The sequence below is a fragment of the Sorex fumeus genome, unplaced genomic scaffold, assembly GCF_029834395.1.
Source record: "Sorex fumeus unplaced genomic scaffold, SorFum_2.1 ptg000187l, whole genome shotgun sequence".
Lineage (NCBI taxonomy): Eukaryota > Metazoa > Chordata > Mammalia > Eulipotyphla > Soricidae > Sorex > Sorex fumeus.
Genome location: NW_026606244.1, coordinates 1,332,835 through 1,475,123, shown reverse-complemented (window position 1 = coordinate 1,475,123; position 142,289 = coordinate 1,332,835). Strand labels below are relative to the sequence as shown.

The following is a 142,289-nucleotide window of genomic DNA, read 5'->3' as shown; positions in this document are numbered from 1 at the left end:
CCAGGAACCAAACCCAAGGCAGCCGCATGCAAGACAGACACTGTACCCACTGCACTGTCCTCCAGACCTAGAAAACATTTCTTGAGCACTGTCTTTGCATCCAGAAAGCGTTAGACTGGGTTCTAGAAGCAGCCTTGCCTAAAATTATACTGCTGACCCTGAGGTAATCAATTTCCCATGACATCAGTTCCCACATATAAAAATGAGCGTATTGAATAACCAAGAATTTTTTCCCCAGTTCTGTGTTTGGCAGCCTACAGGGCTCTGTTCAGTTGTTCTCCAACAACAGCCTGCAGGCGTGTGCTACATCACAGCACAGTTTCCATCCATCCTCCCCTTGCCAAATAAGAAAAATGTGCTCTCTCTCATTGGTAGCTATTATTTTTTCTCTCATGTCTGCATTTTATCTCTCCTGGCATTTCCAGAGCCTCATTATTCTAACTAGAATAAACCCCCTGGAGAATTTGCATTTTATATTTAGAATTTTATTAACATCTAAGTGGTACATTTTTTATGCTGCTGTAGACATTACCTTTAAGTGAATTTCTTTTAAGGAAAAAAAAATTTTGAGTTAAATAACAGAGACTTAATCAGGCTAGCTTGAGCCAAGAAAAGTGGGAATGATGGAAAGAATTAGGAGGAAATAGCGCCTGACATAGTCTATTACTCACGGGTCGTGGAACCAGGAACCAGTGCAATTTCAAGATTATCATCATGATGATGGTGATAGTTATTATACTACAGGGAATTGAGTCCAGGGTTTCACACATGCAAGTAAGTGTTCTACCTCTGAGCCACATCCTTGAGCTCAATTTTGAGGTTATTAACAGTAAATCTAGTAGATTAACGGGGATAAATGAGCATGCTGTATGAATACTTGGACTCTTGCTCTGGGCATCGCTCAGTTTTAAACCCCCAAATCCCGATGTCTAATCTTATTGGCTATCTTAAGTCATATTCTGCGTCTGGGCCCATCAGTTCCTTTGAGGATGTCAGGAGCCTATGGACCAAACAAATTCTGGACAAGTCATCGTTTACGCTGACAGTTAGTGGTGTTGATTCTGGATAGGTCTTAGTATTACTCTTTTTTTTTCTTCTTAATGTTCTAGTTAACTAATAGCCATTTATCCATTCTGTTCTTCAATGATAAACCACACTTTATCAGTAAGCATCTCATTCATTTTCTTCCTCTCCATTCATATCTCAGCTCTTTGAATTTCCATTAATTTAAAATTCTATAACCTGTAAATGTATGCTGTGCTATCACTTTTACTAGCATATATAAGAAATACTAAAGTTCCAAGTTAGTTTATAGGTCTCAGATTTCGTTTGTTTTGTTTTTGGGCCACACCCAGCAGTGCTCAGGGCTCACTCCTGGCTCTGCACTCAGGGATCACTCCTGGTGGGGCTCAGGGGACCCTGTGGGGTGCCCAGATCAAACCTCCATCGGCTGTATACAAAGCAAGCACCATACCCACTGTATTAGAATTCCAACCCCTGAGTTCTCAGATTTTGAAATATTTCTATTTTAAATAAACATGAATCTCACAATTGTTTCTTACGATTTTTCCCTCTGAGCTTCATTACATTCTAGTTATTCCACAATTTTGATATGAATCCCATTTATTCTCTTTTTGATGGTAGATCTATATAACTGAACTTCTGCACTTAGTGTATGTAATGAAACTTTCACATTCCTAGCCTCTGTGCTTAGGAGTGACCCCTGTCAGTGCTCAGAAAAGCATATGCAGTGCCCAGATTTGAATCAAGGACATGGAAGCCACATGCAAAGCAAATGCCTCATCGCAACTGCCTTTTCGATCCCCTCACACCTACTTTTTATTAAAACAAGAATCATGAGCATTCAGCCGAAGAGAAGGACAACATGGAGGGTGGGATCCACAGATCCCGAAGGGAAAAAAAAAAAAAGACAGGTTCCAAAAAGAGCCGAGATCATCGGGAAGCCCCAGATGGGGTAGGTACCGCATCCTGCCTCCCCCAGATGGAACCCCGGTGACCAGAAGCCTCTACAACCACAGCTCAAGTATGCGGGAACTAGGACTTTTCCTCAAAACCGCGCGGCCGCTCATGCGGCTGCGCGACATCTCTCTATATACAAAGTGATCCATGGGAAGTAAACCACCAACGTTTCTCTCTGAAAATCATAGTTAAGTTTGGAGCACGGCCACGGCCCCAGAAACACAAGGACTTAATGCATAACCCAGCAGCTTGGAGCAGAAAAGTGAACGGGCTATGCGTTAATCCAGGCCATCATGACTATCCGGAGGGGAAAGGGTGTTGCCCCATTCGCCCTCTCCTCTCTGGAAAGAAAGATGGCGGCCACATGGGAGCCTTGTGGACAGCAGGTATGAGCCGGGGGTGTGGGCCCGACTAAAATCTCATGGGAAGGGGGGCGTTCCGGTCCGTCCTTCAGGCCCTACCGAGGTCACCAGTTGCCCCCCGCAAGCGGCTCTCCAGCACGGCCACGGCCCCAGAAGCACAAGGACTTAATGCAGAACCCGACAGCTTGGAGCAGAAAAGTGAACGGGCTATGCGTTAATCCAGGCCATCAGGTCTGTCCGGAGGGGAAAGGGTGTTGCCCCAGTCGCCTTCTCCTCTCGGGAAAGAAAGATGGCGGCCACATGGGAGCCTTGTGGACAGCAGGTATGAGCCGGGGGAGTGGGGGTGACTAAAACCTCATGGGAAGGGGGACGTTTCGGTCTGCCCTTCACGCCCTACCGAGGTCACCAGTTGCCCCCCATGAGCGGCTCTCCAGCACGGCCACAGCCCCAGAAGCACAAGGACTTAATGCAGAACCCAGCAGCTTGGAGCAGAAAAGTGAAAGGACTATGCGTTAATCCAGGCCATCATGTCTGCCCGGAGGGGAAAGGGTGTTGGTCCCTTCTGCCCTCCTCCCCTCTGGAAAGAAAGATGGTGGCCACATGGGAGCCTTGTGGACAGCAGGTATGAGCCGGGGGTGTGGGGGCGACTAAAACCTCATGGGAAGGGGGGCGTTCCGGTCCGTCCTTCACGCCCTACCAAGGTCACCAGTTGCCCCCCGCGAGCGGCTCTTCAGCACGGCCACGGCCCCAGAAGCACAAGGACTTAATGCAGAACCCAGCAGCTTGGAGCAGAAAAGTGAACGGACTATGCGTTAATCCAGGCCATCAGGTCTGTCCGGAGGGGAAAGGGTGTTGCCCCAGTCGCCTTCTCCTCTCGGGAAAGAAAGATGGCGGTCCCAGAAGCACAAGGACTTAATGCAGAACCCAGCAGCTTGGAGCAGAAAAGTGAACGGACTATGCATTGATCCAGGCTATCAAGTCTGCCGGAGGGGAAAGGGTGTTGCCCCATTCGCCCTCTCCTCTCTGGAAAGAAAGATGGCGGCCACACGGGAGCCTTGTGGACAGCAGGTATGAGCCGGGGGAGTGGGGGCGACTAAAACCTCATGGGTCGGGGGGCGTTCCGGTCCGTCCTTCACGCCCTACCGAGGTCACAAGTCGCCCCCCGCGAGCGGCTCTCCAGCACGGCCATGGCATGGCCCCAGAAGCACAAGGACTTAATGCAGAACCCAGCAGCTTGGAGCAGAAAAGTGAACGGACTATGCGTTGATCCAGCCCATCAAGTCTGCCGGAGGGGAAAGGGTGTTGCCCCATTCGCCCTCTCCTCTCTGGAAAGAAAGATGGCGGCCACATGGGAGCCTTGTGGACAGCAGGTATGAGCCGGGAGTGTGGGGGCGACTAAAACCTCATGGGAAGGGGGGCGTTTCGCTCCGCCCTTCACGCCCTACCGAGGCCACCAGTTGCCCCCCACGAGCGGCTCTCCAGCACGGCCACGACTCCAGAACACAGAAACCAATTTCTTAACTATCTGACTTTCAGTAGAAATACTTCCAGGGTCAATAGGTAAAATAGCAGAAATCCAAAACCAACATTTAATTCTTGAACCCAGCTGTAGAAAGCAAATCACTTCACAATGCTTTTTCAGCATGTCTGATTTGGGGGGGGGGAAACTCTAAATAATAGTGGTGAATCTTTTATTGAAACAATCTAATCAAAGCGGATAGAGTGTTAACTAGAATTCATCTGCCTCACAGGGACGGGGAGGGGTGGGGGGTGGGGTTTTATTGGGGTTCTTCATGGGAAAAAATAAGTATTGGTAAAGGGAAATGTGTTTGATATTTGCATGACTGAGACATAAACCTGAAAGCTTTGTAACCTTTCCCACAGTGATTCAATAAATAAATAAAAAAAAAAAAGGAAAAATAAAAAAAAAACAAAAACAAAAACAAAAAAAACAAAAAAAAAAAAAGAAAGATGGCGGCCACATGGGAGCCTTGTGGACAGCAGGTATGAGCCGGGGGAGTGGGGGCGACTAAAATCTCATGGGAAGGGGGGCGTTTCGGTCCGCCCTTCACGCCCTACCGAGGCCACCAGTTGCCCCCCACTAGCGGCAATCCAGCACGGCCACGATTACAGAGCACAGAAACCAATTTCTTAACTATCTGACTTTCAGTAGAAATACTTCCAGGGTCAATAAGTAAAATAGCAGAAATCCAAAACCAACATATAATTCTTGAACCCAGCTGTAGAAAGCAAATAACTTCACAATGCTTTGTCAGCATGTCTGATGGGGCGGGGGGTAAACTCTAAATAATAGTGGTGAATCTTTTATTGAAACAATGAATCTAATCAAAGCAGATAGAGTGTTAACTAGAATTCATCTGCCCCACAGGGACTGGGAGGGGTGGGGGGTGGGATTTTATTGGGGTTCTTCATGGTAAAAAATAAGTTTTGGTAAAGGGAAATGTGCTTGATATTTGCATGACTGAGACCTAAACCTGAAAGCTTTGTAACCTTTCCCATGGTGATTCAATAAATAAATAAATAAATTTAAAAAAAATAAAAATATAACAAGAATCATACATGTCTTATTTCATTAAATTTCTTAAACATATGAAAAAAATTTAATTTTAATGAATCACCAAGAGATTCGCAGACTTACAAACTTTCATGATTGCTTTTCAGTCAAACAGTCTTCAAGTATCCATTCCTCCACCATTGCCCATTCTCCATCACCAATGTTCCCAATATAAATGTATAAAAAAAATTTATGCTCAAATTTTTGAAACAGGGAACACCGTTTAAGTTGGATTTTGACTCTACTTTGAGAAAAATCATTAATACTGTCGCTTAAAACCAGAACTTGTTGTTAGATATTCTTATCTTGGCTTGGGGTCTGCTTCTTCAACCAGGCTGGGTAATGCAATCCTAGGACACCTATTAATAGCTGCAGACAAATCATTGTCTTTGCTTTTTCAGATGGGTTGTTTTTTTATTTCCAATCAACGCTCAGCACATTTGACGTCTGGGACGTTTTCTCCATCAGCTACACATGATGTTTTTATGGCCAGGAGACAGGAAACTTCAAACATTGCTTCATTAGCTGCCTGCTTGCTTTTTATTGGTGTTTGTCTATTGAATTGTTTTAATGAGGTGCTCCAGTTAACCTTCCTTTTCTCCACTGTATTCCTCTTTGGAAGAATTCGCTTCTCTCTTTGAACCTGCCCGCTGTGGTCATCCCACTGGTTCCTTTGCCATTAAATGAGTCGTCACCGACACCCACCAAGATCGCTGTGTCAAAGAAATGCTATTCAGGTAGGCGAAGTTTTAGCACTGCACTCTGTGGGCAAGTGAGGAAGCTGCGATGTGGTGATAATGGTGATATTGATGCTTAGGTCACACCGTGAGGAAAATTTGCACTTAGGCTCTCAGCTGCCAACGTTGCATTGTTCAGTAGAACGGTAATCAGGACCACATTCAGGCAACTCTACATTATCTAGGCACATCACGTAGGGAAACACAGGAGAGATCCATTCTAATCATCTTTGTTTCCGTCCCAGCACGTCCAAAATACTAACATTTCTCCTGCAGCCAGTATAAAAATCAATGAGATGTTTCACATACTTTTCTTCCTAAGTAGTCATTTAATTTAATTAATTTATTTATTTGTTGTTTTTGTTTTTTGAGTCACACCCAGCAATGCTCAGGGGTTACTCCTGGCTCTGCACTCAGGAATTACTCCTGGCGGTGCTCTGGGAACCATATGGGATGCTGGGAATCGAACCCGGGTCAGCCGCATGCAAGGCCAGTGCCCTCCCCGCTGTGCTATAGCTCCAGCCCCCGGAGTGCATCTCAGCTCAGGTGCACTATAGCCTCATGTGGCTACTGTTGGGAGAAGCAGAACTTGTCGCCCCCACAAAGGGCTTCTGGAAAGATCCAGCGTGTCAGCAGTAGCTTAAGGTGCGCTTGATTTTTTTTTGTTGTTGTTCTGCTGTTCTCTCTAAGAAGGTAGATTTCTGGGAAGAGGTGCCAAGTATCTTTCTGAGAAGGGGTGGTAGGCCAAATACTGTTGGGAACCTCTATTTTTTTTTCTTTTTGGGTCACACCCAACGATGCACAGGGGTTACTCTTGGCTCATGCACTCAGGAATTACTCCTGGCAGTGCTCAGGGGACCATATGTTATTCTGGGAATCGAACCCGGCTCGGCTGCGTTCAAGGCACAGCCCTACCCACTGTACTATCACTCCAGCCCCTGTTGGGAGCCTCTTATTTAGAGTATTCCTTTCAGCCCTTTCTTCTACTTTTTATGGTTTTATTTTTTTTTGTCATATATACATTCATTACGATTTTTATTTTTTGCTTTTTGGGTCACACCCAGCAATGCTCAGGGGTTGCTCCTGGCTCCGTACTCAGGAATTACTCCTGGCGGTGCTTGGGGGACCATATAGGATGCCGGAGATTGAACTCGGGTCAGCCGTGTGCAAGGCAAATGCCCTCCCACCTGTGCTATCACTCCAGGCCCTCATTATGATATTTTAAAACTTTCCCCCAATCATCTCATATTGGAGTTGATTTAATGCACAGCTTGTTTAAAGAAAATGTTAAAAATAAATAAATAAATAAAACCACCCGAAAGGACAGTTTAAAGCACCCCTTCCAAACTTTTAGGAAATGTCTAATTTCACATGTGATTGCTTTTATTTCTTTATTGTTAGGTGTTTGGTTTTGGGCCACACCCAGCTGTGCTCAGGATTTACTCCTCCTCTACATTCAAAATTCCCACCTGGGGATCTTGGGGGACCATATGGGATGGCAGGGAGTGAACCTGGACCGGCTGCGTGCAAGGCAATCACCCTGCCTGCTATGCCATCACCTCGGCCCCATGTTCTTAAGTCCTTTATTGCTTATTTATATACTTATGTTTGTGGTGCCAGGAATTGGCCCAGGGACTTCCACACAAGATCCTGTGTTCTACCATGCAGCTGGGGTCCTAGTGCGTCCGGTCTTTCAAATGTTGTTAATAAAATAACCCAAATCAGTATTTATAGGTTCACACTGAAATTTAATCAACTCAACATTTGTTGGGCACCTGCAGTGACAAACTGTCTCAGTTGCCAGATGGAAGACCCAGATGTCCCCGGAGGCCGGCTGTGTGTGACAGGGCTGCCACATGGGGGCAGGTGGGCTTCCTCTGCCAGCCTCTCCCTGGTGAAATCCTGGCCTTGACTGTCAGTGTCTGTGCTCACCTCTTAGGAAACAGGAGGTTGCACACAGCCCCTTCCTTGATCTTAAAGGTGCAGTTTTTTTGTTTGGGGGCAATGCCCGGGGGTGCTCAGGAGTTACTCCTGGCTCTGCACTCAGGAATGACTCCTGGCGGTGCTCAGGGAACCATGCCAGGAATGGAGTCTGGACTGGTCCCGTGCAAGTCAAGCACCCTTCCTGCTGGATTATAGCTCTGGCCCCAAAAGTGCTTTTTTGTTTTTTCTTTTTGAGTCACACCCAGCAATGCTCAGGGATCACTACTGACTTTGAAATTAGGAATTACTCCTGGCAATGCTCAGGGGACTGTATGGGATGCTGGGGACTGAACCCCGGTTGGCCCGCCACGTGCAAGGCAAACACCTGACCAGCTGTATTATGCCCCCCAGGTGCATTTAAAAAAATATTTTAGGCATCATGATTTATAGTAGGACTAGAGCGATAGCACAGCGGTAGGGCGTTTACCTTGCGTGCAGCCAGCCGTTCAAGTTGGGTTCGATTCCTCCGTCCCTCTCAGAGAGCCCGGCAAGCTACCGAGAGTATCTCGCCCGCTCGGCAAAGCCTGGCAAGCTCACCATGATGTATTCGATATGCCAAACGCAGTAACAAGTCTCAAAATGGAGACATTACTAGGCCTGCTCGAGCAAATCGATGAACAATGGGAGGACAGTGTTTGTTTGTTTTGATTTATAGTATTGATAATGGCAGCATTTCATGCATGAAGCATTCTAGTACAATACCCTTCTCCAGAGTGTCAACTTTCCCCTACCATTGTTCCATTATCCCCTCCTCCTGCCCCCACCACACACACACACACATACACACACACAGAGCGATGTGCTTCCTTTCTTTCTGTTTCTAGTTCCAAGCCCCAACCCTGACTCCTAACGAATGTCATAGGAACTTCCATGACACAAAATGAAATGAGGAAGCTGGAGTGATACCACAGCGGGTAGGGCGTTTGCCTTGCACACGGCCGACCTGGGTTCAATTCCTCCCTCTCCGAGAGCCCAGCAAGCTACCGAGAGTATCCTGCCCACAAGGCCGGCTCCCCATAGGGTGTTCACTATGCCAAAAACAGTAACAACAAGTCTCACAATGGGGATATTACTGGTGCCCGCTCGAGCAAATCGACGAACAATGGGAGGACAGTGCTACAGTGCAGTGCTTCTATGTTTCCTTCTATCCCACATATGAGGGAGGCCATTCTATATCTGTCCCTCTCCTTCAGACTAGCTTCACTCATTATGATGCGCTCCAAATCCATCAATGTAGCACCAAGCTGCATCATTTTTTTCTTTCCTTATAAACAAGTAATATTCCATTGAGTATATTCCCATAGTTTCTTTATCTAGTCATCTGTTCTTGGACATTCGGGCTAATTTCCACATTTTTGGTTATTGTGAATCGTGTTGCAGAGAGGATAGGAGTGCGAATGTCTTTTCTAGTCTTGGGGGCCTTCTAGTAAATACCAAGAAGTGGAATTATCAGATCATATGGAAGGTTAATGTTGGTTTTTGAGCGCTGTCCTTACTGTTTTTCAAAAATTTTGAACCAGCATACTTTTTTTTTTCTTTTGGTCACACCTGGCGATACTCAGAGGTCACTCCTGACTCTGCACTCAGGAATCACTCCTGGCGGTGCTCGGGGGACCTTATGCGATGCTGGGAATCAAACCCAGGTCAGTCTCGCGTAAGGCAAATGCCCTACCTGCTCTGCTTATTGCTCCAGCCCCACAGCATACTTATTTTTGAACCAGAAAAATTCCTACCAACAGTGGATGAAGGTTCCTTTTTCCCCTCGGATCCCTGCCAGTACTATTTTTCAGTTGTTTGGGTTCTTTATGATGTGTATTTTTTTTTTGTCTTAAAGAGGTGTAAATTTGTAAGAGCTAATAAAAAAAATTGAATCCCCAAAGCCCTAGAGCTTGTTAAATAGAAGAAAATTGATATTAAGAATATGACTCTCTGGGCTAAAGAGATTGTACAGCAAGTAGTGTCACCCAGATTTGATCCTTGGCTCCACATGCGGTCGCCTTAGCCCTGCCAGGAGTGATCCCTGAGTGCAGAGCCAGGAGTAAGCCCTGCATACAAAAAACAGCAGCAATAAAAAGAATATGGCTTTGGGAGCTGGAGACATAGCACAGTAGGTAGAGCATTTGCCTTGCACAGGGCCAACTCCGAGTTTGAGTCCCAGCATCCCATATGGTCTCCTGAGCACTGTCAGGAGTGGTTCCTGAGTGCAGAGGCAGGAGTCAACCCTGAGCATCGCCAGGTATGATCCAAAAAAAAAAGCAAAAAAAAAAAAAAAGAATATGGCTTTCTGGGCAGGCCAGATGGTACAGGAGTTAAGACACTTGCCTCAAATGTGTCAGGACCCTTTTTGATCCCTGGCACCACATGGTTCCCTGAGCATCCCTGAGACTGACCCGCAAGCACAGGGTCAGGAATATGCACCCCCTGAATACTGTTGGATGTGGCCCAACTTAATCCACCGTCTTCCCCCCTCAAAAAAAAACCTAAAACAAAGGAAGAATAATATGATTTTGGGGCTGGAGAGATATTACAGAGGAATATCTGCAATACCAAAAACCTAACAATAAAGATATGAAAGCAATTACATGCCCCCCAAATAAATTATAGATTTATAAATGAATTCAACATTTCCTAAAAGTTTGGAAGGGGTGCTTTAAAACGGTCCTTTTGTGGGCCGGAGCAATAGGACAGCGGGTAAGGCATTTATCTTGCAAGCAGCTGACCTGGGTTCATCCCCTGCATCCCATAGGGTCCCCTGAGCACCGCCAGGAGTAATTCCTGAGCACAGAGCCAGGAGTAACCCCTGAGCATCACTGGGTATGACCCAAAAAGCAAAAATGGAAAACAAACAAACAAAAAAGAAAACAAAATGAAACTGTGCTTTTGAGTGGTTTTATTTATTTTTAACATTTTCTTTAAACATGCTGTGCAGTAAATCAACTCCAATATGATAAAATGGGGCAAGTGATGACACTTTTAAAGTATCATTGTGAATATATATATGACAAAAATATAAAATCATGAGAAATGGAAGAAAGGGCTGAAGAAAGTACTCTAAAGCAGAGGTTCCCATGCTTGCCTTGCATGCTGCTGACCCTGATTTGATCCCAGGAAGCTCTGCTAGGAGTGATTCCTGAGAAGCACAGAGTCAGGAATATTCCCTGGACATGACATGATATTAGGGTCACAAAGCCCCCGCCGCCACCACCAAAGAAGTAAAAAGGAATATGACTTCTTCCTCCTACATTGACTCTTACAAGTCCTCCAAGAGGAAGTTAATTTATCAGCTTTTTGTAAAAACTTAAATTTGTTTAAATACTCCAGTCTTTATCTCAAGCACATTATGGTCCTGGTACACATGAGTGCACTTTGAGTTTTCAATGTTCTGTGTTTTATAGCTATTTATATAACACTTTTATTGCACCTCTTTAGTTTCTCTTAGTGGGAACTTTCAGTGAAACACATTGTTGAAATACTATTTCCATGTTGTCTAGGGATAGAACAAAATGATATTCACTTTTAAGCCAATAACAGACACTCTTAAAAATTCTAGTTCTAGGCTGGAGCGATAGTACAGCAGAGAGGGTGTTTGCCTTGCATACAGCCGACCCAGGCTTGATCCTTGGCATCCCAAAGGGTCCCCTGAGCACCGCCAGGAGTGATTCCTGAGTACAGAGTCAGGAGTAACTCCTGAGCATGGCCAGGTGTGACCCAAAAAGAAAAAAAAAGTCATTTTATTGAGCTTCCATTTTGGCAATTGTGTCTGCAGCAGGAAAACTAAAGAAAAAAAACAGAAAAATAATTTAGGAGACAAAACTATTGTATTTCTCTGGATCAATAGAGCAGACTTGTTCAGTAGTGAGCAGGGTATTACATTTTATGTAGAAATTGAACAAGATATAAACAGTTTGCTAGGGCCTGGAGTGATAATACAGTGGGCAGGGTGTTTGCCTTGCATGCGGCTGACCGGGGTTCCCATCCCCAACACCCCATATAGTTCCCTGAGGACCTCCGGAAGTAATTCTTGAGTGCAAAGCCAGGAGTAACCCCTGAGCATCGCTAGTAGTGACCCAAAAAGAAAAGAAAAAATTTACTACTAAAACTTGCATTTATGTAATGTGTATTTGTAAAACATTCTCCTGAGAACTATATAACTATATAACGCTATAACTATATAACTCTATATATAACTATATAACTCTATAACTCTATAACTATATAACTGTTATGTCTCTTGAACACTTATAAGTGAGTTAACTAATAGCAATAAAACTAAAAGAGAAAAAATATCCAAAATTATTTTAGAAGGCAAATGTTGTACTTTGTCCCTGGATTTGGTGGACTTGTCATCCACAATGGGCTGGAGCAATAGCCCAGTGGGTAGGGCATTTGCCTTGCACGCGGCCCACATGGACTACCCGGATTCGATTCCTTCGCCCCTCTCGGAGAGCCTGGCAAGTTACCGAGAGTATCTTGCCCACACGGCAAAGCCTGGCAAGCTCCCCTTGGTATTCGATATGCCAAACACAGAAACAACAAGTCTCACAATGGAGACGTTACTGGGCCCGCTCAAGCAAATCGATGGACAACGGGAGGACAGTGCAGTGCTATAGTGTAATCCACAATAAAAATAACCATAGTCACCTAGCTCACTTACAAACAATAAATTGAAAAACAACAAAATGAAAGCACTAAAATTCATTTTCAGGTTTACAACGAAAGGGGCAGAGCTCGAGAGTACGGCAGGGAGGGTGCCTGCCTTGCACGCAGCTATCCCAGGTTTGATCCCCAACACTCCATGGGGGGGCATCCCCTGAGCCCCACCAGGAGTGACTCCTCAGCGCCGAGCCAGGAGTCAGCCCTGAGCACAGTCTGGTGTGGCCCCCAAATCAAAACAAGTAAAAGATTGGCATGCAAATGATCTCCAGATAATAAAATATTATTTTCCCTGTCCACCCCTCCCCTGCCTCTCCGTTTGCTCTATCTGTTCTGATGACCACGGCTGCACATCTGGCCGCAGCGGCTCCCTCTGCTGCAGTGCTCGTCAGGCCCCCTGAACTGCAGTGCAATGCTCTGGGGTCGCAGCATCCTGGTTCTAACGTGCTGGTTGCAGGGCTTCCTGGGGCTCCTGGGGTGTTTGTGCACCAGAGACTCTGCAGCTGTCTCTGCAGGGAAGGCCAGGCAGTGGCTCTGAGCACAGACAGATCTGGGACAAGCACAGACACGTCCCACATCTGGTCCAAGGAGACCTCTCTCTCTCTCTCTCTCTCTCTCTCTCTCTCTCTCTCTCTTTGTTTGATTATTATTTATTTATTTATTATTTATTAGACAGAAATTTTATTTATTCATTTGGGAAGTATTTATTGAATGCTTGCTAGGTAAAATAGTCATGTATATTTGTTGTTTACAGTGGTAGAAATATTTTCTTTTTATTGATTCACCCTGAGGTACAGTAAGAAAGCTTTCATGTTTGAGCTTCGATCATAGAGTCATCAAACACCCATCCCTTTACCAGTGCACATTTTCCATCACCAAAATCCCCAGTATTTTGGGCTGGAAAGATAGCACAGCGGGTAGGGCGTTTGCCTTGCACGTGGCCGACCCGGGTTCGATTCCAGCATTCCTGAGCACCTCCAGGAGTAACTCCTGAGTACAGAGCCAGGAGTAACCCCTGTGCATCACCAGGTGTGACCCAAAAAGCAAAAAAAAAAAATCCCCAGTATTTCCCCCCACCCCGCACCCCTGCCCAAGAGACCCTTCTCATCCCATTGTCCTCCCACCTTGGGTGTTTCCAGGCCACTTCTGCGCGTTGCCAATCTCTGGAGGCCCTTGGCTCCGGCCGTGCTTGGCCCTCTCAAGTTGGCCTCGAAGTCTTCCCATCTCTGCCCTTATCTTCACCCTTGAAGTTTTCCTCCTTCATGTTGCTCGGTCTCCCCTTTAAGCTGTCCTGGGCTGCTCTTTCTGATCCTTGTGACTTGGTGAATTTTTTTTTTTTTGAGCTTGTGTGGGTGATTTCATCCATCCCCATGACTTTCCTCTTCCATCTAAGCTGTGATGATTCACAAATCCGTCTTTCCTGAACTGCGGGCCCGCAGGCGGAGCCACCGACGAGACATTTCCAGCTGTCGGTTCCATCCGTGATGCCTTACATCAGAACGGCTAACAGGTAGCTCACCACCTACCAGCCTCCCTCTCTCAGGGACAAATGCACATCTCCTATATTTCCTTCCGCTTCCTGTCCCCAGCAGAGATCACCCCAAGCTACTCCGCTCCTCAATCCCTTCCCCAGTGATAGATCAGTCAGTTCTCTGCCAGCTCTGCCTCATTTACATCTCAAAGATTCACTGGAAAAATTGGGCGACATAATTTTAGCCTTCAAGATAGTGGGTTGAATTGTGCTTCCCCAGAATTCACGTGTGTTGGAATTCCAATGTCTAGTACATAGATTGGAAATAAGGTCATCATTATAGGTTGTTGTTTTTTTGTTTGTGGATCACACCTGGCGATGCACAGGGCTTACTCCTGGCTCTGCACTCAGGAATTACTCCTGGCGGTGCTCAGGGGAGCATATGGGATGCTAGGAATCAAACCCAAGATGGCCTCATGCAAGGCAAACGCCCTACCCACTGTGCTATCGCTCTGGTATAGCACAGTGGGTACTATTGGTCTTTATAGGTCTTACTGGGATATGATCACTCCCCCAACCTAATTTGGTATGTCTACACAAACGGGGCACAGACAGCACACTGCGAGAACGCCAGGTGAGGCGTATGGAGATTAGCCCCAAATGCCAGGGTTCCAGCAAGCCCCCCCAAGTGAGGAGAGAGGCATGGAGCAAAGTCCCCAGAGGAAAGGAGCCCCCTGCATAGCTGAACCCCAGACTCTGAATCCCGAGAATGTGAGAACAGTTCCACCTCGGGCTGCAGGAACTTGCAGCAACTGAGGAATGTGTTAGTCGTCCTCTCCGACCAGCATTTTCAAACTTGGCTGCCCATTCTCTGGAAGTAAGTGCACACATGAATGAAGAAGCTCACATCATGGTATATTATTCACAGCATCTGTGCGACATTCACAGAGCCCGGGGAATGTAGCTCAGTGGTAGAGCTCCTGCCTTTCACTCGCGAGACTCTAGCTTTGATCCTCAGCACTGCAAACAAACAAACGATTTTTTAAAAATATTTAAAGTAAGGGGCTAGAGCGATAGCACAGCGGGTAGGGTGTTTGCCTCGCACGAGGCCAGCTTGGGTTTGATTCCTAGCATCCCATAGGGTCCCCTGAGCCCTGCCAGGAGTCATTCCTGAGTGCACGAGCCAGGAGGAACCCCATGTGCATCACCAGGTATGACCCAAAAAGCAAAAAAAAAATTAAGTTAAATTTCAAAAGTGAAGTATTCACATAGAGTTGTTGAAAGGTGGTGATGAAAAGAGTAAGTAGAAGGGTTTTTTTGGGCAACTTGTATTTAAGTGTGTTGTAAATGCAGAGGACAAAGTTTCTAAATGTGTCTCTGTGTTTACAGCAGTGACGTTTCCTGCCTTTGCAACCTCTTTTTGATGGCCCAGGTTTTCTTACTCAGATGTGGTTTAAAAATGAATCTTGTTTTTTTCCTGGTTTTCATTTTTCCCAGTCCATACAAGAGGATGCTACCTCTGCCTGATTAGATTTAGCAACTCTCCTTTCCTTCTGGCAAGGAAGGCCAAGGAGGAGGAAGAGGAGGGAGGGGAAGAAGGGAAGGGAAGTTGAAGTGGTGCATTCAAGAACTGGGATAGAAATTTAGGGATCAGGGAGCAGCCATCCATCAATACGAACTGGAGGAGGAAAGGCTTGGGCCAATCCAGGGCAGGTAGGGTGGGAGAAAAATACCGGAGAGAGAAACGGGAGTAGGAAAATAGTTTCTGGGGTTAGAAATGGGGGTCTCTTGTAAAACATTTTGGCACAATGCAGTCAAAGCCCAGAATTTCAATTCTGGGTTGTTCTTTTTCATTTTTTTTATTTTATAGAGTAGTTCACAATATTTGATTATATTTAATATTCAAACACCAGTCCCACCACCATTACCTTTCCATCCCAAACTCCAACCCCCGCCCCACAGCTGAGCCAAAATTATATGTTTTGTATTGTTTGTTATGAAAAACTGCTGAAAACACTACAAAAAAGTATCCTTAAAGGTAAGAGTGTGAAGATTGTTGTATTTCACCCAGGGGCCATTAAGCCCTTCTATAAGTCTGTAAAGAAAATATTTCCCTCTAAGATTTGTCCCCTCCTACTTTGAACCCCATCAAATGTGCTGCGGTACTGTTGGAGTATGGGTAGGGTGTATCCTATGAAGTGTCCAAGAAGAGCTTCACTCATGGGTGAGGCTTGGTCCGAGCATGTGGAGAGCGGCTGTGAGCATTGCGGTGGTTGAGTTCTGGAGGTTTGCAGCTGCCGGGGCTGGGTCCCTTGGGACGGGGAGGGGTCTCCCCCAGCCCCCTCTGGGGCGCCCTGAGTGAAACAGCCAGGGGTGGGGTCCAGCGGCATGGTTATAGCAAGTGTCATATTATGCTTCCTTCCAGGAGAGAGTTTAAGATTTATAAAGTTTAAATTATTTTTATTTAATTTGGCTTTGGGGCCACGTTGGGCGGTATTCAGAATTTTTTTTCTTTTAGTTGAATCACCGTGAGATACAGTTACAAACTTACAAACTTTCATGATTACGTTTCAGTCATGCACAATGATGGAGTACCCATCCCTCCACCAGTGCCCATTCTCCACCACCAATGTTCCCAGTAGCCCTCCCGCCACCCCTGCCACTTCTCATCCCCTCCCTCTGCGTTCTTGTCTGCTGGTGTCTCCATCGGCCCATATCTGTGTCCGAAGCCAAGGTGGTCTGGCTCATGCTCTGATTTCCCGCATCTAAGGACACGAACGTCCCATAACATGCCTTTTCCAAAGGTTTGCTGACAGGAGGAAAAAAAATCCTGCTTTCCATTTCATTTTCTCTTATTCTTGCCTTGGTTAGTGCTTCTTGCCTTGCTTAGTGCTTTTGCGACTTCCTGATAACCAGTCATCTTCATCATCATCATCATCATCATCATCATCATCATCATCATTATTATTATTATTGGTTTTGGGGACACACCAATGATGAGGGAACTGACTCCTGGCTTTGAGCTCAGGAATCTTGAGAGTGCTTGGGGGTACCACTTGGAGCATGGGGGGCCCTAGGAGGCCAGCTGTGTGCAAGGCAAGCGCCCTACCCTCTGTACTATTGCTCGGCCCCACGGCTATTCAGCATCCTCGGGGAACAGTTTCCAAATCCCACAGACCTCTTCTTTGCACGGGAAACATTCTTGATGTGAATATTAGAAAGTTAGAATATTACAAATGGAGAAGCTTCCTCTTCCTTTCTTGATACCCACACTGAAGCCCTAATGTGAGCTTTGCATACATCTGTAGGGAACCTCCCCCATTCCGCGCGCTGCCCGCCCTGAGCTGCCTTGTGGGGGATGCGGGGGGTGGGGGTGGGGGGCAGTGCACATTTCTGCATCTCGCAGCGTGTTCTTCTGCAGAGCTCAGCCGAGCTGTTGTTGTTTCAGCAAGACGGTCATGCTCCGTGACGGGGACTGGGGACTTATTATTCCTTTCATTTCACCCTGCCAGTTGAGGGCTCAGCACTCTGAGCTCCATGAATGTGGAACTTTCAAGAGGCGCCGGGAGTATCCTGGACAGCTGAGGCAGCAGCTCGGAAAACACACCCGAGAGGAAAAAGGGGTCGTGAAATGTTCTCTGGGGTCTTCCTCAGATAGAGCTGCCGGGGATCCCGCTCCCCATGACAGACTCTCACCCTCTGCTGAGGGTCTTCTCCTGCTCGCTCTCCTCTCTACCTCTTTTTTGTTCAAGCTGCAGCAGTCAAATGCCTCGATTGTACATATGCCCCCACCCCGCAGAGTGATTCTCATTTCATTTGTTGTTGTTGTTGTTGTTGTGGCTTTTTGTGTTACACTTGGTGATGCACAAGAGGTTACTGCTGGCTCTGCACTCAGGAATTACTCCTGGCGGTGCTCGGGGGACCCTATGGGATGCCAGGAATCGAACCCGGGTCGGCCGCGTGCAAGGCAAATGCCCTACCCGCTGTGCTATCGCTCCAGCTCCCTCGTTTTGTTTTGTGTCATGGCCACCCTAGCAGCGCTCAGGGACTCCTTTCAGCTCTACACTTAGGAGTTGCTCCCAGCAGTAATTTGAGAGATGGTGGGATGCCCGGGATTGAACCCCAGCCTCCTGCATGCGGAGCATGTGTTCGTTGAACTCTCTCTCATGCCCCTTCGTGATTTTTTTAAAAGTTGTATTATAATATTGACATGCCAAAAACAGAAAAAAAAAAAAAACGAAAGCACAGTGGGGCCGGAGCAATATTACAGGAGGGAGGGCATTTATTTGTCTTGCACGCGGACGACCTGGGTTTGAGTCCCTAGAGTCCCCCGAGCACCACTAGGAGTAATTCCTGAGTGCAGAGCCAGGAGTAACCCCTGAGCATCACCTGGTGTGACACAAAAAGCCAAAAAAAAAAAAATAAGTAAATAACCCAAATCAGAAAGTCACTTTAGTGATAGTGCTGGCTTAACTCCCTATATAAAGTACTTCCACAAGGCAGATTTAGAGTTCGGGGGCTACACCTGGTGGTGCCTCGCCTCAAGGCTACTCTCAAGTCTGTTTGGGGCGGGGTGGGGGGGATTCCCAGAGTTGCTCAGAGAATCATGTGGTGTGGTGCTCACAAAACCAGTGTTAGCTACACGCACGAATGTACCTTAACTTCTGTGCTGTCTCTCTGACTACTTTGACTACATTATATGAATCCAAGTCAAAGGGGAATTATGTTTGGTTTACAAACATACACTTGTCATTCCTCTACTTACCCTAAACACTTGAAGACACTAGGTCTGAATTAATTATCATTTACTCCATTTTTTAATTGTTATTTTTTTTCATTATCCCAGATCCTTTTGGAATTAAAGGTGATTAGATAAACAGTTGTGCTATACAGGAAAATTGGAGGCTTTGGGTTTTGTTGGTGGTGATGGTCTTGTGTGTATGTGTGCGTGTGTGTGTGCGTGTGTGCGTGTGTGTGCATGTGTGTGTGCGTGTGTGCGTGTGTGTGCATGCGTGTGTGTGTGTGTGTGTGTGTGTGTGTGTGTGTGTGTGGCCAGTCATTGGGCCCAGGCACTTGTCCATGCAGGGCTGGTGCTCCACCACCAAGCCAGCTCCCTGGCCCCGTGCTTTGAGTTGATCTTTCAGGGAGGAGAGCTTGCAGGATACACTGTCACCCTGGGATTTGGCTGGAACTCAGGATTTCATTGTCTTTCCCAACATACTGAAGTCTGTCTGTTTAGGTTCACTATTTTTGTTGACTTATTTAATTTTATCACGTTCCTTATCTGTATCAGAACTCATGCGGAATGATGAGTTCTGGGTTGCCAAAGAGGAACATCTTTTCTTTCTTTCTTTCTCTCTCTCTCTCTCTTTTTTTTTTTTTTTGGCATCTGTCTCCAAGTCTTTGTCCTTGGGGCTGGAGAGATATAGGACAGCGGGTCGGGAGCTTGTCTTGCATGCAGCCACCCTGGGTTTGATCTCCAGCACAATCTATGGTCCCCCTGAGCCCGAACACCATCAGGAGTAATTCCTGAGAATCACTGGTGGATGACCCAAAACAAAAAGCAAAATAATAACAGCAGGTAGGGCGTTTGCCTTGCAGGCGGCCGACCCAGGTTCGATTCCCAGCATCCCATATTGTCCCCTGCGCACCGCCAGGGGTAATTCCTGAGTGCAAAGCCAAAAGTAACCCCTGTGCATTGCCTGGTGTGACCCAAAAAGCAAAAAAAAAAATAAAAAATAAAAAAGCAAAACAAAAATGTCTTTGTCCACACATCCAACAGAACCCCACAGAGATGCTGTGTAAGTTTAGTAAGTTCTTTTGGACAGGAATGCGATAGCAGAAAGGGACCAAGTCCATTTCTCACACTCAGGTCAATTTTGGGACTTTCTCAATCTCTGACATTCCTTTCTACATATGATGATTTCTCAATGGCCTTATACTTGCAAGCTGGTTGGCTCAGTGCTTACTGCCAGGGACAGGGTATCCAGTTTGGTCCCACTGATTCCCCCCCTTTTTTTCTTTTTGGGTCACACCCAGCGATACGCAGGGGTCACTCCTGGCTCTGCACTCAGGAATCACTCCTGGTGGTACTCAGGGGCCCCTATGGGATGCTGGGAATTGAACCTGGGTTGCCTACATGCAAGGCAGATGCCCTCCCCGCTGTCCTACCACTTCGGTCCCTCCCTTATGTTTTTTACAGCTTTATTGCCTCCCCCTTTTTAGTGACAGGGATGGACCCACCCCATCCTGCAAACTCAGGTCTGAAAAACATCTCATAGTTGGTTGGTTTTTTTTTTTCTTTGTTATATACTGTATCTTAAATGACCATTTGATCCTCTATCCAGTTGGGAATGAAAGACTGTATGGGGGGTCTGGATTTACTCTCCCTCACTACTCCCCCCAGGCACCACCAGGATCCACCCCAAGCACTGAGCCAGGAGTAACCCCAAGACAGCACCAGGTGTGAACCAAAAACAAAACGAAATCCCTAACAAATAAAACGGGGCGTTGACTCAGCCCTTTACCCCTTGTTCTTCCTGGGATTTCATCACACAATCACAATCACAAATCATCCTGTTAATCGTCGATTGCCTCGAGCAGGCCCCAGTAACGTCTCCTTCATCCTAGGCCTGAGATTATATTCAAGGCTCTTTAGGGGAATGAGATCCAGCATTGTTACTGGGATTTAATCCTGGTTGCAGGAAATTAGGGTTGGAGAGGAGTTGGCTCCTTGAGTGTCCCCCACCCAGGCTGATCTCTACTGTGAAATCCCCCGTGCCCTCATTTCCTAGGAACGCCTACCAGGGAATGTGGTCACCTCCAGTCTTCTCCAGCCCCCACTTCCTGTTGCTCTTGCCAGACTCCTCTTATAGCCTGGAACCTTTCCCGAGCCCAGGCGAACTACGGAGAATTGTGTGGGCCTCCCCTACCCCGTGCGTGAAACAGAGAATAAATTTATCTGGACTTGTTCCAGGGTCCTGGCGTATAACTCCTTGAGCCCCGAGAAATGTCCTGATTGGAGTGTCTTTCATGAGCTTTTTCTTCATGCTTGATACTCACAAGATGATTCTCGGACTCTGGGCGGCTTCCGGATGGGCTCTGATCACCGGAGGCAACAGCCCTATTAGAGAGTGAGAACTTTCAGCGATCCTTCGACCTTTGGGGGAAGGGAGCTAGGCAGAAATGGGGCTGTCAACAATTATTTGAGAGCCAGAGGAATAGTACCGAAGCCAAGTTGCATGCAGCCAGCCCAAGTTCGACCCCTGGCATCCCATAGGGTCCCCTGAGCTCCGTCAGGAGGCTTCCCAAGCACAAAGCCAGGAGTCAGCCCGGAGCACAGCACCGTAGCACTGTAGCACTGTCCTCCCGTTGTTCATCGATTTGCTCGAGCGGGCACCAGTTATATCTCCATTGTGAGACTTGTTGTTACCGTTTTTGGCATATTGAATACGCCACGGGGAGCTTACCAGGCTTTGCCGTGCAGGCGGGATACACTCAGTAGCTTGACAGGCTCTTGGAGAGGGCATCCAAGAATTGAAACCTGGGTCGGTCGCATGCACGGCAAATGCCCTACCTGCTGTGCTATCGCTCCAGCCCAAAACAAGCAGACCAAAGTAAATTTGATTTTGTGTCAACAAAACAGGGCTTGAGCGATAGCACAGCGGGTAGGGCATTTTCCTTGCACGTGGCCAACCAGGCCGACCGGAGTTTGATTCCTCAGTCCCTCTAGGAGAGCCTGGCAAGCTACCGAGAGTATCTCGCCCTCAAGGCAAAGCCTGGCAAGCTCCTTGCAATGTATTTGATATGCCAAACACAGTAACAACAAGTCTCACAATGGAGTCGTTACTGGGCCTGCTCAAGCAAATCGATGAACAATGGGAGGAAAGGACAGGATAGGACAGGACAGTGCAGCCAACAAAAATGAGATATCAGTCCAGTCTCTGGAACGAGCAGATCTGGGCATCTTCCCAGCCAGTGAGAGTGCCGGCATGTTGGGAAGATGGGTACCTCTGAGGGACACTCAGTGCGCCCCTCCTTCCTGACCCCTCCGTGCCTTCTGAGCCCTCACAATAAAACTGGAATGGTGAGAACAGACTGCTCCTCTCCAGCTGTTCTGGTGAATGATCTCACCCGAGGACACGGCGTCACTCAGAGCCCAGCTTTGGTGCTGTTCACTGGGGCGGGGACAGATTGAGGGTCTTGTCGGCCAGGAGGGGTCTTCCCAGACTCTCCTCAGGGCCAAGTGGGGTCCCCCTCCTGTGATGGTGGGCGGGGCTTCTGGACGATGCAGCCTGTGGACCTGTGCTGAGTCTCAGGATGTTAGTGTCACAACAGGATTGCTGGTCTGGGCTGGGGGGAACCACAGGGCTGAATGGCCAAGCACTGTCCACCCCAGTGAGCCCTCAGCATGGACTTAACCGACCGGGGAGCAGCCAGCAGTGAGACTCTGAACTGCGCCCCTAGTCTCTTTGTGCCATCTGGGGAGGCCTTTCTGCCCCTGACACCCGCTCTCCCGCCCCCTCCAGCCTGTCTGGAATTGTCAGGGCGAAGCTGACCCCGTGACAGGCAGCAGAAATGAGAAAAATCAGCTAGGCTGCTTCAGATTCAGTTCCTGGAACCGAAACAGATTCAGTTTCCCAGCACGGAAACAATGTGTAACTGGCCAACCTGAACCCACCTGGGAAAGCTCCCGGGTTCTGCAAGTGGGCTCCATCAATCAATTCTCACAATGCCCCAGAAGTTGCCTTTCATTAGCCCTAAAAGAATGAGTAGCCTATGTCATCATAAAACCGGTACTGTTACTGGGAACTATTGTTTAACTTGCCTGACTACTGTTACCCTAGACCCTTGCCAAAACGCCTTTGTTTGGTAACTGTGCACTGTAGCACTGTCCTCCCGTTGTTCATCCATTTGCTCGAGCAGGCACCAGTAACGCCTCACAACAAATTGTGAGACTTGTTGTTAGCTGTTTTTGGCATATCGGAAACATCACAGGGAGCTTGCCAGGCTTTGCCGTGTGGGCGAGATACTCTCTGTAGCTTGCCAGGCTCTCCGAGAGGGGCGGAGGAATCGAACCCAGGTCAGTCCTGTGCAAGGCAAACGCCCTACCCGCTGTGCTCTAGCACCAGCCGGTAATTAAGATTTTTTTTTTCTGAAACAATAAGGCATGTACTGCTTAAATAATCAAAACCTATATAAACCGCTTGTACTTGAGAGCCGGGGTCGCTGTCAAGAGACCACTCTGTGGGTGAGACAGCTGACCACAGTACATTGGAATCCAACTCCTACCACTTTTGCATTATCAATTTCGTGTCTCTATCCGTCTCGCCGCTTGGGGACCCAGAATCCCGGGATTAGCAGGATCTCTGTCGTCCAGGCCCAAGGGGAGGGGAGGCCAGGGCCCTTTTCTCAGAGACCCCGCAGCCCAAAGCTCTCTCCATCTGTCTGCTGACCCCTGCGCCTCGCAGACCCTGTGGAAATGCAGCGGGTTCAGCGCACAGGAAGCCTGGCTCTGACTCATCCGGGATTTTCCCACCCTGAGTTAGGGGTCTCCCATCCAAGCACGGCAGAGCCTGGCAAACTCCCCGTGATGTATTCGATATGCCAAACACAGTAACAAAGTCTCCAATAGAGACGTTACTGGGCCCGCTCGAGCAAATCGATGAACAACGGGAGGACAGTGACAGTGACAGAGTTAGGGGTCAGCCACATCTGGGCTGGCTCTGGGCTCTGCGCGAGCTCACTCCCCTCGCCCCCACCTCCCCAGTTCTTGTGTTTCGGGTGGAGAGCCCCACTTTGCAACAGCTTGGTGAGGGTTTCCTCATCCTTCATGTGACCCTAGCATGGAATTGGGCGTTCTCAGCGTTGGGCAAGCTGCCTTCCCTCCACTCCGCCTGCTTCTCTTCCCCACGACAGACAGACAGACAGACATTCTCTCCTAACTCCACCCAGAAGCTCAGTCCCGACTGTGGTCCTGATCGGCTTCCTGCCTGTCATCACACTCAGGGTTAAGCGTCACCCTGCAATCAAAACACTAATGGGATTTTGTCACCACCCAGTCCTGAAAAAAATTTGTATTCAGAAGAGGGTAATTTCCCCGGGGCCTCCAGCGCAAACTTGGGCTCGTTCCAAGACTTGGTAATTAATGGGCAGCCCTCCTCACTCGGAGTCACAAATCGCAGTCTTGATTTGGTAATTAGAATGTGTCGAGTCAAGATATTAATTAAATGCCTTCCTCTCCCCGGTTCAAAAATCGAGAGTTCTCGGCATGAAGGCCTGAGGTAGCCTGCTCCCCACTCCCGCCCTCCCAGGGCGCCAACAGCTGCCAGACCCAGCTGGGTGGGGGGGAGCCCGAGGCAGGGGCGGTGGTGAGGCGGGAGGCCTCTGCTTCTGGGCCCTACTAGAATCTTCCTCTCCCGGTGCACAGATCTGACAACCAACACCTCCCCTTAAAAAAAAAAAAAGCCTAGTGGTTTATTTTTTAATCATTATTTTTAGTGAAGCAAGGGGTAGTTTTTTTCTATTTTATTATTTTTTAAAAATTTTTATTAGTGAAATACCGCAAAGTATAGTTTGTAGACTTGCAAATTTTTGTGCTTGGGTTTCAGTTATACAATGATCGAATACCCATTCCTCCACCAGTGCCCATTTCCCACCACCACGGTTCCCAGTATCCCTCCCACCCCTCATCCCCCCAGCCCACCCTGCCTCTGTGGCAGGGCATTCCCTTTTGTTCTCTCTCTCCTTTTGGGTGCTGTGGTTTGCAAAAGGGTCATTGAGTGGCAATCATGTTCGGTCTATAGTCTACTCTCATCACGCATCTCCCATCCTGGGAGGATCCTCCCAACATCCTTTATTCGGTGCTCCCTTCTCTGTCTGAGCTGCCTTTTCCCCTAGCGTGTGCGGCTGGCAAGGGGTAGTTTTTTGTTGAAAAAAAATTAACTTAGAAAGACCTGAAGGGAAGATAAGGGATGAGTATGTGCTCCAGGGAGAACACAGGCTTGGAAGTAGTCGTTTCTTGAAAAGGGTGTGTACCTCCAAAACAGAAAGTGAAATAATTAAAGCACGAGGATATGTAGGATGTTGGATTCTCAGTGGCTCTGGCAATGGACCTTGGCCTGCTGCTGGAAGGGACCCTGGCTAGGAGGGTGCGCACAGCTGTTCCCAACGGTAGTTTCTAAACCCTGCCTAACGGTCAATACCTGCCTGACGCTGTGAGATATCCTAAACACGGAAGCTCATGGCTTCTTATTTTAGGGGTCTGGGGTTAGGGCCATAGCCGGCTGTGCTTAGGACTTACTCCTGTCTCTGTGCTCAGGGGTTACTCTTTTTTGTTTTATTTTTTGTTTTCTGGTTCACACCAGTGATGCACAGGGGTTCCTCCTGGCTCTGCACTCAGGAATTACCCCTGGGGGTGCTCGGGGGACCCTATGGGATGCTGGGAATCAAACCTGGGTCGGCCGCGTGCAAGGCAAACGCCCTTCCCACTGTGCTATTGCTCCAGCCCCTCAGGGGTCACTCTTGATGGTGCACTCAGTACTGTACACGGTGTTGGGGATGGAGGCAAGCGGGGGGGGGGGGCACCATCACCCTTGTATGATCTGTCCCACCTCAGGTGGCTTTTCAGAATCAGCTCTGGGAGAAGTGGACACATCCAGGGGAGTTCTGGGACTCGGTGTTCTAGCATTATTGCACTGGGGCAGGGCAGGGTGGGGCATATCTCTGCTGGTCACAGACAGCCCCAGGAACTTGGTGAGGGGGCGATGTGCCTCCAGCTGATGCTACCCAGCCTCTCCTCTCTTTGCTCTAGTTCTAGTCAGACAGCCAAGGCAACCGGCTGTGTTTCCGTGAGCTCCTAACTCTTCACCGAGTGCAACTCCCGCCGTGCACATCCCCCCTCCCCCCAGCTGCTTTCACGCTGTCAGGCGGACCCCAGCCCCCAGCCCTCGGCTGTGGACACAGTCCAGTCCCACCCAGGGAAGATAATCCCAGATTTGAACAGGAGTTGGCAACCCCAGAGCAGGCCTGTCTACTCCATCCCTGCCTCCCTTTGATACTGTTCAATAGCCGCATCTGGCCAAGGAGCACCAGGGACCTTGGAAGCGGTTCGTCTGCCTCACCCTGGCCGCTCCAGGCTGGCATTGGGATCTACAGGGTGGCCCCTCCGTGGACTCCGGGGCAGACCGCTCCCTGTTAGCATCCTGCAGCGCGTGTGAGAAAGGTTTGCTCTCTCCGCCCTCTCTGCCTCCTCCTTCACTGCCTCCCTACCTTCTCTGCTGTTCAAGCCTGAGAAGGCCTCTCCCTCCTCCCATCCACACGTATGTGTTTCACGGTGACCTGCCATAATCAAGTCAGTCCACATCCCCATTATATTAAAACCACTTGTGGGAAACAGGAGCGTTAGTACAGCGGGGAGGGCAATAACCTTGCCAACCCGGGTTCGATCCTTGGCGTCCCATAGGGTGTCCCCCAAGCACCGTCCGGAGAAATTCCTGAGTGCAGAGCCAGGAGTCACCCCTGAGCATCGCCGGGTGTGACCTCCCCCCAAAAGCCAAAAATAAATGGCACTGTAGCACTGTCCACTGTAGCACTGTCTTTTTGTTGTTCATTGATTTGCTCCAGCGGGCACCAGTAACATCTCCGTTGTGAGACTTGTTACTGTGTTTGGCATATTGCATACGCCACAGGTAGCTTGCCAGGCTCTATCATGCAGGTGGGATACTCTCGGAAGCTTGCTGAGCTCTCTGAGAGGGACAGGGAATCGAACCCGTGTACAAGGCAAACGCCGTACCCGCTGTGCTATCTCGCTCCAGTGCTCAAACATAAATAGAATAAAAATAAAACCACTGTGGATTGGACTCCAATCCCAAAAGACTGGAAGTCCTTGAGGGTCAGGGACAGGAAGTCCTGGGGACTAGGGATTAACTTGATGTTACATCCATAAAGTATAACAAAGCACATTTTAAATTATCTTCGCAGTAAGTATCAGAAGATCTAGACAGCTAGCAATTAATGAAATAAGAGACATGCAAGATCTCTATGTTGAATGAAAAATTGCAAGGTGGGGCAGGGAGGCCCAGAGAGACGGCTTAGCGCACCGTCTGAGCGCATGTTTTGCATGCAGGAGGCCTGATTGTACGGTTGGAACAGTCCCTTAGCACAAAATCTCAAGTATCCTTTGAGCACTGCCCAATGTAGTGTGGCCTTCCCTTCCCTCTGCAAATCTCAATGGGATCTCGGGGAAACGTTTGCTCATTCCAAAATAGACAAGGAAACACAAAGAGCCAAGAGCCTCTTGAATCAAACAAAACAAAAGCCGGTGAAGGACATACTGTACCAGCTATCAAGACTTCTTATTTACCTGGAGTCATTGAAACAGCTTGGTGTTGGCACAGGGGGGACAAACAAAGCCGTGGGTTGGAACAGAGAGTTCAGAGAGCTCTCCTCATCGAGGGCTGGGCTCACGACTGAGACGGCAGCGCAGCGCAAAGGAGGGAAGCGGATTGCCTCCCCACAAGAATTTAGCCAGCGAGGAAATGGACAGAAACGAGAATGCATTGTTCCTCCAAGGACGCCATTTATCAAGTGAAAGGGGAGCAAGATTTTTGCCGCCTATATAGTTGACAAGGAATTCAGAATATTCCAAGGATTACAAAACCAAAAGGCGAAGGTAAACAACCCGGGGAGAAATATTGGCTAAGCAGCTCGGAGAACATAAGAGGTCCTCCACCTCCGCAGCATTTAGGGAAATGCGGGTTAAAATTCTACTCATGCCAGTGAGACTGGCCCCCACCACAAAGGACAGAAACAACCCGTGTAGTGGGGAGGCAGAGAAAAAAGAGACCCTCCCTCCCCGCTGGTGGGAATGTTGTGGCTGGTCCAACCTTTTGGGAAAAGAAAATGGGACACTTCTAACACAACAACAATAACAACAAAAACCCAACTAGGAATTGAGCGTCCATATGACCCAGCAGTTTTGATTCTTGGCAGATGCCCCAAAGACTCCAAAACTCTAAATCGGAAAAGACATTTGCACCGCTATGCTTTTCACAGTGCTGTTCACAGTAGCCCAGATCTGGAAACGAACCAAGTTTCCAAGACCAGGTGACTGGATGAAGAAACAGTGGTCCCTGTACACCATGGAAATCATGCAAGAGGCTGCCACGTGGATGGGTCTGGAGAATCTCATGCTGAATAAAGTTAGGGGTGAGACCACCACAAAATAATCTTCCTCATCTGTGGGGTATAAAAAATGCGAAGTAAAGAAATGAGGGGCTGGAGCGATAGCATAGCGGGTAGGGCGTTTGTCTTGCACGCGGCCGATCTGGGTTTGATTTCCAGCATCCCATGTGGTCCCCCAAGCACTGCCAGGAGTAATTCCTGAGTGCATGCGCCAGGAGTAACCCCTGTGCATTGTCGGGTATGATCCAAAAAGAAAAAAAATAAAAAATAAAAGCATTAAAAAAAAATCAGTGGCCATGAAATTTGCTTATAAGTGGATCAACATAGAGAGTATTATGCTAAGTGAAATGAGTCAAAAAGAGAGGGACAGACATAGAAGGACTGCACACAGCGGGTAGGGTGTTCGCCTTACACGCGGCCAACATGGCTGACCCGAGTTCGATTCCTCTGCCCCTCTCGGAGAGCCCGGCAAGCTACCGAGAGTATTCGATATGCCAGACACAGTAACAACAAAGTCTCCAATGGAGACGTTACTGGGCCCGCTCGAGCAAATCGACGATCAACGGGAGGGCCTTTACCTTTACCTTTTAAAGTAACATAATGGGAGACTAACACCCTAGGAGAGAAGAACTAAGGACCAGGAGGCTTGAAAGCCGGCCTCACATGCTGGGGGAAAAGGCAACTCAGCAAGAGAAGGGACCGCCAAGTAAAGGATGCTTGGAGGGCCTGCTCGGGATGGGAGATGTGCGCTGAAAGTAGACTATAGGCCGAGCACGATGGCCACTTAATACCTGTATTGCAAACCACAACACCCAAAAGGAGAGAGAGAGTAAAAGGGAAGGTGCCTGCCGCAGAGGCAGGGCGAGGGAGGGGGGATGGGGATGAGGGCGTAGGTGGTGGGAGGGATACTGGGAACATTGGTGGTGGAGAATGGGCACTGGTGGAGGAATGGGTACTCGATCTTCGTATGACTGAAACGTAAACATGCAAGTTTGTAAGTCTGTAATTGTACCTCACAGTTATTCACTAAAAAAAATTTAAAAAATTGAAAAAAAAAAGAAATGAATGCCCAAAGGCAGTGGAAACTGAGAACTGGTATTCAGTAAGAGGATTTTAGTCGGGGAGAGGGGGATTAGGCTGGGAGGAACACTGGCACAGAGGTAGAGGGAAGCTGGCATTCTGGCGGAGGATGTGGTTTCGGAACGTTTCAGGCATGGAACTACCACTCACAATACTGTAAATCATGGTGCCCCAAAGAAGAATAATCAAAAGAAACCCGAAAGGAGAAGCTTCCCACTCTGCTGGATAGAGGACTGACTCAGTGGCAGGCTGGAATCCAGAGCAATGGGAACTCTTAGTGGATTTTTGTTACTGGGAGTGTTAATGGGTGGAAAAACTGGAGTTAGCGAAGAGAGCTGGAGCCCGCAGACTCTGAGGCCCAGCAGGTAATTCCTGTGCATTGCCGAGTGTGATCCAAAAAGCAAAAATGTGGATCACAACAGATCCATGGGAGCCCCTGGCTGGAACGGTGGTAACCCTTGGAGAAAGGGAGGTGGTTATCGTCACCCATTCCAATTCTGTGCCGTGAATGAACTGCTACTTCCCACAGTATCTCTGAATCTCAAAAACACCATTTTCAGCAGAGAAAGCTAGTCACGAAAAAGCCCATCCTGCATGATTCCAGGTAGATGAAATTCACGATCTGGCAAAATGAAGCCAGCAGCTAGGCAGTCACGCTTACGCTGGAAAGAACAGGAAGTGTTCATATTGATGGCAGGAAATGGTTACCTTGGTGGTTAGTGAGACAGACGTGAATGAAAAAAAAAAGTGTGCGGAAGAACCTTAGTTTCTGGGTAAGGGTTAAGTGTTTGCATTCTACAATAATTTGTAGGTTGTATTTCTGTACACTTTCCATCTTCATTATTTTATCTATTTTAGTTACTTTGTGGCACTCTGTTAACCCTGACTAGCAGATTTAAGAGATCGAATGCCTTAGAATCCTTGCTAATGGCAGTAACAGAAAACACAACCCAAGCTGACTCACGGAAAAAAAAAAATGAAAGATAGTTTATGAGCTAATGGACTTAAAGGATGCAGGCGGCGGGGACTTGCTGACTTCAGTTTGCACTTCTCACGACCTCCCCTTCCCTTTGTGGCTGCTGCCACATCATCAGCACGGTGGGGGCCACCAATGTTTGGTTTTGTGGCTTCAGCACTTGGGGTTGTGGTACTCACCAGCGCAGGGGCCTGGCAGTGCCTGGTGAGGTGCTCACAGGAGGCGCTATATGTTTACCCATGATGTTCACCGGCAGTTGCCGTGGGCTCACACACTTGCAAGCAGTACAAGCGGAGGGTCCCTCTTGCCTGATTGGAGGCTCAAATATCTCTTAATAGCGGAGCTTTCACATGCCTACCTGAGTGCTGGAGATTGCACGCTGTTTTTTTGTTTGTCTGTTTGGTTGTTTTTTTTTTTTTTTTTCTTTTTGGGTCACACCCGGCGATGCACAGGGATTACTCCTGGCTCATGCACTCAGGAATTACTCTTGACTGTGCTTAGGGGACCATATGGGATGCTGGGAATCGAACCTGGGTCGGCCACGTGCAAGGCAAATGCCCTACCCGCTGTGCTATTGCTCCAGCCCCTGCACACAGTGTTTTGGTATGGGGGTCTGTAGCATGTGGCAAGTATCAGAACTATACTCTGTGCAAAGGTTGGCACCAGGGAGCCAGCTCATGGTCTCACACTGATGTTTTTTGTTTTGTTTTCTTTTGTTTTGGCCAGCGAACTACCTCTGAGAGCCCCCTGATATTTTATATTCTAGATTCTTTACTAGCTTGGGTTACATTTCCTGGTTTATTGTTTTCCCTTTTGGACCCAAGAAGGTTTCCATAGATCACACCAGATAGTGTATTCCTTTTTAAAATTTATCTCGTTTTGTTTTGGGATCACACCTCTCTGTGCTCAGGGCTTACTCCTCAGTGATCACTCTTGGCAGGGCTGGTGGGGGTGAGAGTTTGGCAGGGATTGAATCCAGGTGGGCTCCATGCAAAGCAAGCAGTGCTATCCACAGTACTATGTCTCCAGGCCCTGAATTCCTTTTTTTAAAGTTTATCAGGAAAAAAGAAGCTTTGCTCTCCCATTCTCTCAATAGTTCAACCAACATGGCCCCCCACCTTAGGACCCATCCCACCTGTTGTGAGTCTCATTCTGATTGGTCTGAGACATAGCGTGCACCCTTGCCTCAACGAACCCCAGAGGGCATGGGCAAATAGACAAGCCCATCTATGATTGTGGGGGAAACTACTAGAATATTCAATGTGGGTGTTTTTTTTTTCTTTTTGGGTCGCTCCCCGAAATGCTCGGGAATTACTCCTGGCTCATGCACTCAGGAATTATTCCTGGCGGTGCTTGGGAGATCATATGAGATGCTGGGAATTGAACCCGGATCGGCTGAGTACAAGGCAAACGCCCTGCGTGCTATAGTTCCAGCCCCTTGGGTCTTAAGAGAAGAGAAAAAAAAGTAAACATTGATGTTTTGTTTGGGGGCTACTCCTGGCCTTGTTCAGGGCTAACTTCTGTCTCTGCACTCAGGAATTACTCCTGGTGGGGCTTTAGAGTTTGTGTGGGATGCCGGGGATGGAACCTGGATCAGCCACGTGCAAGGCAAGCGCCCTACCCTCTGTACTGTCTCTCCAGCCCCAGAAGTAGACACTGCGGAGACAACTAATAAGGGTCCATGATAATCAGTGTCCTTTCTACTGACCTGCTGATCAGGCCTCATGAGCACATACACTTTAGTAATCTTGCCTATCTCAGGCTTAATCTAAATCAAGACAGAGGAAGTGGCTGGGTAGGATAATGTGTTTAAACCTGAGACAACAACCCAAACAACACCCCCGCTCATGTTAGAGATTTACACCAGTGACAAGCGCTTCGACTGATTGAAAGCAAAGTTGGCTTGTGAAAGAGAAGAGAAAAGCCAAGACAGTGAGAGAACCTTAGTTGCGTCTTGGCTAGAAAAAAAAAAAGCAGTCATATGTAATGTATTAGAACTGCAATGATCCGAATATTGACTAGTCAGTGGAAGATTAAAGGGCCGGAGAAATGGCAGGAAAGGGCTGGATTGTACGGTGAACCTTGGACTCAGGTTTGATCACTGGCACTGCTTGGTAACCACCCTCCCCCCAGCAAAGCATTAATTGGTATGTTCCCCTCTCCCCCTCAAAAAAGAGAGGTCAGAGAGAAAGCTCCTAAGACCAGAGTGCATGTTTTGTATGTGGGAGCCTCAAGTTTAATTCCTAGCACCATATAGTCCCAGGCATGGCCTGGGTACCCCTGAGCACTGAGCCAAGGAAGAGTAAACCCCCTGGGCATCATCTGATTTTCCTCCTTCCCTCCAAAGAAAAGGAAAAAAAATTAAGGGAATTCATGTTCTTGGGTGTGGTGATGGAATTCAGTAATATTAGGAAAAACTTAATTTTAGGAGAGAAGACTTTAGGGGTTGAATGTGATATCTGCAATTTACTCTCAAAATGCTTAACAAAAGACACATATACACATGTAAGACAAATATGCAAATTTGTTTTTGTCTTTTGAGTCACTCCTAGCAGTGCTCAGGGCTTACTCCTGGCTCGTGCTCAGGGATCACTCTTGGTGAGGCTCTGGGGACCGTGTGTGTGTGTGTGTGTGTGTGTGTGTGTGTGTGTGTGTGTGTGTGTACTGGCATGGAACCCAGACTGGCTGCTTGCAAGCAAATGCCCTACCATTGTGCTACCTCTCCGTCTTCAAATATACACATTTTAACAATATTGAATCTACTTGTGGCCCCAAAACCAAAAAAAAATTTAAATAAAAAATATGACTGATTATTCATTTGATTTTTTTTTCAGTATATTTGAAACTCTCCAAAATAAAAAATGGGGGATGGGAAAAGAATTAAAAAATGTTTTCAGAAAATGTGAAAAATTCAAACCAAACTTGTTTCTCTGTTTGTTTGTTCCTGTATCATCTCAGGTATATATTCCACGGGAAGTAGAAAAAATATTGGGGCTGGAGCAATAGCACAGCGGGTAGGGCTTTTGCCTTTCATGCGGCCGACCTGGGTTCGATTCCCAGCATCCCTTATGGTCCCCCAAGCACCGCCAGGAGTGATTCCTGAGTGCAGAGCCAGAAGTAACCCCTGAGCATCGGCTGGGTGTGACCCAAAAAGCAAAAAAAAAAAAAAAAGTAGAAAAAAGATAAAAATCAGTAATAAAACAATATAAATTATATTAATTTTCTACTTCTCCACGAAACTATTCAGCATCAATTCTTTGCATTTTTTACTGTAAAGAAGAAGTTATAATTATCTCTTTCGGACCTCATTACAGCATAAATGTTGCCAAACATTAGAAGCCAGGTGAAAAGGAACAAATAGCATGCATGGAGGGCTTATTTTTTTTGTTCCAGAAATATTAAGTATGTATCATTTTATTAATTTTTTTCATAGCAGTGAAGGAGATGCTATCAGTATCCCTGTGTAACAGATGACAAATGGAAAGCATTTGGCACAGGGGCCCAGATCTAACCAGTTGGGGCTTGTGCATCTCATTTTCTGCGGGGGGAAATGTGGAATTTCAGGCTGCAGAAAACAGTCTGGCTTGTTCCTCCAAAAGTTAAACATAGAAATGGGCCCGAGGGCTCAATGGGTTGAGCACATGCTTTGTATGCAGGAGGCCCAGGTTCTAGCCTTGTACCACGTGGCCCCCCAAATACTGTTGGCATCAACCACTGAGCACTGAGCGGGCTAGAGGCCCTGAGCACTGCTGGGTGCTGCCCCCAAACAGAAAGTTCAACGTTGAATGACCCGACAACTCAGCGATTCAATTTTGCTCCTAAGTATATGTCCCGGGACAAATGCCAAGCTGCATCCACACATAACAGAAATGTTCCCAGCATCACTAATTCACAAGAGCCCAAAGATGGGCATGACCCCAGTGTCCATCAGCTGATGAATGAGTAAATGTTCTCTATCTCTGCAACAACATTTTATTTGGCAGTAAGAGAAAATGATATTCCTTTGAGTGCTACCATATAAGGTTTCAGCTTAGAAGCATGCCACGTGAAATAAGGCAGGCCCCAAGGTCACATCTCCTATGAATTCATTGATAGGAAGTGTCACAATAGTCAAAGCTGTAGGCATGAGGTTTCTGGGTTGCTGAAGGCTGGTAGAAAGGGGGAGTTTCTTTTTAAATTTTATTTATTTTTTTTGCTTTTCAGGTCACAGGGGTTACTCCTGGCTCATGCATTCAGGATTACTCCTGGGGACCATATGGGATGCTGGGAATCGAACCTGGGTCATCCGCATGCAAGGTAAATGCCCTACCCACTGTGCTATCACTCCAGTCCCGAAAGGGGGAGTTCTTATTAAAACACAGGGATTATTTTGGATGGAGGGGCAATGAAAATGTTGGAAGATGGATTATGTTGATGATTTCATCATTTTGTGAATATACTAAAAACCACTGATTTCTACACCTTATAATAGCTGTGTGGCATGTAAATTATCTCCCATATCCCATAACGCACACACATACACACATATATATGCTTTACAATATGTAAAAATGAGGAAAAGAGTGAATCTCCCCTCACTGAGCCATACTGCCTAAAGAACTCTGTGATTTTCTTCTTAGAACTGACTTTCAGAATCAAGCCAATATTTGGAGCCAGGTTGAATGAGATTCTTTGTGTCATTTGGGTCTGTCTTTTCGAGAACGTTAATTATTTTTCAGTTGGACAGAGAAAAACCTCCAGTGTCCAGACAATAATTGGAATGGATAAAGTGAGTTAATGAATCAATAAAACGAAAATTCTCTTTTCTCTTGTATTTCCAATTTTGATCCCATTATGTGAAATCTGTTATGTGATACCTTGTCTCTGGATCTAGGAAGCATTGCTGGAGCCAGCAGGTCTACAATATGGGACTCGTTCTAGATGATTATTAGCTATACTGGCTTTCATAAGGAACCTCAGGACTAACCTTTTAGAATGACGAGATCTGAAACGAATACGCACTCTTTTGGATTTTAAGCTGACATCTTCATTAGTGGCTGGAGCGATAGCACAGCGGGTAGGGCGTTTGCCTTACAAGCGGCCAACATGGCCGACCCGAGTTCGATTCCTCCGCCCCTCTCGGAGAGCCCGGCAAGCTACCGAGAGTATTCGATATGCCAGACACAGTAACAACAAAGTCTCCAATGGAGACGTTACTGGGCCCGCTCGAGCAAATCGACGATCAACGGGAGGGCCTTTATCTTCATTAGTGTCCAATGAACTGAGTGAGCAGGAAGATAACCTTGGAGCTCCTGAATGCTTTGCAGTTCCACGGTCATAAATATCCACTTCTCTCCCTCCAGTACTTGAGGCTAATTCCTGTTATGTCTAGGCTGGAGCCTTGGGACAGTTCCTTAAGCTTGCTTCCAGGTCTTTATGCTGAGTTTTGTTCCTGCTTTTCCTGATCCGGATGGGTTTGGGTGCCTCTAGAAAGCACTTACTTGACATCGCAACTGCCCTTCCCATGAGCAGCCTCTTCACTGCACCTCACCCCCATTCTCTTTAAACCCTTTGCCTTTTAGTTTGGTTAGGTGACCAGCTTCCGGCAGTACAGTGCTTTCCCGAAACTGGATTAGCAGCAATATAATGCCAGTAACCCTTTCATTACCGGAGTAATTGTCTTTGCTTGTTTTGAACATCAGCATTTACAGGCCGCCACCATAAAATTCAAAGGTGAAAGAGACACGTGACTCGTCCCTGTTTTGACAAGTCCAGAGTATGTACAGTGAGGGTTTGAAAGGAGTTGGAAGTCTTCTGTTTTCCCTTTAAAAGAAAGGAAAAGTGAGGGACTGGAGAGATAGTACCGTGCGAAAGGGAACCGACCTTGCATGTGGCCTACCTGAGTTCGAATCTCCGTATGGTTTCTCGAGTACCACCAGGAGTAATTCCTAAGTGCTCTGGAGTAACTCTGGAGTAACTCCTGAGCATCGCCAGGTGTGACCTCAAAACAATAAAACAATAAAAAAAAAAGAACAGGGGAGGGGTTGTCGTACATGCTGCCCACCTGGTTAGATGCCCCCCCCTGGTACCACATATGGCCCCCAGCCCATCAGGAGTGATGCCTGAGTACTGCTGGACATGACCCCAAACCAAAAGTAACAAACAAACAAACATTGTCCTCCCATTGTTCATCGATTTACTTGAGTGGGCCCAGTAATGTCTCCATTGTGAGGCTTGTTGTTACTGTGTTTGGCAAATTGAATATATCACGGGTATATAGCTTGCCAGGCTTTGCTGTGTGGGTGAGATACTCCTGGTAGCTTGCTGGGCTCTCCGAGAGGGGTGGAGGAATCGAACCCGGCTCGGCTGGGCTGACTGCGCACAAGGCAACTGCCCTACCGCTGTGATATCGCTCCAGCCCATGAAACTAAATAAAAATTAAAAAGGAAAAATAAGGGATGGGGGGAGGCACCACCTCCATTTAAACAAAGCACACGAATCTAGTAACAATGCAGAAGGTATGGTTTGTCAAGGTTCTGCATTTCACCGTGGAAGAATAAATCAGTCCAACTTGAAATGAAAATTGTATGGGTCTGGACATGTTTGAAATTTGCATTTGACCTTATTTTTTTTTTGACAAGGAGGAGTAAAGTTGCTCCAAATGGGGGTCGGGGTGGGAGGGAACGAAAAGAGACCAAAGGAAAGTCATTTGCTATTTCAGGAAGATTCTGTCTCAGTCCTGAGTCATGTGACCTCGATGAGGGTTTTTTTTGTTGTTCTTCTTTTGTTTGTTTTTTTTGGGCGGGTCATATCTGGTGATTCTCAGGACTTACTTCTGGCTCTGCACTCAGAAATTACTCTTAGCGGCGCTTGGGGGATTGTATTGGATGCTGCGGATTAAACCAGGGTCAGCTGCATGCAAGGCAAACACCTTCCCCACTGTACCATAGCTCCGGCCCCCTGATCTCTAGTTTTTAACTTACTAGGCTGTAAGACTGCCCTCTGCAGTGTTGTCAAAGTCATGATGAAGCTCAAGAAGCCCCCCACCCCTTCCTCCCATCCCCCAAGGAAAGGTGGTTGGAGAGAGTTGGCAACACAGTCCCCAGAAAATGTTTAAAACTTGGCTTCTATAGAGCTGTCAAACTTATGGAAGGCGCTTGCTGTGAATTGGATTGACTGATGCCTCCAGGGATACATTTTCTAAAAGTAGAGCTTGTTTTTACAATTTTAGCAAGAGACAAAGGTTCCTGACAACTGGGGGTTTATCATTGAATGTGCACATGCCACAGTGCCAAGAAGGGCTTTGGAATCCAGCCGGCTCACATCCCGGGGGCTTGGCTCAAGGACCCCAATACAGAAAACCACGGACAGCCCAATTCCCTTAGATAAAATGGCAATATTTTTAATAAACTCTATGAATACTCCCACATATTTTCTTTTTCCCATATTTTATTCTTTAATTAAAAAATGAAGATGCCCCGGTATCCTTATGAAGTACTATATAAATGAAGCTACAGTCCCAACTCACTCTTATGCACCTGGATATTTATACTCCTGTATGTATTTGGATTTTTGAGGGGTGAAACTCCCGATGGTACTCAGGGATTACTCCTGGTCCTGTGCTCAAGAATCACTCCTGGCGGTGCTCAGGGGATCATTTGGGGTGCGGGAATCAAACCCAGGTTGACTGCGGGTAAAGCAAGCACCTTACCCACTGTACTATTTCTCTGGCTCCTCCTATAAATACACACACATACATATATATATGTATTAGTATGGTGGGGAAGGGGTCTTGTCTCAGCAGTGCTTGGACCCTGGGACCACTCCTGGACATAATTTTTGCCAGATCTGATGTGGGGTAGGGACCAGCAGGGCGATAGCCAGTGGGGGACATACTGTCGAGTCTCATTAAGGCCTGTTGTACCAGACCTTTGAGCTGTGTCCCTGGACCCCCATATATTTTATTTAATTTTTATTTTTTGGGCCACATCCAGTTGTGCTCAGGGCTTGCTCCTGGCTCTGTGCTCCAGGATCACTCTTGGTGTGCACAGGGGACTGTATGGGATGTCAGGGATGGAGCCCGTTGGGAGCAGAGTGCAAGGTAAGCGCCCTACCAGCTGTGCTACCTGCTTCAGCCGGCTCCCATTGATTTTGACGCTTCACGCAATGGGGACGCTCTACTGTACAAGAAATTGTACGTGTCGATGTGGTAGAGGTACAAGAAGTTGTATGCACTCGATACAGACCCAACACAACCCCTCAGGGACCTGACCACACAGCATTCCCACCAGGGATTGGGTGAATTCTTGCAGACGGGGTTCAGCAGAACTGAGTGGGCAGTAATTTATCTTGTAATATGCAGCAGCTGAGGCAGTATCAGCAAGATTCAGTGGTGTCGCAACATTGCAGCCACTCCCGGGTGTGTTCCTTTGTGTATGTAGGCGATGCCAACATCAAAGCCCAGAGAGGTTTCTAATAGTGGCTGGCTCTCCAGGAACTTACCTGAGACAAGGAACACTGTGTGTGTCTTGGGGGGGGGAGTGGGGAGGAGGGGTACATGGCTGGGAGGGGACATAGGGTGGGGGGGAGGGTCAGTGGACTGTCAGGTGAGGGAGGGACACTGAAAAGCCAGAATAAGGGTTCTTGCCAGGCCCGAGAGAGGAGCACCTTCTTGGGTCAGTTCTGGGCGCACACAACAGTGCTTCAGGCCTCATTTTGTGCGCAAGTTGAGGAAACACTTCCTGCACCCACAGGTGTGTTTACATTTAATCTAGGGCCATACGTGTCAGTGCCAAGTGACGCCGAATGATGCGGGGCTAGAGCTTCCTTGGCCTTCCATGGGCTTCCTTGACCTCCCGAAAAAGAATGTGTACACTGACCTTTCCTCTGTCCCTGGACCAAAACACAGGGCAAATGGACGCTTACCACTGCAAGTCACTCTACCAGTCTTCTTTGAACACACTCTGCCAAGGCTTGACACTTGTCAGGAGTGTTTGCAGGGAAGACACTTGACAAACCCTTCCTTCCTTCCTTCCTTCCTTCCTTCCTTCCTTCCTTTTCCTTTCCTTCCTTTATGGGTTGATACTTTTCAGGAGTGTTTGCAGGGAAGACCCTTCCTTCCTTCCTTCCTTCCTTCCTTCCTTTTCCTTTCCTTCCTTTATGGGTTGATACTTTTCAGGAGTGTTTGCAGGGAAGACCCTTCCTTCCTTCCTTCCTTCCTTCCTTCCTTCCTTCCTTCCTTTTCCTTTCCTTCCTTCCTTCATGGGTTGATACTTTTCAGGAGTGTTTGCAGGGAAGACCTTCCTTCCCTCCCTCCCTCCCTCCCTCCCTCCCTTCCTTCCTTCCTTCCTTCCTTCCTTCCTTCCTTCCTTCCTTCCTTCCTTCCTTCCTTCCTTCCTCCCTCTCTCCCTCCCTCCACTGCTACATCATCTGGAGTGCCCCCCGCCCCCACCGCGGGTACGGGTCTGCTCCTAGTCACAGCTGAGCCATTCCAGATGGACGTGTGGTCCCCAGCACCCAGCCCGAAGCGAAGCATTTCAGTGGGGCACAGGGGCAGGTGCTCCCAGCCGGCGACCCTGCGGCGGGCGAGTCTCTTAAGTGTGTGTGGGAGGGGAGGGGATAGCGCCCACAGGCACGTCCCTATCCGCCCCCCCACCACGTGGTCCTGGCAGGTGAGCGCAGGTGTGAGCGCGCGCGAGCCAAAGCGCACGTGGGTTCGGCAGGGCGCGCGCATCCCCGAAGCGGGTCGGCCGCAGGCGGTGCGTGAGGGCGTGCGTGCGTGTGTGTGTGTGTGTGGGGGGGGGCGGGGGGTAGAGGAGCGCACGCGTGCGCGCGCGCGCGGCTCAGGCTGTGGGGGGGGGGGGGGAGACGCGCGCGCCGCTGATGCTGGGGGTGGGGAGACGCGCGCGCGCGCGGGAGGCGGCGGGGCGGCGCCGCGCGCAGGCGCAGAGCGGGAGCCGGGCCGCGGCCGCGCGGCGCAGCGCCGGGGGCGGGAGGAGCGCGCGCGCGCGCTGGAGGCCATGGCCGCCGCCGGCTGCTGAGAGGGGCTCGGCCCGCCGCCGCCGCCGCGGACGATGAGGACCGGCCGGCTCGGCCCCCCGCCGCCGCCGCCGCCGCCCCGCCGCTCGCAGCCCGCCGGGCCCGGCGCGGAGGAGCCGCCGCTGTGAGCCGCGCCATCCCCGGCCCGAGCCGGGCAGCTGCGCAGGGCGAGGGAGGCCGCAGCCCCAGGTGACCGCCCGCCTCTGGGCCTCCCCTTCCCCACCCCGCGCCCCCTCGCTCCTGCCCCGGGCCCCCCGCGGCATCTCCCTGCTCCGCCTCCCCCCCGGGCCGGGGCCCCGCGCCCAGCCCCCTCCCGCCGCCGGCGCCGCCCCCCGTGCGCGCCTCCATCCATCCATCCATCCATCCATCCATCCATCCATCCATCCATCCATCACCTCCCTCCGGCGTTCCTGAGATGCCCCGCGCCCGAGCACCCCCCAGTGTCCAGGGCCTTTTTTCTTTTCCTTTTCGCCCCCTTTTTTTCTTTTCCTTTTCGCGAGCCCCTACGTCGGGCAGCAGCTCTCCTTCTCTCTTCCCCCGCTTGCAACTTTCCCTCGCGGGCGGCTTTGTCCGCTCTTGCCTGCAGGCTGCCTTCCCTTTCCCCTTCCAGGGTCCCCTCCGCCCAAACTCATTCTGCTCCCCCTTCCTTTTTTTTTTAATGTCCCCGTTGCGGTTTTTTTTGGGGGGGAAGGGGGTGCGCGCAAGGCCCGTGCCCAGCCCTTTTTTCTTCGCCTGGGCATCCTTGTCGCCCGCAGCGCGCTCCGCTTCCTCCTTCCCGGTGGGCACCCTCCCCTCCCCCCATGTCCCCGCGTTTCCCATTCTCCATCCTAGCGTTGCCCCATCCTGCGGGGCTGCGCCCCCAGACCCGAGCACGCCGAATCTCGAATCTTCCCTCCCTCATCCCTCCCCCCTTTCCTTTCCAGCCCTTCCCTTTTACCCCCGGAGGAGCCCCCCGCGCCCTGGGCGGGGCATTGCACTGGAGCCCCGCACCCTGCACCCCGGGCTCGCTGCAGCGTGGCGCGGGGAGCCTGGCACCCTGGGCCAGACGGGAGGGAGCTTCCCTGGCACGGGCCTCCCTCCTCCTCCTTGGCAGAGTTTTTCGGGAATGCAATCCCCTAGCCCCGCGGCGGCGGCTGCTGCTGCTGCTATAGCCGACGCCGCCCGCTTCGCTGCGCGCCGGGCTGCCGGGGTTACTATAGTTCAAACGCGTCTGAGAGCCGCCAGAGGAGGGAGGGGTGGGGGGGAGGGAGGAGGAGGCGGTACCCGGCGGGGGCTAAAGGGGGGCTTCTGCGGAGACGCAGGCCTCCGAGATGCACGCAGGGCTTGGCATTCCCGACCCGCAGGAAACAGGAAACGGGGCTGGAGAGGAGGAGGAAGAGGTAGAAAGATGAACGGGGGTCTTTTTTTTTCCTCCCTTTTTCTTTTTTTTTTTTGGAGATTTCTCTAAAACAGAGCGTGCAGTTCTGCTGAATCTTGACTCCTGCCCAAAGGATGAGCTGGCTGTGGGTGCTGCAGTCGTGACCCAGGCTCAGCGCCTAATGGCAGAGGGAGCCACTTTTTTTTTCTCCTTTTTCCCCTCCGTCTGGCTCCTGAAGTGGAAAAAATGGCCCTTGTGTTCGGAGCGGGCTCCAGCTTTTTGCTATTGGGGACAAGAAAGAGAGAGATACAGAGAGAAAAAAAAAACAACAACCACACACATACAAAAAAAAAACCTCCAAAAGGATTGCTAGTAGTTTGACGTGGGAATCAGGTGCACACAAAGTTCGCTCGCGATGAGTGGGAGCGGGGAGGACCAGCTCTATTTAGAGCGTGTGCGGAGCTTATGTAAGAAATGCGCTCTCCGGGCTGGCGGTATTTGGCTGGTTTTTTTTGCTAAGGATTCCAGAGGTTCTCTTCTGACTTGCCCGCAGAGGGTTTTCGGGGCCTGCCATTCTAAAAGTAACGCAGGGCCAGAAAATCGTGTTTCAGCTGACGGAGAAAAAATTTTTTTCCACCCCCTTCTCTTTAATTGGATGGGTCTAAGAAAGGAGATTAATGAGGAATTATAGTTTTGTTGTTACCCTGTTTGATGGGGGACTTAGGTGAAGAAACTCTGAGGCTTGGGTACCCTGGAAGCACCACACCAAGTAATTTTAAATGGGGTCAGATGGTCTTGGTTTTTGCTGTCTGAAAATGGGAGTTTTATCTAGGAGGTGTGAAACCTCATTCTCTCGTAAACCACACTCCCATTCTCTTCCTTATTTTCCCTGGTTCTCGGATGTAGAGATGAGCCAGGCCTTTTGAAAAATTTGGTGTTGGCATACTACGTTGGCTTTCGTCCTATTTGAACCCAAGTGACACAGCGCTTTGGGGAACGTGTAGGATCCCAGCACACCCCCCCTCCCCAGTGTGAACTCTGCAACGTAAGTCTTGCACAAGCCTTACTGCCTGTTTTTGTAAAAGGATGACTGCTTCCCATCCTGGACATTTCACTCAGTGAAACTGGTATTTGTCAAATCGTCAAAAAATTTTTTTAAAAAGCCGTTTTACTGGGTGAGCATTTCTTAGCTTGAATCACATTTTACTTGCTAAGGCATTGATTTGAAGTATGATTTGTTTCTAATTCTTTTCACAGTTTCAGGGGAGACCATTTTAAAAATCTTATTTTTGATAGAGCTGATGGGACTAACCCAGGGCCTCACATGTGTAAGACAAGTGTCCTACCACTGAGAGTGTTGTTTTTTTTTGGGGGGGTCACACCTGGTGATTCTCAGGGGTCAACTCTGGCTCTGTACTCAGGAATTACTCTTGGCAGTGCATGGGGGACCCAATGGGATGCCGGGGATCAAACCTGGGCCAGCCACATGCCAGGCAAATGCTCTCCCTAGTATACTATCACTCCAGGCCTGTTCTGCCATTCTTGACCATTGGGAGAAAATTGTGAACTCACGCATGGAAAGTAAAATGTGTGGAGATTAGGGTACATACATCAGGGTAGAAAGAACAGCAGTTTAAGCATTTGATTCTAGGGCTGTTAAGCTTTTATTTATTTATTTATTGCCTTTAACTCTCCTGCGCATTGTCTGGGGTTATTTGGGATACGTTGGTTATACGACAATTCTTGAGTTCTGTTCCACTCAGAAATAAGTCTTGAGCCAGACTTCTGCATTTGGATAAATGTCTTGGAAGAGAACGTTCCATTTTTATTTCACGTTTGTAATATTTGGCAGGTGTGAGTAATTTCAGGTGTCAGCTTACAGGGTATTTTAGCATATTGTGTGGTGCCTGGAATGTAGTATTAGCGGTTTTTTTTTTGGGGGGGGAGGCACACCTGGCAACTCTCAGGGGTTCCTCCTGGCTCTGTGCTCAGGAATCGCTCCTGATGGTGCTCGGGAGACCATATGGGATGCTGGGGATCGAACCTGGGTCGACCGTGTGGAAGGCAAACACCTCACCAGGTGTACTGAGGCTCCAGCCCCTGTAGTGTTAGCATTTGTGATGGTCACCACCCTTTCATGTGGCACTACTTTGGATTAGATTCCCTCCAGCCAGACCCCCATTTTCCTTCCACAATTCTTGCGGGTAGTAGTATTGGTTTTCAGGCTTAAGTTTGTTTCTTCCGGGCTCAGTAGTATAGCAGGGAGGGCGCTTGCCTTACACAAACCTGATTGTGTTCATTCGGTCCCTGGCAGCCTGTCTGGTCCCCTCAGGCCCTCCAAGAGTTATCCCTGAGCACCACTGGGTGTGGCCCGAAAACAGACACAAAAGTCTGTTTCCTCCAGGTCCCTTTTAACATGGTTAGCCTGCAGGAACTTGCTAAAATAGCACTGACATACAGAACTAAAGGGAACAGATACTAAGTAATAGACTTGTTACTAAACAGGCATTTTACTTTCTGCCCAAGAGCCCTCTTGCCTCAGACTGTTGAGTTTCTCACTATTATGTGGTGGAGTTTGCAGATTCTGTCATCTTGGTATTTTTGTGCTGACAGCTTTAAGGGACCCCGTTTCCTTTTTATTCCTTTTCTCTCTGTAAGTCTGCAGTAGTGGTGAAGAGCAAACTGTACTGCTTATGAGCGGCTTTTAGGGATGATCTTCTGTAAGAATTATGAAAAAATAAAAATTTCCCCATCATACAGTTTAGAATTAGGTTTCCAATGCAGGATTTTTGTTGTTGTTGTTGTTGGTGGTGGTGGTGTTGAAATGTTTTTACTGGTGAATAACTACAGTTAAGTGATGAACTGGGGTGCGTTTAAAAATAACACAGCAGGCTCAGCAGTTTGGGGGTGTAGATCAGCAGCAGGGCCTTGGGTTCTGTGGTTCCAGCACATCACCCTCCAAAACAAGCTAAAGCAAAACAGACTAAAGCCCCAAATCAGATGAGATAAGTGGATGCTGCAAGCACTACCCTCATCCAGAAGAGGGATTTATATTGGCTTCGAGGGCCTGAAAAAAAAAATGGTCAGGATGGTATAAAGCCTGTCAGTGGGATTATCTTGGACCTTGTGATTTTCATTTTTATTTCATTTATTTATTTATTTTAGGCATAGCTGCTGGTTTGGGAGAAAAATCTAGCATTTTCTCGAGCTTTGAAATGAACTCCCAAAGAGTGTGTGCAATCACTAGCTTGGCCGTCAGAGCCAGCAGATCATTTCTGGATGCGCTGTAAATCCATCCAGAGTGCTTGGACCCAGCACACCCTTGTATGGGAGTATGTTCCCCTATAGTATGTTCATGGTTGTCCTGGAACAATTGCAAGCAGAGAAAAATAGAGGGGAACAAAAAAAAATCAGCCTAGTCTCACTGTTGAATGTGAAGTGAATATTTTGTTTCATTTCTTCCTAGGATTTTTTTTTGTTTTGTTTTTGGCCCCATTCAGCGGTGCTCAGGGGCTCCTCCTGGCTCTGCATTCAGAGATGTCTCCTGGTGGAGTTTGGGGGACCCTCTAGGTTGCTGGGCATGCAACCTGGGTCCACCTTCTGCCAGGAAAGGGCCTTACCTGTTGTTCTATCTCTCCAGCCCCAAGATTTTTTTCTTTCATATAATAAAGCCTTGAGAAAGTTAGTTGGTTGGTGTAGATTACAATAAACGTTAATTAAGAATTTTCTTTTTTAGTGCTGTTTTCTGCCTTTGAATATGGTTATTGGTTTTGACTCAAAAATGTATTTTTTATTTTCTTAAGAAAATTATCAAAGGGGTCTAGCTCACTTATTGTAAAGTAATTAGAATTAATAGGATTAAAAAAACCCCAGGATTTTAAAAATGTTATTTTTTTTTTGGGAGGGTGGCGAGGGATCACTACTTCCAGCAGTGCTCAGAGATCAGCCGTGCCCAGGGGACCATATGGGATACTAGGGATCAAGCCCAGGTCTGCCACCCTACCCACTGTGCTGTCTCTTCGGCCCCTAAAAATGTTAATTTGGGATCGTTGGTGAAGTATATAAATGTGTTAGGATGATGGGAATGATACATGTCTGTGATCAATGGAATCCGTTTCTCCATGATTGAAAAACCTTTATTAATAATATGCCAAGTTAAAATGCCGTTAAAAATAAACACCAAACTATTTTAGCTGGAAAGCGACGAAAATTAGAGGGTAAGATGGAAATTCTGACAAATATTTAACCATAGCATAGCAATCTGTCACTGTAATTTTCTTCAGAAATAAATGTTTTCATTTGTCCTGTAACGTCTGAAATCACTGCCAAAGCCAGAGATGTGTTTCGCTTTCTCAGCAAAATTCTTAAAAGGATATTGTCGGAGCCAACAATCCAGAATTATCTTAATCTAAAAGAGTCTCCTCGTTGGGGTGCCCGTTCTCTTTCCTTTAATTTCTTGGATTAATCAACTGCAGCAGGTAAAGAATCCACAGTGTGAGTTGGTCCCTTCAGATGTGGATTTCTGTGAATTTCCTCCTTCTCTGCTAAGCAAGGACAAGGGTTGCACCCTCCCTTGGGTGCCCTGGTCTGTCTCCAGGGAAGAATTTGATGAGTGTTACTTTCCTACTTGAAGGCAGGTTATGGGATGTTTTACATATTGAGTTTCAGGACTCAAGGAAACAATGTTACAAGCAGCGCTTCCTCTCTGTATCAGGAGTTCACTGCTTTGTGCCTAGTTCAGGGACATTCATGGTTTGAACTTCTGTTTTGCATACGAAGGGAAAGGCAAGACTGTGCAATGGCTGTAAGTTAAAGATGTTCTTCTAGAATAATTTTGGGGGGATATCTGGGTGCTCAGGGTTTTCTTGTGTCTCGGTGTCAAGGGTTACTCCTGGTGGTGCTTGGGGGACCATATGAGCTGTCTTGGTCGCTGAATTATTTCTTTGCCTTCTCATCTAGAATTTTTATTGAGTCCCTCATGCTTTTTCACATGCTATTTAAAATTTGTCTTTTGTAGTTACGATTATTGGTTGGGCGCCATACCTTGCAGTGCGGGAGCTCTAAACAAGGCGGGCTGCACGGAAGCCAAGTGGCTTAACCCCTTATCCTCTCCAGCCCTTGACCCTTATGGGGTTATGGGTGGTGTTCAAGGGCTACTCTTGGCTCTGTGCTCAGGTAGGGGGTCACTCCCGGGGTTGGCCCCTGCCCTCTTTCAAAAGAGCCACTCAGGGCCCTCGCTTTTCAAGTAAATTGGACAAAAGCTACAGTGTTTTTCGTAGTTGCTAGAGGATTGCTTTGTTAAGTCCCTAAATTCCAAGCCAGTGGGCTTTTGAAAAACTTTGGGGGCTGACCATTTGGGGTGGGGGGGGCGGACCTGGGGATGTAGATCAGTGGTTGTCGTGCTTGCTCAGGTGAAGCCTTGGGCTGCCAAAGCAAGAACCAAAGAACCCCGGATCTCGGGGCTGGAGCTATAGCACAGTGGGTTGGGCGTTTTCTTTCCCTTGCATGCGGCCGCCCCAGGCTCAATTCCCACCATCCCAAAGGGTCCCCCGAGCACCGCCAGGAGTAATTCCTGATTTCATGAGCCAGGAGTTGCCCCTGTGCAACACTGGGTGTGACCAGAAAAAAAAAAAAGAACCCAGGATCTCAACCTTGGGCAGAGCTGGAAGTATCCACGCTAAAACACAACAGCGGGATTCTTTTCGTAGACTTACAGAGGTGTGGGTTGATGGTGGCTGGAGAGTTTGGCGTTTTACGGTAATATCGTGCCCGTGTGCGGTCATGTGACCCTCTGCGAAGGACTAACCGCTGGGCTTCTTCTCTGTTCTGTCTCCCTCCCTGAACGGTAGGTCCGCTCCAAGCAAAACAAAACAAACAAAACATGGCTGCAAAGGAGAAGCTGGAGGCGGTGTTGAACGTGGCACTGCGGGTGCCCAGCATCATGCTGCTGGACGTCCTGTACCGCTGGGACGTCAGCTCCTTCTTCCAGCAGATCCAGAGGAGCAGCCTCAGCAACAACCCTCTCTTCCAGTACAAGTATCTGGCCCTCAACATGCATTACGTAGGTGAGTACCCGAGGTGCCGTTTCTTTTTTTTTTTTTTTCCGCTTTTTGGGTCACACCCGGCGATGCACAGGGGTTTCTTCTGGCTCACGCACTCAGGAATTACTCCTGGCGGTATTCAGGGGACCAGAGGGGATGCTGGGAATCGAACCCGGTGTGCAAGGCAAACACCCTACCCACTGTGCTATCGCTCCAGCCCCCGGCGGTGACGTTTCTAATCCCATCTGCCCGGCGCCTTTCTCTCGTCCAGATGTAGCCTAGGTGTGCCGGGAGGGCAGGGAGGGGGCTGGTGTCCACCGGGGCAGGCCGAGGCTTCTTTGTGTCTCGTTGCTCTCGGTACCGGAGGCGAACACCTGAGTCTGGGTGCTGCGGGGGTTGTTTTGGTTTAGGGGCCGCACGTGGTGGTGCTCAGGGGCTGCCCCTGGCTCCGTGTTGAGGGGCGACTCCTGGAATGCTTCGGGGACTGGAGATCGGACCAAGTTTGTACTCAGCCTATTGAAATTCCCTTCTCCCTCTCTCCCTCTCTCCCTCCTCCATTCTTCTTCTCCCCCTACCTCTCTCCCCCTCTTCTCCCTCTCCTCCCTCTGCCCCTCTTCTTCTCTCCCTCTCTCCATTTCTTCCTCTCCTTCCTCTCCCTCTTTCTCCTCTCCTTCTCCATCTCCCTCCATCTCTCTCTCTCTCTCTCTCTCTCTCTCTCTCTCTCTCTCTCTCCCTCTCCCCCTTGTTCCCCTTTCCTCTCCCTCCCAAACACTTGAATTTTTTGTTTCTTTGGACTTTTTGCTTGGTTTGGTTTGGGCCACACACCTGGCAATGTTCAGATCTTACTCCTGATTCTGCACTCAGGATTGTTCCTGGGACCCTGTGGGATGCTGGGGATCAAAGGCAAACACCTTACCTGTCTCTCTGTCTCTCTGTCTCTCCCTCTCTCCCTCTCTCTGCCCCTCTCTCTCTCTCTCTCTCTCTCTCTCTCTCTCTCTCGTTCCTGTTCCTTTGTGGTGTTTTTTACTTTTGGGGTTTTCTAAATTTTTTTTTTTTTTGCTTTTTGGGTCACACCTGGCGATGCACAGGGGTGACTCCTGGCTCTACACTCAGGAGTTACTCCTGGCAGTGCTCGGGGAACCACATGGGATGCCGGGAATTCAGCGTAGGTCGGCTGCCTGCAAGGCAAATGCCCTCCCTGCCGGACTGTCACTCCAGTTCCTCTTGGTGTTTTGGTTTTTTTTTGAGCCACACCCTGTGATGCTCAGGGCTTGCTCCTGGCTCTGCGCTCGGGTATAAACCTTGTCGGTCCTCAGGGAACCGTATGTGGTCATGGGGATCAAACCAGAGTTGGTGTGTGGGAAGCAAGCACCCTAACTCCTGTGCAGTCTCTTTTAATTCAACGCTTTTCTCCCTGTGAGGAGCCCTTGCTAAAGCATGTGACTTCTGGCGAGCTCCATCCCCCCGAGAGTGTGCGCCCCCTCACTGAACCACAGCAGAGCGATAGCCGTGACATCTCTCAGAAGATGTGCCCTTTATCAAACAAAAACTCTCATAGATATTTTGTCCTATTTTCAAACTTATTTTTTTACTGAAGATTTAGATTTTTTTTTTTTGAGTGGGTTCCTCTGTTGGTCCTCATTTACCTTTTCCCCAGTTTTTTAGTGATTTTTTTTTTTAGTTTTTTATGTGAACTATAGAATATCTAGCCCGTTCCCCCAAGCAGCCAGCTCTCTGGACAGGTTTTGCTGAGATTGCTTTATGCTGAAGATTCTGCGTTGGTGGGAAGAGGTAACTGCAGGATGTGAACTTGTCTTTATGACAGAACATTGCTCACCTTCATGGATTCAAGATTTTTCAGTTATTGAGTACTTAAAAAAATACAAGTCTTCAATATTTATTAGATCTTAAATGTTATCTTTTTTTTCCCCACTCATGAGATTCCCACCTCTCCCTTCTCCCCCACCCACCCTTTTAAAATATCCTCTTTCTTCTTAAGAGCTTAAAATCAAACTCAGGGATCAAGAAGATACTCAAAGGGCTGGAGTTTGCCGGGGGGAGGGGGGTTCTGTATTTGATCCCTGCTATCTCCTGGTTCTGTATCAGCACTGGCAGTGATGCTCAAGCACGGAGTTGGGACTTACCCACAAACACAGCGGGATCTGGGGAGACATGCAGAACACTCCCCCAGCCCGCCCCTGGCGTAAGCAAGCTGGGGAACGTGGTAAGGTTCTAGTCTGTGGAATAAAACAGAACCTTCGAACCTCAGGAGCTTCCTGGTGTGGGTCTGAGAACAGCAGTGACAAATGACTACTCAGATCCAGTGGGTGGAATATTGACTTTGAAAGTGTTTTTTGGCAGAGTCTGTGATTTGACACGGAGACTTGAAGGAATGAGGGAAAAAAAAATAAAACCAAAAAACTGAGCAGGGACATTGGTGCCGAGACCCTGACATGCGTATTAGGCATTGTGCTTCCTTTGTTGGATAGCGAGGGGGTCATTGAAGGATTAGAGCAGGTGAGATGCAGTCCAGGACCTTGACTAGGAAGTAGGGGGTTGGTGATCATGACTTATTGGCAGCATGCATGCCTGGCCTTGGGTTTGGTCCCCAGCACCAGGGCATGGAGGGGGGGACAGGAGGAGGGTTGATTACAAAGTGATTATGGGATGGGACAAAGACCAGTTAGAATTGCAGGCGAGGGTATAAGTTCTAGAACAAGCGAGGTAGAAGTTGGAGAGAAAAAAGTGTGACTATTTGAATCATTCTTTTTTTTTTTTTTGGGTAACTGCAGTTGCTAAAGGCACTAGTGACCTAAAATTCTGTTTCTTTTTGTGCCCTCGTTTTGAAGACCTTCCCAGGCTTTTGTTTGTTTCTTGTTTTGGGACCACACATGATGCTCGGGTTACTCCTGGCTCTTCACTCAAGAGTTACTCTGGCGGTGCTCAGGGACATGTGTGGGATGCCTGGAATCGAACTTAGAGCTCGTCCGAGGCCAAGGCAAGCGCCCTCTGGGCAGCACTGTCGCTCGGGGTCCCGGCGTTCCCCCATTTAGGAAGCTGTTGACTGCTCCCTCTTTCCAGATTCTGGAAAGTGCTTCTGGATTCTTGCAAAGCTCTTAAACACTCCCCCCTTCTGCCCCACCCCGCCTTTTCCCTTGCTGTCTCTTTTATTTAGATTTCTTCGTAAGCGTTGATGCTGCCCAGAATTTTGTTTTCCATTTCCAGCTTCCAGTGTTCGAGGAATCGCTGCTCGTTTTGGCCGACAGTTCTCCTTCTCCCACTTCCCACTGCTCCGGTGAACACCCGTGTCTTGGGGTGGGGGCTCCTCCCTCTGTGTCCCCACAGCGCCCCATCATTCCCCTGCCACTGTCCCTCCTGCGCCCTTGAAGTAGTGGCAGGAAATCTCTGACCTGAGCGTTCCCAGCACCTGCCTAACGAAAGCCTGAGACAGAGCACATTTCTGTGTATTAGTAGACTTCGGCACGGAAAAGTTTCAGACACTGGACCAAAGCGATAGTCCGGCGGGTAGGGCATTTGCCCTCCTTGCAGCCGACCCAGGTTCAATCCCTGGCACCGCCAGGATTAACTCCCGAGTGCTGAGCCAGGAGTAGCCCCCTCGAACATTGCTAGATGCGACCCCCCCCCCAAAAAAAAGCAAGATAAATCAATAAATCCAAACCCTTCAACTTGTTCTCGCACTCAGCTCACCCAGCCCCTTCATCTCCAGGCCCCTGCGACTCCGTTTCCTCTCTCAAAGGCAGCTCCGAAGCACCCATGCTAGCACTCTCAGAGCCCTCCTCACTTCCTTCACCCCCGCCACTCACCCAGAGACCGAGACCAGGACCCACTTCACTAAGTCTCTCTCGAATGAGCCTGCCGGTTCTAGAGCTCAGACTGCTTTTTTTTCAGTTTGGGCCCCATTTCTCCCTTCACTGGCATGGTAATCCTTCTAGAGCAGAGTGTGCGATTTTTTTTCTCTCTTTTTAATTTCATAGAGACTTACAAACTTACAGACTTACAAACTCGACAGACTTACAAACGAACAAACTTTTGTGATTATGTTTCAGTCATACAGTGATCGAGTACCCATCCCTCCACCGGTGCCCATTCTCCACCAACCAATGTTCCCAGTATCCCTCCCCATCCCAACCCTCCCCCTGCCTCTGTGGCAGGCACATTCCCTCTTATTCTGTCTCTCCTTTTGGGTGTTATGGTTTGCAGTACAGGTACTAAGTGGCCATCATGTTTGGTCCATATTCTACTTTCAGCCCGCATCTCGCATCCCAAGCGATCTCTCCAACCATCATTTACTTGGTGGTCCCTTCTCCATTCCAGCTGCCTTTTCCCCCAGCATGTGAGGCCGGCTTCCAACCTGTGGAGCAATCCTCCTGGCCCTTATCTCTACTATCCTTGGGTGTTAGTCTCCCATTATGTTACTTTATATTCCACAAATGAGGTGCCTACATTTCTTAAAGAGATTCATCAGTGTTACTTTAAGCAGGTTACCATTACTTGAACGTGGCCAGTCTTTTTTCTTAATTACCAATAGCCCTTGAATTAACATTGTCATTGCCACGTAGTTTGTGGGGGCTTGGTTTGGTCAGTCCTGTGGCACTATGAATAGTGATGTATGTTTGCGTGGGCCACGGCTGTGGTTAGTGTTTTCCAGTCATTAGATCATGGATACTTTGTCCTTCAGACGATTGCTGCTCTTCTGGTTTTAGCCTGAGTCTTCAGATTCCTTTAGGAATCTGAGGTAATATGCATTCGCATTATTCTTGTCACTTTCATTTTCTCGCTGGGATGTGAAGTGGGAATTTGATGTGAGTCAGAGGGTTTCTGGTAGCGGGTGTTTCTTAGCTTACCAGAAAGGCTACCTGCAGGTTCTGATAGCCACTGGCCATCTCTAAACGTATTCTTGTATTCAAGGCTTTAGGCTGTACATATGACTTCTCTCCAGGTTTTTCTGCATCGTTTCCCAATATCTTTTTTCTCTTTCTTTCTTTCTTTCTTTCTTTCTTTCTTTCTTTCTTTCTTTCTTTCTTTCACTGAATCACCGTGAGATACTGTTACAAAGCTTTCATGTTTGAGTTTCAGTCATCCAGTGATTGAACACCCACCCCTCCACCAGTGCACATTTTCCACCACCGATGTCTCCAGTATCCCTCCCTTTCCAACCCTCCCCCTGCCTCTGGCAGACAGTTTACCCCATACTCTCTCTCTCTCTGCTTTTTTGGCATTATGGTTTGCAATATAGATACTGAGAGGCTATCACATTTGGTCCTTTATCTACTTTCAGCACACATCTCCCATCCCGAGTGATCCCTCCAACCCTCATTGACTTAGTGATCCCTTCTCTATTCCAGCTGCCTTCTCCCCCAGCTCATGAAGTAGACTTCCAACTATGGGGCAGTATTCTTTTTTTTCTTTTATTTTTGAGATTTTTTTTTAAATTTTTATTAGTGAAACACCATGAAGTACAGTTGTAGACTTACAAATTTTTGTGCTTGGGTTTTAATTATACAATGATCAAGTACCCATCCCTCCACTAGTGCCCGTTTTCCACCACTACGGATCCCAGTATCCCTCTCACCCCCCATCCCCCCCATCCCACCCTGCCTCCGTGGCAGGGCATTCTATGAGGCAGTATTCCTGGCCCTTGTCTCCACTCTCTTTGGGTGTTGGTCTCATATTATGTTATTTTATATTTTATTATTTATATTTATATTTTATATTCCACGAATGAGTGCAGTCCTTCTATGTCTGTCTCTCTCTGACTCATTTCACTTAACATGATGCTCTCCATGACCATCCACAAATTTCATGACTTCATCTTTCCTGACCGCCGCATAGTATTCCGTTGTGTAGAAGTACCAAAGTTTCTTGAACCAGTCGTTTGTTCTCGGGCAGTCAGGTTGTTGCCAGATTCTGGCTATTGTGAACAGTGCTGCAATGAACGTACAGGTGCAGATGTCATTTCTACTGTGCTGCTTTGCACCCTCGGGATATATTCACAGAAGGGATTTTGAGGAGTCATATGGAAGCTCAATTTCTAGTTTTTGAAGAAATGCCCATATTGTTTCCCAAAAAGGCCGGACTAGTCGGCATTCCCACCAACAGTGAAAGAGAGTCCCTCTTCCTGTGGCTCTGTGCTCAGGGTCACCCTTGAGCTGGGAGTTTCAGAGACCCTGTGGGGTGCTGGGGATGGAACGGGGGTCAGCTGTGTGCAAAATCAGCACCCTGCCCACTGGACTATGCTCCAGCCCCCTCCTTTGTATTTGGTGACCCTCAGACATGTTATTCTCTTTGTCTAGATGGTTTGAAAGTTTCCCTCTTCTTCCAGCTTTTGAGACCCAAGCCAAACTCACTTACCCAAACCCCTTCAAATTCTGATGTTAACAGCACATCGTTACATCCCATGGCCATCCGTATTTATTTTCTCACTCGACTGATTATTCTTCTAGGAGCTTCAAGCCTCTGGGAGTGTGTGTAGGTCATGCTTCTCCACATAATGGCAGTAGGGTGGTACAACGAGGGAGGAGTTATGAAAGGAACATGTTCCGATCTCCAGGAATTGTCTGTCGGTTTCATAGGAGATGTGCTGTAGACGGGACAGACGTAGAGAGACGGGAGAATCTCTGAGAAGAAAAATGGCAGTTCATTGAAAGGGAACCTGAGGAGTAGACCGGTGAGAAAAATCCCTCAGCTGTAAACACCGGACTTGCTTGCCACCTAGACTACACAATCCCTTGAGGAACCGCTTCAGGCGTTTGGAGTAGGGATTAGCAAAAGAGAATGTGGACATTGTCTTAAACATGTTAAAGGCAAACAGAAACACTTATCTCTGGCTTTTGTGGGGCTGCTCTCCCAGTGACAAGGTGTGAGGAAAATCAGCGTTTTCCCTCTTTAATCCCTCCCCGGCTGCCCTTGTCCCCGTAGTCACCAAGCCTGGCTGCTCCAATGTGAGAAGGGGTTGGGCCCTAGGAAGAGGTATTGAGGAAGCGTCTTCCCACCAAAGGATGAGAAGGCCAAAGGTTCTCCAGCATCCTGTGGCATGCACCCTGAGGAAGGAAAGAGGAGGAGGCAGGAAGAGTTGTTTGGTATGTTTGTACGTGACAGAGTGGATGGCACCAAGGAAGAGGAGGGGCAGGGACTCGAGAGAGACTCTGAGGAAGCAATGCAGTGATCAGAGCAGAGATGAGTCAGGTTTGAGTCAGAGTGAAGGGGATTCAGCGGAGTCGGGAGAGTGGGCTCACTCGCCCTAGAGGGGCGCGGGGTTTCTCGACTGTGAAGTGACATTTTAGCTGGAATGTGTCACCGGCATCACGAGCTATGAGAGAACATGCTAAAACATTGTTTTTCAAGGGGCTTTTCTGTTATTTTTTTTTTTTTAAAGATTGTTTTTTCTCGGCTTTGTTTCTCAGTAACTTTGCTGCTGGCCTGCCTCTGGGAAGGCCTGGGTGAAGTCAACAGACGAGAGCTGTATATTTGATCGAGAAAAGGCAATCGCTGTTTTGGGGGCCACACCCAGCAGTGCTTACTTCCTGCTCTGTGCTCAGGGGTTACTGCAGGTGGTACTTTGGGGGGCGGGGGAGGGGTGATTTGTCGTGCTGGGGATCAAACCATGGTCTTCCCACATGCAAAGCAACTTCACTTCTGTACTAAAGAGAGAAGAATTTCTTTTTTTCAGGCATTAAATTTCCATTGGTTTTTTTTGTTTGTTTCTTTGTTTTTTAGTTTTGTTTGGTTTTGAAGCCACACCGGGCGGTACTCAGGCTTCACTCCTGGCAGGGCTCAGGGGACCATTTGGGAGGCCAGGGGTCAGCTGTGCGCAAGGCAAGTGCCCCATCCGCCGTGCTATCACTCCAGCTCCATCTGTTGCCCTTGTTTATTTGAGAACTAAGAAAACAGAGGGAAATATTAATAGAAATCCATGCCACCGAGCCCTAGCACTCTTTTCTTTTTTGCTTTTGGGTCACACCTGGCGATGCACAGGGGTTCCTCCTGGCTCTGCACTCAGGAATTATTCCTGGTGGTGTTCAGGGCGGTGTTCAGGGGACCATATGGGATGCTGGGGATTGAACCCAGGTCAGCTTCCTGCAAAGCAAGTACCCTATCTGCTGTGCTATCGCTCTAGCCCCGCCCAGGACCCTTGGCGCCCCCCCCCCCCGTCCCACCATGCTGTGCTGGGGGTGAGCAGGGTGTTGGTGCTCACTGAGTTCTCTTAGCGTGGAAGGGAACGGAGTTTGTAGAGGGGAAAGGGGGAAACATGGCCGAGAGAACTGCCACTGCAGGCAGTCAGTGGCATGTGAGCAAGCCAATAGGCGCCCAAGAAGAGGAAGAAGCAGTGTGAGGCGGCTGGCTGGCTGCCTGCCGGAGGCGGGGGGAGGGAGCTTGTGCATCCTGGGTCACAGTGTCCTTGTCGGGAATAGTGGTGGCGGAGGAGCTGGGCTTGAGGAGAACCAGTGAGGTGACTCCCAGGGACTGAAACAGGTGGTGTGTAAAAGTAACAACTCCAAAAGACAGGAAAATGCTTTGTTTTATTAAAAAAATTTTTTTTGGCTTCTAGTAGTATTGATAGGTTTCTCCTGGACATAATCCCAACACCACACCTGTCACCAGTGTACCTTCCTCCCTCCCATACGGATTCCACCCCCTGCCCCTCTCACCCTTTGACTCAATCCTGTGGATCATTTCCCCCGATATGTTGCCTTTGGATCTGTGTTGCTCCCTCACCTGCGTGTCTTTAAGCCCCACGAATGAGAGAGCTCGTTCTGTGTCTGTTCCTCTCCTTCAGACTGATCTCCCTCAGCATGGTACCTTCCAGTTCCATTCCTGTCGCTTCCAGTGGTGTGATTTTTGTTGCTTTTTAGAGCTGCATAGTATTCCATCGTATACCACTGCTGTTGATCAGGTCATCTGTAGTCGGGTTGTTTCTGTACCTTGGCTGTTGTACCAAGTGCGATGATGAACACAGGCGTGCATGTAATGTATGACTTTAATATTAAGGTGTTCTTGTTGTTTCGAAGATTGATGGCAAAAAGTGGTATTGCCAGGTCATATAGGAGTTCTGTTCTTATTTTTTGAGAAATCTCCGCCTTGCTTTCTACAGAGGTTGAACTAGATGGCATGCCCACCAACCGTGGATGAGGATCCCTGCCTCACCACCAGCGCTGGCTCTCTCCATATTTTTTGATAATGTGCCATGAGGTGTGAGATGGCAGCTCATTGTGTCAGTTTGCGTTTCTCTAATTATGAGTGATGAGCACTTTTGCAGATTCCTGTTGGCCAGCTGTATGTAACCTGCACTTCCGTGGGGGAAGTGTCTATTCATCTCCTAACCCCATTTATGGATGGGGTTGTTGGATTTTTTTGTTTTGTTTTGTTTTTGGTTAAGTCAAGCAAGTGCTTTATAGATTTTGAATATCAACAACCCTTTATCAGAAGTATTGTGTCCCAATACTTTCTCCCATCCAGGCGGGTTAAGACGGGAAAATGCTTTACATTTTCAACAACAACAAAAACGTAGACCGTGACTTCACTTCCAGGTAAAATGGCCTCAGCAGTTTCGAAACCCAGTTGGAAAGCGATTTCCTTCTAGCTGTTTTCCTCGGCGCAGTTACCTGGAGACTAAGCCAGAGTCGTGTTTTCCTCTCTGTCTGACTGCAGGTTACATCCTGAGCGTCGTCCTGCTCACCCTGCCCAGGCAGCACCTGGTCCAGCTCTACCTGTATTTTTTGACTGCCCTGCTCCTGTATGCTGGACATCAAATCTCCAGGTAAGAACGTGACCCCCGGTTTCTAAATGTGTGACCGAGTGGACAGTTCTCTTTGCCAGTAAGATGCTCGTCACGCCTTGTGTTCACAAACCGAGAGGTTTGTGGTAGGAAGGTGGCCCACAGGTAAGGCATGCGCCTTATTGTGTGGGAGACCTGGCCTCAGTCGCCAGTGCTGCAAAATAGGCAAGTAACCCCGAAAGAAACTTGGTTTCTTGTCTTGTCTCTCTCTCTCTTTTTTTTCTTTTTTGGGCCAGACCTAAGTGATGCTCTAGAGCTTATTCCTACCTCTGCCCTGGGGGCCTAGAGGTGGTGCTGGAGTTTCCAACTGGGCACCTTAATCTCTGTAATTTCCAGCCCCTTGATAGATTTGTCGCCTAAATTGCATGATCATATATTGGACTACTAACTGGAGATGATGCCTCAGAAAGTTAACATTTTCTGAGAAGTTTCGTTAGGCAAAATTCAAATTTAAGGTAAGAAAACCCCCTAAAAATGGAGCTTTAAAAAAGAATAAGGTAGGGGCTGGGGAGATAGTCCAGTGGGTAAGGCACTTGGTTTTTTTTTTTTTTTTTCTTTTGGGACCATACCTGAGTGGTACCCAGAGCTTACTCCGGCCTTGCCTTGGATGCAGGCAACTGGGTTTGATCCCTGGCACCCTATATGGTCCCTGGAGCCTGCCGGGAGTATAGAGACAGGAGTAAGCCCTGGGCACAGATGAGCATGGCCCCAGAACAAAGACACAGGCACGGTACAAGAACAGATGAAAGCAAACTAAGAAATAATACAAAACAGCTAACAAATGCCCCAATAAGAAATTCTTGAATGATATTTGCTGAGTTTATGATACATACTTATTTCTTTCATAGCTTTTTTTTTTTTTTTTTTTTTTTTGCTTCTTTGGGTCACACCCGGCAATGCACAGGAGTTACTCCTGGTTCATACACTCAGGAATCACTCCTGGCGGTGCTCGGAGGACCATATGGGATGCTGGGAATTGAACCTGGGTTGGCTGTGTGCAAGGCAAACCCCCTCCCCGCTGTGCTATTGCTCTAGCCCCAGCATTTTTTTTTTTAAGGTTTTTCAAGATAAGTTATTGGTGAGAATATTTTAAAGTTTGTGGTTTAAGATAACTTCTTTAACTTTCTGCCTTCCAGCTGCCCAGGGTGTGATTAAATTCCTGGGTGGCGGAATGCAGTTCCCCTCTGTGGTCACGTCACCGGACGTCATCTGCCTGTGTGTTTGTGCAGAGTTTCCACCCCTGCCCTGTGGGACTGAACCTTTCTGTGATGTGGGAGCTGCTCGTGAGTGGTGACATCCTGGGTCTCTGTGCCAGGAGCACCCACCCCTCTGAGCTGTGACAACTAAAAATGTCTCCAGACATGGCAGAATGTCCCCTCCTCCCGAGGGTAAAGTCATCCTGGATTGACAACCGCTGCCTTCAAGTCTGTCCTCTTGAGAACTGGCTCTCTCTTTTCAGTAGGAAGAGACTATCAGTGCATTACTTATTAGAAATGGCCCTGACCGGGGCCCGCGTGCCCTGGTATGGCGGGGAGGGTACTTGCCCTCCACGCGGCCACCCATGGCATCTCCTCCGAGCACTGCCAGGAGTAATTTTCTGACTGCAGAGCCAGGAGTGACTCCTGAGCATCTCCAGGTGTGGCCTTAAAAACAACAGCAACAGAAGAAATAGTTCTGATCATTTAGACCTGAACTAAAACATTTTTTTTTTTTACTTAACACGTGTGGCTATTGTGTTACGTATAACCTAGCCACTCTTACTGCTGTGCCTCCATTTAAAAAAAATTAATCACGTAACAAATTGCTAAATTGCCTTTGAAGCTTAGTCATTGATTGTTTATTTGTCTTTTTGGGTCACAGCCTGGCCATGCTCAGGGGTGACTCCTGGCTCTGCTCTCAGGGATCACTCCTGGAGGCGCTTGGGGGACCCTGTGGGATGCGAGGGATTGAACCTGAGTTGGCCGTGTGCAAGGCAAATGCCCTCCCCGCTGGACTATTGTTCTGGCCCTTCAGTCATTGATTTTTTTAAAACATTTTCATGGATTTTATTTTATTTTTTGCTTTTTGGGTCACACCCGGCAATGCTCAGGGGTTACTCCTGGCTCTGCACTCAGGAATTACTCCTGGCGGTGCTCGGGGGACCCTATGGGATGCTGGGAATCAAACCCAGGTCGGCTGCGTGCAAGGCTAATGTCCTTCCAGCCCCAGTCATTGATTTTTTTAATTGACCCCCCAAACCTCCTGTTCTTGAAAACTTTTTCATTTCACTTCTAAATTTTTGAGTTTTGGCACATCTTGTTTGGTTATGTAAGGGTCATTTCAGGTTTGGCTATGTTATGCTAAAGGAATTCAGTTTGATTGCTTAATAGGGAAGTAATTTCATGGAAAAATAAATATATCCACATGAGTTGGGTTTAGAAATTCTTAAAATGTTCAGTCTTTAGGGTAATTTGTAAAGCAATCAAAAGTTGAAATAAAATACAATTTTCTTAGCTTTGATGCCAAATGAACTCAAGATCACCTGTTTCTTGGTGTTTACTGAACTTTACTGATGATTCTTTTGTGTTTTTCTGCTTTTATGCCAAAAGTTTTATTTGCTCAGGTGTAAAGACTTTCAGATTACTTTAATTTTCTATCTTAATCTTGTTAAGTGAATTACATTTAAAAAAATATTTGATTTGATTTCCTTTGTTTCAGAATTGGTGTGTAGCTTACAGATTTAATCTAATTCTGGTAATTAGAGTTCCTGGAGGCCGACTTTTTAAACTGTAGGTTGTGACCCTTCTTTAATGGAGTCATGGAACTGTGGCATTTAAAATTAAAAATAAAAACTGAAAAATGAAAATTTAAAAACAATTTTAAAAGAAAATTCTTCTGAATATTTTATTTTAAAATAAATTGCTTCATGATCTATTGCCAGTACATGTTTGATTTGTAGACCTACTTTTTCTATGTATATCTGGGGCTGTGTGAAATTTTCTGAGCCAGAAAGTGTCATGAGTTGAAAGAGTTTCACGTAGTTTGCCCTATAGAGCTGACAAAGATTGTTTTCTCTTTTCCTTTTTTTTTTTTTTGGTAGAAGGCAAGGTAGGGGAGGGTTGGATTCTACCTGGAGGTGCTCAGGGCTGACTCCTGGCAGTGGTCAGGGAACTGCATATGCAGTGCCTGGGACTAACCAGGAGTTGGCAGTAAGGAAGGAAGGCAATTGTCTTCCTCCTGAACCATCTTCATAGAGACAGCTTTTTTTGGGGGGTGGTGGTGGAGTTTTACACCCTGGGCTGGAGCAATAGCATAGCGGGTAGGGCATTTGCCTTGCACACGGCCGACCTGAGTTTGATTCCTCCACCCCTCTTGGAGAGCCCCGCAAGCTACTGAGAGTATTCCGCCCACATGGCAAAGCCTGGCAAGCTACCCGTGACGTATTCAATATGCCAAAACCAGTAACAACAAGTCTCACAATGGAGATGTTTCTGGTGCCCACTCGAGCAAATCGATGAACAATGGGAGGACAGTGCTACAGTGGGTTACACCCAGCGATGCACGGGGATTACTCCTAGCTCTACACTCAGGAGTTTACTCCTGGCGGTGCTCGGGAGACCCTGTGGGATGCCGGGAATCGAACACGGGTTAGACGCCCTCCCCACTGTACTATCGCTCCAAGCCCCGACAGAGACAGCTTTAAAGGGTTATTCTGCTATAAATGTGTGATTTTGTTTTCGCTTTTTAACTTTGTGATTTTCCTCTTACCCGACGAAGTGTAATTTGGGGACAGAACCTTGGGGAGAGTAAGATGGGAGGATGGTGGAAAGAGAGCCCCAGAGAGAGAGAGCCCTCCCTGGTGTGCTTTGCTTGGGTCGTGCCAGGAGGAAGCAGGGCTCAGTGATGGTGCTCTGGGGGCTTTTTCCCTTTTTTATGGTCATCAGTGGCATTATCAGGTCCCGGGAAGCCAGAAGAGGCTGCCCCAGGACCTTTGGTTGTCTCTGCTCAGCTCCACATCAGTGAATCCTGTTTCCGGAGCATGCAGGAGGGCGGTGTGGACTGACCCTGGCTGTAGCTTTGTTTGGTTTCGACTTTGGAGCTGCCGCCAGTGAGTGAGGGTTGGCGGGTGTTTGTGGCTCTGTGCTCAGTGCCCCTCTGGGACAAACTGGCATTGACCCCATCCAGATAGGCGCCTTAACCCCTTACTCTCAGCCCTCCCTGAATTTGTGGTGTTTTTTTTTTTTGATTCTGTTGCTGATTTTATTTCTATGACCATTATATTTTTAACCATCCCTAATCAGCTCTTTGTTACTATTATTATTTTTTGTTTTGTTTTGTTTTTTTGGGTCACACCTGACAATGCTCAGGGGTGACTCCTGGAATTCTTCTGCACTCAGGAATTAGTCCTGGTGGTGCTCGGAGAACCGTACGGTATACTGGGGATTCAACCCAGGTTAGCTGCGTGCAGTACAAACGCCCTACCCACTGGACTATTGCTCCAGCCCAATCAACTCTTTTTTTAAAAAAAAAAAATCCCAGACCTTAGTTTTATCTCCCTAGCACTTTCTCTAGAAATCTTAGTTCTGTTACCAGCGACTTCTGCGTCATCATTTTTATTTTGTCTGTTCATCAACTTTTATGTCCTTATATTTCCCACACCGGTGGAATCATTGATACTACTGAATTTATCATTTTCTTTCTTTTTTTTTTTTTAATCACATCTTGTGAGGTGGAGAGACGTTAGTAACATTATTTTTTTCCTAAGTTCTTGGGCTCTCTCTTCTCTCCGGTATGCGCTTGGGTCGTATTTAATCCATGGCTGTGTCATTCTCCTTATTTAGGGACTATGTCCGGAGTGAACTGGAGTCCGCCTATGAAGGACCAATGTACTTAGAACCTCTCTCCATGAATCGCTTTACCACGGCCTTAATAGGTGAGTAGTCGCCAAGGATATCCGCACCAAAAAATTATTAATAAAGCTCCCGAGTTATTCATGTGACTCCTTCCAAATGCAGCCATTTGTAGATGCTTTATTTTTTCAGTCTCTGTATTTGCTTTCCTGTATCCGTGTTTCTTACATATTTTTATTTTTAATTTATTTTTGCTGGTGTGTGCGTGCGTGCATGTGCGTGTGTGTGTGTGTGTTTGGGGGCAGAGGCAAGGATGATACTCCACCAGGCAGTGCTCAGGCTATTCCCGGCTCTGTCCTTGGGGGTTGTGTGGGGAACTGTGTCGTCCTGGGGCTGAAACTAGGGCCTCCTGCATGCATGAGTATATTCAGCTTGTGGAGCTCTTTGGCCCATGTTTTTGGGTTAGTGGGGTTTTTTTTTTGGCTTTTTGGGGCACTCCTGGTGTGCTGCTTAGGGATTACTTCTGGCTCTGCACTCAGGAATTACTCCTGTTAATCTTGGCAATGCTCGGAGGACTCTATAGGATGTCGGGGATCAAACCCGGGTCAGCCACGTGCAAGGCAAACATCCTCCCTGCTGTATTAACACTTCATGGCTCCATGTTTTCAATTGTATTATGTGTGACATATTGTTTCTTAGCTATTTTTTGGGGGGAGAGGGAAGCATTTTAAGTATCTAGGGAGAGTAAAGTTTGTTACTATCTTGTTAGATAAAAATGAGAATTGTGGGGCTGGAGCGATAGTACAGTGGGGAGGGCGTTTGCCTTACACGTGGCTGACCCGGCTTCGATTCCCAGCATCCCATAGGGTCCCCCGAGCACCGCCAGGAGTAATTTCTGAGTGCATGAGCCAGGAGTAACCCCTGTGCATAGCCGGGTGATCCAAAAAGCCAAAAAAAAAAAAAAAAAAAAAGGAAAAAATAGAATTGTACAGCGGGGGAGGACGCTTTCCTTGTGTGCGTGCGGCTGACCGGGTATTGTCCCAGGAGCCCCGCCAGGAGTGGTCCTCGAGCACAGAGCCAGGAGTCAGCCCCGAGCACCTCAGGGCAGGGCCTGAAAAACAACAACAGCAACAAGAAAGAGAAGAATAATACCGTCTCACAGCTCTCTGCAGTTGCTGGAGACCTTCACCCTACAGTCAGATGTTTCCAGAATTTTGCCAGGAAGGAACAGCTCGAACTTGAGGTCGCAGGGCCCTGGTCAGGTAGCCGAATGCCTGCCTGCTGGCCACACTGTGGGGAGAGGCCAGGGTGAGGCCCCAGGCCCCGCCCGGGAGAGGCGCAGAACCCCTTGCCTGGGTGAATCGCGGGGAGGTTACAGGGAGATGGGGCGCCTGGAGCCAGAAGGAGGCCCCCTGAGAAGCAGCTGCATCTCTCTGAAACGGCCGCCGCCCAGCCTTCACTCCGCACTGCTCGTGCAGAGTCTACAGCTGCAGACGCCCCAGCTAGCCACAAGTGGCTGTTGCACACGTGAAATGTGGAAACGCACATGCAGACGGGTTATAAATAGACACGGCACCCGCTTCTAAGAGTGCAGCGGGCCGGGGGTGGGGGTGGGGATGGTGTGCAGACCTCATGCTGACTTCTTAATCTAGGTCAGAGGCTCCTGTGAAAATATTTGTGATCGAGTAGGTAGGTTCAACAAACGAGAGTGCTCACTTGTTGCTCCCGCGACGTTTGTAAGAATGAGGCTACCAGAAAGTTTAAAAACCCACGTATATGATGCATTAAATGTCGTCTCAGGTGACGTTCTGTTCAGGAGTGGGCTTGGCTGCAAGTCCCCTGATGGTAGGGTGGAAGTGTAGGGACTGTGCTGTGTGTGTGCAGAGGAGAGTTTGGACTTGGAGGCGTTTCTTAGGCCTCGAACACGAGGGTCCTTCGAAAGGATCAGAGGACCCCCAGAAGGAGAGGGGTGCCTCAAACCCCAGCAGCTGAGGGGAGAACCGAGCACAGGCACTAGAGGGGTCATCGGGGGCAGTCTCGGGAGAAGGCCAGCAAGTGCCTGGAGGAAGGAGGCCCCTTCCCTCTGCTGTGCAGAGCCGGCTGTTGGGTCAGCAGCTGCTCCAGGCAGTTTGCTGCTCCCTCCCCGAGACTTACCTAAAGGCAGGAGAATATTTACTTTTCCCCAGTAGATTTGGAAGGTAGTCAGAGACCAGGAGAATGTTGCTTCCTGGGGTCGGGGAGATGACTTGGAAAGGCTGGAAGAGGCCGAGCTCCTGCCCATCCTGGATCAGCACTGCTGGGTCTGGTTCTGGTGGTGGTCCCTCAGCACTGCAGGGGAGCACCCTCGCCACAGGACAAAAAAAAATTAGAAATAAAAAGAATGCAGCTCTATGAGAGTATCTTCTCTGAGTAGGTGTGTTCAGTAATAAGTAGGTGTAGTTAACATTTTACGAAGACATTTGCTAGCTTAGAAAGATTATAATCTGTCCTCTTTTCTCCTGTGATGGATGCAGTTTAGTTTTGGGGTCACACCTGGCTGTGCTCAGCGTTTACTCCTGACTCTGTGCCCCGGGGATCAGTCCTGATGGGCTTAGGAGATCATGGTGGGGTGCCAAGGATCGAATCTGTCAACCGTGTTCAAGCCAAGCACCCTGGCCACTATATTATCTCTCTGGCCCCGAGGATGCAATTTAGTATAAATCTGAAACCAATCCTTTTATTTTTTCATTCATTTATTTATTTTGCATTTTGGGGTTATACTCCGCGATGTTCAGGGGTTGCTCCTGGCTCTGCACTCAGGAATTACTCCTGGCGGTGCTCAGGGGACCCTATGGGATACCAGGGATGAAACCTGGGTCGGCCCCATGCAAAGCAAACACCCTGCCCGCTGTGCTGTTGCTCTGCCCCACGGATTCTTTTCATTTTCTATCAGCTATTATCATTGTCTGCTCAGCTAAACCCAACTAGAAGGACATTTAAAATTCATAAGCTAATAGGTCGCATGCTTTCTCTCAACCTTGATTTTAAAGTCACTTGCCTCTCATTTTTTTTCCATTTCACTAGTGAACTTTTAAAAGAAATAATTTGGCCCAAGACTTCATTTCTAAGAAGGGCAAGCTTCTCAGAGATGTTTCCGAGAGTGAAATCCAGAGAGCGCAGAAGTGATTTTGGTGTATTCGGAATCTTCCCCTTGGAAGGGGCTTCTTGAAATAACAACTTCCTGTTCTTGAGATTCAACCAGCAGACAGTGCCCATCTTCTTCCCTTCACCTAACCAGGGGGAAGGCTCTTCTCTGAAAGAGAGTTATGGCTCATGAGTCATATTTTTTTCTGCGAAAGGAGATAATGAGGCCTGTAACCCCAGAGCTCAGCCCTGACTGCATTTGGCATAGATCAGGGGGATTTTCAGAGCCAGGGGGAAGTTGACATCATGCAGAACAAGGAAATTGAGACAGCAGAGCCGAGAGTGCAGTGAAAGTCAGAAGAACACGCCCTCCTCATTCCTGGTACGAAAGCATTTCCTCCTAGAGCTTTCTTTCAGAAGCGAGAAAAAGTGGTTATAGCAGGAGTCCAGGGAACAAGCAATCAGAGTCCTTTAACCAAATTCCCTAGGAACCCCCACCCCACCCCTACCCATTGTTCCAGCTTCCAACCCCTGATGGACTTTTGGGCCCTTGTGGGAAGTGCTCTGGACTTAAGGACACAGTGAACTCAGCCAAAAAATAAACTTCTAAAAAAACGAAACTTCTGGTTCCTCCCTTTCAGTCTCCCCTTTACAGTTTAGAAAGCTGACTCCCAGGCCTCTTCCCCAAAGTGAAGTCAAGTCTCAGAGGTGGAGTGCAAGACTAGGAAACTAGTCTGAACGCCCCCCTCCCCACCCCATCCCCTTGTTTCTGCATCCATGATTGCAGGTGATGTACTTTGCCATCATGGGGGTTCATTGGGAGTTAGGCTCTAGATGGTCGGCTTCTTCCGATTTCTGGGAAGAAGCATTCTGGTTTTCTTTAAAGCAAAGAAACCTGTATTGGGGGCTGGAGCAATAGCACAGTGGGTAGGGCGTTTGCCTTGCATGCAGCCGACCTGGGTTTGATTCCCAGCATTCCATAGGGTCCCCTCAGCACCGCCAGGGGTAATTCCTGAGCGCATGAGCCAGGAGTAACCCCTGTGCATTGCCGGGTGTGACCCCAAAAGCAAAAAAAAAAAAAGAAAAGAAACCTGTATTTTTCAAAGTCCAGATGTGGCACTGCGGACTGGAGCGATTGTACAGTGGGGAGGGCGCTTGTTTATTTTTATTTATTTATTTACTTATTTATTTTGCTTTTTGGGTCACACCCGGTGATGCTCAGGGTTTACTTCTGGCTTTGCACTCAGGAATCACTCCTGGCAATGCTCGGGGGACCATATGGGGTGCTGAGAATGCAAACCGGGTCGTCTGCGTGCAGGGCAAACGCCCTCCCCACTGTGCTATCGCTCCAGCCCCAGGGGGTGTTTATCTTGCGCAAGGCCAGCCTGGGTTCGATCCCTGGTATCCTGTGTGTTCTCCTGAGCTCTTCCAGGAGTGATCCCCCAGTGCAGAGCCGGGAGGCTGCTCTGAACACCACCAGTTATGGCCCCAAAGCAAGAACAGCAGCAAAAAAAATTAAAAAAGTGGCATTCCTTTGTGCTGAGCTCAACCTTCCCTCCACACTGCTTCCCCGATCACCTTCTGGGTCAGGATTTGTGCCGCTCGGCCAACGACGCTCTCCTCCCTTTCCGGAAAGCCCGTCAGTTTCAGGTTTCTCCTATATGCCTTTACAAAAAAAAATCTTTTTAAAATTATTATTATTATTTTAATTAAAACCACCATGCTGAAATTTTAATTTATTTAAAAAAATTTTTTATACATGCCATTTTTATTCTCTGCCATTTCATTTCACTTCCTGAGGGTACCCAGATTGACCTTTGAATCTTTTTATTGTGCCGTTTTTGTTGTTCAGTTGTTTGTTTGTTTATTCTCCAGGTGTTTGCTTTCATTGGCTACTTTGTTGATAGGGACCATCTTTTTATTTTATTTATTTAATTTCGCTTTTTGGGTCAACCTGGCGATGCACAGAGCTTACTCCTGGCTCTGCACTCGGGAATTACTCCTGGTGGTGCTCAGGGGACCCTATGGGATACTGGGAATTGAACCCGGGTTGGTCGTGTGCAAGGCAAACACTCTACCTGCTGTGCCATCGCTCCAGCCCCTCTCTCTTTTTTTTAAATGATAACATTATTTATCTTTTTGATGTTCTTGTAAATTTTTTTCCCTTTTTGGGTCACATCCAGTGATGCTCAGGGATTACTCCTGGCTCTGCACTCAGGAATTACTCCTAGCGGTGCTTGGGGGACCCGATGGGATGCTGGGGATCAAACCCAGGTCGGCCGCGTGCAAGGCAAACGCCTTCCCCGCTGTACTCTCGCTCCAGCCCTCAATGCTCTTAACAGTTTCTTCAAGCCTTTTGTGGTTGCAGCCTCCGTTTTCTCTGAGGTCTCCAACTACCTGTTTTGTTCCTTTTCTTGCCCGGGACAAGAGCGTTTCTCAAGAGTCACTGCACCAGAGTCACGGATGATAGCAGATAAGGAGTGACGGCTCCCATGCCACTTGAAGCCATTTAAGCCACTGTAGCACTGTCCTCCCGTTGTTCATCAATGTGCTCGAGTGGGCCCAGTAACGTCTCCATTATGAGACTTGTTTGGCACATCGAATACATCACAGGGAGCTTCCCCGGCTCTGCCGTGTGAGCGGGATATTCTTGGTAGCTTGCCGGGCTCTCCGAGAAGGGCAGAGGAATCAAACCCGGGTTGGCCGGGTCTGCCGCGTGCAAACGCCCTACTTGCTGGGCTATCACTCCAGTCCCCGTTTAAGCCGGGTTTTGGCTTAAATACCTTAATACCTGGGGGAGTGGCTATGTCTTATGTCTAAGGTGGTGATTGTTCTCTTTCGGGCTAAGCCATCTAGTGAATTTCCATGGTGCACAGTTGGGAGAGCTGCTGGCCTTTGTGGGGAAGCCCCAAGTGTGATTCTGGGTAGTTTTTCCCACTTGCATGGGCCAGTTTCCCCGAAAGAAGCATCTCTCAGTCCTCAGAGAGAGAGAGTGGGAGGAGAGGCAAGAACCATAAGGCTTCAGTGTTCGGAGATGTCATCTTGCAGGGGCAGACTTTAGTTAGAGCAAATTTTTTTTCGGGGCAGATTTTAATTTTTTTGTTGGTTTGGTTTTGGGGGTTACATCTGACAGTGCTCAGGGATCACTTCCTGGGGACTCAGGGGGACCTGATGGAATCCAGAGAATGGAACCCGGCTGGGCTGCGAGCAAGGCAGATGCACTCCCTGCCGTGCTGTCTCCCCCACCCCCAGCGCAGACTTGAATTCGAATCCTGTTCACTTGGACGGACAGCTCAACGGACGCTACCCGGGGCTGTGCCTCCTTGCTTGGGAGTCTGTCCCCTCCGTGCCCAGCACAAGCCTTGGCCAGAACTGCCTGGCCACTGAGCGACCACATCCCTCACCAGCTTCTTCTTTTCCCTTTGAAAAAAATCACAGGGCCCTGCCTCTTTTATCTCTTCATGCATTTCCCTTTTTGTTGCAGATTTTTCTTTTTCTTTTTTTTTTTAAATGCCTTTATGAGAAGCCTTTTATGTTATTTGAATAGCATTTCTTTATTTTGGGGTCCTGCCTGGTGGTGTGCAGGGCTCACTCCTGGGCCCGTGGGAGACCATGTGAGGGACCCCCCCCCACCTCCCAAGGGGCTGCTACATGCAAAGCAGTGTGTTCTGGCTTCTCTGAGACATCTCCTTGTCGCCTGAGTACCCCCGCTTACAAGGCTAAAATGAATACTTTGTCAGAGAAATTATTAGGAGCATGTGTGACTTAATAGTCATTGTTAATAACTGGTCAACCTTTTCGTGGGGGGGAGGGGGTAGGTCACTCCCAGTGGTGCCCATGGTAACTCCTGGCGCTGCACTCGGATCACTCCTGGGTTTGCTCTGGGACTCCATGGGGGTGCCGGAGATTGAACCCAGTTTGGGCACATGCAAGGCAAGGGCCTTCCCCATGGTACTATCTCTCCCGCCCAAATGTTCAACTTCGCGTAAAATTAATGTCCCTTGTGACCATATGGGATTCCTCTGTGGATACAGCACAAAGGGAAACCCCACAGACCTGCTTCACCCTTTAGTGACAAGGAGGAAGAGAATTTGACAGAATGATGCTTAATCTGAAAGATAAAATGATTTTCAGAAATTTTCAAAAAATTCCAGAAGGCGCTTTCAAGCGGAGGCTGTGCTGGGCAGTGAAATGGGGCAGTGTCCCTCTTTGGCCAGAGAGCCACTGGGGAGAATTGGCAGGTGCCGTATGAAAATGCAAGTTCAGGAAGGATTCCGAAGCACGCTGAAGTGGCATTTCAGATTTATGAGAAAACAATTGGGCGCTTTCAGTGAGTAGTTCTGGGACATCTACCTACACCAGGAAGCTTAGCTCTTTTATCCCCAAGCAAATTCCAAGTGTATTATTGTTGACCGTATAGGTGCTTACTTACCTGTATTGGAAAGGGAGAGGCACCTTGGCACCAAAGGGTAGGAACCATTTATGGAAAAGGTAGGTTTAAGTAGTTAAAGCAAATGAGAGAGAAAAAAGTTACTAAAAATATTCAGACCAGGGGCTGGAGAGATAGTACAGCGGGTAGGGCATTTGCCTCGCATGCGGCCAACCCAGGTTCTATCCCCGGCATCCCATAGGGTCCCCCATGCACTGCTAGGAGTAATTCCTGAGTACAGAATCAGGAGTTAGCTCTGAGCATCGCTGGGTGTGACCCAAAAGGCAAAACAAAACAAACAAAAAGTATTCAGACCAGTAATACTCTGGGGAAATATAAAAAAAAAATATGGCAACATATTCTGACTCGGTATCTGCTTTCAGGAATTGTACATTAAAAAAATGAGAAAACATGCTCCTAGAAGTTTATTCAAGGATGTTGTAAACATACAAGCTTATTCATAGAATGCATTTTCAATTACAGAATACTTGAAAGCTGCCAGATGCTAATATTTTGACAGATGCATGCAGGGTAACATTTCATACATCTTAGAGGGAAGAAAGAGCTGCAGTGTAAGCTGGATGGAGTGGAATGTGGCTTAGTATATACACCGTAAACTCCCTTATTTAAAAAAATAGAAATATTTGTGTCTGTGGGACTGGAGTGATAGTACAGCGGGTAAGGCACTTTCCTTGCACATGGTTTGATCCCCGACATCCCATAGTCCCCCGAGCACTGCCAGGAGTAATTGCTTAGTGCAGAGACAGGAATAAGCCCTGAGCACCATGTGGGCATGGCCCCACAACCAAACAGAATAAAACAGTAGTATCTTTTCCCATGCCTCAGTCACATCTACAAAGGTAATGGTAGAAATAACTTCCCCCGAGCACTTACTGGGTTGTAGAAACAGTGCCAAACCTTTATATGCGGTTCTTAATATAACAGCACTACTTTTGGGAGATAGAATTGGAAGTGCTTAAATTTCTTCCTATTTCTTCCTTACCCTGTGTTGGTTAACCCCTGTGTGAAGAACAAGTGATTTAAACTTTTCGGAGTTTTTTTTTTTCTTTTTGGGTCACACCTGGCAATGCACAGGAGTTACTCTTGGTTCATGCACTCAGGAATTACTCCTGGCGGTGCTCGGGGGAACCCTGTGGGATGCTGGGAATTGAACCCGGGTCGGCTGTGTGCAAGGCAAACGCCCTACCCGCTTTGCTATTGCTCTGGCCCCCTTCAGATTTTTTTTTAATGGGACAAAGGCCCCTCTTGTTAAGGCCCATGCTCTAACACCTAGCTTCATCGTTGGTCAACTTTGCAGTGTGTGTGTGTGTCTGTGTGTGTCCATCCTTGGTCAACTTTGCAGTGTGTGTGTGTGTGGTCATCCTTGGTCGACTTTGCTATGTGTGTGTGTTTGTGTCTGTGTGTTGCGGGGTCATCCTTGGTCAACTTTGCAGTGTGTGTGTTTGTTTGTGGTTATCCTTGGTCATCTTTGTAGTGTGTGTGTGTCTGTGTCTGTGTCTGTATGTTGTGTGGTCATCCTTGGCCATTTTTGCACTGTCTGTGTGTCTATATGTTGGTCAGCTTTGCAGAGTGTGTGTGTATATGTGTGTGTGTGTGTGGCTATCCTTGGTCAACTTTGCAGTGTGTGTGTGTGTTATATGTGTGTGTGTGTGTGTGTTTGAGCCACACACAGCATCAGGGATCACTCCTGGTGGCGCTGGAGGACCATATGGGATGCTGGGGATCGAACCCTGGGTCAGCCACGTGCAAGGCAGGCGCCCTCCCCGCTGTCCTGTGGCCCTGGCCCCCTCAGCTTTTCATGGGAACCTCCTTTATTGAGTCACTCCCAAAGGCTGGCCCGGTCCTGTTAAAGACCCAAACGCTTACAGCCACTCTTGCCCCGACTTGACCTCGGACAACAAGTGCCTCTTGAGTTTTGTGCTTCTGGCTGTGCTGTTCAGAACCTACTAGGACTTTCATCAGCGGAATCCTCAGTGTCTTGTGACAGAACCAGGGCGCCGTTGACTTAGCTATTTGTTGAAAACCCTCTTGCCGTCAGACATGTCACCTGGGTTGGAGACCGGCCTTGTTTCCCGGTTACATTCATAGGGAGCCGGTGCCCACGGGCCACAGAGCGTGTGAGTCGTGTGAAAGCCTGGGTGCCACGCGTCCCTGGAGAGACCCCCCCACCATGGGGGCATGAGTGACGTGCCTTCCCCTCCCCTCTCCCATTTCAGGGCAGCTGGTGGTCTGCACCCTGTGCTCCTGCGTCATGAAGACCAAACAGATCTGGCTCTTCTCTGCACACATGCTCCCTCTGCTCGCCCGGCTCTGCCTGGTTCCCCTGGAGACCATCGTCATCATCAACAAGTTCGCCATGATCTTCACCGGGTTGGAAGTTCTCTATTTCCTGGGGTCCAATCTCCTGGTCCCGTACAACCTTGCCAAGTCCGCCTACAGAGAACTGGTCCAGGTACGAGCAGCAGGCCAGCTTTGACAATGAATGATCCCCTTTTACGGTCTCACCTTTGGGGGGAGGGTCACACCCCGGGGAACCCACTCAGAATAGCCACCATTTTCATCCCACTCAGGAATGTTCTCCGACTCTTTTTAATCTGCAGGTCTGCCTCGAGGCAGTGAAGCACAGTGGTTCTGTGGACCTGGGCTGTTGCTTGTTGGCTCTGGTGCCGACCTGGGCAGAGAGCTTCTCTGGGCAACCGACCACCCCCTGGGGGCACAAGCTTTGCCCCCCAAACAACAAAAGTCATGCTTTTTGGTCTAGTGGGGCCGGTGCTAACGGTTGTCCATACTTTGCAGGGCAGCCAGGGACAGGCAGACTATATTCAGGCCGAGTTAGCTGTCAAAACCAAGACAGAAATAGCAAACGAATAGCTTGAGGTCAAATCTTGTTTGTTTGTTTGTTTGTTTTGTCCCCCCCTCCCCCATCCTCATTATAGTCCTATTTGCCTGAAGTTTCTTCTTTTGTTTGTCCAACTTGTTTATTGAGGAGTCCAAGTTCTGGGGTATAATATGAAGGATTTGGCTTAGGGAGCCCCTGAGCTGATCTCACCAGTATATAACTCACCTGCTGCCTCCCCGCCTTTGTCTCTAGCCTCTGCTTCGAAGTGGGCACTGGTAGTGGACCTAAGCCTGCTTTGATTGACTTGATAAGGCGCCAGTAGGTCTTTAAACTCAGGTCTTCAGGTTTTTAAAGTAGGTCTTTAAACTGAGGTGGGTTTTTTTTTTTTAAAAACAAAGTGTTCAGAAACAAAGTGTTGCAAACCACAGTACCCAGAAAGGGGTGGGGGGGAGGGAGAGGAGATGGAGCACCAGAGAGGCAGGGCGTGGGGGTGATGGGAGGGAACCTGTGGACACTGGTGCTGGGAAATGTACACTGGTTGCAGGGATGGGTGTTGGATCTTTGTGTCACTGAATCCCAATCATGAACCGCTTTGTAAGGGTCTATCTCAGGGATTCAATAAAAAAACAAAACAAAACTGCATTCTCATACCTCTTGGCTGTGTTTGTACTTAAAGGTACAGGAAGCTTGCAAACTGACTGAAAAAAAAATCTGAAGCATTAATTTTGTTGTTCTGGGGGCAGTACTTGTGCCCCAAAGGGTTGGTAGGTTGCCCAGAGAAGCTTGCCTAAATTCTTCTGTCTGCATCTTACACCACGATTAACTTGGGAGATTTGCTTTGCAAAGACGACGGCTCTGAAAGAAGCTATTTTAGGCTCTGAAAGAAGCTATTTATTAGGGGAAGGGTCTGCAGTAAGAACATTTCATTCAGTTGATTTTTTAATTTTTATTTATTTTAAGATCTTATGATTGAGTCACTGTGAGATAGATCCTTCCAGAGCTGTTCATGGTTAGGTTTCAGACTACAGGGTTTCAACACCCATCCCTCTACCAGGGTACATTTCCCAGCACCAGTGTCCCCAGGTTCCTTCCCATCACCCCCAACCCCACCACCTCCTGTCTGCCTCTATGGCAGGCATTTTCTCTCTCTCTCTCTCTCTCTCCCCCTCTCTCCCCCCCCTCTCCTCCTCCCCTCCCCTCCCCTCCCCTCCCCTCTCCTCTCCTCTCCTCTCCTCTCCTCTCCTCTCCTCCTCTTTCTCTTCTCCTCTCCTCTCCTCTCTCTCTCCTCTCTCCTCCTCTCCTCCCCTCTCCTCTCTCTCTCTCTCCTCTCTCCTCTCTCCTCTCTCCTCTCCTCTCCTCTCCTCTCTCTCTCTCTCTCTCTCTCTCTCTCTCTCTCTCTCTCTCTCCTCTCTCATTGTGGTTTGCCATACAGATAATGAAAGGTTACCAGGAATAACCCTTTACCTACTTTGAACACTCAGATCTTGTCCAGCGTGATCATTCCCAGCTATTATTGTCATCCTGGTCCCTTCTCCTTCTCCATCTTACCTACCGTCCGCCCCCCACACACACCTGTGGTTGGTTTCCTCAGTTTTACCCCCCCCCCCCCCTTCATGTGGTGAAGGAGATCCTCATTCATTATAAATCGGAGCTATTCCATAGCTTTGAATTGAAAACTGAGTGTTTCCTTAATCACCACAAGGACAAAAGGCTCCATCTCGGCAGTGTCACACGCGCCCTTCTGCCTGTGGAAAGGTGCTTGCGTCACCGGGTGTGACAGTCGCAGATGAATCACAGGTTCTGAATTTCCTGACCTGGAAAGAGTCAGATGCACAAGCAGTGGAGATGCCCTAGCTTGGTCGGGGTCTCCTCGCGTTCTGCTCCTTCAGCGGGAAGCGGGAAAAGCCTCCCCTGGCCCCGGTTAGTTTGCTGCGAGCCATCACCTTGCAGCTAGTCGGGCAGTTGCCCCTTCCTTTCTGTTCTCTAGCTGGGCAAAGACAGAGGTGAATCACAGCAAGGCTTCAAGAAAAGCATATGGTTTAGTGAGGAGAATTTTAGAATGAATTCTGTGTATTTTGTTTTCATTTTTATTATATATATGTATATGTATTTCTTTTTGAATTCACACCCAGTGATGCTCAGGGGTTAAGTCCTGGCTCTACACTCAGGGATCACTCCTGGCAGTACTTGGGGGACCATATGGGATGCCGGGGATTGAACCCGACCCGGCTGCATACAAGGCAAACGTCCTTCCCACTGTACTATCACTCTGGCCCAAGGATTTTATTTTATTTTATTTTTGGTTTTGGGGCCACGCTTGGTGATGCTTAGCACTGGTGACTCAGGAATTAATCCTGGGAACTATAAGGGTGCTGCATGCAGGGCAAGCGCCCTTCCCACTGTACTATCTCTCCAGCCTCAAATTTTGTGTATTTTAATGTAACATTTATTCACTATTTGCAGTCTACCCCTATATAGGTACCGATTGACAGCTAGATGGCTGTGCAAGTCCTGTGCTTGCTAGAAGGTCTTCCCAGCTGATTGGGAGATTCTGGTACTACTTTGAGAGATTCCAGTGAGACCTGTGACCTGTTCAGGGAAGACTGGATTAGCTTGGCTACCCTGGACCCTGGCTGAGTAAATCCAGAAATTTGGTTCCAGCGGGAGTTGGGTTAGGAGGATCGACTCTTCCTAATTGATTATAAAGATTGTTTTATAAACCACAAGACTAACATCTTGACTTATTAGAACAGTGAGCTTTTTCTGGTCTCCTTTTTCCTGGCGTTAACACGCCTGCTAGGACTATAAATTGAGAAATGTTGCTTGACATAATTCACATGTAAGGAGCAGTGTGGATTTATTAATTTGGGCAAAAAAGGCTTGCTGACTGACTGTCTTTGCTTCTGCCTTGGACGTTCCCGACTAACCCCTGACTAGTGTTTCCTTCTAATACTCCCCCACTGCCACAGGCATTGCTGCTTCTCTGGATTGTTTTGTTTTGTGCTTTGCGCCACAGGCAGTGATGCCCAGGAGATACTCCGGGCTCTGAACTCAGGGATCACTCCTGGCAGGCTCAGGACACTCTGTGCGATGTCAGGGATCAAACCTGGGTCGGCCCCATGCAAGGCAAACACTCTTCACTGTCCTATCACTCTGGACCCCATTTATGATTAGACTGAGTTTATGGAGTCTCCTCAAATTGCTTGTGAGGTAGTTTAATTCTGATGGTCATTTTTTTGTTTGTTTGTTTTTGGGTTACTCCTGGCTCTGCATTCAGAATCACTCCTGGTGGTGCTCGGGGAACCCTATGGGATGTTAGGGATCGAACCCGGGTCGGCCACGTGCAAGGCAAACGCCCTCCCCACTGTACTATTGCTCCAGCCCAGGCGGTGATTTTTTAAATCTTGATCATCTTTCCCTTGAACTCTAAGGACAGTTCAGAGTTGCTATTGGGCGAGCATGTGTCAGTCATAACATACAATTCGTGGATTGTCTTTTTAAGAACATGCATGGGGCTGGAGCGATAGCACAGCAGGTAGGGCATTTGCGGCCAACCTGGGTTCGATTCCCAGCATCCCATATGGTCCCCCAAGCACCGCCAGGAGTAATTTGTAATTCCTGAGTGCATGAGCCAGGAGTAACCCCTGTGCAACGCCAGGTGTGACCCAAAAAGCAAAAAAAAAAAAAGAATGTGCTGTGTGTTAGCTACAGTCTATAGGATTTCTAGAATTAACGTGAAAGGAATTTTGCACAGGCGGGTGGCAATAGTTTAAAAAAAAAAAGCTATTTAATTTCTCCTCCTGTATTTGAAGCTTTTGTGTTCAGTAACGTCCATGGAGGTGATAACAAGATGCTGTCCCCTGTCTCCCCTTCCCCCCGCTTAGGTGGTGGAGGTCTACGGCCTTCTGGCCTTGGGGATGTCCCTGTGGAATCAGCTGGTGGTCCCGGTCCTCTTCATGGTCTTCTGGCTCGTCTTGTTCGCGCTGCAGATCTATTCCTATTTCAGCACTCGGGACCAGCCCGCCTCCCGCGAGCGGCTGCTTTTCCTTTTCCTGACCAGGTAAGTGCCGACGGCACGGGATCCTGTGCCAGCCGCCCGAGGAGGAGAAGACATGGGCCTGGGGGTAGGGAATCGTGCAGATCTTACCCCTCCTGAAGTCCAGGACTGCAGGGTTTATAGTTTCTGTTTGTCTTTGGGCCACAGCTGGCAGTGCTCAGGGTGGACTCCTGGCTCTCTGTGCTCAGGACGTGCCCCCCTGGCAGACTGGGGGTAGTTGGGGGGGGTGCGGATCCAACCCAGCTCTGCCTTGTGCCAACATCCTACCCACTGCGCTCAGGCTCTGGGATATGATTGTTGTATAGGAGTTTGGACTTAGGACAAGATTTTCAGGGCCTGAGTGATAGTACAGCGGGGAGAGCGTCTATCCCGCACGTGGCCGACCCGGGTTCGATCCCCAACATCCCATAGGATCCCCCGAGCACTGCCAGGAGTGATTCCTGAGTGCAGAGCCAGGAGGAACCCCTGAGCATCACCAGGTGTGACCCAAAAAAGCCCCCCCCCCCAAAAAAAAAGAAAGAATTTTCATTCAGTGGCTGCTAGGGCCAGGCTATGCCAGGAGGTGCTCATTAACACGGAGGGGGTTGCGGGGTGGAGGGGAGGGGCGTATCTGCCTGAAGTCTGTACCAACAGGCAGCCGATGACTCGTGCCATCTTGTTAAGTTATGGGGTCAGTAAGAGAAAAGTAGGCTGTAAAAAAAAAAAAACATCGTTTGTGGCGTGTTCGATGCGTGCTGCTCACACCGTTGAACACTTGGCCTCACGTGTCATCTTTACAGCCTTCATATGAGATTCCACTCTGCCGATGGTCACCGGCTTCCAGTCGAGGCCGTATTGTAGCGAGGGCTGTTGCCCCGGGTGAAATGCAGACCCCACCCGCCCACAGACCTGTGATGGAAGCACTTCCACTTTGCCCACTTGTTGTGTTAAGCCCCGGATTGTGTTAAGCGGCGAGACGGACAGGAACGCTAACTCGATAATGCAAAAGCGGAAGAAGTTTTATTCCAAGTATACTGGGGTCAGCTGTCTCACCCACAGAGTGGTCTCTTGGTAGCGACCCCGACTTCAGGCAGCAAACGGTTTATAGAGGGCTTGATGACATAAGCAGTCCATGCCTTATTGTTTCAGGAAAGAATCTTACTTAGTTCCCAAACAAAGGTGTGTCTAGGGTAAAGTGGTTAGGCAACAATTAAATAATTTCTAGTATCAGTACCAATTTTATGATTACATAGACTTCTGGTTCTCTTAGGGTTAACAAAAAGCAAGATTCTGGGGCATTGTGCGAATGGATTAATTGAGCCCACTTGCTGAACCGGGGAACTTTCCCAGTTGGGTTCAGGTTGGCTTGTTATACATTGTTTCATTGCTGGGAAACTGAAACTGTTTCAGTTCCCAGAAGTTAACCTGAGGCCTTGCTGGACTCTGGCTTGCTCTGAGTCTCATAGTTGTTGATATTTTGCTTCATCTCCAGGGAGAGCCAGTCCAGTAACTGATGGAGGGCTCCATCCTCGAACCCTGCTCTCTGTCCAGCCTAGCGGAGTTCTCCGACCTGGATGTTCAGGTGTCAGTGTTAGAAAGATGTGTCTGGGACCATGAGAGCCCATTCCGAGTATGCTCCATTCACCGTAGTTCTTTTCCCAGGCTGAGCCAGAACCACCTCCAGCCTTCAGAATCCAGTGCTTGGTTATAACCTCCTTATTCCTGGGCTCGTCGTCCTCATCACCTCAGGAATCAGGAGCGAGGGGCTGGAGAGGTCGCACACGCTCAGGTTCCTTGCAGCAGGCCTGGCTTGGCGCTACATGATATAGCCTTGGATGTCCCTGTGTGCCACTGGGGGGTGGGGGGGGGGCTGAGATAATCCAGTGCCTGAGTCCAGCCCTGACTGGAAGGAGACCCCGACATCCTGAACACTGCTCTGGAAGCCTTCACTGCCCACCCCCTTAAAAATATCAAGGGGGGCTGGAGTGATAGCACAGCAGGGAGGGCATTTGCCTTGCATGCAGCTAACCCGGGTTTGATCCCCAGCATCCCATATGGTCCCTCAAGCACCACCAGGAGTAATTCCTGAGTGCAGAGCCAGGAGTAACCCCTGTACATCGCCGGGTGTGACCCCCCCCCAAAAAAAAAAAAACCAACTAGACAGTAACTCACTGTGCTTTAATAGGATAAAATTTTGGGGGAAATTTTTAAAGAAAAAAGAAAAACATTGAAGAGGTCTTATCGTGGGCAGGGCTCCTCTGTCACGTTCCCTGAACTGGGGAGGATGTGGTAGGCTGGGGCTGGGTGCATCTGCCATCCTCAGCACCCCAGGCATCCTGAGCCCCTCCGTGGAGGGCCCCCAAATTAAAGAAAGCCGAGAAAACTGTCTTGTTTCCTCTCCTTGGGAGAGCATTGTATTTGTTAGGTTAAAGACATTCCACAGGAGGTGACTCTGGGACAAGTTTGGGGCGCTTGGGGGGTGGGGTGGGGTGGGCCATCATTTTGTACATCAGTTCATAAACTTGCACACCATCATTACCCTGTTATTTAAACGGTAAAGGAAAAGGAACGGGGCAAAATGACACACAGTATAATACCTGGGGGGGAAAAAAATAAAGGTCACAGAGGACAGTGGCTATTTAATAATGACAGGGAAAAAAACCCATTAGTGTTGAGTCAGGTTTTGTGGTTTCTGAAAACAATCCGATGAACGCGCAATCACGTGATCTCCAGTTCAAAAGCATTTTAATCTCCAGCTCATTATAGAAGCTCCATTTCATGGCTGTTTTTTTTTATCTGCTTATGATGGGATTTTATGTAGGATTTTAAATTGAGGGGCTGAAGAGGTAGCCCCGGAGGGTAAGGCACTTGCTTCGCATGTGGTCAGGCCTGTTTCGCCACCCTCAAGTCCCCCACCCCCCACCCAGCACCGTGTGGGATCATTTCTGGACACAGAGCCTGTACTAAGGAGCTCTTGAGTACCCCCAGGTGTAGGTCTAATGGCTTCCTTACAAAAAAGGAATTAACTAACTTCCTTCATGGATACCAGGTTATCCTTTAAAAAAAAAAAGTTAAAGATGAAACTCCGCCCTCCCCCAAAGAAGAGTGATGCAATCCTGAGTTTGGATAATGGCCCAGTCATAAGGCCTATGGCTGTCATGCTGTCAAAAACACAAAACAGTTGTACCACAGTGAAATAGGCCGGTGGTAAAGCCTGTTGGACACATTTGGAAAAATAAGACGTGAGAATTTCGGTGAGGTTTGGATACCTTGCCAACATAACTTTCTGCAGACACCCTTTTTCTACCGAGGATGGAGAGCCCCTTGTCAAGATAAGAGTGTTTCCCTTTGTTTTCAGCAGGGAAGCTCCCTGCATTTTGTTGTTTCTGTAAGTTCGGGGGTGTTCTCTGGCCCCGTGGCCTTGTGCCCGCAGTTCTGTGTTTCCTCAACTTGTTTCCTGAAAAAAGAAAATGATTGCAGGTCTCTCCCAGAACCTGCTGAGCCAACCCACCAGGCAACCAGCAATAAAACAGCCCACCTAACTAGACTGGGAAAAAAAGGGGCATTTTTTTCAGCCAAAAAAAAAAAAAAACGAACCCGCTATTAGTCAAGTGTCGCATTGAATGGCAAGGGGGAAGGGAAAGTTTATAATTTTCCTAAACTCTCTCACTTCCTCAAAGCAGCACTGAGAATTTTTGTTTGCTGTAGTATATGCTCTTTGGGGTTTTAGTTTTGTTATTTTGGCGGGGGGAGTGGGGTAAGGTGGATACCTGGTGGTGCTCAGGGCTTGCTCCTGGCTCTGTGCTCAGGGATCACTCCTGTCAGGCTTGGGGGAACACATGGGGTGGTGGGTGGGCAGTCAGCCCATGCAAGTTACCCGCTCTACTGTCTCTCCAGCCCAATCTATACTCTTTTGCAAATTAGCACCGCATTCTTTTTTTTTTTTTTATAATGCAGGAGTACTGCAATTTATTCAGCCATTAATTAAGCTGATTGAATTGGGCATGAGCTCCACAGCACCACAGTCCTTTCTAAAAAGAAAAGCTACGCACTTCTTGAAGACGTCATAAACCATGCTTAGTGTGTAAAAGATTTCTCTGAATCTGAAGATAGAGAAATTTGACCCTTCAGTAAAACGTTGAGTTTTCCAGTGAAAATGAAGTGAAATTTTCAGTATTCTCAACCCATGATTTCAGAATGTTATATGTTACTAGACAACTTAAAAAGACACTTTTTTGTTGTATGCAAAATTATATACATATATGTGCAGAAATAAACATTTCAGAAATCAGATATGTATGATTGTACAAAATTATCAATCTCCATCATTGGTAAGATACTTGTTTTTTTTTTTACCCCCAAATAATCCACGATGTTGTAATAATTCACATGAGAAAAGTAAAGGTGAGGTGTCTTCGTCTGAAAACAAATTTGCAAAGTATTATATATAGGGGAGGATAAGAAAGCTGAGAAGCTTTAGTTAGGCAAAGGCAGACAGTACAGGAAGTGGAGAGTCTCTGGACCTCACCTGTAGCAGTGAAGTTCTGATAGCACACACTTCCCCTGTTACTTTTTTACAGTCTTCCGGAGCTGTGCAAAACCTCAGGCCCAAATTGTCAGTGCATAGCATGACAGATATTTATAAAATGTTTGTTAATAAGTTCATATGTCCAGTGAAAGCTTTGGAGGCGTCGCCATAAAACATAAAAGCATTTCAGGCTTTTAGCGTAAATTCTTCCGTTTTTTTTTCCTAGAACCTGTATTCACTGTGAATTTTAGGTTAAAACTGAAATTAACAGAGCTCATAACGTTATTGGACAGGGATCCTGAACTGCTTTTGAAACAACCCCGTAAAATCTGCATTTATCTAAAATCTAAAAATGTGAGGTCCCGAGTGGTATGAAGACAGGGTTTGTACAGCTCGACCTGTGTGCTACCTTCTGTCCACTGAAAATAACCCCTGCTTTGTTTGGTCACATAAAAGGTTCTGACAGGTACCTCTGTTAACACTTACAGTCTGAACAGTCTGACTGCTGTCACTTTGTAGAAGGACTGGTGGGCAGCGCTATACCTTTCTTCTGGAGACCAGTTGCTTTTATGCTTTTCAGAGGCTTAAAAACTTTTCTTTGGGGGCTGGAGCGATAGTACAGAGGGGAAGGGTGTTTGCCTTGCACGCGGCTGACCCAGGTTTGATTCCCAGCATCCCATAAGGTCCTCTGAGCACCGCCAGGAGTGATTCCTGAGTGTGAGGCCAGGATTAACCCCTGAGCATCACCCGGTGTGATCCAAAAAGCAAAAGTAAATAGATAAAATAAAAACTTTTCTTTAGTTTTTTTGTTTTGTTCTGTTTTGCTTTTTGTTTGCGGTCCAGACCTGGTGCTGCTCAAGGCTTACTCCTTGCTCTGAGCTCAGGTATCAACCAGGTGCTGCTAAAGTACTATCTGGGGTCCTGGGGATTGAACCAGTGTCTGCCACATGTGAGGTGATGTACTATCTTGTGTGTGTGTTTGTGTGTGTGCGTGCATGTGTATGCGTGCACGCGTTTGATGTTTGAATAGGATCTAAACCATTTAAGAGTTTCAGAGCACCCTTAAGAGTTTCACTGCATCTGATGAAGTTTCACTTCATTTTCACTGCAAGAGTCTGAAAGTTTTACTGAAGGGTCCAGCTTCTCTGTCTTCAGATTTAGAGAACTGAAAGTGAGGACGGCCCTGTTTTAGGTATGGTGCACTGACTTACCCTTCAGAGAGTTAGAAAAAGGAAGGTATGAGTAATGACAAGAATGGACTCAAATTAGTGGTGATGGGGTCTCGGGAGGGCCCCGCAGACTCTTGATTTGGGGTACTGTAAGGAACAAAGATGAGCTCACTCTCGGTGGCTGGCAGGCGAGAGACTTGCGATCCTTTCTTGTCCAGACAGAAATCTCTTCATCTGTCTCTTTCAGCATCGCTGAGTGTTGCAGTACCCCCTACTCTCTCCTGGGCTTGGTCTTCACAGTTTCTTTCGTCGCCCTGGGTGTCCTGACGCTCTGCAAGTTCTACCTGCAGGGCTATCGCGCCTTCATGAATGACCCCGCCATGAATCGGTGAGTGAGGGGCCGTGAGGCTCTCTGGAAACAGAAGTATCCGCTAGAAATTGGGATGGGTTTTCATGGTGGGTGATTTTCTTACTATATTTGGATGAAAATACTCCGGAAAAAAATGGAAGTCATACATATCTTTTAAATATATATTAACATATTTAAATATTGGGTGGAGCGATAGCACAGTGGGTAGGGCTGTTTGCCTTGCGCACAGCCAGCCTGGCTGAGCCGGGTTCGATTCCTCCGCCCCTCTCGGAGAGCCCGGCAAGCTACTGAGAGTATCTCCCCCGCATGGCAAAGCCTGGCAAGCTACCCGTAACATATTTAATTTGCCAAACAAAGTAACAACAAGTCTCACGATGGAGACGTTACAAGGCCTGCTCGAGCAAATTGATGAACAACGGGAGGACAGTGCTACAGAGCTATTTAAATATTACAATAAATAATTATTATTAGGTAAATAATACAATATTTATTGCATGTGCCTATTGAATACTTATCTGAATATAAGAAGTTTTTCATAGCATGCTTTTTCTCATCTGAAGTTCTTATTATTCTGTTAAAAACAGATTTTCATATTATTTGATTAAAAAGCACTTTTTTAAATGTTGGAATAAGTAAAGTAAGTAAAGTAAAGGCCCTCCCGTTGATTGTCGATTTGCTCGAGCGGGCCCAGTAACGTCTCCATTGGAGACTTTGTTGTTACTGTGTCTGGCATATCGAATACTCTCGGTAGCTTGCCGGGCTCTCCGAGAGGGGCGGAGGAATCGAACTCGGGTCGGCCATGTTGGCTGCGTGCAAGGCAGACGCCCTACCCGCTGTGCTATATAACTTGAATACTGAGGTTTTAAAAATTACATCAGTGCGATTGCTGAGTAGTTCATTGGTTGTTACTAAATCAGTAAGATTAGATATTTGGGAAACCCTATTTCTTGAACTTGTGCTGATTTGTTATCTTAATATAGAAGTTTGATTTTTTCCCCCATCCTTCGGAGAGCCTGGCAAGCTACCGAGAGTATTCCGCCTGCACAGCAGAGCCTGGCAAGCTACCCGTGATATATTTGATATGTCAAAAACAGTAACAACAGGTCTCACAATGGAGACGTTACTGGGCCTGCTTGAGCAAATCGATGAACAATGGGAGGACAGTGCTACAGTGCCACGTGTTTATCAAGGCTTTTCAAGTTTATCTTTTGATGAAAGAAAAAATTAGATTTATTATATACTTTTTATATAAATAATTTTATATGCTATATGAAATACAGTATAATTTAATACGCTTAGAGTACATAACAAATATGTAGCAACAGTTTATACCTGTGGAATGTTTTCTCTTGAAATTAAACAAGATTGTGACGTTAGTCCTTTGTTTCTTTTGGGGTCACCCCTGGCGGTGCTCAGGGCTGACCCCTGGCTCTGCACTCAGGGCTCACTTCCGGGAGTGCTGGGGGGGGGTTGTCATACGGGGTGCCGGGGATCAAGCGCGGGTTGGCCACATGCTGGCAAGTGCTCAACCCTCTGTCCCATCACCCTGGCCTGAAACACGCGTGTTTTCTAGGGGCATGACGGAAGGCGTCACACTGCTGATCCTGGCAGTGCAGACGGGCCTGATCGAGCTGCAGGTGGTGCACCGGGCCTTCCTCCTGAGCATCATCCTCTTCATCGTGGTGGCGTCCATCCTGCAGTCCATGCTGGAGATCGCCGACCCCATCGTGCTGGCGCTCGGTGCTTCCCGAGACAAGTACGTGGCTCACATAACTTTCCCGACGGACGTTTGTTGTCTGACTGTTTAGATGCCATTTGGACACAGAAAGTGGAGGAGTTCTTGGTATTCGCTCGACTCCACAATTTTAAATGTTTCAATTTTTCCCTTCCTCATGGACTTATTTATTTTTTCCCCCTTGACATCGCTGCAGTTAAAGGTCACGCCAAAGACCACACATTTACAAATCGACAATTTCATTCCCTTTATTCCCTTCAAATAATTGGGATACTTTTTTTTTTTTTTTTGCTTGTTGGGTCACACCTGGCCATGCATAAGGGTTAGTCCCGGCTCTGCACTCAGCAATTACTCCTGGCAGTGCTCGGGAGAGCATATGGGATGCTGGGAATTGAACCAGGGTCAGCTGCGTGCAAGGCAAACGCCCTCCCCGCTGTGCTATTGCTCCAGCCCTGTGGTATTATTTTTGTTGAGGTTTTTTTTTTTTTTTTTTTTTTTTTTTTTGTTGTTGTTGTTTTTTTTTTTCTGTTTTGCATCCATCCCTGGTGGTGCTCAGGGCCGTGTCCTGCTAGGGATGAACCAGGGGTCACTCCTGGTGGGGCTCAGGCGACAAACATGGGGTGCCGGGAAGCAAACCTGGGTCAGCTGCACGCAAGGCAAGCACCCTCCCCACTGGCCGACCTCCCCAGCCCCTTCCTGCGCCGTCTGTGCCGTGGCTCCCGGCCTTCCTTGTCCCTGTTTGAAACAGACCCCTCCAGACCACTGACAGAGCAGCCCGAATTTATTCCAGGGGGCTGGGAGGACCCCTGCATGGAAGGCAGGCAGGCTGAGGAAGAGACATCAGGCACTCAAGTAGGGACAGAGAGCAGGTCCCGCTCGGTGTGGGACTTCAGCGTGGGGAAGAGTGAGGCCTACCGCGTATGCGAGGACAGGTGGGGTGTCTCTGCCATAGCAGAGCTGCAGGAGATCGGCTTCTGTTCAGAGAGGATTGTGTCTGCTCTCCTATCTCGGGGAATAAAACTGGAGGTGTGTGAGGAGCCCACAGGCAGTTCTGGGTCCCCACAGGCCATCAATTTCACAAGAGCCCGCGTCACTCTCAGGTTCTCTGGACCTAGAGTTCCCAGCCTGGCAGTGCTTGGGGGCCTCAGGGCCAGAGCCAGCATTTGGGTGTGTGATGCTCGGGCAGCCTTGTCCTGCCAGGGGCGCGCCGGATTGGCAGTATGCAGAGCGGGTGCCCTAATCTCGTCGCCGTTTCTCAAGTGACTGACTGGGCTGAGCAGAGAAAACTAGGGCCGGAGTGATAGCACAGCAGGGAGGGCATTTATTTGCTTTGCAAGAGGCCGACCCGGGTTAGATCCCGGGCATCCCATAGGTCCCCTGAGCACCGCCAGGAGTCATTCCTGAGTGCATGAGCCAGGAGGAACCCCTGAGCATCGCCAATTGGGACCCAAGAAGGGAAAACTATGTGGAGGTCTGGGCAGGCACCACACTGCTAGAACACGGACTTTGCACATATGAGGTCCTGGGTTCCAGCCCTCGCTCCCTTATGTCTATGTGCAGGTTAGTATATTTTGGACCTGTGAGTAGGATAGACTTTTTTTCCTCCCTAAATATATACATATATATATATATATATATATATATATATATAAAGCTTGGCAAGCTACTCGCGATGTATTCGATATGCCAAACACAGTAACAAGTGTCACAATGGAGACGTTACTGGGCCCGCTAGTGCAGATCGATGAACAACAGGAAGACAGTGACAGTGACACTTACATAAAATATGTGTTTCTACCATATACAAACACACATCTACTTTAGGTAACATGGTTACATATAATTTGTAATTTGTAACTGTGTGTATATATATTTTTTATATATATATAGTTTAGGTAACATGGTTATATATAATATAGACATATATACGAATATATGTTAATCTGTAACCATGGGTGTGTGTGTATAGAGAGAGACAGAGACAGTTTGGGTAACATGGTTACATATAATATAAACATATACATAAATATACGTTAAAAATTTGTAACCATGTATTTATGTGTATCGTTTAGGTTACATGGTCACAAACTATGTTACCGAATATGATTTTAATATACAAAGTTCTCCTGCCTTCAGCACCACTGAAAGGCCCACACTTGATCTTAGCCAGGAGTCCGAGAAGAAAGGCCACCAAACTGTCCCCTCCAGCTTGTCCTGTCCCTTCCCTTTCCCCAGCCCTCATCCTCATCCCGCTGCTTATGTCAGCCTGGGCTTGTTGCTACCAGGGGCCCAGGGTCTGTTATGTGTACTTGCTTGTTTCCTTTCTCTGTGCCCAAGACGGCATTTGTCTTTCTCCCTCTGAGTTCACGTAACGTGATGCCCTCCTGTTGGAAAGATCCCTCACACCAGGAGAAACAACTGGAAGAGACTAAAAATGACAGGGAGAAAGGTGGTACAGTTAACACTTGATCACTTGATACCCCATTAGTCATCTATTTGCTCGAGCGGGCACCAGTAACGTCTCCATTCATCCCTGTTGTGTGCTAGTGTAGCCCAGTGGCATCTGCTTGTTCTAGGAACATGCAGAGCCTCAAATCGATCATTCAGGGTCTTGACGAAGAAGTCTGACCATCTCGTAGGTGGGCATCCAGGCGATCTTTTGACATCCCGTGGAATCCGGTCTGTAATGGCTCTAGTCCAGTGGTCGTCTCTAAATCTCATTACGTGTCGAGCCCATCTGATTTTTGCTGTCTTGGCAAATAAGACAGCATCCCTGATTCTTGAGCATTGACAGAGGTCGGAACTCTGGATTCTCTCTCTCATTTGAGTGAAGCGTGATACTCCAAGCATAGCTCTTTCGATTCCTCTTTGAGAGACCCGAATAGTGTTCTCATCCTGTTTTCGTAGGACCCAGGTCTCTGAGGCATATGTTAATGCAGGAAGAACAGTGGAATCAAAGAGATATGCTCAGAGCTGGAGGTTCTTTGTCCTCTTATGTTAACACTTATGACTTGTAATATTTTTTTAAACCGAAAGATAAATTAGAAAAAAATCATTATAGACTCGGAGAAAACAGTCATGGTTTCCGTGCTCTGCTGGCAGTCAGTCTCAGGAATATAGAATCGTCTACCAAGGCAGCCAGAGAGCGATAGTACAGCAGGAAGGGCACTTACCTTGCACGTGGTGGACCTGGGATCTCATACGGTTCTCCCCCAAGCCCCACCAGGAAGAATCCCTGAGCACAGAGCCAGGAGGAAGTCCTGAACACAGCTGGGTATGACCCAGATATATATTTTTTAAAAAGCAGAGAAGTGCATGAAATAAATGCATTCTATTAGGCTTGTACCAAAGAGGTTGGAAACAGCTATGAAGTGGGGGGGCTTGGCACCGTTCCAGGTGAGAGAAATGTAAATCAGACCTCAGCGGAACGCAATTCTGAGCTGGGCGTGGCGGTGTGTAGATCCTTGGGAAGGGAGAGGCAGAAGGCTCGCCGAGACCCAGCGCGGAAGGGCCGAGAACTTGGGCTTTGGGAAACTGTTTGACGTTAGATCGTCTCTTCCCAAGAGCGCCCGCGGGCTCTTCTCGCCCGGCTCAGGAGGGACTTGTCAAAGTCTGCGCATCACGGGAGCAGCCCGCATGCCAATCAGGCAGGAAAGTGGGCGGCCGAAGAGTGATCAGCATCACCTCGGAGTGTTAAAAATAGTGTGACACAAAACAGTATGACTGATTCATAACAATCCAAAGCGGGGGTGGGCCGGGGGGAGGAAATCCAAAACGCTGATAATCCTGGGTATTTTTATGTTAAAACCGGCATTTAAAATATATATTCTTTAGAAACACGTGGAACCGAAAAACTATAAAAAGACGGAGGGAGAGAGCAAAGGAGGCAATGTAGGTCTGACAGCTCTTGAGTTGTTGCATGTCCTAAAAGCCTGAAGTTTCACATGGAATCATCTCTTTGTGGGATTAAAAAAAAAAGCCATAATTTTTGTCATGGGTACATGTCAGGCATGGGGCTCTGCATGATATATGGGTTGACAGACTGGGTAGGTTGGAAGAGAAACCGGTCCATGGGGAATAATTAGAAAAGATCAGGTAGCACTGCATTTTGACACTGCCTTCATTCGGCTGTCTTTCGGAGTCTGAAGCAATAGCACAGTGGGTGGGGCGTTTTCCTTGCATGCGGCTGACCCTGGTTTGATTCCCAGCATCCCATATGATTCACCCAAGCACTAGCAGGAATAATTCCTGAGTGCATGAGCCAGGAGTAACCCCTGTGAATTGCCGAGTGTGACCCAAAGAGCAAAAAAAAAAAAAGGTGGGGGGCTGTGTTTTGCAACTGAGGTGCGTGATGAGGGTGATGATGGAATTACTTTTCCCATCGAAAATGGGAACATGGGGCTGAGGGGATAGCCTAGGGCATGCCCTGTACGTAGGAGCCCCAAGTTCGGTCCCAGGAACCAGCCACCTGGTCTCTTAAATAACTCTGGGAGCATATCAGAGCACTGAGCTGGGAATAGCACCTGAGCACCTCTGAGTGAGCTTCCTACCCCAAATATGGTACCACCTCAATAGGGTATCGTATATAAACCATGTATTATTGGAACAGCACTGTGTCGGCATTTGCTTGGCACAGGAAGGGGGGGTGGAGCGATAGGACATTGGACTGGGTGCTGCCTTGCGAGCGGCCAACCCATGTTTGATCCCTGGCTTCCCATATGATCCCCTGAGAAAATCTGGGTGTGGCCAGAAGCCAAACAAAAACAACAACAATGACAACAGTTTCCCGGTGGTAAACGAAAGGATCCGAGCTACTTGTGGAAGTAAGTTTTTTTAACTTCTAATTTTTCCCCTCCGTAGTGTTTTAGTTTGAGCTAGTCCGAAGGGTTGTAGAGCAGCTAGACAGTGGAGTGGAAGCGTATCCCGTGGACGGGCAGTGCAAGTAATGCCCCATCTGGACTTGTCATCGCAGTCCAGATAATTGACAGATCTGGGGACTGCAGCACTGGGCCTGGGACTGGCCAGACGCTGCTCGCAGAGCTTGCTTGCTGCTGTTCAGGGGAGTTCCAGGGGTCGTCGTGGGTCTGTCCCTATCCCAGTGCCCGTGCAATGCAGTGACGTGAGGCAAGGGGGGAGCAGATGCTTGGGACTCGTGGAAGTTACTGTGACATTCATTAAGAGTCAGTGCTCAGGGGCTGGAGCGATAGCACAGCGGGCAGGGTGTTTGCCTTGCACACGACCGACCCGGGTTCGATTCCCAGCATCCCGTATGGTCCCCTGAGCACCGCCAGGAATAATTCCTGAGTGCATGAGCCAGGAGTAGCCCCTGTGCATCGCCAGGTATGACCCAAAAAGTTAAAAAGGAGTCAGTGCTCAGAAAGTCCCGAATCCAGACACAGAATGACTGCACCCATTTGTGGAATATAAAGTAACATAATAGGAGACTGACACCTAAGGACAGTAGAGATAAGGGTCAGTAGGATTGCCCCACGGCTTGAAAGTTGATCTCAGGTGCTGGGGGAAAAGGCAGGTGGGAGGGAGATGAGACCACTGAGTAAATGATGGTTGGAGGGCTCGCTCGAGATGGGAGATGCGTGCTGAAAGCAGGCCATGAACCAAACATGATGCCGCTTAGTACCTGTATTGCAAACCATAACACCCAAAGAGAGAGAGAGAGAGAGAGGATAAGAGGGAAGATGCCGGCCACAGAGGCAGGAGGGGGAGGGGTTGCGGGGGTGGAGGGAGGGAAACTGGGAACATTGGTGGTGGAAAATGGGCACTGGTGGAGGGGTGGGTGCTTGAATATTGTTTGATTGAAAGGTAATCACAAAAATTTGTAAGTCTGTAACTGTATCTCACAGTGATTCATTAAAATAAAAAAATAAATAATAAAGAAAGGCCCACGTGACCAGGAATGAGCATGGAGGTGAAGGCCAGACCCGCTGGAGAAGATAAATGGGCGTGGACAGAGGAGGAGGGCCGGCTGGACGTGACAGGGGGCCCTCTGGGGGCCAGGAGTGGCCGGGCTGCAGGTGACCTCCTCTTCTTCTTCTTCTCTCCAGGAGCCTGTGGAAGCACTTCCGGGCCGTGAGCCTCTGCTTGTTCCTGCTGGTGTTCCCCGCCTACATGGCCTATATGATCTGCCAGTTCTTCCACATGGACTTCTGGCTGCTCATCATCATTTCTAGCAGTATCCTCACCTCTCTCCAGGTGAGCCGGGACCCGCTGACGGGGCTCAGCAAACCACGGTGACTTGGCTTAGAGCTTATACGCATTCCGTAGAACCTTGCGACGTTCTCTCAAGTTTTCCAGGATGATTTGTTTACATATCCATGTGTCACTCTGGTAAAGAGTACAAGTTAGGAGGCAGGTTATTAAAATACCTGGATTTACAGTCCAGTATGTGATGTATCTAATAACTACATCACCGTGTATTTACATATATATATGTATGTAAGTATGTATGTATGTATAAAGGTAATAAAATGTTCCCATTTCTGTTGTCCCGATGGTGTGCTACAGTACTGTCACATAGATGGGTCATCAGACAGAATATTGATTCTTTTTTTTTTTTTTTTTTTTTTGGCTTTTTGCGTCACACCTGGCGATGCACAGGGGTTACTCCTGGCTCTCCACTCGGGAGTTACTCCTGGCGGTGCTCAGGGGACCCTATGGGATGCTGGGAATCGAACCCGGGTCGGCCGCATGCAAGGCAAATGCCCTGCCGGCTGTGCTATCTCTCCAGCTCCAGAGTATTGATTCTTAGGGCTTGTTCAGGTCACATTTATAGTAAACACACACTCAAAACTACATCGTCTTTATATACATGTTATCCTGGAAATGGTAGGAGTTTTTTTGTTGTTGTTGTTGTTGGTTTTTTTTTTTTTTTTTTTGCTTTTTGGATGACACCCAGCATACACAGGGGTTGCTCCTGGCTCTCCACTCAGGAATTGGTCCTGGTAGATGTATTTTTATGGACCAGTGGTTCACTACTGTTCAGTCCGTTGGAGAGACGATAACTCTGGCATTTCTCTATTCTTGGTTGTAAAATTTCCACGAGAGCTAAAGAACATCGTCACAAAATTAGGAACATGTAGGTGGAGTTTTGATGGGGATTTGGTGACCTGGGAAACGGAGTCAGCAAACTGATTCCCAATCAGAATTGTTATAAGTAAGTATGGCCCTCCCGTTGATCATCAATTTGCTCGAGCGGGCCCAGTAACGTCTCCATTGGAGACTTTGTTGTTACTGTGTCTGGCATATCGAATACGTCACGGGGAGCTTGCCAGGCTCTGCCGTGCGGGCGAGATACTCTCGGTAGCTTGCCGGGCTCTCCGAGAGGGCGGAGGAATCGAACTTGGGTCGGCCATGTTGGCTGCGTGCAAGGCAAACGCCCTACCACTGTGCTATCGCTCCAGCCCGATAGCTCCCTTCGATAGCTCAGCTGGTAGAGCGGAGGACTGTAGACAGAATTGTTATAGGGAGATAAATTAGATTTTCATGGTCTGGCTTTTTGGTGTCTAAATACCTGGTTATTGGGGCTGGAGCGATATCACAATGGGGAGGGCATTTGCCTTGCACGCAGCTGATTGGGTTCAATTTCCAGCATCCCATGGGGTCCCCCAAGCACCGCCAGGAGCAATTCCTAAGTGCAAGAGCCACGAGTAGCCCCTGTGCATCGCCGGGTGTGACCCAAAAAGAAAATAAATAGATACATAGGTACTTGGTTATTTATTGAGATATAATTAGAGAGCACTGTCTTCTTTAGATAATATTAAACATGACATTCTGAAAGTACTAAGAATGTGTTTGTAGGCCAGAGCCGTAGTACAACGGAGAGGGTGTTTGCCTTGTACACAGCCAACCCAGGTTCAATCCCCAGCATCCTATAGGGTCCCCCAAGCACTGCCAGGAATGATTCCTGAGTGCAGAGCCAGCAGATAGTAATCCTGAGCATCATTGAGTGTGACCCAAAAAGAAAGAAAAAAAGAAAGGTTTTTATTTAAAATCCTGGGCCTGAGTGATAGAACAGCGGGTAGGGCGTGTTTGCCTTGCATGCGGCCGACCTGGGTTTGATTCCTCCACTCTTCTTGGAGAGCCTGGCAAGCTACCGAGAAGATTATGCACGGCAAAGCCTGGCAAGCATATCAAACCATGATATGTTTGATATGTCAAAAACAGTAACAACAAGTCTCACAATGGAAAAGTTACTGGTGCCTGCTCAAGAAACTCGATGAACAACAGGAGGACAGTACAGTGCAGTGCAGTATTTTTTTTTTCTTTTTGGGTCACACCCGGCAATGCACAGGGGTTACTCCTGGCTCTGCACTCAGGAATTACCCCTGGCAGTGCTCAGGACCATATGGGATGCTGGGAATTGAACCCAGGTCGGCCGCATGCAAGGCTCCAGCCCTGCAGTGCAGTATTTAAAGTCCTACAGCAAACGAACTTTTTATTTATTTTTTTAATTTTTATTTTAGTAATCATAGTTTGTGTTGTATTTTTTTGTTTTCCAGGTTCTGGGAACACTTTTTATTTATGTTTTATTTATGGTGGAAGAGTTCAGAAAAGAGCCCGTGGAAAACATGGACGACGTCATCTACTACGTGAACGGCACCTACCGCCTGCTGGAGTTCCTGGTGGCCCTGTGCGTGGTGGCCTACGGCGTCTCAGAGACCGTCTTCGGGGAGTGGACGGTCATGGGCTCCATGATCATCTTCATCCATTCCTACTACAACGTGTGGCTTCGGGCCCAGCTGGGCTGGAAGAGCTTCCTCCTCCGCAGAGATGCCGTCAACAAGATCAAGTCGCTGCCCGTGGCCACGCGCGCCCAGCTGGAGAAGCACAACGACATCTGCGCCATCTGCTACCAGGTAAGGTGGCCCGCGCCTCTCCCCCGAGGACTGGGGCCGCTTCGACGGAACTCGAGTTCAGCGTTCAGGGTAGCACGGTCTCCCAGGTGCAGAGCGGGCCTCGGGCCGGAGAGAGAACCAGGGGACAAAGGCATGCTTAGCTGCCTCGTGTGTGGGTGACCCCGGTTCCATCCAGAAAACCAACGATAGCAAAATAAGGCAGGCAAAGTGGAGGTATGGGTGGGGGGGAGGGTCCTCAGACATTATTAGAGAACTGAGGGGTTATTTTTGATCTCGGAGTGAAATTGATCACTTAGTTCCCTCCTGTGCTAATTCTCGGTTATTTTTAACATCATTGCTCACCCATAAATAAAGGAGAACCAGGTCAGGTGTGTTTTCTATTTACCGCTGAGCACCTACGCACGCGTGCGCGCACACACGCTCGGCCTAGCAAGTGGTAACTCTCGGTCAGACGGGACTCGGCAGCTCGGGAAAAGTGGCGTGCCAAGGTCCCAGCAGCACCCGGGTCAGCCCCGATGGGCAGCAGCTGTCCATAGCTGGGCGTGGCGCAGGGGGTGTGCTCTAGTGGCCCTGGCTGGCCCCCTCCTGGCATCCAGAAGATGCACCCAGAATAACCAATGTTTGCCTTCTTTAAAAATGAAATATAGGGCCTGAGCTTTAGCACAGCGGGTAGGGCACTTGCCTTGCACTCAGCCCACCCGGGGTCCATCCCCGGCATCCCGTAGGGTCTTCTCAGCACCGCCTGGAGTGATTCCTGAGTGCAGAGGCAGGAGGAACCCCTGAGCATCGCCCGTTGTGGTTCTAAAACTGACAGCCCAAGAAATTGAGAACAAGTCGCACTGTCCTCCCGTTGTCCATCGATTTGCTCGAGCGGGCCCAGTAACGTCTCCATTGTGAGACTTGTTGTTACTGTGTTTGGCATATCGAATATGCCACGGGGAGCTTGCCAGGCTCTTCCGTGCGGGCAAGATACTCTCAGTAGCTTGCCGGGCTCTCCGAGAGGGGCGGAGAAGTTAAACTCAGGTCGGCCGCGTACAAGGCAAATGCCCTACCTGCTGTGCTGTCGCTCCAGCCGTGAGAACAAGGATTGTGAGAAAATCAAGAAGTGGGCCTAGACTTTAATGATCAGCATATCCGTCCAGAGGATTCTGAGTAGCAACATCTATAGCCAAACTTGCGTGCTGGGCCGATGGTCTCTGGAGAAACAGCCTCCCATGTAGCCATGTTCTGAGTGCAGCCAGCCCCGTTCCACCACCGATGGTGTCCGTGACAGACGGGCATCCCGCTGTCCGTGGCGTTGGGCGGTCACTGGTTGTCGGTGCTGGGGGTCAGCCGCACCCTGGCTCGAGCCAGGAAGGGTTTCTTCACGGCGGGTGTGGTGCTTGCTTCTATGTAAAATAAGAGAATTCACCTGGGAGAGAGCCCAGTGGGCAGGACACTTGCCTCGCACGCAGCTGGCCTGGATTCCATCCCCGGCACCCCACCAGGACTCAGCCCTGAGCACCGCCGGGCGCGGCCCCCAAAGCTAGCAGAATTCTGTACAGGATCAGTGCAAAAGAATTTTGTTCTGGGGCTGGAGAGAGAGAGCACAGCGGGGAGGGCGTTTGCCTTGCACGCGGCCGACCCAGGCTGAAATTCCAGCATCCCATATGGTCCCCTGAGCACCTCCAGGAGTAACTCCTGAGTGGCATAGCCAGGAGTCACCCCTGTGCATCGCCAGGTGTGACCCAAAAAGAAAGAAAAAAAAAAGAATTTTGTTCTTTCTGTTGCACAAAGCAGACATGCCAGGTGGTTTTGCAGTGGAGATGCTGAGGGGCACCAAGACCCCCTCATGTAGGCAGCAGTCTCGCTCACGATAGCCGGGTAGGCGCCCCCCTACACACACACACACACACACACACACACACACACACACACACACACACTCAGGCCACAGCCCACACCTCCCCATGCCATCAGGGAGGGAAGAGTGCCCCCGGAGGGTCCTGCCGCCACATCACTTTTTTCAGGGTGCCAGGACTCAGGTGACCGTGAGACGGCCCCCTTTGCGGCTGCCGCTCCCCTTGGATGGCTTTCCTTTCCGCACGCGGGGTCAACGCCCGGGTGCTCCCAGCTTTGGCAAGGAACTCCTCCCACCGCCAATCCTCCCCTTGGGGAGCTTGAGACAGAAGGACGGGGAGACTCACCAGCGGTGGCCCCGCGCTGCTTAAAGCTCAGGTCCTTCCGCGCTTTTCTCCCCCAACCCGAACTTGGACGAGGAGTACTTGAACCGGGGAATGTTCCGGTTCCTGTTTCAGCAGTCGCCACACTTTTCCTCCTGTCTCCAGGGCATAAAAGTCAGATGGCGGGGGCGGGGGTGGCGTAGGGTGCAGTGGGCTGGTCCCATCCGCAGGTCCCTCCCTGGACCCAGGCCACCTTGGGTGGCTTCAGATTCTTGGGGCCTGAGGGTGTCTTGGGTGCGAGGCTGAGACGCATGGGCTTGTAACAGATGCACAGACAACCGACCACAAGCCGTTGGCCCTCGTGAAAGCCCCCCCACTTCCTTGCCAACAGCCTGGTCTGGCGTTCCTCCCCCCGCCGCCATCCACTTCTCCGTGCGCTCCCCTGTGGCTGGGCAAAGTTCTGCTTCCCTCGCGTGTCCGTCTGGACTTCCCTTCTCTTCCCGCCTTGGCAGGCAGCCCGGCTTGCTTGTCCTGACCACCCCCCCTCCTCTGGTGACCCCTAGCTGCGTCCGGGGTCTCACACCCACGCAGAGCCCAGCTAAGATGTCTTTCCCTCTGGCATGCGAGTCGTTCTTTGAAGAATTCCTTAGCCGAAGCAGCTCTTGGCTGTGTTATTTGTACAGCCAGGTGGGAAGGTTTGACAAAAATCGATGCTTATTTATTTATTTATTTTTTCCCTCTTGGATGTATCACAAATTATTTATGGGGAAGTTGTGGTTGCGGTGGGTATGGTGGGGGAGGGGAGTCATAGAATGAGGTTTTCTCTTTTTTCTGGGTGGGGGGCGGGGTACGCCTTGCAGGTCAGGTATTGATGGGGTTTCTTTCCTTGTCCGCAGGACATGAATTCTGCTGTGATCACCCCGTGCAGCCATTTCTTCCACGCCGGCTGTCTGAAGAAATGGCTGTATGTCCAAGAGACCTGCCCTCTGTGCCACTGTCACCTCAAACACTCCTCACAGCCCCCAGGTGGAGGCACGGAGCCCGCCCCCCCGCCTCCCCCTGCCGAGGGGCCGCCCGGCGCCACCGAGCCCCCACCTCAAGGGCGTCCTCAGGGCCTGCGGCCAGGCGACGCTTCTCGGGATGGCGCTGAGGGCAGGAGCCAGGTCCCGAGCCCGGGGGCCGCTGGAGACCCCCAGGAGTGTCCTTTGAATGTGAAGGACGAAGCAGGACCAAAGGATGCAGTCCCGCCCGGTGAGGCCGGCCCCCAGGAGAGGCCCCAGGAGTGACGCGGGGGACGCCCCCGGTGGGGCTCTACTCGCTCGGGCCTGGGGAACGTGTATGTTGTGGGGGGGGGGGGTCCACAGGTGACCGGGCAGGAAATGTGACATTCTGCGGAGCTCCCCTGTGGAGACCCCGCTGGTACCCCCAGCCTCTGGAAGGAGCGTGACGATGTGTGCTAATCTGAATGTACCCTTTACCTCTGTGCCCACGGACCCGGAGACTCCGACCCCAGCTGCTCCAGGGACGGGCCCCACAGCGAGGGGCATGAGGGACCCAACGGGCACGCGCGGGGCAGGATTCCTGGGAAGAAGCAGGCCAAGGCCCCACGGATGGACAGGGGCCCCCTCTCGCGGCGGGGAGGGCGGTGGCCAGCCCTCCCCCACCCCCACCCCCACCCCCTCCCCCTGAGCAATTGGAACTCAAAGTCAGGTGCTCGTTGGCGCGTTGTATAGCACGGAAATGAAATCAAAGATGTAAAAGTCTAGATGGTCCCATCCCCACCCCCAGGCGGACGCTCACTCGAGCACTTGGAAGGCCTGCAGTTGGGGGGGTGGCGGGGGGGTGGGCGCATTTCTGTAAGCCGAGACTCCTGACCTTTATGATGGAGTCTTCACGACTTTGGTGTATATGAAACTTTTGTTAATACGTTGTATACCGTGTTGGCCGGGTGAAGTAAACTAAAACTCTGATGAACACTTCGGCGTCCACATTCGTGCAGGACCCAAGTGGGAAGGGCTTTAGGCCACGGATAGAGGCCTCACGGATACTTTCCAATTCTGTGGAACGTTAAAATTCTTGCAGCGGAATCAAAACAGTGTTAAATTATGGCAATATTTGCACCTTGGGAATGACTACAGAACTGTATGATCAGACTCTGCAAATGCCACTTTTAAAGCTGTTCATAGACTTTGCACCTTTTCTTTGACAAGGATGTGTCATATTTAAATTTTTACATTCATCACGGCTACAGGTAGAACCGGGGAGGGCGGGCGGGGGGGGAATGTAATTTTTTTATGGGAATTTTGATATGAAAAGAAACTAGTCATTTATTTATACAATAGGCTTGGCTCAAAAAAAGTGTTTTTTTCAGACTTGTTATTCCTAATGTGGGATGTGACTTTTATTTTATTTTTAGTAGCAAATTTGGATGTAGACTGACAGACATAGCTGAATGTCTTAATAAATTTAAATTTGAAGATAACTGTTTGCTTTCTGTGATGATGATGATGATGATGACGATGATTGTGAAGTGTTCCAGCTCTTCTGCTTTTACCCAGGTGGGCTCCTATCTCGGTCCCGGTCAAAAATGCCCCATGGCTCACTGAACAAAGAAACGTGGGGGATGGGGAGATCTGCCAGCAAACCTAGTTCCATGCCAGGTACAACTGAGCTTTTTATTTAAAAAAAAAAAGTCTTGTTTTATTTTTAAATTACACCTTTCTGAAGCCCACTTCAGATTTTTACTAAATTAGCCTTGAGGTCCCTGAGCAGATAAATTTCAGTTTCCTTGGCCATCTGTTCAGCTAGCCTGATACTTGCCCTTCCCCCCCTTCTTTCTAAAAAAGAAGCCACCAAAGGGAGTAGCAGGACAAGAATGAGTCTCTCCAGGGTGTAGCTGGTAATGTCCTGAATCCTTTAGGTGACCCGGCTTAGTTGTGGAAGGAGCCCTTGGTTCTCTGGGTCAATGCCCGGAGCCTTGAGGGTGGTGATCCTTGACTCAGAAGACGGCTGACAGCTCCCTCTAGTGGCTTCTAGAGTTGTCGAAGGACCTAGCTGCAATCTGACTTCGCACTGAGGATCAGCCTTTGTGCACAATAGAGACCTGCTCTAATACTGCCCTCTTGGGCGCCTTGTGTTTTGGGCTTTGGAGCTGCATCCTCCTGGCAAGTTCCTCCAGTCCTTCCGCTATCTGCCCCACCTGGGTTCCAGCACCCCAGAGGGTCCCCCCAGCATCCCTGGGTCCAAAAGCAAAAAGCCAAACCAAACCATGTGAGCGTTGCAAAACCACGCGAGAGCCATAAACTCACACGAGAGCAGAAATCCACGCGAGAGCCGCAAACCCTCGGGGTGAGAGCCTGCGAAACCGCACAGGAGCTGCAGACACACACACATACACCGCCCCCCCCCCCCCCCAAGAAACACATACACCCCCCAGGAGACACACACCCAAAGAGACACACCCACACCCAAGAGACACACACATGAAAACACACACACCCAAGAGACACACACATACACCCCAAGAGACATATACACAGGAGACACACCCTACAACACACATCCCAGGAGACACCCCCCCCCCCAAGATACACACCCTAAGAGACACACCCCAAGAGATACACATGCACACACATACACATATACACAGGAGACAGACACACCCAAGAGACACATACACAGGAGACACACCCTAAGACAAATCCCAAGATACACACACACCCCAAGACACACGCACATACCCCCATTCCCTTAAAACAGTCAAGAATTCCTGTGCTTGGGGGCTGGAGCAATAGCACAGAGGGGAGGGTGTTTGCCTTGCACGAGGCTGACCCGGGTTCGATTCCCAGCATCCCATAGGGTCCCCCGAGCACCGCGGGGAGTGATTCCTGAGTGCAGAGCCAGGAGTAACCCCTGAGCATCGCCAGGTGTGACCCCAAAACCAAATTAAAAAAAAAGAAAAGAAAGTACAGCTGAAAGGGGACAATTGTATTTATTTGCTGATTTACTTTTCAAGTTTGACATTAGTTTGTTCGACATGATTTTCTTTGTCCACCCCGTCCCTCTGTGATGTTGCTGCATTGGCCGAGGGTCCCACAGAATCCTGTTTGTGGGCCCCAAACGCTGTCTCTGGCCCTGACTGAGACTCGTCCACACGTCCAGTGGGGGACTCTATAGTCACGCCTGTGTGCAGTCCGGTCAGAATACTCTCTAGGACTCGGTGCTGCAGAGCTGCCCCAGGGTCCTGCTTGGTGCGTGTGGGTGGCGTGGGGGATATACACACGCCCCAGCGCTCTCACCACGGTCATCTCCCTGCTCCCGTGTCCGTTTCTCACACGCTGAGCCGTACAGTGCAAGCCAGACACACAGACTTGACACGTGGGAGGCTGCTTGTGTTTTGGTGCGGTCCACCGGGGCCTGGTTTCTGCAAGGGGCTGTGTCGGCATGGAGAGGAAGTCAGTGGCCTGTGGGGGACTGTCCTGAGAGCACTTAAGACCTTGTGTGTGCTTCACAGCCGCAGCTGCTTCTTCATGTGGTTGCCACTTAGTTTTTGTTACAAAATTTAGGTGAGGGTGGGTTTTTTCACATTTAAGAAAATTCGGAAACAGATACTAGTAAGGAAAAAAGGTGCTTAAGAAATGGGGCCATCACCCATTGCCTCTTTTGCAAACCACAACACCCAATAGGAGAGAGAGAACAAAAGGGAATGCCCTGCCACAGAGGTAGGGTGGGATGGGGGGATGGGGGGTGGGAGGGATACTGGGACCCGTGGTGGGGGAAATGGACACTGGTGGGGGGATGGGTATTTGATCACTGTATAATTGAAACCCAAGCACAAAAATTTGTAAATCTACAACTGTACCTCATGGTGTCTCACTAATAAAAATTAAAAAAAAAAAAAAAGAAATGGGACCAAGACGCCCAACTGAGGCCCTGAGTTGCCCATGGTACCAGAGGTATATGGACATAATCTAGAGCCCAGCAGCTTGCAGCAGAAATGTGAATGGACTGTTAAACTCTGGCACCATGCCCCCCCCCCCCCCAGGAGGGAAAGGGTGTCTGTCGCTTATGCCTTCCCCCAACCCCGTGGCAGCACGGTGGCGGCGGCCTCAGAGCTTATTGGAAAGCCAGGTATGAGCCGGCGGTGACGGGGCAACTGCAGCCTTATGGGAAGGGGGTTGGAACCGGCTCATCCTTCACACCTAACCGAGGCCATGAGTTGCCCCCCACGAGCGGCTCTCCGGCACGGCTATGGCACCAGATACACAGAAACCAATCTCGTAATTATCTGGCTCTTGACAGAAATCCCTCCAGACTTAATTAATAAAATATTAGAAATCCAAAATTGCGCGGCCACATCGGGCATCGGAAGGGGTGGGAGGGGGGGCTATATTGGGGTTCTTGGTGGTGGAAAGTAATTACTGGTGAGGGGAGGGGTGTTTGATCATTCTATGACCGAGACTTAAACCTGAAAGCTTTGTAACTTTTCTCACAGTGATTCAATAAATAAAATTTTAAAAAAAGTAACGGAGCCAAGGGGGCTGGAGCGATAGTACAGTGGCTAGGGCATTTGCCTTGCACACGGTCGATCTGGGTTTGATCCCCAGCATCCCATAGGGTCCCCTGAGCACTGCCAGGAGTAATTCCCGAGTGCAGAGCCAGGAGTAACCTCTCTGCATCGCCAGGTGTGACCCAAAAAAGGAAAAAAAAATAAAAAAGAAAAGGAAAGAAATGGGCCATGTTAGGAGTGGAAAACAGCTGAAGTCCAACTGGGGAGAAGCAAAAAATGAAATTTTCAATTTAAAAAAATCTGTCTTTTGCGGGGAGGGCCACATCTGCTGGTGCTCAGGGCTGACTCCTGGCTCTGCACTCAGGGATCACTCCTCCTGGCAGTGCTCAGGGAACCATGGCCGCATGCAAGACAAATGCTCTCCCCACTGTGCTATCACTCTAGCCCCTAAGAAAACTTCTGTGGAAATCTTTTTTGGAAAAGAGGAGCTCAACTGACATTTCTCGGGGCTACCTCCAGCTCAGTGTTTGGCGGGGTCTATGTCATGCCGAGGACCCATGTGCAGTGTTTGCACTCCAGCCGTTTGTGTGATCCTGACTCCTTCCTGTCAAAGCAGAAGCCACAGCAGAGTGGGGGAGTGTGATTTCCTTGCATGGCGCCCGCCCGGGTTCGAGCCCCGGCACCCCCAAACCCCCCAGCACCGCCAGGAGTGATCCCTGAGAGAAACTGTCTCGGTTGCCAGCCCAGTTCCCAGCTCATTCTGGGCACAGGCCCTTCTGGGCAGTGGATCTGACAGGCAGACTCACCATCCTGCGGATGGACAGTGCTCCTGAGATGTGGAGCAAACATTTAAAGGCAGGGAGATGACACCAACTGGGCTTTCCAGGAAAGCCAGCAGGGAAGCATTTTCACTCTGAAATATTTGCCGAGAGCGTTTGCTCTCTTCTCTTCACCACTTCCTGCTGCTCCAGATGCCACCTGTGTGTCCCTGTGACTCCAGTGTCATCCTGGGGAATGAGTCCATCTGACCGTTGCTTACAGTCACTGTGTGACAAGAATTGATGACAGATGTGCGGCCATTCCCAGCCAGGGTTTGCTCCTTTTTCAGTGTCTATGGGAGCGGGGAGCGTATCTCTCTCTCTCTCTCTCTCTCTCTCTCCACCATTCTCCCTCTCCCCAGATTCATTTTCTTTATCCCTTCTTTTGGGGGTGGGTGTTTGGTGGCACTGGGAAATTGGGAACTGAGGAATCTGTGTTTGGGGATTGTTCCCTGCAGCTCAGGGGATGGAACTAGGGTCTGACTCTGCACGGCGAGATCCTTAACCCCCTGACTCTCTCAGCATTCTGTTTTCCTGACTGCTTGTGCTCTTACTATTTCTGGTCCCTTCCAACTCTCACACCTTTCATGTCCTCTCAACATAGTAGGGTTAGGGGCCGGAGTGGTAACACAGCCGGTAGGGCGTTTGCTTTGCACACGGTCGACCCGGGTTCAATTCCCAGCATCCATAGGGTCCCCAAGCACTGCCAGGAGTAATTCCTGAGTGCAGAGCCAGGAGTAACCCGTGTACATCTCCAGATTTCCTTTTTGGTGACCCAAAAAGGAAAAAAAAAATACATGGTAGGGGTAGTATGTTTTCCCAAACACCGTCATACCCAGCTAAGAAAGCCCCAGCTCGCTGGAGACCAGAGATGGAATTCAGGGAGCCACACGTGTAAAAAGACAGCACAGATGGGGTGAAGCGGCTGGCAGGGTACGAGGAGACCTTCTGAGCTGTATTCTGCCTGTGGGCATCAGCAGTGCTGCCCCCGGCCCCAACACACACACACACACACACACACACACACACACACACACACACACACACACACACACACACTCTACATCCAGTTGCCTCTAGGTCATGCAGCTCCATGGAACATGGAAATAGTTTGGGTATCCCCAGCCCAGCTGAAGAGCCTTTGGCCACATGTGCCCAGCTGGCACCGAAATCTGGCTAGTGAATTTTAAATTTAATTAAACGAAAAGTTAAATGTCCTCCTGGAGCTTGTGACAGCTAGTGTTGGAGGGAGACTCGCTGATTTTGAACTGGAAGAAGTAAGTGTTGACCCAGTGCAGCCAGATGCCCCGTTGTTCCCCTAGAACAGCCACGAACTCCTGTTCTTGGGGGCTGGAGCAATAACACAGTGGGGAGGGCGTTTGCCTTGCAGGCAGGCGACCCAGGTTTGATTCCCAGCATCCCATATGGTCCCCCAAGCACCACCAGGAGTGATTCCTGAGTGTAGAGCCAAACCCCTGTGCATTGCCGGGTGTGACCCAAAAAGTAAAAATAAATAAATAAATAAAACTCAGTTCCGGTGGGGATGCAGGGAGAAAGGGATTCTCATTCCCTGCCGGTGGGAATGTTGCTGTTCCAACCTTTTTAAAAAAAAAATATATATATATATATAGTCATTTTATGGAGCGATAGCACAGCGGTAGGGCGTTTGCTTGCACGCAGCCAACATGGCCGACCCGAGTTCGATTCCTCCCCCCTCTCAGAGAGCCCGGCAAGCTACCGAGAGTATCTCGTCCGCACGGCAGAGCCTGGCAAGCTCCCCGTGACGTATTCGATATGCCAGACACAGTAACAAAAAAATCTCCAATGGAGACATTACTGGGCCCGCTCGAGCAAATTGACGAACAACGGGAGAGCCTTTACCTTACCTTTATAGTCATTTTTCATAAGACATGACTCATATTTTAAGTGCTTGGAGCTCTGGGTGGCTCCTGATTCCCCGAGTATTGGACACTGTAAGCCTTAGAACACCTTAGAACATCCTTCCTTGCCCAAGGCTGCTTGCTGGATGTGACAAGCGCTCTGAGTGCAGGGCAGGGCAGGGAAGGGATGGGCTTAGGGGTGAGGCCGGGAGGCCGCTGCGGGGTTGGCACATTTGGAATTGGAGCCCAAGACTTATCTCTTAGGAGGCTCATTCTCTGTGATGTCGCACCGTGACTGGAGGACGAGAGAGAGAGAGAGAGGATACTTGGGCCTGTCTGAGTCAGCTGCCAGTCCCATGGCCACACATGTGCTCCCCATTGCTCTGGCCTGCTGGTAGAAATCCGTCGAGGTGACCGAGGCTGGCCGAGGCCATTAGCTAAACCCACAAGACCACAGCCATGATTCTCACATGCTAGCCCGGTTTCTTGCTGGGGCCTGAGCGTATAGAGACGGGTGTGTGTGTGTGTGTGTGTGTGTGTGTGTGTGTGTGTGTGTGTGTGTGTGTGTGTGTGTGTACAGTGTGTGAATCAGCTTCCCCGCACTACACCAGTGCTCTGTTCTGGCTTCCTCTGAGGGCGGGATGGTTCTGAGTCAGAACCACCTTCTCCACAGCCAGCTTCTGTCCCAGGTGGGTGCCAGAACTCACAGCCCGCCTAAGAAATGCTTCATACGTGACCATACTAAGTGTGTGAGCTTTTCTAAGAACACGCTCCTTTGAGGAATTCTTCACACATCTGGGGAATTTAAACGAGTAATTTATAATAGATTCCCTTCACTAGCTCAGCAAATTCCCTCCTGGAAAGAGTGGGGCTTTATCTGTCTTTTGCTGTCTGCAGCCAGCGAGCTAAAGGGAGAACGAGGCAGCTGACTTTGAAAAGCTCAAACCTCCAGGTAGGAGTTTACTTGTTTATTATGCTCTTTTTTTTTTTAATAAAGAAGACATTAAAAATTCCTCAGGATCTTGTTTTCCCTTTTGTAATGTAGTTTGAAAGAATTTCAAACGAACAGAAAAGTTTTCGGGATCGTCTCAAAAACATGTTTTCTTCCCCCAGATTCACCAGATAACATGGGCCTCATTTCCTGTCGCAGAATACCTACACACATTCACACACACTTTTTTTTTTAAAGCATTTGAGAATATACTGCAGACATAATGCCTTTTTCCTGAAACAGTTTATTTTTTGTTTCTTTTTTTTTTTTTTTGCCCCTAAATATTTTAGTGCATAGTTCCTAGGATGGGATTTTTTTTTTTATTAAATTAAAACAAAAATGATCGGGGGCCCTGGCTTCCCCCGGCACGTGACTGGGCGGGCTGGGCCCTGCAAGCAGGCTGTCCTGGACTGACCTGTTGCGGAGAGCCCTCAGAAGGCCCATCGGGATCTCTTGCTGCTCTGGGGCCCTGACCCCTTTGCTGATGCAAAAAGGGTGATTATCTGCTTCCTGCTGGCACTGAGGATTATATCCATATAAAAATTCAACAGAGAAAGGGCGGGAAGACCCTTACCACAGTCCAAGGGATCGCTGATGATTACGATAAAAAAGAAACTAGTGAAGGCATTCATGAAGAAATTTGCCTGCAATGGTACTGTAATTGAGCAACCAGAATAAAAGGTAAAGGTAAAGGTAAAGGCCCTCCCGTTGATCGTCGATTTTCTCGAGCGGGCCCAGTAACGTCTCCATTGGAGACTTTGTTGTTACTGTGTCTGGCATATCGAATACTCTCGGTAGCTTGCCGGACTCTCCAGAATATGGAGAAGTAATTCCGCTACAGGGTGACCAGCACAAGAATATGTGCCAGTTCCTTGTGGAGATTGGACTGGCTAAGGACGACCAGCTAAAGGTTCATGGGTTTTAAGTGCCTTTGGCTCTCTGAAGCTTAAGTGGGGATTTCCTTGCAATGAGTAGAATTTCCCTTCTGTCCCTTGTCACAAGTTTAAAAACCTCACAGCTTGTATAATGTAACCGTTTCGGGTCTGCTTTTAACTTGGACTAGTGTAACTTCATGCAATAAACTGTCCACTGTCCTCCCGTTGTTCATTGATTTGCTCGAGCGGGCCCAATAACATCTCCATTTTGAGACTTCTTGTTACTGTGTTTGGCATATCGAATATGTCACGGGGAACTTGCCAGGCTTTGCTGTGAGGGCGAGATACTCTCGGTAGCTTGCCAGGCTCTCCGAGAGAGGCGGAGGAATCGCGGAGGAATCAAACCTGGCTTGGCCAGCCAGCCGCATGCAAGGCAAATGCCGCTGTGCTATCACTCCAACCCTGCAATAAACTGAAAAGAGCCAAATAAAATAAAACAAAAATGATCAAAACCAAATTTAACACTGGTAAAGTGTCATGCCTCCACCCCTCTCGGAGAGCCCGGCAAATTACCGAGAGTATCTCGCCCGCACAGCAAAGCCTGGCAAGCTACCCGTGATGTATTCGATATGCCAAACACAGTAACAAGTCTCACAGTGTTACTGGGCCCCGCTCGAACAAATCGATGAACAACAGGAGGACAGTGACAGTGAGAGTGAAACTGTCACGATTTAATCCATAGTAATAATAATTCAAAGGATAGTTTATCTTTCACTGGTTTACCCTAATAATGTCCTTTATAAGTTGTTTGCAACTCTCTCCCCACGTCCCCGAAGAATTGAATCCAAAATCACACGTTGACTTATTAGGTCCCTTTAGCCGTTTTAATCTGGAACAATTCTTCATTCTTGCTAAAAATTTAGGGGCTAGAGCAATAGCACAGTGGGGAGGGCACTTTCCTTGCACAGGTTCAATCCCTGGCATCCCAGGTGGCCCCCCGAGCACCACCAGGAGTGATTCCTGAGTGTGGGGCCAGGAGTAGCCCCTGAGCTCTTTGGATGTGACCCCAAAACAACAGAAAAGCTCCATAGATATTTTTCTTATTCGAAAGGAGAAGACAGGAACCAGCAGAAAGGGGTTCTGTGACCACAAAGCGGACAAGTGGTCACAGAACATTCTCAGGAACGGGGGAACCCATCTGCCGGTCTTGATGTAGTGCGTAACAAGGAACAGCGCTTGGACCATCTGGCATCCTGTTAGAAGACTCTCTGTCCTGGGGAAAGCCCTCAAAACGTCCTGCAGTTAGTTTTAAGCCTGCCACTAGGTGTCACCATGGTCCCACGTGCTACACACAGCCTGTCTTTGGAGGAAGGCCCCAACTCCCATTGTCCTCCTCCCTTGGACGTCGCTGGAGACTGGACGCGGTTCCCAACCCGTATTCCACCACTTGGAGCATGGGGAAAAATCTTCCAAGTTGAGTCACGGTTAGAGTGATAGGACTCCAGGTAGGGAGTTTGCCTTGCACGCGGCTGAGCCAGCTGACCCGAGTTCGATTCCTTAGGCCCTCTCAGAGAGTCCGGCAAGCTACTGAGAGTTATCTTGCCTGCACGGCAGAGCCTGGCAAGCTCCCCATGGCGTATTCAATATGCCAAACACAGTTACAACAAATCTCACAATGGAGACGTTACTAAACAACTCGATGAACAACAGGAGGACAGTGCTACAGAGCTAAGTCGCGGCCACGGACAACCACCAGCTCTGGAATCTGAATCAGGGGTGATGCTGGCTCCTGTTCCATCTCTAGGCGGCATGAGGGACGGTGGACGGGCTGCCCACCCCACCCCCAGCACGCTGGAACCCCTGAGAGCTTCTGAGGCCCTCCTTACAAGGCTTGAAACTTTTTTTTCCCCTTTGTCGGTGCCAGGGGTGGAACTGAGGCCTCCCATGCTGTACGGAGGAGAGGAGAGGAGAGAGGAGAGGGGAGGAGAGGGGAGGAGAGGGGAGGGGAGGGGAGGAGAGGGGAGGGGAGGGGGAGGAGAGGGGAGGGGAGGGGAGGGGAGGAGAAGGGAGGGGAGGGGAGGGGAAGGGAGGAGAAGGGAGGGGAGGGGAGGGGAAGGGAGAGGGGAGGGGAGGGGAGGAGAGAGGAGAGGAGAGGAGGGGGAGGAGGAGAGGAGAGGAGGAGGGAGGAGAGAGGAGAGGGGGGGTGGGGTGGGGAAGGGAGTGGAGGAAGCTTCGCCCTGTACAGAGCACTCGGCGGACCTGCAACAGGACTTTGCCAGGCCCGTGGCTTCTCTGCCCCTCCGCTCAGGCCCACTCCTGTCTCTCCCGAGCCCCCGAGTGGACGGTCTCTCATCACAACGTAAATAAAGGAAAAAAAAATACTGTGGGCAGATCACAAATGGAAACCAGTTCACTTCCCATAAATAGCAGCCACCAAAATAGACATAACAGAAACGACGCACCGTGGGGGTTAAGGGCCGAGACCCCCTCCCTCCCCCGCCCCTTTCAAAAGGCTGTGGGGCTACAGGGCAGTTGAAGGCGCCGAGCCCGGACTTTGCTCCTCACGGGAGAGAGGAACTCGGCCGAGAAGACGGGAGCCTTCCTCTGCAGCTCGTTTGTCCGTCGTCCGCATTCGTGAACCATGTCATAGTTGTTTATACATGGTCTGATGTCTTCGTAGCAGGGCGTCCTGCCCTCCTCTCCTTTCCTCTCCACCCGCTCCTCCCCTTCTCTCTCCTCTCCCCTCCCCCTCCTCGCCCCTCCTCACCCCTCCTCTCCTCTCCTTTTCTTCCCATCCCTCCCTACTCCTCCCCTCCCCTCCCTTCCTATTCCTCCACTCCCTTCCCCACCCCACCCCTCCCCTCCCTTCTCCTCCCCTCCTCTCCTCTCCTCTCCTCCCCTCTCCTCCCTCTTCTCTCCTCTCTTCCCCTCCCAGCCCCTCCCTTCTTCTCCCCTCCCCTCTCATCTTCTCTCCCCTTCCCTTGCCTCCTCCCCTTCCCCCACTCTCCTCTCCTCCCTTGCCCTCCCCCTCCCCTCCTTCTCTTCTCTCCTCCTTTCCCCTCCTTGCCTTGCCTCTCCTCTCCTCCCTCTTCTCTCCTCTCTTCTTCTTCCCTCCCTTCTCCTCCCCTCCCCTCTCCTTCCCTCCCCTTCCCTCTCCTCTCCTCCCCTCCCCCTCTGCGCTCCTGCCCCTCTATCCTTTCCATTCCTTCTTTTCATCCCTTCTTTCTCTCTCCATCTGTCCCTCCTGCTACGTCCACCCCCCCTTCTTCAATATTTCCAAGGGCCGAGAAAGAATGATTAGAAGCCATCCATTATTAATCGTTTCCCTCCATCTGTATTTAAGATTTCATTTTGCAACTTCTTCCAGCTTCGCCTTGGTCCCGCTTCCCTGTCGTGTTCATTGAAATGTGCCTTTGTGCTTACAGTCTCCCTGCACTGGAATGGAAGACCCTCGCTCCCCTCTGAACAGAGGGGATGATCCCCACCCCTCCGCTGTCAACATCGAAGCAATTATGTGCCACCAAATGGCTTGTGACTTGGCATCTTCTCCTGATAAGGGCCCATGATAGATCGGATGTGGCAGAGGTCAGGAATTCTGCTGAGTACGACCTGAGGGGATGCTTCAAATTGCTTGAGCTTGAGCCAGGTCCCCTAGGACACAATCAGAAAACGGGTCCCCTCCGTTTGGGTGTGAGGCTTTTTCCCTCCGTTCTTCAGAGATGCCAGTGAAGACGTCTCGGGCTGAGCCCTAATTGTTCTCTACTCTGTTGCATTAGCACGCCCTGTCCTGCTTTGTATAATTGGTTATAATTACTAATTTGCCAGCCACAGTTAGCAAAGGCGGTTTCAGAAGAGCAGAGACAATTTCTTAGCTTCCCCGTATTGATAAATAATTTAAAAAGGGGAAACAAAGAATTTCCAGCCAATGAGTGTGTGTGTGTATGTGTGTGTGTGTGTGTGTGTGTGTGTGTGTTTAATGCCTGCGATGCCATTAAGGAACTCCATTATCAGGTAAAGAAATTGGAAGATTCATAAAGATCAATACAAAAAATGATTGCCTGCAGTCTGCAGTATTTATTTTTTTCATGACTTTTTTCTCTTCTTTTTTGGTTTGGTTTTGGTTTTGGCTATTAGAGCCCCAAAGCTGAGTCTCAACTATTCAGCAACATAGTTTTTGTCTTGCATGAAATGTTCCTATCCACAAAAAAAAAAACACTAAAGACATTTTTTCCATATACAGTTTATAAAAATATTGATTACGAATCAATAGAAACAATTTCTGGATACCAAATTCTTGAGAACAGTAAGTTCTTCCTTCTTTCCTTCCTTCCTTCCTTCCTTCCTTCCTTCCTTCCTTCCTTCCTTCCTTCCTCTCTTTCTCCCTCCCTCCGTCCTCTCTCTCTCTCTCTCTTTCTTTCTTTTCCTCCCTCCCCTCCCTCCCTCCCTCCCTCCCTCTCTCTCTCTCTTTAACACTGGAAACTCAGTTTTAGAGGCAGCCCAGGGCCGGCAAGTCAAGTCGTAACATTTCAGGTAAAGGTAAAGGTAAAGGTAAAGGCCCTCCCGTTGATCGTCGATTTGCTCGAGCGGGCCCAGTAACGTCTCCATTGGAGACTTTGTTGTTACTGTGTCTGGCATATGGAATACTCTCGGTAGCTTGCCGGGCTCTCCGAGAGGGACGGAGGAATCGAACTCGGGTCGGCCATGTTGGCCGCTTGTAAGGCGAACGCCCTACCCGCTGTGCTATATTTCAGGAGACACCCTAAATATGCCAATAAAATCCAGTGTGAAGCCAGGTGACTTCCTGGCCAGGGCCTGGCAGTTTTCTGAACTATCTCTTCGCCATCCTGCAGCCTCAGTGGCTCTGAGGGTGACTAATGTCTCAGTTCCCTCCCTCCCTCCCCACCCCTGGCACCCACCCTATTGTCTTACCCCCACACACATACTCATAATGGATGGGGGCCGGGTGTCCCCTCCAGGGCTGGTGCATCTAATCAGTGAGCTGGGGGCTTGGCTCTGGGAGCAGGCCTCCCGCTGTCCCCAGGGCCCCGGGAGGATACTTGATCTCCTTGTTGGGGGAAAAAAAAAAAACAAACAAACGTCTAGAGCCAACATGTCTGTTTGCGACTCGGGCCGAGTGCTGTCTTCCCGGCACATCTATAACTATTGATCCGGGAGTCATTATATTTGTGCTTATCTTAGAACCACAGCCTCCAAAGAGACGCCAAACCCTCTTCTTGCCAGCTGGTGCCTGCCCGAAGCCTTCCAACCCAGCCCCATATCAGCCTTCGGGGGGTACAAGTCATAAAGCCGCTCGGGGCGAATTTAAACTAAAACGGGTATTTACTTTACAGCAGAAGTAGCTCACGAAATAAAGGAAAAATGACAACTACCCAGACAAAAGGGCTGGGTACCTCGTAGGCTGGGGTTCGAGGCTTCCAGACGCTCATCCACAGTGCTCTGAGGAACCATCTAGGGGGGGATATTTAGGGAGAGATTTGTTCGAGCCATACCTGTCGAGCTGCTCCTGGCTCAGTGCTTGGGGTCCGCACCTGGCTGAGTTTGTGGTGGTGGTGGGGGGGGGGAGGGTGACATGTGGTGTCAGGCCTCCTGCATGCGGTGCAGGTCCCCTTGAACTGCCACTTTGGCCCATGTTTGGGGGACTTTGTACTCCACCCCTTTCCAGTCTGTCAGCAGACCACGGAAACTGGCTCGTCCAAGGAGCTGCGTGAAAGGGATCTTGGGGGATGGAGTCTTATCCATCAGTCCCATGGCCAGCGCTGGCCCCCCCTGCGCAGAGCAGAAAAAAACACCCAGGGATGGGGCTGGAGCGATAGCACAGTGGGGAGAGCGTTTGCCTTGCACGCGGCCCGACCCAGGTTCGAATCCCAGCATCCCATAGGGTCCCCTGAGCACCGCCAGGAGTGATTCCTGAGTGCAGAGCCAGAAGTAACCCCCGAGCATCACCGGGTGTGACCCAACAAGCAAAAAACAAATAAAAACAAAACACTGAGGGAACAACTAACTGTGGAACAAACTAACCACATGGGACATTTGTGCTGACCCCACTGCAGGGGAGGGTCCTTCTGGTGCCCACCATCTTTGTGCTGGGGGTGGGGGTGTGAGCCAGGTCTGTGCAGAAGGAAGCAGGAGCCCATGGGAGGGGGGGATGAGTGACACACTCATGTCTACAGAAGGTGTCCGGAGGAACAGGTGCACGTCCAAAAGGGGCTCAGGCTCACGAGAAGTTCACAAAGGGCAGCCAGTTCTGCATCCAAATAGGAAGGGGATGAAGGGATGTTTTTTTTTGGGGGGGGAGGGGATTGGATCAGTGGTTTCTCGGCTTAGTGCTCAGGGTCCCCCGCCCCCAGCCCTGGAAGTTGCTTCGGGGATCTTGTGACACCAAGGATTGAACCAGAATCTCCCACGGGCCCCAGACCGATAAGTGCGCTCTTCTCCCTGTCTTCTGGGGTCATTTTTTAAGAAAGATTTTTTTTTTATTGAATCACTCTGAGATCGACCCTTATAAAGCTGTCATGATTAGGTTTCAATCATATAGTATTCCAGCGCCCATCCCTCCACCAGTGCACATTTTTCAGCACCAATGTCACCGGTTTCCCTCCCGTCACACCTCCCCCCCACCCCCCACCGCCCCGCTCCCCGACTCACCCCAGCCTGCCTCTATACCTACTTTTAATACTCAGTTCTTGTCCAGAGTGATCATTTCCACCTATTATTGTCATACTGGTCCTCTTTCTATCTTACCTTCTAGAATCATTTTGAAAAAGGTTTTATTTGCTCTTTGGGTCACCCCTGGTGATCCTCAGGGCTGACTCCTTGCTCTGCACTCAGGAATCACTCCTGGCGGTGCTCAGGGAACCCTATGGGATGCCGGGGATGGAACCCGGGTCGGCCATGTGTAAGGTAAACGCCCTCTCCGCTGGACTATCGCCTCCAGCCCCTGAAAAGGTTTTACGGAGGAAGAAAACCAACTGATGAGATGTGCACAGGAGACAGTTTGCAACACTTGCTCTCCAGGTGTACAATGTATCCTGGAGGGGATCATATCTGTTACCACCTGTTTATCTAGTGTCCTTTCATGTATATGTATGTTTGGTTTGGGGCCACACCCAGCAATGCTCAGGGGGTTCCTCCCGGCTCTGCACTCAGGAATTACTCCTGGCGGTGCTTGGGAGACCCTATGGGATGCCAGGGATCAAACCTAGGTTGGCTGCGTGCAAGGCAAACGCCTTTACCACTGGACTATCGCTAGGGACCTTCTTCTGCCCCTTCTGAAGCTCCTGTGACACACATCACTCTGTGTCACAGTGATTCTCCTCTCCCTGTTGGCAGAGAGTTTGTACCATCGAATCCTGATGGATTCTTTTCTTCCGGCTCCATTTTTTTCCTGATAACTTCTTTGCAGTCGTCAGGAATCTCATGAGTACCTACTGGAACATTCCTATACCTCCACCCCCCCCCCCCCACTGTCGTCTTCCTCATGCCTGTGCCAGCATCTGTTATGTGTGAGGTGGACAGAGGTGGACACTGGTGTCCAGTCACGTCCCTCACCCTCGGTGTCTTTCCTGTGTTTTTTTTTAAATATTATTTATTGCTTTTTGGGTCACACCTGGTGATGCTCAGGGATTACTCCTGGCTCTATGCTCAGGAATTACTTCTGGCGGTGCTTGGGGGACCCTATAGGATGTCAGGGATTGAACGCGGATTCGCCTCATGCAAGAAAAACATTCTCCTCACTGTCCTATTGCTCCCTGCCCCCGACCCCATGTCTTTCTTGAGTAATATTCTTTGCCTCTATCTCCGCCCATCTATCTGTGAGCATGTGTTCATTTCAGTTTTTTCCCTATTGATAATAAAGCATATAGAGACATTTGTGTGCAATTATTAATATGGGGGAGGTACTCTTTTTTTCTACCTCAAAGGAAATCTTTATTAAACTCAGATGTTCCTTTAAAAGAAGACCCAGCTATTTTTAAAGAAGCACTATCCTTCCAGGTGGATTCACCTTTGCATTATGAGACTTTTGCCAAAAAAAAAAAAAATCCGGGGCTGGAGCAATAGTACAGCAGGGAGGGCTCAAGTCTTGCATGTGGCTGACCCGGCTTCCAGCCTCGGCATCCCATAAGGGTCCCTCTGAGCCCTGCCAGGAGTAATTCCTGGGCACAGAGCCAGGAGTAACCCCTGAGCATCGCTGGGTGGGTTCAAAAACTAAGCCAGAAAAAAAATTATAATCAAGTGGGATAATATGTTGACACTGATGCTTGTTGTTTTAATTTTGCTTTTTGGGCCACACCTGGCGGTGTGCCGGGGTTCCTTCTGGATCTGTGCTCAGGGATCACTCCTGGTGGGCCCAGGGGACTGGACAGGATGGCCGGGATCAAACCTGGGCAGTCACGTGCAAGGTAATCACCCTCCCCGCTGTGCTGTCTCTCCCGCCCCAGGACAGATGCTTTCTGAATAAACCTTAAAAAAAATCTGGCCATTCTTTGTCTCAGCAAAACAAATGCAACGATTGTTCGTGCAGATTTATATAAAAACTATAAATGCAGGTAACTATTGGCAATCAATGACCGTATTAGTCATTGATTAGACTACCCCTTTTGTGTGGGGCTGGAGTGATAGCACAACGGTAGAGCGTTTGCCTTGTGCACAGCCAGCCCGGCTGAGCCGGGTTCAATTCCTCCACCCCTCTCGGAGAGCCCGGCAAGCTACCGAGAGTATCTCGCCCTCACGGCAAAGCCCGACAAGCTACCCATGACGTATTCAATATGCCAAACACAGTAACAACAAGTCTCAAAATGGAGATGTTACTGGGCCCGCTCGAGCAAATCCATGAACAACCAGAGGATAGGACAGTGACCCCTTTCGTGTGAAATTGGGTCCCTATAACATGAGTGTGATAAGCCTAAGGACAGTAGATACATGGGACAGACAGATTGCTCCATAGCTGGAAGCCTGCCTCATGAGCAAAGGGGAGAAGGCAGCTGATCACTGAGAAAAAGATGGTTGGAGGAATCGGTCGGGATGGGAGATGTGTGCAGAAAGTGGATAAAGGACCAAACATGATAACCTCTCAGGGTCTGTATTGCAAACCACAATGCCCAAAAGTAGAGAGAGATTTTGGGGAATCATGTCTGCCATGGAGGCAGAGGGAGGGTGGGAAAGGGGGGTTATGCCAGGGATACTGGTGGTGGGGAACGTGCACTGGTGGAGGGAGGGGTGTTTGATCATTGTGTGATTGTGATGAAAGCTTATAACTATCTCACGGTGATTCCATAAAATTTAAAAAAAAGAAAAGAAAAGAAAGAACATGAGTGTGATAAAGACCTTAGAGAGAGGAGGAGATTTGGGGGAAAGCTGTGGGTGCAGTTCCCAAGCCGCCCGCCGTTCGGGCTGGTTTCCAGAGTCTGGGCGACCCGTCCTGTCTTAGCCTTCCATGTCTCCCGTCTAAGCCTGCAGCGTGCTGAGCTGCCTGGCAAAAGGCGAGGAGCGATGATACCAAAAACAGAGGCGGTGTTGGGGCCACCCCAAAGAACAGCTCACGGGAGTGCGTGGTGGAACAATGGGTCCTGCAGATGGTCTGTGGCCTCACCACGGCCTGGGGCCTGGAGATCCACAGCATCATTGCCTGGGCAGAGCTCGGCCCGCCCCGCTGTACTATCATGTCAGCACCCAGTCCATGCTTTTAAAACAGCTGCATCAGGGCCAGAGCAATAAGACAGCAGGGAGGGCGTCTGCCCTGCACACGGCCGACCAGGTTTCAATCCCGGGCACCCCCTACAGTCCTCCAGGCACCACCAGGAATTAATTCCTGAGTGCAGAGCCAGGAGTTAACCCCTGAGCATCACCAGGTGTGCCCCGCACCCCCCCCCACCAGAAACAAAAAGAAATAAAATCCCCATGTTTTCTCCCCTAGATCCTTACGCATTGTTAATGGGAAGAAAATCATTGACTAGTAATAATAGTAAATAATCTGGTCCTGAAAAAAAATACTCAAAATAACTGTGCTCTTTGAAGGTGAATGTGAAGACTAAGAGAAATGTCTTTTTTTTTTAGATACAAGAATTTATTTATATATATATTTTTAAATGGAGTGTGGAGGGGGCGGAGCGATAGTACAGCGGGTAGGGTGCTTGCCTTGCATGCAGCCGACCCGGGTTCGATCCTCAGCATCCCATATGGTTCCCCGAGCACCACCAGGAGTAATTCCTGAGTGCAGAGCCAGGAGTAACCCCTGAGCATCACTGGGTGTGACCCAAAAAAGCAAAATAAAGAAAAAATGGAGTAGAGGATAGAGTTTGATAGTGATAAAATATTATATGAAACTAATATCCAGGATAATTTACATAAAATGCAAATAACATTTAATTAATACATGTTTGTTACAGTTTTCCCTACTTGAAAGCAATTCCATAAGATTGCTTTCACTGTATAGAAATGATCAAATACCAGATGTTCTGTATTTTTCCATTTAATTTAATTTTATTTTTATAAAGTAGTTCACAATATTTGATTACGTTCAATATTAGAACACCAATCCCACCACCATTACACCTTCCCACCATCATATTTTGGGAGTTTCCATCCTGAACCCGCAACCCCTGCCCCAAAGCACAACTGAAATAATTTATTTGGTATTGTTTACTTTATAAAAAAAAGGTAAAGGTAAAGGTAAGGGCCCTCCCGTTGATCATTGATTTGCTCGAGCGGGCCCAGTAACGTCTCCATTGGAGACTTTGTTGTTACTGTGTCTGGCATATCGAATACTCTCGGTAGCTTGCCGGGCTCTCCGAGAGGGGCGGAGGAGTCGAACTCGGGTCGGCCATGTTGGCTGCGTGCAAGGCAGACACCCTACCCGCTGTGCTATCACTCCAAAACACTGAAAATGCTCAAAAGAAGTCTTCTTAGAGGAAAGTGCGTGAGGATTGTTGTATTCTACCCAGGGGCCATTAAGCCCTCCTATAAGTGATTACTAACATATTGTTAAAGGTTGAGCGCATGTTTATATATCACTGTATCCCTGTCATCCTGTTGGTCATCAAAATACTCGAGCGAGTGCCAATAACATCTCTATTCCTCCCAGCCCTGAGATTTTAGCAGCCTCTTCTTACTCGTCTATTCCCAATGACTGGTGACTCTTTCAGGGTCAGGGGGATGAGACCTACTGTCGTTACTGTATTTGGCATATCGAATATCCCAAGGGTAGCTTGCCAGGCTCTGCCGTGCAGGCGGGATTAGCAGAGGATCTCTGTTCCGGGTCCCGTTGAGTCCAGAGTCCAAGGTTACAAAGTTTCGCATTATCTGGGTTCCGTGGGACTTCATTCATGCGTGAGGCTCAGCCTGGAGTGTGGCATATATATATATATATATATCCACATATATACACACACACACATATATATATGTCACTGTCACTGTCCTCCTCACTGTTCATCGATTTGCTGGAGTGGTCCCAGTAACGTCTCCATTTTGAGACTTGTTACTGTGTTTGGCATATTGATATGCCACGGGGAGTTTGCCAGGCTTTGCCGTGCGGGTGAGATGCTCTCGATAGCTTGCCGGGCTCTCTGAGAGGGGCAGAGGAATCGAACCCAGCTCAGACAGGCTGGCGGCGCGCAAGGCAAACGCCCTACAGCCGTGTTATCGCTCCAGCCCATATATACGTATACATATATATATATCTGTAAAAATATATTTCCCTCTAAGATTGGTTGCCCTTTACTTTTTTTTTTTTTTTTTTTTGCTTTTTGGGTTACAGCTGGCGATGCACCATGGTTACTCCTGGCTCTACACTCAGGAGTTACTCCTGGTGGTGCTCGGGGGACCCTATGGGATGCTGGGAATCGAACCCGGGTCGGCTGCGTGCAAGGCAAATGCCCTACCCGCTGTGCTATCTCTCCAGCCCCTGCCTTTTACTTTAAACCCCATCAAATGTGGTACACTACTCTTGGAATATTAGTGGTGTGAGGTATGAGATGTCACATGTTCTGGAGGTTTTCAGCTGCCGGGGCTGGGTCCTTGGGGTGGGGAGGGGAACTCACCTTCCCCCTGCAGGTTTCCCTGAATAAAACAGCCTGGTGCGGGGGTTCAGGGCGTGGCTAGGGTGAGTCATTTTATGCTCTCTTCCTAAGACAAATGTCTTAACCTGAACTTCAAACAGTTTAGTCCGAAGGTACAAGTGCACGTGATGTCATTACCGGGTTCTTGGGAACTGGACCTGGCGGGGACATGGGGCCCAAGGGAAGTGGGCTGTCTAGCATCTTTGTCTGACCTTGGTTTTCTCATCAATATTACAGCGAAACAGCATGGAAGGTGATTCAGGCCTTGCTGTATTCTTACTGCTTTGCGGTTCCAGGTTGTCGAGTTCAAAAGCCCTTGTGGGGGTCTGGGAAACAACTTGGGGTGTTTGTGTGGGGTGCAGGTCTTGCATGCACAAGGCCCCACTTTCAGCCCTGGCCCCATGGCCCTCCTCACCCCACACCAAGTGTTGGATCCACCAGTTCCTCTTGCAGGAGACCAAAAGATAGTGTCTGGGTTAAGGCACCAGCATGGCTCGTTGCTAACCCCTGTTCAATCCCTGGCACTGCAGATGGTGCCATGAGCACTGCCAAAACCAAACCCTAAGGCCCCCTGGGAGAGGGGCTCCAGCCTCCCCTCCCCACTTCGCCCTGCCAGAATCCTGGTGGTCAGGGGTGGACGGCATGCATGGCGGGACATGAGGGTTGGACTCCCGGCACCCTGAGGGTCCTTGTGAACAAGGCCTGCGCCCACTCAAGCATGCCCCTGCGCGTTTCAGAATCCCCTTCGAGGGGGCCCTCGGAAGGGGGCATGGCTCACACGCCAGGTGCTTCTCTCTGCACTCGGTCCCGCAGTTCTGCTGCCGCTTGGTTGGGGTGTAGACTCTGCACACACCTGCTCATCCTCCACCTCCAGACTCCAACGAGGTGGGATGCTCACAGACATTCTTTCCTTCGTGAGTGTTCATGGCGGTGGTGAGGGGTTTGTCATTAGGGAGCAGGGGGTGGTAGGGACTGGCAAGCCAGCCCAGGGGCCTTCTAGGACCCAGGGCACTGGGGCTGCCCCTTGTCCCTTTTCACTTCCTTGCCATATTGGGATGTCCCCCTCCGGGGCAGATGGCTCAAGGCTCCCGGGGCTGCCCGGTATTTCTCTGGGATGGCATCAACCAGGGTGAGGCAGTAACATCTTCCAGGTTGGCCCGGAGGGGGAAGACGCCACACACCGTCTCACTTCTCGGTGCCCTGTCGGGGAGAGACCCGCTCCCGTGTGCAGATCCACTGAGGGGTCTCTGGGAGCCGCAGCTGGAGGAAGGCAGCTTGTGCCCAGGCAGAAGAAACGGGCATGTTCAGTGTGGCATATGCATTGGCAGAGACTTTCACGGATTTGGCTAAGTCACCTGGGAAAGATCATCTGAGAGAGGGGGGGGGGAGGGAGAGAGGAGAGAGAGAGGAGAGGAAGGAGAGAGAGGGAGAGATAGACTGTCATGCAGAAATAATTAAATGCCTTCCTTGATTGAAATAGAAAGGCAATTAAGACAAGGAGGCGTCTTCCTCAGTGTTATCTAGGACATATACATATATATATTTTCTTCTCATTTTCCTTTTGTAATGGGAAAATCTGAAACTCAGGGAAACTCACCCAGAATGGTGACAAATGACTCATCCTGAGATTAATTGTTTCCCCCCTCCCCTCAACAAATAACGTTTCCAGAGGGGAAGGTGGCGAAGATTTCAGAAGCCTCAGAACCCCAATCTGGGTGCCGGGCAGTAGCCCGCGTCTGTCTCAGGAAGAGTTGGTTTTGTTTTTCTGTCTCTCCCGGTTTGGCTCAGGCCCCCCTGAGACAGTGCTCCCAGACAGTGGGGCGGGCTTGGTGTGTCTGCGGGGAAAGGATTCTGAGGGCTGTCACCCAGCAAAACAGGCGGCCTGGTCTGTGTCCCCAGGCCCGAGGTCCTATAGGGAGCCACGTCATCACGCACAGGCTCAGTCACCGTCTCTGGTGGTCTGGGCGGGTGGGCTCAGGGGGCCTGAGGGACCCACACTGCATCGCTCACACTCGTTCCTTCCCTGCTTGCTTGTTTGACGGTGGCTGTGAACTTCTCGAACTGGCTGAGGGTGGACAGGTGCATGAACTACACCCTCCGACCCCCGCTGCCCCTGTCTTCAGAGGGGACAAAGGGACAGAAAGGGTGTGGGCTGACGGGCAGAGAAACTTGTGCAGTAAAAACGAAACATTGTTTTGGTTGGGTTTTTAATTGAGTCACCCTGGGATACAGTTACAAAGCTTTCATGATAGGGTTTCAGTCACAGTGCTCCAACCCCCGTCCCTCCACCAGTGTACATTTCCCAGCACCAGTGTCCCCAGTTTTCCTCCCACCCTCCATCCCCACCTGCTGCCTCTCTGGCAGGCACTGCCTCCCCGCTCTCATTTTAGGCATTAAGGTTTGCAATACAGATGCTGAAAGGTTATTATGAGTATCCTTTACTGTAGCACTGTCCTCCCATTTGGCCCAGTAACATCTCCATGGTGAGACTTCGTTGTTACTGTGTTTGCCATGTCGAATATGTCACGGGGAGCTTGCCAGGCTTTGCCGTGCAGGCGAGATACTCTTGGTAGCTTGTCAGGCTCTCCGAGAGGGGCAGAGGAATTGAACTCGGCTCGGCCAGGCCGGCCATGTGTAAGGCAAACGCTCTACCACTGTGCTATCACTCAAGCCCTTTACATACTTCCAAAATTCAGTTCTTGTCCAGAGTGATCATTTCCAACTCTGCTGTCATAATGGACCCACCTCTATCTTTTTTTTTTTTTGCTTTTTGGGTCACATCCAGCAATGCTCAGGGGTTCCTCCTGGCTCTGCATTCAGGAATAACTCCTGGCGTGCTCGGGGGACCCTATGGGATGCCGGGGATTGAACCTGGGTTGGCAGCGTGCAAGGCAAACGCCCTCCCTACTGTGCTATCACTCCAGACCTGACCCTCCTCTATCTTAACTACCCTCCACCCCCTACATCCTTGTGGGACTATGCATCTTGCCCCCGGTTCTGCAGAACTCCTTCCAGATAAGCGGGGCGCCCACCTGAAGGGGTTCATTTTAGAGGTGCCCCCTCGTGTGACACATGGTGATCGCAGGGAGAAAGATGCGGGTGTTTGGGGCTGGAGAGTAGCTCAATGGGCCGAGAACAGGCTTGGCATGCCGGCCTGAGCTGCTGCCACATGGTCCCAGGTGTGGCCCTCAAACACCTGCCACCCCCCAAAACAGAAATGTAGTGGAATGATGGAATTATTGAATTATTGCCCAGTGCATAATGAAGTATAGCCCAGCTTTCCAGACAAGTTCTCTGAGGTTCAGAGAGGTTAGCCAACTTGCCTCAGGATTACCCAGCATTCAGTAGTGGGAGTGGGGGGCTGGAGCAACAATAGTCCAGCGGGAAGGGCATTTGCCCAGCATGTGGCCGACTCGGGTTTGATCCCCAGCACCTCGTATGGTCCCCTGCACATTGCCAGGAGTGATTCCTGAGCTCAGAGCCGGGAGGCACCCCTGAGCATCGCTGAGTGTGACCCCTCCCAGACTAACAAAAACTAAAAGAAAAATAGTGGGAGTGGGTTTCTTTCTGGGGGTGGAGGTGGTTGCGTCACACCTGGCAGTGCTCAGGGCTTACTCTGGGGTCACTCAGGGATCACTCTTGGCGGGACTTGGGGGACCCTATGGGGTGCCAAAGATCGAACCCGGGTTGGCCACATGCTAGGGCAAGCACCCTTCCTGCTGTACTGTTCCTCTGGCTCCATAACCTACCATTTTACCAGTGTAATTCAGTGAAATGGAAAGTTTATTATAATAAATAAGAATGGGAGAAAGGGCTGGAGTGATAGCACAGTGGGTAGGGTGTTTGCCTTGCACGCTTCCGACCCGGGTTCAATTCCTAGCATCCCATATGGTCCCCCGAGCCCCACCAGGAATAATTCCCAAGTGCACGAGCCAGGAGTAACCCCTGTGTATCTCTGGGTGTGACCCCCCAAAAAAGGAAAAAAAATAAAAAAGAATGGGAGAAAAAATTTTTGGTGGTGGGGAGGAAAAAATTTTAAAAATAGGGACCTGAGTGGTAGAACATATAGGTCCCAGGTGTCAGGCTCTGGGTATGGTCCCGGCACCGTACAGGGTGCTGGAGTCATCTGGAGTCGCAAGGAGGAGATCTCCAATGCACCACGGTCAATCATGGGCATCATCCCAACATCTCAGGGGGAAAAAAACGGCTCAGTTTTGTTTTATTTGGGGGCCGTAACTGGTGGTGCTCAGTGGGTGCTGAGTGGTGCTTGGCTTCAAGCTCAGAGTGTTGCTTCTGACACTGCTTGGGGACCAAGCTTGGGGATAGACCTTTGAGCTCTCCCTCATCCGCACAAACTAAGTTCTTTTTTTTTTCTTTTAAAAAAAAGAAGAATCGAAATGATAATCATATAAAGGGAAGCATAGTCAGATTCTTCTGGGTTATTAAGATAGAGGCCAATAGAAAACTTCCAGGATCTGATTTTAGTTTGTGTGAATAGTGACAAAAGAGTTATTCTGTTTTGTGTGTGTGTGTGTGTGTGTGTGTCTTGAGTCACACCAGCTGTCCTCTCAACAGTTATTTTTTTTTAGTTTAATTTATTGTTTTTCTTTATAAAAATACTTATTTTTATTGAATCACCATGAGATTCACAATTACAAAGCTGTTCACGATCAGGTTTCAGTCACACAATGCTCCAACACCCATCCCTCCACCAGCATGTATTTCCCACCACCAATGTCCCTAGTTTCCCTCCCGCCATCCCCACACCCCCTCAGCCTACCTCTGTGACAGACACTTCTCATCATTCTCTCTTTCCTTTTGGGCATTACGGTTTGAAGTACAGTTACTGAGAAGTTACCCTGTTCAACAGCCATTCTTATTTATCACGCGCTGATGAGGAAGGGATAGAAGTGGATTTAATGTTGGAAGGATTTCTTGGGGCTGGAGCGATAGCACAGTGGGTAGGAGTTTGCCTTGCACGTGACCAACCCAGGTTCGATTCCCAGCATCCCATATGACCCCCCCCCCCCCCGAGCACTGCCAGGAGTAACCCCTGAGAATATCTGGGTGTGACCCAAAAAGAAAAAAAAAGAGAGAGAGAAAGAAAGAAAAGATTTCTTTATCTAACTAACCGCCATGAACCTGGAAAGTGGGTTTGTGCCCTTTCAGGAACGGAAATGGTAAAAGAATGGACGGGACATAATTCAATTGACATGCTATGCCCCGGAGAACCCAAGCGCATTGAACCCAGACCCATGATGACATTTCAGTGGCGATCTAGTTCCCACCAAACACCGTCACGGGGAGTATTTCATTACTGCTTCCTTGACACTCGGTGGGCCTTCTCTTCTTCATCAACTTGTAAATTGGTTCCCCAGATATTGAAGAGTTCTGTCCATACGGGATTGATTTCCACTGCTACCCTGGTGAACTCAAATCCAAGGGGATTAGGATACTGGTTTCTTTCGAGAAGGTGTGTGTGTGTGTGTGTGTGTGTGTGTGTGTGTGTGTGTGTGTGGTAGGGGATGGGGTGGGGAGCAGGGAGTTTGCTCAGGGACGCAGCTCATACCTTGTATGTGTGGAGGACTGGGCTTGATCTCTGGCACCGAAAAATAAGGTCCCTGCACCCAAAACTTCAGTTTACCAGCATTACCCCACAGAAAGATCTGGCTTGGGCGGAAGTCTGCCTTTGGTATGGGGCGAGGGACCGGTGGACAACAGACTTTCAGTGAAAATCACACATCCCACTGTGGGCCGGCATCGTCTGCTGCAGCTCAGCAAAGCATATCTGCTCGTAAGGACCCCGGGTTGTGTGTTTTGGGGGTGGGGTCTGCCGTCAGCCTTGTCTGGCTGAGGGACCAAGTGCCCCTGAAGAAAACGCCAGTCTTCGCCGGCTCCCAAAGAAGAGAGCTGCCCTCTCTTCGTGCCTGCTGACCAGTGCCCAGCCCCGCCTGTGCCCCGTGCCTGACCCATCTGCCCTCTGGTCCAGTGGCCAGAAGCAGCTGTCTCAGTGTCACAGACAAGACTGGTTCTTCTTTTTTTATCTTTTTGGGTCACACCTGGCGATGCCCAGGGGTTATTCCTGGCTCTGCACTCAGGAATTAGTCCTGGCAGTGCTCAGGGATGCTGGGAATCAAGCCTGAGTCGGCCGCGTGCAAGGCAAACGCCCTACCCACTGTGCTATCTCTCCAGCCCCACAAGGCTGGTTCTTGACACACACCCTGATACGCCAGCCAAGGAACCCAGGCAAATCCAGACAGCCCTGCCCATGGGGTGGATGTGTGTGGGTGGAGGGGGTCATGGCCTCTGGTTTGTTTAGGTTGGGGGGTGGGCTAGGCAGTAACTCGCGTGACATCACTTTGCCAACTGCCAGTCACTCTCCACACAGTGAAGGTGGCGGGAGTGTCCTTTTGCACGTGGCCACACAAAGAGGAAGGGTCAGAGAGCAGCGATTTCACCTGACAGCACTGTCACACCATCAATCCTTCCTCACCAAAGCTTCCTGGAAAACTCTCAACGGAAAATCTGTAGGTGATCTAATCATGAAACCTGAAGAGAAGCTTCCTCCATGGTAGAAGCAGATTTCTTCCTCGGGACCAGAAAATGACAGTGTTTTTAATCTGGCTCCCAATCCACACAGACTGCTTTGTGGCAGATTCTCACATGAAAAAAATAAAGAGAATCAAAGAAGCTCGCACCTTGCTGAAGAGGCAGTTGTGTGGCCCTGGGGTCAGCATGAACGGATTAGAGTGAGACGTGAAGCAGTGAAGACAGAAATACAGGAAGACTACAGGACTGTAACTTTGCTGGAAACATTTTCTACCCAGACACCATAGGGCTAAGCCCAGAAACTGGTTAATAGGACTGGAGCCATAGCACAGCGGGAAAGGCATTCGCCTTGCATGCAGCCGATCCAGGCTCGATCCCCGGCATCCCATAGGGTCCCCCAAGCACTGTCAGGAGTAATTCCTGAGTGCAGAACCAGGAGCAATCCCTGAGCATCACCGAGGGCGACCCCCCCTCCAAAAAAAAAAAAGGAAAAAAAAGCTGGTTGACATCCTCAGGAGTTAGTCTTGGCTCTTATTTTCCACGTGAAGGAAGGACGGGCAAGAGAAATGAAAATTGGGGCTGGAGCAATAGCACAGCGGGGAGGGCATTTGCGTTGCACACGGCCGACACGGGGATCGATCCCCGGCATCCCATATGGTCCCTCAAGCACCAACAGGATTAATTCCTAAGTGCAGAGTCAGGAATAACACCTGTGCATCGGCGGGTGTGACCCAAAAATTAAAAAAAAAGTAAAAAGTAAAAAAAAAAAAAGAGGGGCTGGAGTGATAGCACAGCAGGTAGGGCGTTTGCCTTGCACGTGGCCGACCAGGGTTCGATTCCCAGCATCCCATATGGTCCCCTGGGCACCGCCAGGTGTAATTCCTGAGTGCAGAGCCAGGAGTAACCCCTGAGCATCGCCAGGTGTGACCCAAAAATTAAAAAAAAAAGAAAGAAAAATGAAATTCTGTTCCTTAGGCCCTGTTCCTTGCACACCGGTCGATAAGCCAGCTTTCCCCACCTTCAGTCTGAACTTACAGAAACACAGTTGCTAATAAATTCTCTCCTAAATCAGAGCCCACAAAACCCTTCACTGGGCATTTGCCAGAGGACAGAAGCCCTTTTCCCCTCTGGAACTGGAGAGGTCCAGCAATGCTCTGGAGATTTCTTTCCAAGAATTTCTCCAGTTCCCTGGTTTTCCCTCTTTCAGGAGTTTTCCAAGTGATACTTTGACCCCCAGGAAATGCATGAATTGAGGAGGAAAATAGGGCAATGCTTCTGGGGTGAATAATTTCATTGTCTGATCATTCCATTGACTTGAACACGGGAGCGTTTGCCTTTCACTTTAGAAGAATGTTCACTTTGTCCGCATGAAGAGAAGGAAAGATGAGTTCTCTTCGCAGGTATAGAAAGGAGAGGCTGGGCTCTGCTGCCACACAGAGCCCCGAGGACTGGCAGACACAGAAGATGATGTATAGGCTGGAGTGATAGCACAGCGGGTAGGGCATTTGCCTTGCACGTGGCCGACCCGGGTTCGATTCCCAGCATCCCATATGGACCCCTGAGCACCACCAGGAGTAATTCCTGAGTGCATGAGCCAGGAGTAACCTCTGTGCATCACCGGGTGTGACCCCAAAAAGCAAAAAAAAGTGGGGGGATCTCCATGCTGGATTATCTTGGCAGAGATTCAGGCCAGGGGGTTGCACTCCTTCAGAGCCTGAGAGATGGGGACTGGGAAGCAGACAAGTGTGTCACTCATGTTGCAAGACCCCCCCCCCCCCTTTTTTAGATTTTTATTAGTGAAACACCATGAGGTACAGTTGTAGATTTACAAATTTTTGTGCTTGGGTTTCAGTTATACAATGATCGAATACCCATCCCTCCACCAGTGCCCATTTTCCACCACCACGGATCCCAGTATCCCTCCCCGCTGTCCCCCCCCATCCCACCCTGCCTCTGTGGCAGGGCATTCCCTTTTGTTCTCTCTCTCCTTTTGGGTGCTGTGGTTTGCAAAAGAGGCATTGAGTGGCCATCATGTTCGGGCAAGACCCCCTTTCTTGCATGGAAGACCCCGTGCTTGTGTACAGAAGCAAGTACAGGTCGTACCCAAATGCCCTTTCTGGACTCCTGCAAGAAAAGAAACCAGGATTGTGCTGTCCTCACCAGAAGTTTTAAAAAGAAAAAGTAGAATCAACTACACAGACTGTCCAAAAGTCCGTGTGTCCCACCATTAGTCTGAACGCTCCCCAATTAGGGGGGACGCAGCCCTGAGGTGCACAAGCAAATCCTGGCAGCACATCGATTTGTTCCAGGCACAAACGTCCGAATCACAGAAGGTGAACCGTGCCTCAGGGACTGGCTGGCACTGGGGGTTAGTCACCGGGACAGCTCAAACACAACCGTGTAGGGAGGCACACTTCTTCCTTTCACAGATTTATTTTTGGCTTTGTGTCTCTGAGAAATCACTTCATGGCATGATTCTCCTGGTCAACGATCTTCTGAAATGTTTTCATAGAAAAGTTGTTGCCCAGTCAGACAGAAAAGTTTGTTTCCACTTGCATCGCTCCGAGGGTGGACTAAGGTGCACTGGCCCCTTAAAGCTTGGCCTCCGGTGGGGAGTGTTTGAAGGTCTGGATTAAGGTGTTTTTTGGGGGGGTCACAACACCCGACAATGCACAGGGGTTACTCCTGGCTCTGTACTCAGGAATTACTCCTGGCGGTGCTCAGGGGACCTTATGGGATGCTGGGAATTGAACACGGGTTGGCTGTGTGCAAGGAAAACGTCCTACCCGCTGTGCTATTGCTCCAGCCCCTGGATTAAGTTTAAACAAACTCATTGGTTCCTTTTTGGGAAGTACCGTTTACTTGCTCTGATGCATTTTTTTTTTTTTTGCTTTTTGGGTTACACCTGACGATGCACAGGGGTTATTCCTGGCTCTGCACTCAGGAATCACTCCTGGCGGTAGCTCAGGAGACCCTATGGGATGCTGAGAGTTGAACCTGGGTTGGCCGCGTGCAAGGCAAATGCCCTACCCACTGTGCTATCACTCCAGTCCCACTGATGCTTATTTTTAAGCATCTAATGGATGAGTAATCGATAGTGTTTCAAGAGGTGATGGGTGTTTGGGTGCAAAGTACACAAACTCTGAATGTTCCCCTAAATAAAAAGGAAAAAAGAAGGTTAGTGTGTGTGTATGTGTGTGTGTGTGTGTGTGTGTTTTCTACTTTCCAGAATTAAAGAACACTTTTAGCATCTTGAAGTCATTCTGGGTAACAATGTATAAAGCCGGAGGAAAGGAGTTTGAGAGTCTGGAGCTTGCTGGCTCAGCGGTCAGTTTTGTCTCCGGTTGCCCCTTCCACCGTCACAGCCAAGCAGGGCAACCCTAGCACCGCAGCTGCACACGTGAAACCTGTCAGGTGCTGTCTGTGTCTGGGAAGGAAGTAAATGATGAGATAGTGAGATCAGGTTGTTCGAGGAGGGGCGCCTGGCGAATTCTGCATGGCGAAGAAGGGGTGTTTCAGCTCTGTGTCCTGTGTACTCCATTGTTTGTAAAGCGATGGCTAGGGATTCCCTGAACATCAGGTGTCTCTGGTGTCCCTGCGGCGCATCCGAGTAGGACACAGTGCCCAGTGAGAGGGCAGACTCCTGGTGCTTCCCCATCAAGGTGGCTGCTTAGGTGATCTCGCTGCGGGTGGGGTGCCGAGGGGGTCTGTAAGATGCCCTGGAGGGGAGGCGATGGGGCAGCAGACAGCAGCTTCTCTGCTTTGGCAGCTGGGGGGTAAATCACAGGCGTAGTTTTGCAGAGGACACGGAAGGAGAGGATGAGAACACTTGGCACAGACCGTGGCATCGGCTCTAAACTGAGACTTGAACAGTAAACTAAGAAGTAGCCAGACAAGGCAGATCTAAGTTTTGAGCACCTGGGCAGGTGTGAAAATACACACACACACACACACACACACACGGTAGTACTTAGTACAGAGGTGAGGAGGTACTCTTACACTGAGCTCAGTGTGGAGCCTCATTGTCAGGCCACTTAATGGAGGGGAGTCCCTGCAGTTTGGGGGCACACGCTCAGGGGAGTAGCGGGCTCTACCATTTAGCTTTTTTTTAATTTTTTTTTTATTTTATAAGGTGGTTCACAATATTTGATTACAGATAGCACAGCGGTAGGGCGTTCGCCTTACAAGCGGCCAACATGGCCAACACGAGTTCGATTCCTCCGCCCCTCTCGGAGAGCCCGGCAAGCTACCAAGAGTATCTCGCCCGCACGGCAGAGCCTGGCAAGCTACCTGTGATGTATTCGATACGCCAAACACAGTAACAACAAAATCTCCAATGGAGACGTTACTGGGCCCGCTCGAGCAAATCGACGAACAACGGGAGGGCCTTTACCTTTTACCTTACCTTTACCTATGATTCAAACACCAATCCCACCATCATTATTACACCTTCCCACCACCAAATTTGGGATGTTTCCATCCCCAATCCAAGCAAAACAAATAATATTTTTGTATTGTCTGTTATGAAAACTGTTGAAAATGCTCCAAAGAAAGTATCCATAGAGGAAACAGTGTGAAGATTGTTCTATTTTGTCAGGGGCCATTTTAAAGGTTGAATGATGTGAGCTTGTGTGTGTGTGTGTGTGTGTGTGTGTGTGTATCTATATATCTATATTTATCTCTCTCTATATATATATATTATCATTTAGCTTCTTTGTCTTTCCACAAAAGGGCCTCTCCTTCCTCGCCCCAGCACCCCCAGGAGTGATTCCTGAGTGCAGAGCCAGGAGTAATTCCGTTGCATCACTGGGTGTGACCCAAAAAGAAAACAAAAAAAAGGGAGGGGTGGATTTTCTCAGGTATCCCCCATGAAACCAACGTTTCATTGTTGTCGCTGCTGTACGCGGAATTCGTGGTTGTGGGGGAGCTCCCGTTATCAGACCCTGAACACGGTTTCCTGCCCAGTGGTGGATGGACACGCCCCCCAGGACACTAGGGTTAAAGGGTGAGTGTGTGTGTGGGAATCTCTGGAAGGGACCTTCCAGCTGAGGGGTATTGGGGAGCATGTGGGCAGGTGGTGATGCGCATTTTGGGGAGCCAGGGGCGAGGGTCCAAGAGTCCTGTCGGAGGGAGGGAGGGAGACAGGGGCGCGGGAGCTCAGGAGAACCCGTGTGGGGGCACCTGGAGGCCTGGGGTGCAAAGGGGCCGCACGGTGGCGCTGTGGCTCCACGCAAAGCCGAGTCCCGCGCCCGCGCGCCCTGGCGGTCTCCAAAGGGCGCGGTGGGGCCGTCGGAGGTGGGCGGGGGGGGGGGGGGCGCTTGGTGCCACCCCCTAGAGTCTCCCCCGACTACGGCGGCGATCAGGAACACGAACGCATAAGTCAAGAGCCTGGGAGGTGCGGGGGGCGCGCTTTGCAGAGCAACTGTCGTCGAGGAACCCTGCGGGGCGTGCGCTGTCCAGCGGACTGGGGGGGTGCGGGCAGCCCCGGCCGCCAGAGGAGCCCACCTGGATGTCCCCCCCAAAACCCCGCTATCCCGAACCGAGCCGGACGCCCGCTCCTGGGGGCTTGCTCCCTGCTCCCGCGGGCCCTGGGCGTGCGCCGGGCGGCACTCCAGCCGCACTCCGCTGTCCTGTCCACTGGAGCTCGGGGCTCGGCCAGTTCCCACGCGCGCTCACAGACGGACTTGCTCGCGCCCGCACTCCCAAGCAACGGAACGTTTTACCGTTGCCAGCACTCGCGAACTCGCTGGCAACAGTGGCCTCCACGTGCCCCCCGAGGACACGCCGTCCACTCGCGCAGGGCGCACGCGCGCGCGCGCACACACACGCGCTTCTTGTCCATCACAGGCCCGCGGATATGTCACGCGGCTCTGGGCGCGCAAACGTCGATGTATGTTGAGGAAGCTCCCCAGCCCCATGAGATGTGGCCATCCAAGATCTCTCAGGGATTCTTCTCTGGATAAATCCAAGAATTATGTAATAATTCCAAGAATTATACAGAGAATCGCCCTCGGGGATAAGCCCCGCCCCCAACCCCCCAGTGCCTTGCATTTCACCCCCATCTCTGTCTCCTCTGCTAACCTCCTCCCTTCCACTCTTCCCTGCTCCCTGCTCCTCCCAGTCAGCCTTCTTAGGTGCTAGAGGGTTTCCCAAGGCTCAGGGAGTGGGCATCTCCTGACCCACCTCTGCCCTCCCCCACTCAGGGGACCCCTCTGGGGCAGCCTCAGGCTGTGTTTTCCCGCTCACAGTGGCTGGGGTTTTCTTCTGTCTTTAGTGATGACAGGTCAAGGGCCCTTCCCCCACCAAACAGGGGTTGAGGTGTGTGCCCTCACCTGGGTATCGCTGGTGTTCCCGGTCAGCCCTTGGGACTCAGTGTGCCGGAAACACCCAAGGCTTCACCAGACTGGGAGAGGCGGCTGATTGGAAGAGCCGCTTAGCAGATGTGGAGGCTGAGAGACTCCCAGGCTACCAGCCCTTACACCTGCTCACACACCCTTTCCCTTTGCTTCTGGTCAGGAGCAACTGAGCCTCTGTGTGTGTGTGTGTGTGTGTGTGTGTGTGTGTGTGTGTATGTGTGTGATATCCCCTCCCAACACACACACACACCTGCACTCACATCCTTCCCTATGTTTCTGGCCGGGGCAACTGAGTCTGTGTGTGTGTGTGTGTGTGTGTGTGTGTGTGAGAGAGAGAGAGAGAGAGAGAGAGAGAGAGAGAGAGAGAGAGAAAGAGAGAGAGAGAGAGAGAGAGAGGGAGAGAGATCCCCTTCCCAACACACACACATGCACACACACACACACACACACACCTGCACTCACACCCTTCCCTATGCTTCTGACCAGGGACAACTGAGCCTCTGTGTGTGTGTGTGTATGTGTGTGTGTGTGTGTGTGTGTGGTAGGCAGATCATTTCCCACGCAGCCCCTGCCTTCCCCAAGTACGATGGTGGGGGTCGGAAATACCCAGGTACTGTCCCTGGGCAGCCCAGCCCCAAGCTTTGCTCTCAGGGGCCCTGTGTGAGCCTGGGCTGCTGCCATCTACAAGTGGAACTGGGCTCCTTGGGCGCCTTCCCGGGGCCCTTCTACCCCACAAGTCCCTCCAGCATGAAGGAGACCTGAGTCAGGCGCGGGGACCTCAGGCCAGTGGCGGGGGTGGAAATGGGTCCTCGTCCTCTCTGGCTGAGGGGCAATAGAGACCGGCATATTCTCAGCGACATGTCCCAGGCCTGGCCTCATGGGGGCGGAAGAGCAGAAAGGATTTTTCTCTTTCCCAGAGCCTTCCCTGTCCAGTGTGTGTGTGTGTGTGTGTGTGTGTGTGTGTGTGTGTGTGTGTGTGCATTTATATGGTTCCTACTTTTTTTTTTTTGGAAGGGGGTGGAGGTGTGTTTTAAGCTGCACACCCCGCCCCTAGGGAAGTTACTGGAAAGGAAAATGAACATCCTAAGGGGGATAGCCGGGGTGAGCCTTCGAAATTGGGAGAAGTTGGAGCTCTCGGTTTTGTCATTCCAGCTGCAGCGGGGAAAGGTGTGACAGTGGGGGACCCCTAGCCCTAACCGAACCTCAGGGGGAAACTCTGAGAGGCTCAGCCAGAGACCTAGCACTCTAGACTCTGGAGGAGAGTGCTCCTTCCCCTCTGAGTGCTCCCCCCACCAGGGAAGCAGTTCTAACACACAGCTACAGCCCTGCCCTGTCTTCCTCCTTCCTTCCTCCCTTCCTTCCTCCCTTCCTCCCTCTCTCCTTTTTTCCATTTTTTTTTTCTTTCTCTTCCTATCATCATCTATCCCAAGTCAGGAGTTTTCAAAACATTTGTAACAGGGTTTGCCTCGAACCAGAGGTCCCAGTCCCACCAAGCGCTTCGGTGCCTGCATTTCTGACCCCTTTCTGATCCCTCTGCCCCCTCCCTCACCCCCCAACACACACAGCTGCACCCTGAAGTCACATCAGATTTAACTACACCCTCAGGCAACTACCTAGGCAGGGAGATGCAACAATGTAGTGCAAAGGATAAAGCCAGTCACCATCACAAAGTTTCTAGTTGCCTTGGCAGGCCTGCTAAGTGCATGGAACTGAAGACTGGAAAGTAAGGACGTTCCCCCAAGTTTAACTGCAATTGTTGTTTCAGTCCCCAGCAGCCGAGAGCCTCCAAAGGCTCTCACTCTGTGGCCCTGAGAGATGCAGCTCTCTCTTTCCTCCTTGCTTCCTTCCTATTGAAGCCTTCATTCCTGGGTGAGAAAACCCAAAGAGAAGCACAAACCTCCCCCCCAGACCAAAGGCTCCGGCAGGGCTGGGCTCGATTCTGAGGCAGGCTGACACCATCCTAGGAAACCTTTCCGGTGGCCTAGCTGGACGTCAGTCTTCACCAGAGATGCAGGCCCGCTTTTATCTCCCCTCCTATGGCCTGGGAGTGGTGGACGTTGCTTGCTGACTTCCCCCCCGACTGGTCCCCGGGAGCGGACATCTGCTGCAAGCTGCACCCTCTGCATGCCTGGACAGATTCTCTGTTCTTCCACACCCCAGAAATGCGCTTCCTCTCTCAATGGTCCTGGCCCTCAGAGAAGCAATGCTTGAGCTCCCTCCCACCCTTCGCTGGCACCTTGGCCTTCTACCCCTTGGGTACTGACCTTTGCCTCCCCTTCAAGAGACTTCACACCCTCTTGACTGGAGGGCACCGTGGAGGTTGAGTCTTATGCCAGGGCTCTGCAACTTCCTGAGAGGAGAGTGAGCTCTGTGTGGCCCCCAGTTCCTCTCTGACGAAGGGGACTCGGAACAAGTCGGAGAGGGACTGGTTCTGGGCACCCCGTGGGCCTTGTGGTTTGACATGGAGGTCTCGGAAGTGGCCAGCAGGCCCAGCTGCCGCCGTGCAGTGAAATCCTAGCAAGGAAGAGAATGCCCAGCATCCTGCAGTATCCCCCACCCCCCAACACGCTTCCTCCAGTGCATGCTACATGCTGGTAATTCCGGAAGGTGCAGGGGGGATTCTCGTGGATCAGACCAAGCTCTGCAGAGCATCTTAGAGGAGGCCTTGGCGCAAATTATAGTGCCAGGAAGAAAGCAAACAGTGGCCTGGGTCTAACGGGACAAGACCCGGGCTTGCTCTGGACACGGGCAACACTGCCGGGTTGCAGGGCAGTGACCTAAAACCGCAGGCCCCAGACAATCTTGCAGCTGGTTCGGACTCCCGGGCGAAGGGGCCCCTTTCCCCAGGGCGGAACCCATAACTCCTTCCTGTCTGCGTGCAACCAGGACAAGCCCCGGTGAGACGCTCCTCCATCTCTGGCCCCACGCGCTTCTGCATCCGTGGGCCAAGGAAGGCCTGCAGAAAGAAGACCTGGGTTTCTGGCGGAGAATGTCCCCAAAGGAGTCCTTAGCAGTTTTGGCTGCAGTCAGGGAGTTCCTTTGAGGGCAATGAAACAGAAGTTCACCATGTGCTTATTAGAGGTTACAACCTGCTAAAAAATGATGGGGCATATTACCCAGAAACATCTAGCTATTTCCGTTGCCAGCCACAAGCATATATGCTGAAAGGTCTGAGGTAGGAAACAATCCTCTCCCTTCTTCCCTCCGATGCTCACTCCGCTCCCGGGAGGAACTGCATCTCTCTTTCTTTTTTGACCCATGACAGGGACAGAAGTTGGGTAGAGTTTACCCAAGCCTCCCCCCACCCCAACCCCAACCCCACCCCATCTTAACTCGATGAAGGAAAGGTGGGGGTGAGGAACCCACAGCCCAGCGCCAGCTCATCAGAGACCTTATTGTTGCAGTTCCTCGGGAGAGAAAAACGACTTGGGGGGGGGGGGAGGTGGGGGCGCGACTCGGAGCAAATGTTAACATGCACCCTGACACGGCCCCCGTGACAGACCTCATTCATCGCTCCGTTCACGCAGCCCGCGGATTAATTACCCAGAGAGGTAGGTGAGCGAGGAGCGCAGTGCCCACAGCCTGCGGCCTCCAGCTGGAGGCCGGGGGGCCGTGGGGGAAAGGGAGGAGCAGGGCGCGGGTCCCGGGCTCCCTCGGGGACGCAGTGGGGGCCCCACTTCGCATGCAACCTCGCCACCCCGCCACCCCTGGGCCAAGAGGTGGGGCTACCTGGGGCATGCATACTGCTTTTTTTTTTTTAACCCTCCCGGCTTCTCCACATTTTAGCCCCCAGACGTCCCAGATCCGCGGACGGCCTAGCCCGAGAGAGGACAGAGCCGCTGCGCCAGGAGCGCGCGTGCACAGGGGACGCGGTGGCGTTGCTACCTGGACCAGCGGCCCGCGCCCCACCTCCCCGCCCTCCCCCCCCCAGCAGGGTCGGGTCCCGGAGGACAGGAGGAGGGGGAGGGGTCCTTCTGCCACCCTACCCCCGGCCCCCCGACACACACACACACACACACACACACACACACACACTCGGGCCGGGCAAGCGCCCAGCTCAGCCCCGCCGCACCCGGCGCGGCCCGGCGCAGCCTCAGCCTTTGCTCCGCTCGCCACTTTGCGAGCAACTTTGGCCGCATCCCCAGCGCCCACCCGGAGCGGGATGCTAATGAGGGAGCGCGGGGCCCCGCGCCGCCCGCCGGCTGGCTCGGCCGCGGCGATTGGCTGGGGCCCGGCGGAAGGATGACGTTATGCAAATGAGGGGGCGGGCCGGCGCGGCGCGGGCCCCGCCTCCTCCCTTTGGGGTTAGTGTGCCCGTGTTTAGCTCTGGGGAGAGTCAAACTGGATTCCATAGGGAAAGCCTGCAAATCACTTCTATTTTAGCAAGGAGAAAACAGAATCTCCTTCCAGCAGGGTCCACCCCTCTCTCTTTCTCTCCCTTTCCTCTCTCTCTCTTTCTCTCTCTGTCTTTCCCTCCCCCCCTTTCCTCTCTCCCTCTCTCCCCTTCCCCCCACCCCACTCTCCCTTTTCTGGTGTCTGTCTCCGGCAACCAGCGTCCTCCTCATCTGTACGCACAGAAAGGAAAAGAAACATCTCTGGTTGGGAGAGAAGGAGGAGAGGGGGAAAAAAAAAAAAGGAGCGAGGAAAAAACTTGCCTGGTTGTGGAAAATGACACTTGAAGTAGCAAAGCCGGCAGCGCGAGTTGAGTCTATTGTTTCTTAAATTGCCATCAAGGCTTTTTTTTTTTTTTGCTTTTTTTTTTTCTTCCTGTTTCTTCAAGTGAAGGGTACCTCTACAAAAGGAAACTCCAGCCCCTCCTGTCCACCGGCCTGTGATCATTACAAAAAAAAAGCAAAAAAAAAAAAAAGCACCCAAACCAAAAATTAGCCAACCAAACAACCCCCAACAGCCAAGCATACATCTCTATTTTTTTTTTCAATTTTGGTCTTTTCGTTGGATTTTCCCTTTTTTTGTCTCTCTCTTTTTTTTTCCGGTTGACGCTCAGTTTTGAGCGAAGGTTTACATTTTTAAAAAAAAAATTTTTTTTTTTGCTTCGCAGTCCGCCTTGATCTTCTAGCGCGAGTTCATCGTCTCCAAAAGAAAAAAAGAGAAAAAAAATCCTCTGGCTGGCGTTTTTCTTTCCTTTTTTTTCTTCCCCCCCCCCAATATTTTCAAGGGGGAGGAGATTTTCCGCAAGAAAAGGTTGTTTTCATGTTTGGGATTCAGGAAAGCATCCAACGGAGTGGAAGCAGCATGAAGGAAGAGCCGCTGGGCAGCGGCATGAACGCGGTGCGGACGTGGATGCAGGGCGCCGGGGTGCTGGACGCCAACACGGCGGCGCAGAGGTGGGTACCGCGCGGGGACCGCGCCGGGGACCGCGCCGGGGACCGCGCCGGGGAGCGGCCGGCGGCGGGGCCGAGGGCGGCGGCGGCAGCGGCGGGGCCGGCGCCGGGGCCGGGCCGCTCCTCTCCGCGCCGCTCGCCGCCCGGCTCAGCGCTCGGCGGCCGCGCTGCCGCGGTGGCCGGTGGCCTGGGAGCCGGAGCTGCCGGCGAGGACTCCACGCCTGGCCGGCACTTCCCCGGCCTCGCCTGCGACTGTTTTCATTTTGTTTTAAGCCAGAAGAGGCGTCTCAGCAGCATGATGTTGGCTGTCTCTGGATTTTTATGGGATTGCTCTTGCTTTTCTGGCCGCCCGAGTTATTTTTTTTTCTTCTTTTCTCTTCTTTCCTCTCTGGCTTTCTCTGATGTTTCTCCTTCTTTCTCCTTTTTTTTGCTTTCTTTTCTTTCTTCTCTCCATTCAGAACTTTTCTTCTCCGCACTCCCCTTCCTTCTTTCCCTTGTCTCTTTCTCCCTTCTTTCCCCATCTCCCCTTTCTCTCTTTCCCCTTTCTTTCTCGTTCTTTTCTCTTTTTCCTCTCCCCTTCCCTCTCTTCTTTCTTCCCTTTGTCCTTTTCTTCATTCTTTCCTTTCTCTCTGCCTTTCACTCTTCCTTCTTCTTCCCCGCTGCGCTGCCTCTCCTCAGAATCTCTCCTAGCTGGTATCCCTTCCCTGTCTCTCTCCGTCTCTTTCTCTCTAGCTCGCGTTCAGTGTTTCTCCCCGCACTTGGAGAGCAGCAACCCCTAACTCACAATTCGCTGTCTAAGTGTCCTCTCCGCAGGCCCTCCGAACCCCTCTCCTGCTCCCAGCTCCCTGGATGATGCTATTTGTGTGGTCTGGAGACAGTGCACTTGGTGGCTGACCGGGGAACTTTCTGGGGTGCCTTTCTGGGGACTGCTGGTCCCAAGTGAGAAATGACCTCCCCTCAAACCCACAGACCACCATCTGGGCTTGGGGCGGTGGGGAGACCTGGCTGCCCTGGGCACTGTGGACTCTTTGGAGCGGGCAGATGGGGAAGAAGGAAGATGAGTAATTACATCATCCTCATCTTCCCGGGGCTGGGGGACAAGTGTCCGCAACGGCCGTTCGCATCTCCGCGATCCCAGTCCTGGGGGTGGCTGGTAGTGAGAGTGAGTTGGGTAACTGGTCTGGAAGTGAAAGTATGTGTAGTCTGCGTGTGCGCGGGGCATGTCTGTGTCTGTGGCTGTGTGTGTTTGTATGTGCGTGCGCGCCCTTGTGGGCAGGTCAGCTCCTCCGTGGCTGCCCCGTGTCCCTGGCACCCCGGCTTCCAGACCCCTCACCCGGCAGCGGCAGCCCTGGGCTGTAGAATTTCCGAAATGAGGGAGGCTTTCCAGGGGCACAGTGAAACTTGGTCAGAACAGGTCTTCAAAAACAGCAGCAACAACAAAACACCCCAGTCCTGTGTCCTAAAGGGACTGCTCTGACAGCTGTCCTACCCTCACATCCTTTTCCTCCTCACGCTGTATTCCAAAGGGAGCCCCCAGCCCCAAGAGTCTTCCCGGAGGTCAGGGATCCCAGCTCCTCCTGCCGGGAGGATGGCAGATGCCGAGTGGCCCAGCGTGTTCCGGGGGCCCTTCCGCCTTCCCCCTGAGCAGCCAGGCGCTGATTCCGGGGGTGGGGGTGTCTGCTCCACACCCTCTGGGTTGCAAGGTTCAGGCTTTGTCCTGCTAATGCGGGTTCACCTCGGCCAGCCACTTGACCTCCTTCCCCACACCCAAGCCCCAGGCCCTCGCCGGGTTTGATTTGTGCAAAACCCAAACAAAACTTTCACACCTCTGGGACAAGTTGGGGACGGGACTGTACCCCGGCTGTCCGTGGAGACACCCCAGGTCTTTCAGCAGGGCTGGGTATGGAGGGGGACCGCTGGATGTCTGGAGGACCTGAGAATGTGGATGTCTGCAAATTTACACGGTGTCAAGGGGTGACCAGGGGGCTGCGGAGGGCTGTGCGGGGGTGGGGGGACCCAGCCGTCTAACTCTGCATCTTTGGCTACAGCGGGGTGGGTCTGGCCCGGGCCCACTTTGAGAAGCAGCCGCCTTCCAATCTGCGGAAATCCAACTTCTTCCACTTCGTCCTGGCCCTCTACGACAGACAGGGCCAGCCCGTGGAGATCGAGAGGACAGCCTTTGTGGGGTTCGTGGAGAAGGAAAAAGTAAGTGGGTGCAGCCGCCTCGCTGTCCCTTGTCCTCCTCACCCCCACCTCCGGGCACTCGGTGAGCCCCACGCAGCACTCTGTCCTGGTGCAAAGCATCCCACACATTCGCGCGCGGGTCCCCTCCCCAAGCCACTTCCCGCCCTGGGCGAACCGGGGCTCCTCGCCCACTTTCCTGCTCCCAGAATGTTCCCATAGAGCCCCCAGGGCTAGAGAGTGGCAGGGGAGAGCCGGGAACTGCAGCCCAGGGAGCAGGGAGTTGGGGGAAGCCGGCCTGGCCCGCGCGACCTCGCGCCGTTCCGGCCCGCGCTCCCCAGGCCTGGGACGCGTGATCGCTGCGTGCGCCCCACCGAGTTTTCTGCTGGCGAAGAGGGAGCCGTCAGGGGCAGGGGGGTGGGCCGCAGAGGGATCGCGATGGTCCGCTAGTTCCGCTGCCCCCGACCGACCGCGGGGTCCTGGCTGGGGATGGGAGGGGGAAAAGTTGTCTCCAAGGGGGTCCCCTGGCTCACGCCCACCTCTCTCCCGCGGTTCTCGTGTCTCTGCGCCCCGCTGCCACCCAGGAAGCCAACAGTGAAAAGACCAACAACGGGATCCACTACCGGCTCCAGCTGCTCTACAGCAATGGTGAGTTTCCGTCGGGTGGCGCCGGCCCGGTGCCCCGGGGGGTGCGGGTGCGGGTGCGGGCTGGGACTCCCCGGGCAGACCGGGCGCATGGCCACCTACCGGGACCTGGGCTTGCCCCCCGGCTTCGGCTCCAGCTTCGCCTGGGGAGGTTCCTCCGGGGAGTAGCCCGAGGGCGGCCGGGTGACCCCCATCAAGCCCCGCATACCTGGAGCCAGGTGTGGCCCCGCAGCCTTGGGCATCCCCTCGCCCCCACCCCCAGCCCGCACCCTTCCGAGGGTCTGGCGGGGACTAGGAAGTCCAGTCGCTGGACCCTCGGGCCGGAGCGATCTCAGACTGGAGGGTGCCCGCACCGCGCGCCCGGGAGGTCTGGAGGACCAGAGGCCAGGTGGGGGGCCCGCCCCTGCCCAGGTGTCTGCTGATGGGGGCACCCCGCAGAGAGCTTGACCTCGGCTAGCCGCCCTTCTCTGGGTGCCGGGAGCCTGGGGGCTCCTGGGTCCAGCCTCTCATCCTGCCGCGGAGGCCCCCCACGCATCTCCGCTCCGAGGCTCCGGCACGGCTCTTCTAGGCGGAGCCCCCCCAAGCTGGTGCACCCCCCCGTCGAGTCCCGGCACTGACGCCCCCGTCTCCTCGCTCCCCTCCGCAGGCATCAGGACAGAGCAGGATTTTTACGTGCGCCTTATTGACTCCATGACAAAACAAGTAAGTTTCGCGCTTTTCCGCGCGCGCGGGGGCGGGGGGTGTGACTCTGGGGCAGCGACACCGGGAGCGGGAGGGTTTTGCAGGGTGGTGGTGGGTGTCTGGAAGCAGGTCCCCACCCCCCCAGGCTCCAGCATCAGGGCTGGGACTCGAACTGCACAGCCCCCTGGGCTGATGGAGAGCGCTCCTGGGCGTCCGCGTGGGGACCTGGGCTCGACGGCTGCATCCCAGGGATGCTCGGCCGGGTAGCAGTGAGTCGGGGAGCATCACTGGGGTTTGAACTTCCCCTGACCCTGCCGGGTAGCCCCAGGGGGACCCACTAGGTGCTCAGAGGGAGCTGGTGCCGCGCAGGCTGAAGCCCTGAAACCCAAACCGTCGGGCGTCCCCCCCACCCACCTCACCCCACCCTCCCACCTCCACGGGGAGGCGAGAGCCCGAGTTGCTGAGCTTCCGAGCAAGGCTGAGCGGGAGCGCGTGGACCGGCCGGTGCGCCCCTTAGATTGTTCCCGGTCCAAGGAGGGGCGTTGGCGGTCGCGATGCAGTTAGAAGAGGGAGCGACAATGGTTGGAGGAGATTTTGAAAAAAAAAAAAAAAAAGGCAACAACAAAAACACACAAACCCCTCCAGCTTTTGCCTGCACCGTTGGCTAAAAGCCCGGCAGCATGAGTGAGCGAGTGGTCTTAAAGGTACACAGACGGCGCTTTCCGCTCCCGCCACGCGGGTGTCCAGCAGAATGCAGGAAGGCTTGAGTTATGGTTGAAAAGAGGCAGAAACCGGCTGTGTGTGTGTGTGTGTGTGTGTGTGTGTGTGTGTGAGAGAGAGAGAGAGAGAGAGAGAGAGAGGGGCCTGGCGTTCTCAGGAGCTTGCTTTCTCTGGCTTCCCTCCTCCTGCAGCTTTTATTTTATTTATTTATTTTTATTTTAAGAAAAAGTTTAGTTTTGGAATTATGTAGTGGCGGCTTAGGCAGTTGGAGGGTTTAGTAATGGTGGGGTGGGGGAAGACAGGGCTTTAGTGGGTGGACAAGAGAAATTAGAACAAAGGGAAAGGTTTTCCGTGGTGTTCTAACCACCAGTTCAGGAGAGGCAGAAAATTTACTTGCTTGCTGGTGATTTTCAAATGTCCCCTCTGGGACCAAGGGGCTTGCCTTTCTCAGACAGTGGCTTGAAAGAGTTCAAATTATAATTTTTAGCATATCTAAAAAATGGTTTTTATATAAGATAAACATTGCTTTCAGGTGGCTTGAATATCGAATACACTTTAATAAGCTGTTGGGAGTTTTAAAAATCTGCCACTTAGAATCTGTGTAACAGCAGCTTAATTTTGATTATTACTCTTATATTTCATTGTGAACCAAGTAGGGTATGATCATGAAATTATTTTATTTAATTATAAATAATTTTTGAAATTATTTGTCTAAAATACTTGACTTTCTTAAAGATTTATTTTTGTTGATTTTTTAGAGTTGATCCACATTTGTGCTTTTAGTCTTGACTTTTCTAACTAGTTTTGATTATTACATAGGTTAATTCCCTTTCATTTTGACACATTGCATTTTGTTAATTTTTTCCCCTACCAAGCACAAAAACCCTGATTTCAGTAACTTTATTTTCTTGGATAATAGCAAAACAAAAAATGCCTTAAGTGAAATTTTGTTTTAAAAAATTGTCTTTGATACCCTAGATTTCCTTTTGCTGCCATTCTCATCAGAGGATAAAAAATGATGGGAGGGGTTGACATATGGACTCTAATATATATTCCATGTGAATTTGTTAGAATTTACTTTTTCAAGTGAATTTAAACATCCCCAGAAGGCTGTAGATAGAGGCTGTCTACTTATGCCACATGGGCCACTTAAATATTAGACGATGGACAGCATTATGAAATGAACAGCTCTAAGGACGGCAAAATTAAGAGCTGTTGGAAATGATTAATTTCCCTTAGAACTTTTATTTTAGCCCTTTCAACAAAAAGTGCCACTGAGAACTACTCTTCCCATTAGGCAAGGAGCTGATTTCATATATTCTGTTATGGTGGGAGAAGAATCTTGATTTTGTGTGTTTGTAAAGCAAACACATCAAATACCATTTTAGCAACCAGGTCACAGAGCTTAAAGAAAACTACCGCTTAAGGCATCTCTGGGCTGCTTTGGCCAGATATTCTATCAGTTGTAGGGTCACTGAAAAGAGAAATGGCTTATTTTTAATAATAGCAGGTATGAAAAAGTCATTTGCCATAATCTGACATCTCACTGAAAGTTAAAACTATAGACGCATGTCCTTATATATGTTGCCGGGGAGTGACCTGGTTCAAAGTTCAAGAATGATCTGAGCTTCATGTAAAGATGCCATGAAAACCGGATTTCTTGAGCCATACCTGTTTGCTTTTATAATAATTGTCTGATGCCTGTGTCGCTTTCACTTTGAAAGGCGGTCCCCGCTCACTGCTGTTTATTTGTTGGTTGATGAAGAGTTGAGAAAGTGGATTAGCCTCATGCGTACACAGTTATTAAAATAAAAAAAACTCAATTCTTCAAAAATCAGATCACTCTGAAGCAGTATAACTTTTTCTTAGCTGTGAGATAATTATTTATATTTTAGCCTTAAAGTTTAAAATAGTCTGTTCTCATTTAGGTTGGAATCGTGATAATTAAATATCAAGTCCAATTAAAAATGTCTTAAATTTCTGATTTTCGTTAAGTATACAGTCACCACCCCACCACCCTCCACCCCTCCAACTGAAAGGAAGACTTGGCCAAAAACTGACTGATTAGGTGGTTCTTCCCCCACCCCTGTGAACTACTTTCTCCTAGTCTTGGGATTTTGAGATTTCGCGTGCAGAATGGAATCACTTCAGCTGTGTGAAGAGTGCTAATAACATCATAAATCCAAAAGGCACGCTCAGCCTGCAAGCTGCTCAGGCCTCCTAATGTAACAGCGTTTACATCTGAGCTGTGATGTCATGTGTCTGATTCACACGTTGGGGTTAAAACTTCCAGGGACTCTTTGGGAAGGAAGCCCCCAGACTGACTGGGCACTGTTTTC

At 49.8% G+C, this 142,289-nt stretch overlaps 2 protein-coding genes across 5 annotated transcripts in view; both read left to right on the top strand.

The window, feature by feature from the left end:
- Positions 1 to 40,008: 40,008 nt before the first annotated feature.
- Positions 40,009 to 97,808, top strand: RNF145 (ring finger protein 145). Its single transcript, XM_056107965.1, has 11 exons — positions 40,009 to 40,207; positions 47,225 to 47,440; positions 57,086 to 57,194; positions 62,033 to 62,124; positions 71,831 to 72,066; positions 76,338 to 76,513; positions 82,434 to 82,574; positions 84,130 to 84,312; positions 90,354 to 90,501; positions 92,808 to 93,164; positions 96,223 to 97,808. Exons 2-11 carry the CDS (start codon positions 47,257 to 47,259, stop codon positions 96,610 to 96,612), a joined length of 2,016 nt encoding a protein of 671 aa, XP_055963940.1. The 5' UTR covers positions 40,009 to 40,207; positions 47,225 to 47,256; the 3' UTR covers positions 96,613 to 97,808.
- Positions 97,809 to 134,716: 36,908 nt separating this feature from the next.
- EBF1 (EBF transcription factor 1) overlaps positions 134,717 to 142,289 on the top strand; it is a 400,167-nt gene continuing 392,594 nt past the window's right edge. For all 4 annotated transcript variants that reach the window (XM_056107979.1, XM_056107978.1, XM_056107977.1 and 1 more), the window contains exons 1-4: positions 134,717 to 135,726; positions 137,772 to 137,928; positions 138,489 to 138,552; positions 139,196 to 139,251. In XM_056107979.1, coding sequence (XP_055963954.1) covers positions 135,593 to 135,726; positions 137,772 to 137,928; positions 138,489 to 138,552; positions 139,196 to 139,251 — 411 coding nt within the window. In that variant the 5' untranslated portion in view covers positions 134,717 to 135,592. The remainder of the gene's footprint in view (positions 135,727 to 137,771; positions 137,929 to 138,488; positions 138,553 to 139,195; positions 139,252 to 142,289) is intronic.

Excerpts from the sequence above, each read along its gene's own strand:
- RNF145 (XM_056107965.1), top strand. The coding sequence starts at position 47,257 with ATGGCTGCAAAGGAGAAGCTGGAGGCGGTGTTGAACGTGGCACTGCGG. Across the intron at positions 72,067-76,337 it reads CCTACAGAGAACTGGTCCAG|GTGGTGGAGGTCTACGGCCT; the intron begins GTACGAGCAGCA and ends CCCCCCGCTTAG. Across the intron at positions 76,514-82,433 it reads CTTTTCCTTTTCCTGACCAG|CATCGCTGAGTGTTGCAGTA; the intron begins GTAAGTGCCGAC and ends TGTCTCTTTCAG.